The sequence below is a fragment of the Camelus ferus genome, chromosome 7 (assembly GCF_009834535.1).
Source record: "Camelus ferus isolate YT-003-E chromosome 7, BCGSAC_Cfer_1.0, whole genome shotgun sequence".
NCBI lineage: Eukaryota > Metazoa > Chordata > Mammalia > Artiodactyla > Camelidae > Camelus > Camelus ferus.
The window spans coordinates 8,009,595-8,150,487 of record NC_045702.1 but is presented as its reverse complement, the minus strand read 5'-3'; the positions used below and the strand labels follow the sequence as shown (position 1 = coordinate 8,150,487).

At 47.2% G+C, this 140,893-nt stretch overlaps 5 protein-coding genes and 1 long non-coding RNA gene across 13 annotated transcripts in view; 3 read left to right on the top strand and 3 right to left on the bottom strand.

Moving 5' to 3' along the window:
* The first annotated feature begins 28,567 nt into the window (after positions 1-28,567).
* IMPDH1 (inosine monophosphate dehydrogenase 1) lies at positions 28,568-56,772 on the top strand. 3 transcript variants are annotated; one of them, XM_032483281.1, is made up of 15 exons: positions 28,568-28,801; positions 32,942-33,040; positions 35,137-35,185; positions 37,119-37,220; positions 37,360-37,434; positions 37,739-37,945; positions 38,096-38,183; positions 39,023-39,222; positions 39,870-39,960; positions 40,216-40,311; positions 41,287-41,430; positions 41,542-41,686; positions 41,983-42,126; positions 42,238-42,321; positions 44,910-45,621. In XM_032483281.1, exons 1-15 carry the CDS (start codon positions 28,632-28,634, stop codon positions 45,136-45,138), a joined length of 1,923 nt encoding a protein of 640 aa, XP_032339172.1. In that variant the 5' UTR covers positions 28,568-28,631; the 3' UTR covers positions 45,139-45,621. The 3 variants fall into 3 exon arrangements, with proteins under 3 accessions (XP_032339172.1, XP_032339173.1, XP_032339174.1); XM_032483282.1 differs by lacking the exon at positions 44,910-45,621 and adding an exon at positions 56,633-56,772 and having other exon boundaries at positions 28,570-28,801; XM_032483283.1 differs by lacking the exon at positions 44,910-45,621 and adding an exon at positions 43,563-44,295 and having other exon boundaries at positions 28,572-28,801.
* LOC116664796 lies at positions 44,337-48,565 on the bottom strand. 4 transcript variants are annotated; one of them, XM_032483285.1, is made up of 3 exons: positions 48,007-48,565; positions 46,528-46,996; positions 44,337-44,738 (listed from the first exon to the last, which is right to left on the bottom strand). In XM_032483285.1, exons 2-3 carry the CDS (start codon positions 46,982-46,984, stop codon positions 44,374-44,376), a joined length of 822 nt encoding a protein of 273 aa, XP_032339176.1. In that variant the 5' UTR covers positions 46,985-46,996; positions 48,007-48,565; the 3' UTR covers positions 44,337-44,373. The 4 variants fall into 4 exon arrangements, with proteins under 4 accessions (XP_032339176.1, XP_032339175.1, XP_032339178.1 ...); XM_032483284.1 differs by having other exon boundaries at positions 48,024-48,565; XM_032483287.1 differs by lacking the exon at positions 48,007-48,565 and adding an exon at positions 47,857-48,000.
* A 7,594-nt stretch (positions 56,773-64,366) lies between the features above and the next one.
* PRRT4 (proline rich transmembrane protein 4) lies at positions 64,367-74,604 on the top strand. Its single transcript, XM_032483280.1, has 5 exons — positions 64,367-64,727; positions 65,976-66,700; positions 66,785-66,889; positions 67,241-67,360; positions 72,103-74,604. The coding sequence occupies exons 2-5, from the start codon at positions 66,049-66,051 to the stop codon at positions 73,926-73,928; spliced, it is 2,703 nt and encodes a 900-aa protein (XP_032339171.1). The 5' UTR covers positions 64,367-64,727; positions 65,976-66,048; the 3' UTR covers positions 73,929-74,604.
* A 4,138-nt stretch (positions 74,605-78,742) lies between these two features.
* On the top strand, positions 78,743-107,031 carry RBM28 (RNA binding motif protein 28). 2 transcript variants are annotated; one of them, XM_014559285.2, is made up of 20 exons: positions 78,743-78,965; positions 80,651-80,809; positions 81,221-81,315; positions 81,761-81,836; positions 82,289-82,381; positions 83,155-83,226; positions 84,075-84,249; positions 84,389-84,531; positions 87,461-87,530; positions 89,909-90,018; positions 92,626-92,699; positions 93,504-93,639; positions 94,644-94,708; positions 97,334-97,492; positions 99,321-99,470; positions 99,778-99,852; positions 102,223-102,479; positions 103,092-103,191; positions 105,131-105,309; positions 106,138-107,031. In XM_014559285.2, the coding sequence occupies exons 1-19, from the start codon at positions 78,848-78,850 to the stop codon at positions 105,263-105,265; spliced, it is 2,262 nt and encodes a 753-aa protein (XP_014414771.1). In that variant the 5' UTR covers positions 78,743-78,847; the 3' UTR covers positions 105,266-105,309; positions 106,138-107,031. The 2 variants fall into 2 exon arrangements, with proteins under 2 accessions (XP_014414771.1, XP_014414770.1); XM_014559284.2 differs by having other exon boundaries at positions 105,131-107,029.
* A 16,728-nt stretch (positions 107,032-123,759) lies between these two features.
* LOC116665092 lies at positions 123,760-125,895 on the bottom strand. Its single transcript, XR_004321669.1, has 3 exons — positions 125,650-125,895; positions 124,809-124,921; positions 123,760-124,414 (listed from the first exon to the last, which is right to left on the bottom strand). It is a non-coding gene; the product is annotated as an uncharacterized LOC116665092 (long non-coding RNA).
* Positions 125,896-138,288: 12,393 nt separating this feature from the next.
* The window catches only part of LEP (leptin), a 13,597-nt gene continuing 10,992 nt past the window's right edge, over positions 138,289-140,893 (bottom strand). For both annotated transcript variants that reach the window (XM_032483279.1, XM_032483278.1), the window contains exon 3: positions 138,289-140,893. This exon is cut by the window's right edge. In XM_032483279.1, coding sequence (XP_032339170.1) covers positions 140,696-140,893 — 198 coding nt within the window. In that variant the 3' untranslated portion in view covers positions 138,289-140,695.

Here is a 140,893-nt window from a genome sequence, read left to right as displayed (position 1 = left end):
GAGGTCTCAATTATGAGGTCCCTAATGGGAAAGGCATAAAGTCAAAGTCATTTGAGGAACTGAGAGACAAGACGAGGGCCTGGAAGTAAGCTCAGTAACCACCCCTGCAGTTGCTAAGCCCCTGAGTCACGTCACCTCACCTGGTCTCTCACAAGGAAAAGGCATTTTCACATGCCAGGTACGTTGCTGCTATTATCAAGGCCCAGGTTTCAAATTACCCTGCTCCCAAGGCTGGGTTCCCCTGACCTGTCAGGACAGGACAGAGCTGGCCCTGCTCCTCCCCGAGCACTCTCTCCAAGACTGTTGTCCACCTGCTAGAGTTGGATTTCCTGCCCAGAGGGTGAGCTCACCCTCCAACCCCTTTGCTGTAAATCCACATTCCTACTTCCAAATACCTCTGATTTCCTGGCTGTTTTCCTCAACTTGGAACATCTGATCACCCTGTCAGGACATGTGGCAACCCCTCTCCTATCTTCTTGCCTGTCTGAAAAGATCTAACCAGCCCCCCTGCTACACTCCTTGCATTCTCTGATTAATTCCCTCTTCTCACATTCCTGAGGTCCACTTATCCTCATATGGTCCCTAATGTTCTCTTGCAAAGTTAATGTGCTAATTAAGTTCCAAGAGAGGCATGTCTCCAGTAGATCTGAGTCAACCATTCATCCATTCATCCTGCATTTGCCTGGCATTGTCATTTTTCTAGTAAAGATTTCATAGTTTTCACATCAGTTTTCCAAGTTCTTGATATATTAAGGAGTTGAGCCCTTTCTCACTGTATTTATGAAAATACTTCCCCATCTATTTGCTTTTAATTTTGTTTATGATTACTTGCCTCTTTTTTATATTCACTTATTCATTAAATATCACTACAAATACACCCTGGGGGAAGCAGTTTGGAGGAGGAACTACTTGTCTTTAGGACTCTTCCTCCTTCCTATCCCCAATTATTCAACTTACAGGTCTAGAAGCTTCGTGGTATAGTCATACTTTTAGCTGACAAGGCTCTGGTTTTCTTTAAGGTTTGTCACTTAAATTTATATACAGCTACTTTTATCATTAATAGAGAAGGAAAAATTAACTTAGAATATAGAATATGTAGTTTTGATAACTCAATATTAGTAAAACACATGAAATTGACATATAAATGTTTATTCATTGACTTCCATTTATTAAATCACAGTGAGAAATAAACCTGCCAGGCCTTATACTGAATGGCCAGCAAGTGCTTTCTTTCCTCTGTACAAAAGTCCACTTGGGGACCCAAACATGACAGAAGGTGGCTCGTGGCAGGAGAATCAGAGGCGAGGCAGCTGGCTGGGCCACCTCAGAGGTGAGCATCACGAAGCTCCAGCAGCCTGCTGTCCTCACTGTCCCTCCACGAGGAGACACAGTGGGACCGGGTTTCTCATGTTGGTGTTTTAGGGTTAAGAGCAGTGGCTTCCAGGACAATTGAACTGAGTCAAAGCTCAGCTCCACTACTCAGTGACCTTAGACAAGCTCCTTAAGCTTTCTGAAGCTGAGTTTTCTCATCAGTTTTCTCTCAGTGAGAACGATCATGCCTACCCACATAAGACTGTTTTGAAGATTAACTGAAATTATGTTGGCAGGGCATTTGGTACAGTGTTTGGCACTGAAATGTTCAAACAATGTTAGTTACATTTTTTTATTATTATCCTTATGTTATGTGTCAGAGACTGTACTGGTACGTGTACAGGTGCTGGGGGTGCAGTAAAGAACAAGACAGGGTCTCTTCTCCACTCCATCCCCAGGGATCTAAAACCCTGATTCAATTTCCCACCACCACACTTGATCAAGTTAGACTGTGTTTTCCAGCACCAAACTCAAATAGCCTTAATTACACACGTGGCTTTGTATCCCTTTCTTCATTGCCTTGTTGAGAAAAATCACTTTAAATCAAGTAAAATCTTAGACTAGAAGTCTAAGGGAAGAAGACTTTGAGAGAAACCATTTAATTTATTTCTTGTTCCACTGAGAAGCATGACAATTCATGTTTGGAAAGTGAATAAATTGTAATCACCCTTTATATGTGCAGAGGGCTGTCAGTTGTCAAAGGACTTTCATACTTATTTCATACTGGACAATAACCAGGTGAGTTAGAGAAACAGATGATGTTTTAAAAAATCATGATAGAGAAATGTCAATAAAATAACCTTAGAAGTCGCAGTGCCTAGAAGAGTCCATAAAACCAGAATTCAATTAGAAATCACTTTTGCTTGTTTTTATTCTGGGGGATTTAGGATCGTACACAAAAGTAGACAGAAAAGCAGAATAAGCGCCATGTATCCAGCACTCAGCCGCCAATAACCCTTAACCCATGGCCAATCCTGACCTACTCCCACACCCACACTCTTTAAAATTAATTCTCCTTTTATAGATCATTTAGAATGCTTATACTTTTTACTGTTATAAACAAAGTTGCAATGAATATCTTTATACTTACATCTTTGCACACTTATCCACTTATTTCCTTAAGAGTAACTCCTTGTTACATACTGTCAAATAGCCCTTCTGTTCATGCTGTATGAAAGTGCCCTGTTCTGATAGTCCATGCACATGGAATCCAAATAGTATTATATCAATTTACAAGTGAGGAAATGGAGTCGGGGACCAGAATCCTTTCTGAGATGAGTAGGGCTGGTATCTAAATAGCGGGTTGAGGCCACCCAGCTTAAAGAGTCAGGTACACAGCAGGGCCAGGGCTGAGGCTGAGTCTGGCTGCACTGTGTTCTGCCATTTTTGCCCTATTCACAGCCTTTCCTGGTGGTATGTGTGTGTGGTAGGGGAACACCCAGGGCAGAAACTGAGACAGAGTCAGAACTTACAGCAAGTCACTGTCAGTACTCCAGAGATTCTAGGCAAATATAATTCTAGTAACTGCAGAAAGTAAATTAGGACGGTGTGGGCTGAATTGTGTTGCTGTAAAATATATGCTGAAGTTATAGCCTTGGGAACCTGTGAATGTAACCTCATTTGGAAATGGAGTCTTTGAAGATGTAATCAGGTTAAGATGAGGTCATACTGGAGTAGGGTAGGCCCTACCCTAAAAAGAAGAGGAAAATTTGGACACAGACAGACAGAGGGAAGATGGCCATATGAAGATGGAGGCAGAGATCAGAGTTATACTGCCATAAGTTAAGGAAAGCACGGGGCTACCAGAAGCCGAAAGAGGAACAGAAGGATTCTCCCCTAGAGCCTTCAGAGGGAGCGTGGCCTTGCTGACACTTTTGGCCTCCAGAACTGTGAGCAAATACATTTCTATTGTTTTAAGTCACCCAGTTTATGGTACTTAGTTATGGCAGCCCTAGGACACTAATGTAGACGGAGTCAGGTGGGGCCCAGAAAAGGGATGAAATGGATTCCAAGAATTGACATCATTTACACATTTGCAGGAGTGTGTCAGCTTAACTCATTTTAGGACACCAGAAATCTATGTTGAGTCCTGGGGAAAGGGGTGAGAACAAGGCATGGGGGTAGAGGGAGGTGGATAGCGCTGCTGGACACTCAGCTTCTAGGGGCTGAGGATATCAGGGTGAGACCCGAGGGGAGCTGGGAGCTGAGGTCCAGAGGAAGGAAGACACAGGCCTTGAAAGGGAAGTTTCCCATCAGTATTACCTGAGGAATAACTTTAGGGACAGGGCACAATTCTGGATCCCACCCAATGCAGAAGGTCCCACTCTTCTCACACCAAAGACTCCTTTAATGAGCCTTCATCCATGAATCCACATTTCGATTTTGTCTCAAAAAAAAATTGCCAATTAGATATTTTGATTAACAAGTGAGAACTAACAATTATTTATGCATTCTCTTCAACATTTCCTATATGCCAAGTTTGTGCTACTAGGTGAAATGCATTCTCGGTTCTTAAATAGCCTAAATTTAAATAATTCTAGTCAAAATTAAATCACTTGACATTTCTGTTAGCATAGGAACCCTAATGAGAGGAAGTGTATAGGTTATATCAGCATTTTTGAAATATTAAAAATAGTCCTGGGGGAAAGAAAAGAAATAGTCCTAGGGACATTTTTAGTATGGATAAGACTGATTTCCTAATTCTGAAGGGTAAACAGAATGCGTTTTTGTTGTTGTTCTGTTTTGTTTTCCAACCCTGTGAGCCCTATGCAAAGATCACAGACCCTATAATACAAATAAAGTAAAAGCAAGATTTAATGCCACTTCCCACAGACCTTCAGACCCAGAGGCAATAACAAAACAACAAAGAAGCAGATAACAAGTGTTGACAAGGATGTGGAGAAATTGGAACCTTCATAAACCGCTGGTGGGAATATAAATGATCTTGCTGCTTTGGAAAAAAGGTTTGCTAGTTCCTCAAAAAATTAAACACAGAGTTGCTATATGACCTAGCAATTGTACACCTTAAAAAGGGTGAATTTTATTGTATGTGAATTGTACCTCAATAATAAAGAAGAGTTTCAACCCATCTCTATGCTCCATCCATCCCATCTCCAAAGGCAACTACTTTTAACAGTCTTTGGTACGTTCTTCCAAAGAAAGCTATATACTATAGATGTATAAATATCTATACATATAGATGTATAGGTACGTAGATTTTGGGGGATGCAATTTAAAAATTCTATGGAAAGGAATATTATTCTGGATATTTCATATAAGTGAATCATGCAATAGGTGACCTTTTGTGCCTAGAATTTTTTGGATGATATCTTCAAGGTTCATCCTTGCTGTAGCATATATCAGAATTTCATTTCTTTCTATGTCCACATAAAATTTCATTGTTTGGATATACCACATTTGTTCATCCATTGATCAACTGATGGACATTTGGGTTGTTTCCATTCTTTGGCTATTATGAATAATGCTGATATGAATATTTGTGTACAGGTTTTTATATGGACATACGTTTTCAGTTCTCTTGAGTATATAAGTAAGAGTGGTAACTCTTTGTTTAATATTTTGTGGAACTGCCAAACCATTTTCCAAAGTGGGTACATCATTTTACAACCCCACTAGCAATGTATCAGTGTTCTAATTTGCCACATTCTTGTCAGCGCTTTTTATTGTCTTTTCTACTTTAGCTATCCTAGTGGTTGTGAAGTGGTATCTCATTATGGCTTTGATTTGCATTTCCCTAATGACTTATGATGTTGAGCATCTTTTTTTATATGTATATTGGCTATCTGTGCATCTTCTTTGGAGAAATGTCTATTCAACTCCTTTACCCATTTAAAAACTGAATTATTTGTCTTCTTATTGTGGATTTGTAAGACTTTTTTACATATTCTGGATAGATACATGGTGTGCAAATATTTTTCCCATTCCATGGTTGCTCATACTTTTAAATAATAGTTTGGCTAAATATAAGTTCTAGCTTGCTTATTATTTACTATTAGATATTTAAAGATAGTATTCCTTTGTCATGTAGGTTATGTTATTCATAGGAGGTGAAGATTCATGTCATTCATTGCTTCTGGACCATCCTCAGCCACTATCTTGTGCCTTTCTTTCTATTTTCTCTTTGCAGAATGCCAATGCGATGAATGTTAGTCCTGTCACCTGAAGATTGGGTTTGCTTCTAGGTGGGTATTGAGCCAGAGACACAACCAAGCCAAAGATATGGAGAAGGAAAGATTTATTACTTGCAGCAAGAAAGGAGAACATTGGGGATCTTCCCCAAAGCAGTGTCTCCCTAGACAGCAAAATTCGGGAAGTTTTAAGATAAGGGTACGTGTATATTCAGGAAGGGGCTTGAGCAGATGAGAATTCAGCACAGAATTGGGGCAAAAGTTGACAGAGTTCAAGCTTTAGTCGACTGACGTCAGAAAAAGTCAGTATCAACATTCCATCCCCCACCTGTGTCGGGGCCTTAGTTCCTGCAGAACTCAAAGATGTGTATCAGATTGTGATGTATATCCCTTGAGTAAGTATTAGGACTATTTTTATCACTGAACAATTATTTCTTGACTGCTTTCCCTTTTTTCCTGCATTCCCTCACATCCCTTAAGATCATTAATTACTGAGAGCTGTCCAATGGAAAGCATTGTAGCCAGGCTCAAATCGCAAAATGGCTTAGGCTAAAAATGGCCTCTTTTAAGTCAATAAAGTCATGCCTGGTTCTCTTTCTTTAAACTCTCCTCCCCCCTTTTGCTTACAATCCTACTCATTTTAGTCATCACATCCCTCTAATTTTTCCTTTGCATTTTTCGTCTTTCTGTCCGTCTCTCATGCATTCAGTGTAATTTTTTAGATTTTTTTTTAGTTCACTAATTTTGTCTTCCATGTTATCTAATCTTCTGTTTAACTTGCTCATTTAGTTTTGAATTTCTATTATTACGGCTTTCATTTTTTAGTTCAATTTGATTTGTTCTTCAAACCTCCCTCACCTTTTTGGACAGAATATGGCCCTTTTCCCATGTTTTTAGTTTCCTCTTATTTTTCTTTAAACATTCAAAAAATTCTTTTTTTTTTCACTCTGTACCTAATAATTCTATTATCGGAAGTCAAAAAGGGTCTTATGCAGCAATTTGTTGGGTTTGCTGATACTTGCTCATGGAGACTTTTTTCTGTTTTTTCAGAAAAAATATGTGTGTGTGTGTGTTCGAGCTTTACTTGTCCAGACCTTTTGTGTGGGAATCCTATGTAGCCTGGAGTGAAGGGAAGTGCCTCCAGAGAAGTTTTGTGCAAAGCTTCTTCAAAGAACCACCAGTCCATTTCTAATTTTTGTTAATCTTTCCTCTTGTGTTTTCCCAGACCACGCGTAGTATACATTCTACTCTCAAATTCACTAGAAGCACAGGATCCCAAATTCTCAACTGGAAACTGTTTTATTAAGCCAAGAATGCAGGTAAAGACATACACACATCCCTGGCCCCTCCCTTTGCTGGAGGCCAGATTTCTCCCACCCTTCCTGGAGAGCACAGCCTTGAGGGTCCAGCTCTACACCTGGTTTTGGTTATCAAGATTGGTTAACACCCTAATACAGCTGCAGTTTCAGGGTCTACTTACAAGAACACTAGTTTTTAGGCTTCTCTTTGTTCTTTGCTTTGTATGTTTGTTTGTCTTTTGCTCCTGTAGATTTCCCTTTCTTCTTTTTTTCTTCAAGTTCTGCTATGCATATGAAAGAATGTTCACTATGATTTAGGTTTTGTGTTGGATGTTCCTGTTTATATTTAGATTGTCCTATTATCTAGTTCTTATGTTGCCTGACATAGAATCCCCAGGGAAAACACGCACAAATTGATAAACACGTGATTTCCAGTGTGCGCAGCACCCCTGAAGCCCTGTACCGATCCAGTTGCTCCAGAAGATAATCAGATAATGGAATTCCTACTGCTGTTGGAGAGCAGATGTATGACCTCTCTGGGTAACCTAGAACTTTGACCCAATTCTTAAGGGTGTGAAGAAGTGAAATCAGTGCTAAATCTTTCAAGTAGTCAGGAGGAGAGAAATTGGAGACAAAGTTTGGTCCTTCTGAGAACCTTAAATCAATCATCCTACACCTAATTCTCCTATGTAGGGCTCTAGGGGAAGGTGTGTGAAACACGGTATCTGCACATAACAAGGGCTCGATAAACATCTGCTGACAGAATGAATGTATAACTGAATCATTGTGTCACAAGACATCCTTGATTTTCTGCAGTAAATTTCCCTCTCTATTGATGTGACTAATTCCCAGGCTAGTGTTGGAGAATGAGTTTGTTACAATGTTGTTATCTAGAAATGAAGTGCGTTGGGGTAGTATGCAATGAATAACCATTTCAGATTAATCAAAGAAAGCTTCTTGGACAGGGTATACTTACGTTGAATGGTGAAGAAAAATTATGTGCTACTCCAAAGCTTACATATGAATTGTGAACGGTAATATCTAACATTTATGAAATACCTACTTACACCATCACTGTTCAAAGTTCTCTCCATATATCAATTTATCTAAGCATCCCAACAACCTTAGCAGCTGGGTATTACTATGATTCCATTTTATAGATGAGGAATTGAAATATAAAGAAATTAAGTAACTTGCTAATAGGTAACAGAGCTGGAATTCAAACCCAGGTAGTGTAGCCCATGAGTCCATGTGCTAAGCTATTATGCCATAGCACCTCAGCTGGGACCTGGGTTCCTTTACAAAGTGCTGCATGTTATCCCACAGACCGTGTCCTGGGAAGCCTCTGAGCCTTGCCTGTGCTCTTCTCAGCACTTGAAATGATGTATTCTTTATTTATCTGGTGAACTCATTCATCTTTTCAGACTCAGCTGAGATTTTTGGTGACTCCAGAAACTGACTCTAGATTAGACAATGGCAACAAGGACAAACGGGTTGGGAAGAATCTATACTCTATGGTTAAAAAAACCCAAAAACTAATAGACTGATTATATGAAGCCATCAAGGAGACATCCATGTTGCTTATTGGCCTGTGGCTCTGGGAGACTGGGCTGAGACCTTGTGTGTGTGTACGTGGTGGTGGTGGTGTAGGGGAGGGGGGTTGGAGTGGGAATCCAAATGGGAGAAGCATTGTTTTAGGAGTTTAGGAAGCACTCTTTACATCCTTGTTCCTCGCTTGCCTTTATTTGGGACTCTCTTATCCAGGAAACTGAAGTGGCTGGTGGAAAACATCTGATTTGGGCGGTCACACAAAACCCACCTGCTCAATATATCTTCCTTCTGTGTGAAATCCTTACTCTTTGGGATAAAGTATTGCCCCACAAAAGGCACATTTTACAACCATGTATTGCGTTGGTACCACGTGCCAGGCCCCGTGCTAAGCGTGTTCCATGTCTGTCTCATTCAATCTTCACAGCCATCCTAAGAAACGGGTTCAGTAATTACTGTACATTGTACAGATGAGAAAACTGATCTCCTAGAAACAGCAGAAACAGTTTCCTAGCGGAAACTAAGGTAACACAGCTCAAAAAAATGGCAAAACTGGGACTCAAACCCAGGTCAGGATACTAGAATCCATGCCCTTCACTACTCCCCACACTCCCTCTCATACTTCACGTGTGTATGTAAATCCCGTGCTTAAAAGGGGAAGGGGCCATGGAGAAGCTAGGACGGGGTAAGTAACAATCTTTAACCAAGTGCCTGGAGGGTACTAACTTTGTCCCAGGAGGGAAGGGAAACCTAAGCAAGGTCCCCGACTTGCTGGGGTCAAGGCGTGCCTTCTCTGGCTGGACAGCGCTGGGGTCCCACAATCCGGGGGCCCCCGACCTCCGCGCGCTCTCGCAGCCCTCTGCTTGCCTGCCTGCTCCCGGCTCCCCGCCAGCAGGCTGGGGCTTGGAGCTCCCACGCGGCCGTCTATCCATCCGCCCATCCACCAGCCAGGGGCCCGCCAGGGACTGTCCAGAGCGGGAGGCAGTGACCGGACGAGTCCCCGCTGGCGAGCCAGAGCCCTGAGCTGGTCAAGTCGCGCTCTCTCCCGAGGCTGACTCAGCCGAAACTGCCCAGGACCGCCCTTAGCGGGTAGGGACCTGTCCTCACCCTTACCCTGGTTCAGAGACATCGAGGCAGGCAGCTGCCCAGCAGACCACAGGAATCAGAATTCCCGCTCGCTGGGCGGGGGCGGGGAGGGTGGGATTGGAGGTAAGGACAGGGACTCCAAGGCACCTTGGAGGACACCTTATTCTCAGGTCTTAGCAGAGGGGTCTGTCTGCGACTGCCTTTGGGTCCTGTCTTATAGACTGTCCTCTGCGTGGAGGGCCTCCAGAAGGCGTGGTCCCAGAACTCAGTGAGGCAGCTATACTTCGCCTTCCTGAGGATGTCCACACAGCTACGCGTGCCCCAGGGAACCCCCCAAACCTGGGCCAGAATTATAAACCCCTTAGAGCAGCAGAGTTCTGTCATACTCCTATCCCTTGTCCAGCACATTGTCCCACTACCCCAATACACACCAGAGGAGTCAGCCTTTGTGTGACAGGTGTTTGCCCACACTCTGTAGGGACCCGGCTGCAGGAGGGAAATGAGTGGTCAGGAAGGAGGTGAAAGGTCCCTGTGCAGCTCAGCCTCCACCTGAACGCATGAGGTCAGCCAACCTGGGCTAGGCAGGGAGGGCCCGAGTGACTGAGTCGTTCCAAAAACTGGGAAGGGCATAGGTCTTGCCCTTGTTACAAGCAGGTCAAAGGCTGGCAGTCATATTAAAGCCTTCATTGTCTTCTCAGAAGCACTGTCTTCTTAGGGATAATTTCTATCCTGATTGATTTTGCTTATAGTAATTTTTTTTTGAAAGACGGTGAGTTTGGTGTTTTACAAAAGGGCTGAGGTGTGTGCTTTAGGTAACTCAGAGGCCCAGGGTGTGGGTAGGGGGTGGATATTAGGACTGGCCAGGGACATCATGCCCAGAAGCCACCACGTGGACATTAGCAAGCATGTTGAGATTGACTATTCTAACAATACTCACCCAACCTGTCTTGCATAACCTGGAAACTCCAAAGGTTTAAATCAAATAAGCCAAATCATCTCCTCAGCCATGGTCAGAATGCTCGTGTCCAGCCCTCAACTACTTTTGTAAATATCACCTTTGCCACCTTTCCCAATGTGTAAGTTTCTGATGAGAGCAATGAGATGTCTCCAGGCCTCTCAAACTCAGAATGGGTGCAAGGCCACCTTGTTTTGTTGCCTCATTTCGGACCCACTTCCCCTGGGGGCTGAGGAAGGTATTAATACAAACCCTGTGTAAGGCTGGAACTTTCCCAGAAGGGCTGGGAGCAAAGCTTGACTATGGGAACATGACAACCAAGACTCAAACCAGGCCCGCTGTCCAGGTAGGATGCAAGCTTGGAATGATGAGAGTTTTAAGGAGGTTGTGTCCAGATATGGCAAGATAAGGAAGATTAATGTGGGGCTCCCAGTGCCATGGTATGCAGGCTTCCTCACACACACACACACACACACACACACCCCACACAAGCAAAGACTTTGCACGTGGTAGGGGCTCAGTAAATAGGTGTTAAATGAAAATTTGCAGCTAGGTTTTAGACTTAAAAAAGAGTTGAGCTCACAGCAAAAAAAAATGTGACAATGAATATATGTATGTTCATGTATAACTGAAAAATTGTGCTCTACACTGGAATTTGACACAACATTAAAATGACTGTAACTCAATAAAAAATGTAAAACAAAACTTGGTTGCATCAAAACAAATAATGTATCATTTAGGAACATCAACAACAAAAAAGAGTTGAAAGCACATCATAACCATGTCCCAACCTGTTGCACAATGGTAGGCCCCTAATTCCCACACACTATCCCTTCCCATCCCTGGACCTTTTTTTTGTGTGCTCCTGTTTTCTCTACCTGGAATGCTCCCCATCTCCTTCACTTGGATAACTCCTTTTCATACTTTAAGTTTCAGTCTAGACCTCAATTCTTCCAGGAAGTCTTTGCTAATCCTCTGAGTCTGGATTCTGTACCCCTCTTACGTGCCCTTCTATGCCTACACTTCCTTCCTGCATTAGCGCATATCACATGGGATTTGTAATTGCCTGTTTCCTAGCCTGTGTCCTCCATGAAGCCATAAGCCTTGAAGGCAGTGATTGTACCTGCACCGTGCTCATGCCCCTGACCCTGTGCTTAGCACGTAGTAGATGCTCACTAGATATTTATGAGATGAGTGTGTTAGGGACACTGGCTCTTCTTCCACTTCCTTCCCAGAAGCTGATCTGAAGTTCAACCGCCTGCCAAGTGAGACATAAGACTTCTCTCTTCTCTTTTTTACAAAAAAGCTTTAAGCCCAAGGAAATAATATCTAAAGATGAAAGCTCAGACACATTGGCTGGAGTAGGGGTCTCCTCCTGCAAATAACACCTGGGGGAGGTGGTCATTGCTTCAATTGATGCTGCTGAGAACCAATGGCAGGAGTGTGTGGATATGTTGAGATGAAGTGGAGGATGTTTTTAGGTCCTGAGCAGCCCTTTGGGCCAGTGGTGTTATGCACAGTGACATACTGGACAACTGGAAAGGGAGGGTGGGGTATGTCTACTGAGTCTGCGCAGTGCTGTGGGGCTGGTAGAATCTCTCTCGTAGCAGTAGCTATCCATGGAGGGTTTGTGGAGAAAGGGGAGTAAGTTCAAGAACTTACATTATTTGCTCCACTGTTTTGTCAGTTTATTTTGTGCTGCTTTAATTGCCAAGATGCTGTGATTATAGGTATATATGTGCATATATATAAGGTGCTTGAGGTGGAGGACTGGGCATAGACAGACGGTTAGATTGCGTGTGTGTGTGCGTTTCACACCTCCGTGGACACTGGTGTGTCCCTATGCCTTCAGGCCTGTCATGGAAGTGAGGAGGGAAGAAAGGGAAAGAACATTTACTGAGTACCTGTTCTGTACCAGATGCTTTACGATTTTTATCTTGTTTAATCCTCACAATAGCTCTGTAGTGTAGATTTTGCTACCCCCATTTTATAGATGAGGTAAGTGAGGCTCAGGGAATTCTGTAACTTGCCAAAGGACATTGTAATAATTGGTGTCCTTGACAGTAATGTCCAGTTTATGTCAGCTCTACCTCAGGCTGACTCCTAACTCAGTATTCAGGGTTTGGTATCTAGGACAGGACACAGAAGTAATTGTGTAATTACTGATTGAGCCAGTGAAGAGGAAGGTTAGGCATTCAGGCTCTGGGTCAGTTCAGATTCTACCTCTGCACGTTCACTGTGTGGCTTTGACATTAGGGTGGATGCCTTTGGTGCGTCAGTGCTTTGCTCTTTTTTTTTTCTCGAAAAATGCCACGAATTTCCCTTTATTAAGTAGTCAGTTCCAAACAACTTAATAATTATTTATGTCCTAACAACAAATTGAAAAGACAAACAAGTTTCTGCTGTATAGCACAGGGAACTATATTCATATCTTGTAGTAACCTGTAATGAAAAATGAATATCTGTATGTACGTATATGACTGAAACATTATGCTGTACACCAAAAATTGACACATTGTAAACTGACTATACTTCAATAAAATAAATAAGAATAAAAGAAAAGACAATAGACATAAATTGAAAGAAAAATATTTTAATTCATTTTAACTTACCATAGTTACTAATGGGATGTCTGTGACTGTTGGGCTTTGCATTGCTTCCCTAACTTTGGAGTCAGAGTAGCTACCACCACACTCATTTCCTGTTACACACTGATTTCATGTGGAAAAACCCAGTTTTGCAAAAATATGACGTCATTGGAAGGAATGTAGCGCCATCTACTGTAGAAACAGTGATCTGCCTTGAGCCAGTGGTTCACATGATCCCTGACAGATGTTGAGTTTTGCTCAACATCTAAATTTTTCTAATATCTTGTGGCACCTCACTGTGGCATCTTGGAGCACGCTGGCACACAGGTTGGGAGTTTTGGTCTTAGGGAGTAACCAAGGCCAGCTGGGCAATTGACTTATCCCTTCTGTGCCTTGGTTTCCTCACCTGTAACCTCTGGATAATAATATGTAGCTGATGGCGTTGTGATGAGGTTTGAAGGTGTTTATAAAGCACCTACACGATGGTGCTTGATACTCTACATTGGAATCACCTGGGGGAGTTAATAAAAATCATGGATGCCTGGAACCTTACCCATAGATTCTGATGTATTTGGTTGGGATGGGCCCCAGGCATGGGAGTTACTTTAAGTACCCCAGGAGATTTTTTTTAATAACATTTTTTATTGATTTATAATCATTTTACAATGTTGTGTACCCCAGGAGATTTTAATGTTCGGCCAAAGCTGAAAATCACTGACCTAACACATAGTAAATAGGCTATTTTAAAAATAAAAGTAATGTTTTTATAATGATTAGGCAGAAAGAACACAAACCTAAGTATCCAAAGGCCTGGACTCTAGAACTTTTTTTTCCATTTAAGGGCTGTGTGGTCTTGGGCAAATCATTTGCTGTCTCTTAACCTCTATTCATCCATATAAAATGATGTTAACTTTAGTCTACTCTTAACTCACAGGGTTATCATGACGTGAAGTAGTGTGTGTGTGAACCTGCTGGGGTTTGTTTTTTGTTTTTTTTTTTGAGTAAACATAGATTTATTTAGAGAGATGTAAAAGGGGAGTGGGTTAAAGTAAAGGTAGATTCAGACTCCATAGACAGTGTGGCCTTCTGGGAAGGCAAGAGAGCGACTGAGTGGTATTGCCAGTTTTTATACGCTTACAAGTGAGGATTATTCCAATTACTTTGGGGAAAGGGCAGGAATTCTCAGGAATTGGGCCACCACCTCTCTTTGACCTTTCATGCTTAGCTTTGGAACTGTCATGGCGCTTGTGGGCTAGTACATTACAATGTGTATAATGTAGCTCAAGGTCCACTGGAGGGCTGCCATCTTGGCCCTCAGGGTCCATTGGGAATTGACTTTTCTGCCATTTTGGTGCTGATTGTTGGTTTTTTTTTGGTGGGGGTAGGTAATTAGGTTTATATATTTATTTATTCTTAGAGGAGGTACTGGGGATTGAACCGAGGACCTCATGCATGCTAAGCATGCGCTCTGCCACTTGAGCTATACTGTCCCCCTGTGTCATTCTTTTAATGGCTATGTCCTGCCCAATTCCTTCCTGTCTCATTCCCCCCTCAGAATTTTACTCCCATAATCTTATGAGAGTGCAGAGGGGCGGAGGTCCATCTTCCGTAGCTACTTCAGGGCTGAGTAGGGGTGCTGACCCTGCCTATCAGGGAGTAAAAAATCTGAATTCCTGATCTAGGGGCTCCAGGGGCAGGACAGCTTTTTGTTTCTTGAGTCCAAGGGTGGTATGGGCTGGAATCCTCGCATGGCCATCATCTTAACCGCTTCTATAACGTTTCTATGACTCTTCCTAAAGATGAATCACCTTTGCAACAGCATCAGAGCACAATATAACTGTCTGTAAACAGCAAAAGACTTAAAAGGCATGGTTAAACAACTGATTGCAATGTAATCAATAAAAAGAGTTATTTACAATAACTAGAATTATGGCTGACTATATTTAGCTTAGTATACTAAATAATCCTCATACCTTCTTTTGCTGAAAGCACACGTCTTACTTTCCTTGCATACTAAAATGTTTCCCTTATTTCAGTAGCTTTAATTACATCCTTAATCTCTAGCAAAAACCAAAAAGCAAATAATTATGAACTATTTGCTAAACCAGCATTTTTGTTTGGAAACTTGTTTTAGTCTTCCTCTCCTAAGAAGGCAAAGGTAGATAAACTGAGACCTGCCCAGAAATTAATGTTCCGATATTTTATAAATGACCCAGATAGTCAGTGAGTTTTCTTTATTTAACTTAGTTTCAAGTTTTAGGTACCAAAATCTGGGGAGACTATTTTAGATAGACACTTCCAAAACATGATTATTCCTAAAGAGTTTACCTAAAAGCTCTTATCTCATTTACATTTACTTTCCTTGAAAGTTTTTTTCACATCGAGTTACTTTCCTGGCTGACAGATCTTATTTGACCTCTAATAAGCCAGAACAGAAGTATTATGCTTAACATTGATGACTCTAAAGACATGTCTATATTAATTAAACCAACAAGCTCAATACTAGATTTTGATTTAGTACTGAATATTTCCCAGATCACATGAAACTGAAATTCACTCAGGCCAGTTTTTTTAAAAGATATTTCTGAGTATTCATATAAGCACTAATTTCCTTTAAGTCAATTAAGTAGAGCTATTTTACAAATTACTTTTGGCAATACCATACATTTTCGACACTTAAACATATAAAACACAGAGACCACACAGTTCCCATTCCAAAATTTTAGCCGTGAATCAGGTATAACAATGTAAAAACCCATCAGTTATAAGAGGTTAGATTCAAATTGGGTTTCTGGCAGATGGAACAAATCAAAGTCACCTGTCTAGATGGCTAAACTTTTTTACTAATATTTATGGAAAAGAGACAAGATTTTTATTGTCCAAGTTCCAAATTGCTTGCTCCCTTTCCTGAAATTTGCATCTCAAAGGCATAGGACAGGCAAACTCCTCCCAGAAAGACTTTGTTTCCTTAAGGCCAGAAATAGATTTTTTTCCTAGATACTTACAAGCCTCTTAAGATGAGTAAGGGAGGTTTGGGGAGTGGTAAAAGGATTGGTGGGCTTTGTATTATTTCTGGAGCCACACCTTTGGTCTTGTAAAGACTAGATTTGTAAAACAAGGACAGTTTTATTTTTTTCCTCATTTAGCTTAGGAAAGAATTTCCCCCTCAAAATCCTATCAGGCGACAAATATCAGCTATGTTCAGTTTAGTCAGACAGGTAGCCTCCCATTTTGGAAATTTATTTACAAATACTTTTGAGGACCCTTTCTGGGTTTGAGAGGTTCTCTAATTATGACCTTCAGTTCAGCCTTTGATGTCACTTTGATGTCAAGAGGCTTGCCTATACCCCAGGTGGTCTCATTTCTAAAGGCAGCCTGACAGTAACATCTCTGCCAGGAACCTCAGTGTTCCAGACAGTGGGATTCCCTTGAGAAACAATATGGGGATGGAGAATGGAGACCTCCCCTGGCTTGGTACTGAGGCAGGCACCTATGGCCAAGAGCAATTGTTTTTCTGGGCGGGTGTCCTTTTTGTAAGAGTTCCCAAGTTGGACTACTGTTTAGAATTTAGTAAGCAAGTCCCTTCACAACAAAGGGATGGGGCACTCAGGCATGAGCAGAAACTTATATGTAAAGGTAAAATTTTCTAGCAGGCAGCTAAGGGTGAGGGTATGTAAATTGCTTGGTTTGGGGCTTTTCATCGGTCCCTGTTACTACATAGGATTGGGAGGCCAAGGGTTCAGGGAAATCGGTCAGCACAGAGTAGGCGGCTCCCATATTTAATAAGAAAATAACTTTCCTACCTGCTACCTCAGGGGTTACCCGAGGCTCCTCCAGAAAGATGACTAGATGTCCTTTGGGAGCCAGGGATGGTCAGCCAGCCAGGGGCCTTGTCTTTGGTCCTCTCAGCCATTGTTGGTTTGGGAGCCCCAAGCCCTCTTCAGGACTGGAGGCAGTCCTGCTTTCAGAGTCCTTCTCGTTTGCATATCAGGCAGGGTCCTGGTGGACTTTTTCCATACAGAGGGCATTTGTCCTTCCAGTGGCCCGCCTGGCTGCACTCAAAACAGGTCCCTTCTCGACGAGACAGGGGTTGTGATCCAGGCTTCCTGGATCCTGTCCTCTCCACGGATCTTCAAAAGGAAGGGTAACTCTGAGGTGTGAACATGCTGTTTAAATTGTATGGCATCAATGTAAGGCATCGTTGGGAAAATGATGTGATCTCTTTCCTCAGAAAGTAATAAAACCATAGGACACTTGAGGGCCACTGCCCTCTGCTGGTCTGTGCACCATAGGGAGACCTGCAGGCCCACAGTTGAGATGAAAACATACCTGCTCTTTCTCAGGAGCTGTGGAACGCCAACCACCTGCCTGTTTGTGGGATTGCTGCAGTACCACTAAGTCCCAGAAGGCGGCAGCATTATCTCAGCCCCAGACGGGTTTGACTCTCACCATCCTACCTATGTGCTTTGAAACAGTTGTGAACGTATACAGATTTTATTTATTTTTATTAGCCACTTTATATAATGCATGAAGTAATTACAAGCTCAATTAAAACCAGAATGACAGTGTAAAAACTGTAAAAGATATGAAAGCTAATTTTTACTTACCTAAACCTTTCTGGCAGTAGACAATAGCAAAAAGTTTCTCTAGATTTCTTCTTTTTTTTAAGAACTTGTTTCTTTTATTGTGCTTTTGATTTATGACATTTCTTTTTGGTTCTTTGTTAGGATTTCCACATGTCTGCTTATTTCTCATCTATTTTTCCATTATATATTATTACAAGAAATTGAATGTAGTTTCCTGTGCTATTCAGTAGGTCCTTGTTGTTTACTATTTTTTATATAGCAATGTGTGGTGTCTGTTAATCCCCAACTCCTAATTCTAAATTTATTTTTAATCACCATTTGGACTTTTGATAATTACATCTATATTCATAGTGGGCTTATATATATCAGCCACAAATTAGGTGTGTGCACATAATGAAGACAATAGCAATGAAATATTTATATCAGCAGTTAGGAGACAAAGCACTGGTATTAACCAATGAAGAGTAACACTTCATTCTTTCACTCTGAACATAGCTCAATGTCAAGGGAAATCAAGTCCCAGACCCCTAGAACCAGTTCTCTGCAGAGTCTTCATGAAAATGCACAGGGTTTCTATTTAGCTCCAAGTATCATGATAGTAATAGTTACCATTTATTAAGCAACTAATATGTGCTAGATGCTTCATTTACAAACTATTCCTCATAGCACATTAACAGAAGGCATGATCATCCTCATTTTCCAGATGAAGAAACAACACAGAGAATTTCTGCCCATGGTCCAACAGCTGATATGGGAGGAATGAGGGAGACCTCCTGACTGCCAAGCTCATGGTGATCCACGACACTACTCAGCAGTTCTTGTTCCAGTAGCTTTGGCTTGGAGAGTCTCTGAGGTCTAGTCTGAGGCCTCAGGCAGGACTGTGTGGAGGAGGTGTCTTTCCCCACAGCTTCCTGCTCCATCCCAATGAGCCCTATAGCTCTATAACCCTGGTGCTCAGAGGGTACCTGTCACCTACTCCCAGAATGAAGTCACAAATTTGTACCCATAGTCACAAATCAAAGGGAATTAGGGCATAGCTGGAATAACAATATGAATCTGAGGGATGGAGTAGGGAGCAGAAGGGCTGGATTTTCAATCTGTTGCTGGACCTTAATGGAAACCACATTTATAAGCCACGTAGGCTCTTCCTGAATCCAGGAAAAAGGGAAGCAGGAAGTCTTGCCCATGTGGTTGCAGGCCTCTGTACCCAGCCAAGGCTTTCTGGGGCAACTGTGAAACTCATGTCGAAAATCTTGGATAAGAGTAACCTTAGAATAATGTGATGCTTTATATGAACCCCTTTCCATTTAGTGTTGCCCTGCACCTTCTAAATGATCAACCATTTTCTGTAATACATACGGTAGGTATTAAAGCTGTTCAACAAATTTTTCCTCCTTTCTTCCTTCTGGCCGCATGCTAGGATTGCATTGCCTGGTCCCTGATCCCTAGTGATTGGGTGTGACCAGTCTGGTGGAAGTGGAAGTGATACCATCACTTTAACTGCCTTTGTGAGCCCTTCCGCGCTCTCTTCCTCTCTGCCATGATAGTGTCTGCTCCATCAGCCTGAGTTTGGAGTGAGGAGAACATGAAGTAGAGGTCCCATCTGACCCACAGTGGATATGCAGAATAGATGAGAAAGAAACCTTTGTTATTTGAAGTTTCTAAGAGTTGAGTTTTGTTGTTTTTCTTACTGCAACACAACCTAGGCTATTCTGACTGGCTGAATGTATTTACCAGTTACTTGCCCTGAGTCAAGATGGAGAAATTGATTGTTTAAGGAGCAGTATGGGTAGAAGAAAAGGAATGGATTTTAGAGACAGGTAGATTACAGTTAAATATCAGCTCTGCCACTCACTATATGTATGATTTTAAGCAAAACTTTTTCTTTTGTTGGGGAGGATTTATTTATTTCATTTATTTTTAGAGGTACCAGGGATTGAACCCAGGACCTTGTGTATGCTAAGCATACACTTTCCCTTTTGAGCTATATCCTCCCCTCTAGGCAAATTTCAAAACACTTTTCATACATACTTATTTGAATGGCAAAAAGACAAACAAGCAAAAACCCGTGAACATACTAAATGCTAGCAAGGATACAAATCAGCCAGAACTGGGGATGCAAAATGGTATGGCTACCTTGGAAAACAGTTTAGCAGTTTCTTAGAAAATTAAACAACACCTGCTGTATATCTCATCAATCCCACTCCTACTTACCCAAGAGAAATGAAACCTTCATGTTTATAGAAAAGCCTATAGCCCTGGTCCCTTGGTATCCCCTGGGGACTGGTTCCAGGACCCTCAGCAGATACCAAAACCCACGGAGTTTCAAGTCCCTTATATAAAATAGCGTCGTATTTGCATATAACCTATGCACATCCTCCCAGATACTTTAAATCATTTCTAGATTACTTATAATACCCAATACAATGTAAATACCAGGTAAACAGTAGTAAATACAATGTAAATGCTGTGTAAGTAGACTGCACCTGACAATTCAAGTTTTGCTTTGGGGAACTTTCTGGAATTATTTTTCCCAGATAGTTTCGATCCACAGTTGGCTGAATCCTGTGGCTACAGAAGTCCGACTGTCCGTGGATGTTTACAGAGGCGTTATTCATCACTGTCAAACGTCCTTCTGATGATGAGTGGACTTACAACCTGTGGTTGAAGGAACTACAGATATAGGTAACAAGCTGGATGAGTCTCAAATGCATTCTGCTAAGTAAAGAAGTCAGACTGGAAGGGCTACAAAGTGTATGATTCCACTTACAAGACATTCTGGAAAAAGCAAAGTTATAGAAACAGAAAAATAGATTAGAGGCTGCCAGGGACCAGGGCAGCAGGGGGGACAGCTGGCTACAGGGGGTTCAGTTGGCTACAGGGAAGCCATGGAATTCCGCCAAGGGGCAGCAGGAAGCCATGGGAACTGTTGGATACCTTGATTTTGTTAGTGGTGACATAACTTTAGACATTGTCAAAACTCAGAACTGCCTAGCAAAGACAGTGAATTTTACTGTATGTAAATGTTTAAAGTGAATTAAAAGCTAGGCATGAAAGGCCACATGTTGCTTGATTTCATTTCTATGAAAAGTCCAGAATAGGCAAATTTATAGAGACAGAAAGGAGATTAGTGCCAGGGGCTGGTGGGAGGGAAGAATGTGGAGTGACTGTTAATGGGTGTGGGGTTTCTTTCTGGGGTGGGTGATAAGAATGTTCTGCAGTTAGATAGTGGTGATGGTTGTATAGCCTTGTGAATGCACGAAAAACCACTGAATTGTACACTTTTAAGTGGTGAACTTTATATGTGAATTGTATTTCAATAAAAAAAATCAATTAAAAAATCCTTTGTCAGCCAGTTTCCTCAGCTAGAAAATTAATATTCCTACCTGGCAGGTGGTTGTTGTAGCATAGTGTTACATATCGGTTACTCAGTGAATGGTTGGCCCCTGCCAGGACCCTCGTTCTGGCTAAATCCCTCTGAGTGGTCTTGGAAAGACCATTTCACTTCACTGAGCTGCACATTTCTCATCTGCAAAATGAAAGTTGGATCAGACAAACTCTCAGATCCCTCGCAGTCTGGCGAGGATGTCTATGACACTCCTTGATTGATGGAACCACTGAGAATCAGAATGCGTTTGCTCAGTTCTTTTATTTATTTATTTTTAATCTTTTTGGGGCAGGGGAGGTAATTAGCTTTATTCATTTTTTTTCTTTATGGAGGTACTGGGGATTGAGCCCAGGACCCCGCGCATGCTAGGCATGCCCTGTACCACTGAGCAATACCCTCGCCGCAGCATTTGTGTAGTTCTTGACATTTTTCAAAGCACTTTCAAGTAACTTACCTCACTGATTCCCTCACCTAGCATTTAATATATTCCATCACAATGACAATCAAACTTCAGAATGACAAATAATGAATTAGCAGGAAGCAGAGGCCGAGGTGGGATGGGCCGGGCAGTGGACACACACTTATGCTGGGAGGCCCCGGTTCAGAGTGGTTGCAGACGCTCCCATGTGCTCGTGATGTTATGAGCACACTGCCCAAGGCTGGGGCCAGGGGCCAGGGCCTCGCCCCCATGCCCGCCCCCCAGGGAGGTGATGGCACAGCTGCCTGTGTGCTCCGTGGACTTCTCACAGACACGCCACTCCACAGCTCCTCCCCCAGCTGGCTATGGTGTCTAGGCGCCACAGAAACCCACTCTGTTGCAGGTTAGTGGTGATACAAGCTTTCCAAACCCCTTCCTAAACGTGCTCTCAGTCTTGGGAGAGCTCTTTTTGGTATTGTTGGCTGGAAATGAAGCAGGGCATTTTCTCCCAGCATTTTAGGACTGCAGATGTGATACCCTTTTTACGTTCTTTGGTGTGTATCGAGGGTTCCACAGCTCCCCTGCGGGATAGAATGAAGTCTGTGTAGGAGCTTCTATAATGGCACGGTGACAGGAAGGAGAGAGGAGCAATGAAGGGGGCAGGACATCCCAACTCGATCTCACCCTGGCCTGGGGCTATCAGGCCACCTTTGTAGCCCTAGTGGGGATACACATTGTCTCCTCATCTCACCCCCAAGCTGCCCTGTCTGGGACTCTGGTGCCTTAGCCCTCCCGAGTGGCTCTGGGCTGAGCTGCAGATGCACCTAAGGGAGGGGATGACAGTGCTGTGGATACAGGGCCCGCCTGCAGGTAACCAGGTGAGGCTGAAGCCTTTGAGGGGCCCTGGGGATTTGCCAAGAGGCTCAAGTCTCCAGTAGGGAGCCCTGGGCTGCTGTCACCCTGAGGACAGAGCTGGGGTCAGAGCTGGAGCACTTGGGAGGAAGAGCGGAAACAGGAGAGCAGATAATTCCTCTCCAAGAATCCCCTCAGAGTGTCCCAGGCCAGTGAGTGGGTGGGGCAGGAGGGAGCACAGACCATGGGAACCAGCAGGGTCTCAAGGCCTGGACACAGGGTGGGGAGGTGACGCTCCCAGATGTGCCCTTGGATGTATTAGGCAAGGGGGAGACCATGCCTGGGGGTGGAGAGAGGCTCAGGGAAGTGAAGTGGGTCTGGGGCTACCACTCCTGTGCCTGGGCCGTCCTCCTCGTCTCTCCCCCTCCAATATCCAGGCCTTCACCCCCAAGGAGGGGGTGGAGGCCCCATTCACCTCTCTCTCCCTGCCCTCTGTTCCACTGGCCCGCTGTGACCTGGAAAGAGGCAAGAGGCAGGGGCAAGGCAGGCAGGGAGGGCAGGTGAGGCCCTTTCCAAACTTGGGGCCCATCTGCCCTCCCTCCCTGGATGGGAACATTGTCACCTTCCTGTCTTTGGTTCCCTCAGGGCACCCTGGGAACTGACAAGCACCCACAGTAGCCACACCCGAGGCCAGGCAATGCAGTGACCAGGGTGGGAGCCTGCTCTGGTGCCCTGGGCCCACACTGGCACCACCAGGGCCTTGCGTCCCTCTGCTTTCAAGCTCCGGGCAAGAGGCAAGAGTGGGTTGGGGTGAAGGCCGGGGTTTGTTGTGGCTGTGATAATGTCAGGGCCTCCCAGGCAAAAGAAAAGTGCAGTTTGCACATTGCTTACATTTTTCTTATGCAGCCAGGCTGGGAAATGGTTGGAAATAAAAGCGTGGGAGGGTGGACAGATTGTCCTCAAAGACAGGATTTTGGTGCCACCCGTGACCTGAGGGGTGAGGGGAAGGGCATCTCAGTGGCGATCCAGTGCAGAGGGTGCTGTGGGCCTGGGCACACGGAATTGCTGTGGTCTTAGCATAGATGTTTCCTGGACCAGTGACCTCCACCCACAACCCCACTCCATGCTCACACCTGCACCAACCCTGCATGACCAGAATATTATCCTCACTGGAGATGTAAAAGCAATCAATCAAGAGCTGGGTGACACATGGCAAATCTCTCAAGCTATTTATGTCAAGAGGGAGAAGTGCTATGAGGCTGGCACCTGGGTCCCGCTTCTTCCCATCAGCCCCATCCTAGGATGTGGGTGGCTGGCAGGGGTGGGAGTGAGACCCAGGTTTGGGGCTCTGCTTCCCATAGGACCTCTAATTTCTAATCCCCAGGGCTGTTTCTTCTGCCCTGACCTCATCCGCCTCCTCCTCAATGTTTAGGGCACAGGTGGATGACTCCTCTGCCCCTGGCAATCTGGTTGGTGCTTTGCCCAAGTCCCAGGCCCTAGAGCATCTCAACTGGCCTAGAACACTTGCCCTTTGTTCTCCTTTCCACCCTTTTTTGACCCTACTCCCAGAAACTTTGCCTCCGGGCCCCTTCTTCCCTAAATGTAGACTGGAGACGAGAGATTCCAGGCAGTCAGAACAGACATAGGAACGGGGTTCGCGAAAGTTCCCCAGGACCCTGGACCCTCCCTCCTCAAACTGGCATCAGCCTTTGTCCTCTTGGCACTTTTGCCTGCGTTTCCTTAGAGGGTCTGAGTTGGAAACTCCTGGTTCTCCCTTTCCCTCCGCCAGGTGAGATTTTTCTCCCCATTTCACCTGCTCTGACAACACTGAAGACCTACTTGTCCCTGCTCCTCCTCCCCCGACTCTCTGGGTACATGGGCTCTTTTGTTCATGGTGACCTCACGACCACACCACAGCAAGCCAGAGGCTGCTTTGTTTCTATTGAGCATCTGTTCCCTTAGCTAGTTTGTTGACTGACAATTAATTTTGTTTCTGTGTTCTCTAGAATGTGATTCCATTTTCTACCAGCCTTTCTCCATTTCTGGTTTGAGAGGTGTGTGAGCATGTGTTAGTGTGTGTGTGTGTGTGTGTGTGTGTGTGTGTTTGTGTGTGTGTTTAAATTTCTATGGAGTGTCCTTTCAAATAAAGAGGCTGTGGTGTTCTAGAGTAGGACAGCTGGATTCAGGACAGAAGGAAGTTTTTGTTTGGGTGATGACCCTGGTGGCAGATACTTGTGCAGGGTGGGGCCATGGCTCAGGGGAGGTGGACTACAGTGGAGAAAGCCCAGGGCCTGAGCAACAGGAGGACTGGCTTCTTCCCCAGCTCAGGGGCCATCACAGGATCCATTTTCAAGCTTTCTGTGCTTTGGTTTCTTCATCTGTCACATGGAGATGTGACATCACTTGCCTGACCCAACCTGCAGACTGTGGAGTGGAGATAAGTCTCCATCCAGAACGTCCTGCTCACGGTCCTGGAAACCTCCTAGCTCACCTCACCTAAGCACTTTCGCCCATGCAACAGTCCTTCCTTGGAACATCCCCTCCAGGTCCCCTTCCTTCCTAAATCCTAACTACTTCAAAGACCCAGGCAGGTCCTTTTTTCTCTGTGAAATCTTCCCTGATTACTTTAGCTATAGCACTGGGTCTCTTCCTGCAAATTCTATAAACAGTTATAGTTGGCATTACCAACAAGCACATAATTGCTTTATAGAGCTAAGTTACATTTTGCTGGGATGAAGATATTCATACCTGCTACTAAAAGGTCAGTCTACTCTCTTCCCACAGTCAAGTCTTAAGGAACAATTGTTGGCAAAGGAGCTTTGCTATGTCAACTGCAGAAATTTTGTTACAATAAATGGAACCCACGACAAAAGCTCCAAGTTAAACTTCTCCAAGCTAAACTCCAGTTATTTCAAGTGATACTTAGATCAAAATCTGAATCACAAAATATCTTTTAAAGTCTACTGCAATGGACTATATACCTTGTATTAGATTCTCTGTTTATGGTGCCAAGTTCTGTACGAGGGAAGAGAAGATGAGAACTACTAGGAAGATATTTAAAGGCTCAGTGTTGGAGTAAACAGGCCCAGGGTCTTACCTGGGCCCCACTAATCATCACTTTCTGCTGGTAGATAAGCTGCTTAACCTTTCTTAGCCTCAGTTTCCTTGCCTGAGAAATAATAAACAATGGGAAGCAGGATTAATGAGAAAAGTATGCAAAGTATCTCTCCTTGTGTCTGGTGCATATATAATGTTGGTCATCTTCTCCCCACCTTTAGATTTGGTCTCATATTGTAGTTATCCTTGCTTTTTCTGCCCTCCTATGTTGTAAATAACTCAAGGGCAAGAGCTGTATCTAACTCCTCTTTGCACCCCTAAGCACAGTACCTTGCCCATTGGAAGGTGCTCCATATATTTTTGATGAATAGACTATGCATCTGACATCAGGAAGTCTGGAAGGTAAGGGACTGCCGATAGATTAGCACCTGGACCAACCACCATCCCTAAGTCTTATAGCCCCATGTTAATTGCATTCTAATCCTATAGATGTAGTTGATTCATATATTTTCTTTCAAGCTGGAAAAGACTTTCTACAAGATCTAAACTCTCATTTCTCAGATGAGGAGGCCCAGGGAGGATACATAGCTCTTCCACATGCAAAAAACTAAAACAGTCCATTGTCCTGCGGCTTTAGGAAAATTAAGTAGTTTTTCTTTAATTTCTTCAAATAGTTCCTCTGGACCAGGATCTCTCAATAGCAGCACTACTGACATTGAGACTGGATGATTCTTTGTTGTGAAGGTCTGTCCTGAGCACTGTAGGATGGACTTTACCCACTAGACACCAGTATACACCCCTTCTCTCCTTAGTCATGACATTTAAAAATGTCCCTAGACATCACAAATGTCCTGAGATCCACTGATCTAGACATTACTACAGGTAAAATCCCTTCATGTAACACACTGAGGCCCTCAGGTTATGAGACTGTTTTAATGAATAGTTTGCTGGCAAATCTCATTTGTAGCCAATAAGCCCTGGAGAAAAGACAGAGCCACTCTGTACTGAGCCTGCCCGGGTCTCAGTCACTGTTGGGATCCACTCATCATGTATGTATGCATCATTTATTTATCATATTCTGTCTACTCCCAGAGGCCTTTGAAGTGGACCTTGACTCATTTCTTTCTCAGAATGACTGGCTATGCTCTGTGTGTGGCCCAGGAGTCTGGGCTCTACGGAGGGGTGTCCTCCCGTATCCGGGCCCTTCTCACATTGTACTCTCACTACCTGTTTGTCTCTGCCCCCGTGGACATTAAGGCCCACGGCAGCAGAGACAATGACTATCTTGTTCCCAGCATCTAGCTGGCTCATGAGAGGGGCCCAATAAACATTTGTTGATTGAATATGTAATAGTGATTATAATATATTGCATTTAGTTGTCGGTCAAAAGTGTGTAAGTTAGCCACAGCTTATTTAGTTTATAATAATTATTACTTCTGTTTATTAAGAGCCTATTGTGAGCCAGGAACTTTCCCTGTGTTATCATACCAATGGCAAAGCAACCTTATGAGAGAGATATTATAACCCCATATGAAAGATGAGGAAACCGAGGCTCAGAGAGAGATTATGACTTGGGTGATTATATAGTAAGAAGCCCAGATTTGGACTGAGGCTCACCTAACTGCCAGTCTTAGTCCTCTTTAATGTACTACCTCTCCTATTTACAGTCATAAACCTGGGTGCTGGCTCTTTCTGTGTACAGAATAATTGGTTCACAAATAGGGACCAGAAAAATGACTTTATTATTGTGTACAGTTTAGATCAGTCCATCCTTGCTCTGTGAGAGACCTGCAAGGGCATGATCATAATCTTGTTATACAAAACTGTCTTGGTCCATTCAGGCTGCTATAACAAAAAGTACCATACACTGGCTTAAACAACAACTGTTTATTTCTCACAGTCTGGAAGCTGATAAGTCCACGATCAAGGCACTGGCAGTTTTGACGTTCAGTGAGAAGCTCGTTTCCTGGTTCATAGAGGCTGTGTCCTTTCATGCCAGAAGGAATGAGAGAGCTCTATGGGGTCTCTTTAATAAGGGCACTAATCCCATTCATGAGGGCTCCACCCTCATGACCTAATCACATCCCAAATGTTCCACTTTCAAACACCATCACACTGGGGATTAGGTTTCAATGCATGACTTTTGAGGAAACAGTCTATAGCAAAAATAATTGTGTATAATGGCATTCACAGTGACAAGATTTCACGTGTGGCTAATCATCAAAGAAACTGTGTTTTGACCTTGAATCTGTGGAGTCGGTGTGTACATGTATAGGAAAAGGTAGAAGGCAGGATAAAATTCAAGATTTTACCATTGCATAAATTCAATTTCCTTTGTGAAGTAGTTGCTGGAAAATCTGACCCTTAACTCTGCCTCCTTGAAATGCATCTTAGCCTGCAGTTCTTCATTGCTTACCATTTGCTCCCTCAGACTGTCAGATTTTTGTTTAAAAAATATAGCATAAAAATTGTCAATTGTTTATTTTCTATCTACTCTCTCCTTAAAGAAACTGCCTGAGAGCAAGGACTCTTACTTTTCCTTGCCACATTTGCTAGGTGCTAAATCATTGTTGCCAATGATAACAACAACAATGAAAGAGGAAAAAGTATACTTTCTAGTAGACGAATAAGTTTAAGCACCTGTGTGCTCAGCTCCACTCCCTGGTAATGGGGTACCCCAGGCGAGGGAAGACAAGGCCCTTATCCTTAAGGAGCCTGCAGCCTTATCTGCTCCTTCCTCAGGCAGTGGCCGGTAAGGGCTGAGGAAAAATCTGTTTTCCTGTCTAAGGGAGTCTGTTGAACAGGCAAAGGGTGGGGTAGGCTAACGAAGATGGATAATCTTCCTCGCCTACCTTGCTTTAGTGAGGTTGGTCTGCGGTTCGCCTGTAGGAGGCGCTTCAAAGGACCATGCTTTCGTTAAGAGAAAGAGGAACCGACACAAGAAGCGAAGAAAACTCCAGCCGCTGATAACACTCGGCCTCAGAAGGGGCCAGGAGAAACTGGAGAGTCCGGATGGCGGGGAAGGGGTGGGGGTCCTTTGCAGTTCCGCATCCACCTCTCGGTATCCTGTTGCTGATGCGGGGATGGGAGAGAGGGGCTGAAACTACGTAGCCTCGTAGAGGGTCGGTCGGGAGCGCAATGCCTGTCCGGAAAGCCCAGTGGACTCCCTCCCCAGAGCTGTCCCGCCCCCGACACTCGAGCCCCGCCCCAGGCGCGTAGGCCCCGCCTCGGAGGCCCCGCCCCCTCCCCGGACCCTCTGGCTGCGCTCACTCCCTAGCCCCCGCCGGGAGCCTCTAGGCGGAGAGGCTCCCGCCAGCCCTGAGCCGCGGCCTCCGGATGGAGGATCCGCGCGCTCCGCTGGCGGGGTCGGGACCACTCCCGCCACTGCTGCAGGGAGGCGGAGCCGCCGATGTTCCGGAGCCCGGAGCCCGGCAGCACTCGGGACACGAGACGGCGGCGCAGCGGTACACCGCCCGCCTGCTGCAGGCCGGCTACGAGCCGGAGAGGTGACGCCCAGGGCTAAGCGAGCGGGGCGCATCCGGGGCGGGCGCGGCGGCTCTGGGAACCTGGCAGCGCTGCGGGGAGGGGAAGGACAGGTCCCACCACCCATGTCCTCTTACCCCCTCAACCTCTAACTTCCTGAAACCGGGCTCAGATGCCACGTACCCGGCTTTGGTTGGGGGATGCAGGTGGGCACTGTGCAAAGGGTTCAGTGCTTCGTTGCATTTGGGAGCAGGTCGGAAAAAACGATCCCTAAAATCTTAGCCCTGGATCTGACCTCAGCTACACACTGGATAACACCTGGTCCAAGTGGCTCCAACTCCTGTGGTTTAAAATGTGCCTGTTGGAGTCCGTGTCCAACTTTGCTTACTCCTCCTAGCCGTTTCCTCCTAGAACTATCCATCTTCAGAGTCTCAGTGGCAGGTGCAGGCGTCCAGATGGACTGCCTCCTCAGAGCCGGGTGAGGACACCATCCCCTCCTCACCAGTCACTGAAGTCTGATGAGGCTGCCAGTGCAGTTCACCCTAGGGTCTCTCCTAAGATTCAGAACCCACTTCTGCCCTTACTCTGCTGGAGTCTGTAAGGGTCACAGGAGGAAGAGTCGGGGTGTTGAGCTGGGCCCCAGGGGACTGGCTGAAAAGAAGACAGTGGCTAATCTCTGGATTGTATCGCAGCTTGAAATGCAATCCCACTGTCCTTCCGGTCCAGAGGATTTGGGCTTCTTTTTCTGCCCCATCTGTTGGTGTTCAGCAGCCTGGAGAGGTGACCTGGAAGCTGGGTTTGGGGTTCGGTGGAGGGGGGGGTGTCTGCCGGAATTAGCTCTGCAGCTCTGCCCAGGGGCTGGCTGCTTATGTAAGAACTTTTAACGGCTTAAGGGGCTGCTAGGTGAAGCCTGGCCTCTCCTGCCCCAGCAGGCTGTCTCTCTAGAATTGACTTAAGTTCGGGCAACTCTATCTTTCTTCCCATCCAGAAATCCAACTGCTGGGGCTCAGGGTCCAGGACGATAGAGAGGCCACAGGAGGTGAGGGAGTGTGCTGGGGCACATGGGGGCTTGAAGAAGGCAGTGCCTTGGTTGGAGCAGGTATTGCACAAGTACCATTTCAGAGTTCAGATCAGGGCCGGCAGAGGCATCCCTTCTCCAGATTGTACCTCTGCACCGAGGGGCTATCTCCACCCTACCAGCCTGTGTAAAACCTAACACCCAGCCAGGTGGTGTAGTGAGATTCAAAACCTGCTGCCTAGACCTCCATCTGCCCTCACTAGCTTAGAGCTGTGGGAAGAGGACAAGGTATCATGAGAAGTCTGAGTTTGAGGCCAGAGTTATTGCTCTCTGGCCTGAACCTGGGCAAACTATGTCCCCTATCCCAGCTCAACAATGTCAGGGTTATTACCCACTCCCCTCCGACTCCCCCCTCAAAGGTGTTTTGAAATCTTGTCCCTTTAAATAGCCCAGGCTAGAAACAGACCTCTAGGCTCCCTGTCGGGACCTTGGTCTCCAGCTGGTCACTGTTTCCCCTCTATCCTGAGGAAGGGGCCTGAAGGGGCTTGGACCTACTCTCTCGCCCTGCTGCCCTCACAGCTGCTAGGTGGGGAGCCTCAGGGGACCCACAGCCCTTCCTTGAGCTGAGGAGTCCCACTGGTTGCCTGGTGTCTCCTCCCCATGGAGGAAGCAGCTGGGGAAGATCAGGAAAAGGGAGGAGGAAAGCGGGGGTGGGGGGTGGAGGATGGGGGGTGGATTAACAGTCTCTGGAAAAGGACAGCCTAACCCAGGGCTGAGCCCAGCAGCTTAAGAGTAATGAGGAGCCCTGACATAGGTCAGAGCAGGAGAGGGTGTGGGGCAGCAGGAGAAGGGGAGTGGTGCTGTGATGCCTGTCACCACTGGGAAGAGGACCCTCCACACAACTCAGCCTGGCAGCCTCCTCCCCTGGTTCTGAGTTCTAGGCTGGGGCAGATGTCATACTAAGGCCATCTGAGATTGCAGAACTCAGCTGCTGTCCTGGGCCCCAGTCCTGGTGGAACCCTGAAGAGTACTCTAGCCATTCCTGTGACCCAGAGCATGTCCATCTGAGCCCCAGAGAAATCCAGGGGCAGCCTGTGCACTGTGCCTGCAACTGCCATTCCATCACCATCCTTCTACGGCCAGAGAGGTGCCCAGGACAGCTCTGAATGGCCAGTGCTTTCTCCGGCTGTGCTCACTGCTCTGCATGCAGGTGGCCAGTAAGAGGTCCTAGTGCTGGTCCCCTTAGGGTAACCCCCTCCCTATATGGCCTAGGCCCTCTGGATGAGTCTGTGAGTGCCCAGGGGACAAGTGCTCCCAGGCATCCCTGGCAAAGCTGGCCCCAGCCCACCCTCAGCAGAGAAACTTGGCAGGCCCGCTCCCTCCTTCCCAACACCAGAGAGCATCCAGAGGCCCCTATCAGGAGCCTCCTTGGGCTCCCTGGGCGGAGAGGGAAGTTTGGGGTTCCATGATTTTCTGGTCCCCCACAGTAAGAGGACAGATGATGCTGTGGACTTCTGTGAGTCTCCTGCAGAACTCTCAGCCTCATGGGCCTCATTGCCCTGGCTCTGTGGAAAGCGTCCCCTCCCCTCTGCACACAGATGGAACAGTGTTTTCCTGGCAGGGTCCCGGGGCGTCACTGGGAGAGGCTGGGCATCCCAGGGAGCCTCCCTTGGGCCTGGCTGCCACCACACTGCTGAGAGGTAAACAAATCCAGCCTCGAGGGCTGGGGAGGGAGGGACAGCCACAGGCAGCCACCTTGCCAGGGAGAGGACCTTGTCCCTGGCCCACCTTTCCTTCACCTCACCAAGAAATGAGCTGTAGAGACTATAGGACAGAGGAAGGATACATGGCATCTGGGCGGGGAGGATCTGTTTTCTAGCTTTTGGTCAGGGAATAGCATTTATTGTTCTGGTCACATAAGGCGGAAGAGTCTGCCTGCCCGCTGCCACCCCATCTACCCCCATGTGAATCAATTTGCTACCTAAACTTACTACCTTCATGCAGAAATCTGGGTCTTGCTGGGCACTCAGGGCCACCAAATTTCTGCTTTGGGAAATTCTCAAAACTTCTCTAGTCTCTGTCCTAATTTGTATGTATCCTTACTTGCCTGAGCCAAGCCTGTGACCCTCCCTCACCTTCCCATCACAATACCCTCCCAAATAAAACCAAACTTTCCTCTCTGAGGTTAAAACCCCTGGTATCCACACCACTTTCTGAGCTGTGGATAGGGCAGGATGTCAGTCTGAAGCACTGGACCAGGACTCAGAGGCAGTACCTGTCCCCACTCCCTCCTGAACTGTAGGTTTTGCATCTGCAAAGTGATGATATCTAATAATTGGCAATTAATGAATTGTACAGTAAATGTGATCATTTATGAAAAATGCCTTGTAAATTGCAGAGGGCTCCAAGGCCACCCAAAGGTCAGGAAGTGTCATTGTTAAGAATGCCTGCCCCCTAGGAATGATGCCTGGTTGTGGGGAGCGGGGAGGTGGGTGCACTACCCTGAGGGTGCAACTTCAGACTCGTGTATGTTAGGAAGCTGTGAGCCCAAGCCAGTTCCTCAGGGCTCTGGGCCCTGATTAGAGTCTGGGCCTTAGTCTTGTGTAAGGCAAACGATGTTAGAGGTACCCCTGGGGCCAGGGAGCAGGGCCAGGGAGCAGGGCCAGGGGAGACTCAGGCCAGAGGGGGCGGGGTGGCCCAAGGTGGCCTAGGTTACCGCTGGCCTGGGGGAGACGCTGTAGGGGGCCTAAGAAGGCGGGGCGAGGAGAGGCTGGAGGGCGTGTCCCTCCTTGGCTCAGCCCCCTCCCCCCTTGGGCCCACACCCCCTGCCCCGCCCCGGCCCCGCGTGGCCGCTGGGCCACTGCAGGCGGCCCTGGGCGTGCGCGCGGCGGCTGCTGGGCCGGGCTCCGCGGGGCTCTTTGTGCGACGCGGGGAGGAGGCGGCGGGCTCCCGGGGGAGGGGCGGGAGGGGAGGGCGGTGCCCCGGGCCCGCCCCGCCGCTGCCGCAGCCCCCGCCCCCCGGCCCGCCCAGCCCGCGGCGGCAGCGTGGCCGTGGCGCGGCGTCAGCAGCAGCAGCGGCAGCGGCAGTAGCGGCAGCGGGGCGGCCCGCGCGGGTGTTTATGTCGGGTCGCGGTGTCTCCTGGCAGCATGGCGGACTACCTGATCAGCGGCGGCACCGGTTACGTGCCCGAGGATGGGCTCACGGCGCAGCAGCTGTTCGCCAACGCCGACGGCCTCACCTACAAGTAAGCGCGGGGGACCCGGGCCCCACCTGGGTGCGCGCACGAACGCACCGCGATCCCCTGGTCCCGGCCCAGCACGTGCACCGCTCCCCACTTGGAGACGGCAGCGTTCCCCGGCCTGATTCGAGCGACTTGGTCGGTGAGGGGGAGGGGGGTGGGGAAGGCTGGGCCAGGAAAGGAAGGCGGCCCGCGCGGAGAGCAGACGGACGTGGCACAGCGACATCGCGGCCCTTGGTGCCATGCCCCGTTTCTTGCCAGAGCGGGGTCCGGCCTGCCCTCTCCCCTCTCTCGTGGGCATCTTGGGGGCCTTGGGGCGTGCGAGAACGCGAGATGTGGGAGTTAAGGGGACTTTCCCCAGACCTTGGTCCAGGACACCCTCTCACTCCCAGCGTCACCACGAGGGCAGAGAGGGCCCTGGAGCCCAGTTAAGGCAGCTGCTTGGGTGTTGCCCCCAGGAAAGGCCCAACCGGGCAGCTGGTATGGCTCCTTTTTCCACTGTTCAGTCCAGCCCTCTTCCACTTGTGCCCCTGCCTGCCCACAAGTTAGTACGTGCACCTCCCTGGGTGTGAGTATTCTGTGACTACCCATCCCCCAGCCCACCCCACATGGGATTTTGAAGGAGAAGACCTATCCATTTGCCTCTGGCTTAGTCTGCTTTTCCATGGGCCCTGGGCCAGTTGTCCTGCTGGCTGCAGGCCTGGCACTAGCTCTCCTCCTGGCTGCAGGACTGTGTCCATGCCAGGAGAGAGCATCAGGACCAGGGACTGGGGTGGAGTGGGGATGCTGGTGAGCCAAGAGCATCCCTGCCCTGTCTCCTGCTAGTTCCTGCCCCTGCCTGCTTGGCAGGCTGTTTCCCTAGACGCCAGGATACCCAGTCACTTCTGAGGAGTGTCTGCTCTTGCCTGTTCGTAGCTGGGGTGCGGGCCAGGTGCGGGGTTTCTGTGATATCTAGAAAATGCCAAGGGGCCCAGACTCCAGCGTTTCTCTTCTCCAGCCTTTAAGTGCACCACAGAGGCCTCTTTACTGTACAGAAGGGCTGCCAAGGGGCAGGGGCAGTTAAGATTCCTTATTTCTTCAGGTAGTCTTTAATGAGAGGGGATAGAGTATCTCTGTGATATATTTTTCAGTGGAGTCTCCCAGGATAACCCTCTAGGGAAATTGCTCTAGGTCTTGGGGCAAATTAAAGACCTCACCCCTCCCATCCACCCTCTAGTTTTTCCTTCCTGTGCTGGGGTGACTGCTGCTTTGCTTAGTCTGGTCGGGAGTGTTCCTGAACACTGGGGCATTTGCTTTTGGGTGTGTCTGCCAAGGACCTGTGATTTCAGGCCAGTTGTACCCGTCGGGGCTCCTGGGCTGTGGCACTGTGCCTTGCCGTACCCATGCAGCCTGCACCCCCCTTCAGGGTTTGCTGTGACTGTGGCCCACCCTAGTGTTGGCCACTGCCATGCTTTGGCTGGGTTCCCAGTGTTCTGGTCCTAACCACAAAGCCCCTTCCTCCCCTTTCCCATCCCAGGCCATGTCTATTGCTCCAGGCCAACTGGGCAAACATTTGCCAATGCCTGCTCTGTTGGAACATGCCCCACATTCATCCCCCTGGGGTCTCTCTGTGCTGTTTTGAACCCTGTGTGACTCAGCAGCCCCAGCACTGGGCTGTGCAGCTTGTCCTGTGCTGTGTGGTGTTCATGCCATGCTGCGCTACTAAACCATTCTCAGGTCCATTCCGTGTCTAATTATTGTTTCCCCCTATCAAGATGGAGAACTTTTCAAGGGCAGGCACTGTATCTGCTGTGTGTGGCGTTTAGGGAACTTCTGTGTCTCTTAACAAACTCTGAGCCCTGAAGGCAATGGGAATTTGGGGCCAACTGCCTCAGTGGCGCGTCAGGTCCACAGAGTTTACACCACCTTTGGCTCTAGCTCTCTGGGCTAGTCTTCAAGATGCTAGTGGGGAGTACGAGGGTGTTTCAGTCCTGATGGAGCAACAGGGATCAGAGGGCTCTGCTCCTCTCCCTGCCCTCGTGCTGCTTCCCCTGGCGTGGCAGGCCCTGCCCCTTGCAGGTACCCCTCCTCACCCAGTAACACCCACCTTTTTCTCTTCACAGCGACTTTCTGATTCTCCCAGGATTCATAGACTTCACAGCTGATGAGGTGGTGAGTACCTCTTCCACTTACTGGGTAGAGAGGTTGTGTCTGTGGTGGAAGAGGCTGACCTCTCGCTCAAGGGCAGGGTGTGGGAGAGGCTTTCCTTGGGAATATGGTGGATTCCCAGAGAAACTGGCACAGTGCAATGGGTTATACCTAATGGGTTAGAGGCAGCTGTGGGGATTGAGGGGGGTATCCTGAGAGGTGGGCCTAGCACAGGGCCAGAGGGCTCTCTGTCACTGACAGAGCCAGGGAGGGCATGGGTGTGGCTTCTTACTTACTGGATCTTGTCTGAAATGCTAAGCAAAGACATCATAGAAGCCAGTAAAATTACGGAGACATTGAAAGAGGTGGACAGACTTGTTTGTGGATCCATGATATACAAGAACTTGCAGGAGGATTTGAAGAAGTTAGATTTTGGGCAAATACAAGGAAACACCATGCTTTGCTTTACCGTAGGGTTCAGCAATAAATCAAGTGAATGACCAGTGTCCTTTACCCAGTTAACATAGGACAAACTCATAGGAGCCAAGGGGCTAATGCTGATGAGTGTAAGTCATTTCATGGAGAGGTTAGATTATTATATGATGAATTCATATGCATTAAAAATTTTTTTTCTATTGCTGTTATCATTGATATTTATTCTGATCTGACTTTCATGAAAGGCCAGAGGGTCCGAGTATGACTGGAGCACTTAATAAGTCGGGGAAGCTCACGTCCAGCCTGTGTAGCCAGTGCTGACTCAGATAGATTTTTAGGGGGGAATTTGAACTGTTCTGACAGCAACCAGGAAGTTTTCGTGGTTCAGTTGCTCAATTTAACAAAGTTTACTGAGTACCCTGGCTTTGTGCCAGATCCTGGCAGGGGGCTAGAAAGAAAGGGATGGAAGAAGCCCCCTTGGCTGTCAAGGGTCTCCCCATCCTGTGGCCTCTGTTAGGAAGGCCATGGCTTTTCTGTGCTACGATGAGAGAGGAGAAGGGGGAGTTTTCTAGGCTGTGGGGCCAGAATTCTGAACTAGGGTCTGTGGATGGATTTCAGGGACCTGTGAGTCCTCCAAAAATTGTATATCAAAGTCTGTGTCTGAGTGTTCTGGGCGCTAGGATCCACTGCTATTGGCCCAATCTCAGAGGAGTCTGTGATCTGGCCTCACCACTGTTCAGAGGCAGATGCCTCCCAAATGTATGTTTGCAGTCCTGACCTCTCCCTTGAGCTGCAGACCTGTCGTCACCTGCTTCCCTGGATGTCTGTCCGATAGACTTCTCCCCACGCCTCCACCTTCCCAGTGACCAGCATCTCCCGCCTGGACCCGTCAATAGCCTCCTTGTGGGTCTCCCTGCCTCAGGCCTTATCACCTAGAATCCCTTCACATCAGAGCCTGAGCGACCTCTTTAAAACATAAATCAGATTGTGTCTCTCCTCTGCCTGAGACCCTCCAGTGGCTTCTCATCTCAGAATTGAATCCAAGCTCCTCTCTGTGGCTTTCAAGGCTACACATCCTTGCCCCCGCCTGCTTCTCACCCTTCCTTCTACTGTGCTCACCTTTGTCTTTCATACATGCACCTCAGAAAGAATTGGAATCATGGGGTTCCACAGCTCCCTAGGCCTGGAGCAACAGTCCCTCAGACTTTTACTTGATTGGCTTCCATTTGTCACTTCCCAAGAAAAAGGTTTCCCCAGCTACCGCATCCTTCCTCTGGTGGTCACTTTGCCTTACTGCTTTTCTTTGGAGCCTTCATCGCAGCTGGAATCATCTTGTACATGTTTTGTGTGTGTCATTTTTCTTTCCAAGCAGAATATAAGCTCTGGAGGAGAGAGCAGAGCCTTCATCTGCCCTATTCACTGCTATATCCCCATGGCCTGCCCTAGTGCCAGGTACCTGTGGGAGCTCAGTAAATGTTTGTTGAATGATAAAATTTTTCACATAGACTGCTTTCATCCTCAGGACCTGACTTCAGCTCTGACTCGGAAGATCACACTGAAGACGCCACTAATCTCCTCCCCCATGGACACTGTGACAGAGGCTGACATGGCCATCGCAATGGCTGTGAGTCAGGCCACTGAGTTGGGACCCCAGGAGGACTGAGCGGGGTGGGCTGGGCTTTAGGAGAAATTGGAATCAGGTGGGGTTTCAGAGCGAGGAGGGTTGGCCCTCTGGCTCTGACTGTACTTCCGTTCCACCCCAGCTGATGGGCGGTATCGGTTTCATTCACCACAACTGCACCCCAGAGTTCCAGGCCAACGAGGTGCGGAAGGTCAAGGCAAGTACCGGACTGTCCCCAGAAGGAAGATGCCCCTTGGCGACCCCCACCTCAGAGAGCCTCCCAACCTCCCATTGCCAGCCCCGTGGGCTGGTGTGCTCCCTGGCTGATTACTCTGGGGTCTTGTCTGCCCTTCTCCACAGTTGGGGCACAGGGCTCAGCCCTCATTTTTCCACTGACCTCTTACCCCATGGAGGACCCTGGCTCCCCTGTGCACAGCCAGGCCACTTGCTACCTTCTGTAGCCAGGCTGTACACCACCCCGAGCTTTCTTCCAGCCTTTTCCTTCCCCTGTCTGCCCACAGAAATTTGAACAGGGCTTCATCACAGACCCCGTGGTGCTGAGCCCCTCACACACTGTGGGTGATGTGCTGGAGGCCAAGATCCGGCATGGCTTCTCCGGCATCCCCATCACTGAGACGGGCACCATGGGCAGCAAGCTGGTGGGCATCGTCACCTCCCGAGATATCGACTTCCTTGCCGAGAAGGACCACACCACCCTCCTCAGTGAGGTACCTGCGGGGCAGGGAAGCATGGCTGGGGAAGAGAGGACCCCACATCCTGGGGCCTCAGGCTGGTGCCTGTTACCAAGGACCAGAGGGAGGCCTGGCTCCCTTCTCTCTCACCTGCCAACCTGCAGGCAAATGTTCCTGGCCCCACAGGTGATGACATCACGGAATGAGCTGGTGGTGGCTCCAGCGGGTGTGACTTTGAAAGAGGCAAATGAGATCCTGCAGCGCAGCAAGAAAGGTACCCGGGAGTAGGCAGAAAATGCAGGCGCCCTCAGCCTGGTCCCCCGCACCCCAGAACCCCCGCTTCCTTCACAGCCTTGCAGGTTGTCCCTGCAACCAGACTGGGCCTTGGGGAAGGTTTGAGTAACCCCCAGGCTGGAGCATGATTCCCGTGGTCCTCTTCCTGGCTTAGGAAAACCCATTCCCCTTACTAGGCATTTTCAAAGTATGTTTCCCAAAACAACTAGTCCTGTGAAATGCTCATCACGAGGAAAGGGCCCTGTGGTCTTATGAGTCTGAAAAATGCTGCCTTCTATCTTCTCCATCTTTATGAATAATTGTACGTTAGTTTATCAGAGGCTCTGAGAAGTCCCACGGTTAAATTTATTTGACATGGAAGTTGTTGACATAACATTCATTAGGTCCCTGTGGGGGCCACTGGGAAATGCTCCCCTGGCCCATACTGGATTGTTCTCAGGGGTGGTGTTGTTGGGCAGGTCACATGTTCCTCCCTGTAGGACAGCCTCATGTTTGTGCCCTGTCTGGGAGTTTTCGACCACTGTGGCCTGTGGCCCAGCAGGTGAAAAGCTGCCAGTACTCAGAAGCTGCCCACCCAGCCCTGCCAGGCCACAGGGCAGGAAGAGCTCCAGGAGCTCGCTTGGTTGCGAGGTTTCTTTGCTTCCTGTTCCTTGGGCAGAGGGCCAGGTCCCTACGAGCACTTTCTGGGTGGGTGCTGTCACCTCGTGGTTGGTTTGGGTACTTCAGTGGAATCTCCAGCCTGGTCCATTTTCATCCTCACTGCCCCCACCCCACTCCTAGAAGCCTGCTCCTTCATCTCACCCCTGCATTCCTCCTCAGGGAAGCTGCCCATTGTCAATGACCGAGACGAGCTAGTGGCCATCATTGCCCGCACCGACCTGAAGAAGAACCGGGACTACCCTCTGGCCTCCAAGGATTCCCACAAGCAGCTGCTGTGTGGGGCGGCTGTGGGCACCCGCGAGGATGACAAGTACCGCCTGGACCTGCTCACCCAGGCGGGCGCCGACGTCATAGTGCTGGTGCGGGCACAGCCTTGGAGCGGGGGTGGTTCAGTAGAGCTGAGGTTCATGAAGACCCAGGTTCACCTCTAATTAAGCCTGGAGTCAGAATTAGGAGAGTGACTGGTACTCTGAGAGGTCAGAACAAACCGTTGACCCCTCTGGGGGCCCTCCGCACTCGTAAGGTGACCGTAATAGTTAGAGCTCCCGTTCAGTGAGAACCTCCCATTTGCAGGCCCCGCACCAGGACGTTTATGTAAATGAACTCAGTCTGCACAATGCCGCTGAGGTACAGTCACCATGCCAAGGGGTTGTCAGGGAAACTGAGGCTCAAGAGGTTGAGTAATTCCATTTGGTTAGTGAGCTGGTGGGAACTGGATGGATACCACTCCAGGCACCATCTCTTTGCTGTGAGGACCAATCCATACCACGGGTATGAAAGGGCTTTGTCTGCTTCCAGACTATGCGTTAGTGGTGCTTAACCTTTAGGGGGAAGCTGGCCCTTTTGAGAATCCGCTGGGAACTGTCAAGTGTCCTCCCAGAAAAAGACAAAAAGTGCATTCTCATACGTCTTTCATACAATGTCAGGATCTGTCCACTCAAGACTCCCTCCCTCAGTGAGGATGCTCGGCCTCCAGGTCTAAGCTTTCCTGTCTGCCTTCTCACAGGACTCATCCCAAGGGAACTCCGTGTATCAGATTGCCATGGTGCACTACATCAAGCAGAAGTACCCCCACCTCCAGGTGATTGGGGGCAATGGTGAGTGCGGGGTCCCCTCTAACCCTCCCAGCCCTTGTCCCCTCACTGTGGAACCTTTCTCTCTCTGGCCTTTGGCATTCCTTGGTGATGGCATTGCTCCTGGTTTGGGGCTGAATGCATGGGTTTTGATCACTATAAGGGGGGTAGGTCTAGACTTGGGGGTAGGTCTAGACTGGGGTCCCAGGAAGCCCCTGGGCAGGGCAGAGCCATCCCACTCTCACACTGTTCCTCCCCTCCCCTCCCTCCTCCCTCCAGTGGTGACAGCAGCTCAGGCCAAGAACTTGATTGATGCTGGTGTGGACGGGCTGCGTGTGGGCATGGGCTGTGGTTCCATCTGCATCACCCAGGAAGGTGGGTGTTGGTAGGAGAGTGAGCGGCTGCCACTTGGAACAGCCCCATTGGCCCTCCACAGGCCCCAGGGCCTCACCTTGTTCCCCAGATGCATATTGAGTTCTCGCTCGGCCAGGCCTCTTCCTGGGATGGTGGGGTCAGGCGTGACCTGGATTCAGACTGTCTGGTCCACTGACTTCAGGGGAGGCAGCTGTAAGATGAGGTTACTGTGAGTTTTGGTTGTGAGCCAGTCTGTTTCTCAGATTCTGGCCAAGGAGGCCCACTCTTGGGCCCCAAGTCTGGTGTCTCTGGCCCCGCTAGTGAGGGTCACTTTTCTCAAATGCTGAATGACCCATTTGGTCTTCTCTGCCCAAAACATCTCCCCAGTTTGGTCTTCAAGCCTCTGCCTTTAACTGTCTCCCTCCTCGGCTGCCCCCTGCGGGGAACCGTGGATCTTCTCCTGCTCACTTAACAAATGAGCACCTACTACGTGCCAGGCATTGTTGTAAACCTTGGGGATGCAGTAAGAACAAAACAAACAAAAGGTACCCCCGGAGGGGGCTTCTTTTCTAATTTATCCAGCCTTGCATCCATCCCTAGATAAGTGCTGGTTCCTTAGAATTCTCACTTAAAAGCCTAACACTTAAGGACCTTGGACAGTTAGACGTAAAGAAATGCAAGCCAATATCCCGAAGGAAGCTGTGAGTACCTAACCCTAGTAACAGGTTTTGAAGGGGAGCTAGTGCCTGGAGAAGGCGAGGCTGAGCGTACTGTACCGTGAAGGCCATAGGAGTCTCCCATAGTGCTCTTTTAAGTGAGGTGGTCCAGATCCCTTGAGTGACATGCACCCAGTGTTATTTGCTGCCACCTATTTTTTTTCCCTGCATTACAATCCAGCCCTCCCCCTTTTCCCAAGTGGAGGAAGGGCACAAGGAAAAAGGGGCCTGTACCTGGCCCCCATTGCTGTTAACACCTCTGTCTCGGTGCCCTCCCCAGTGATGGCCTGTGGTCGGCCCCAGGGCACTGCTGTGTACAAGGTAGCCGAGTATGCCCGGCGCTTCGGGGTGCCAGTCATAGCCGATGGTGGCATCCAGACCGTGGGGCACGTGGTCAAGGCCCTGGCTCTCGGAGCCTCCACAGGTGAGGGGGGAGCGTCTGCTGGGGACTGGGCAGTCCAGTAGGGGGCGGGGAGCGGGCGAGGGCAGTGGGAGGACTACGGGGCTAGAGGCACTGACCCCCTGACTGCCGCAGTGATGATGGGCTCCCTGCTCGCCGCCACCACGGAGGCCCCCGGCGAGTACTTCTTCTCAGATGGTGTGAGGCTCAAGAAGTACCGGGGCATGGGCTCTCTGGACGCCATGGAAAAGAGCAGCAGCAGCCAGAAGCGCTACTTCAGGTGCCCCGCCCCCTGGCCCCAGGCAGACTAGCCCCAACCCCTCAGGTCCACACGTGCCTTTGGCTTCCCAAGGTGGCGCCCAGTCTCCATATTACAGTTCTGGAAACCAAGGCACAGGGCACAGTAGCAGACCTGGGACAGTGGCTGGAGTCCATATTTATTTATGCTATAGCCCAGGGATGGTTGCTCTGGGGGTCCTTCTGGGTGGTATCCCCTCTGCTGGTGCCCTTCAGAGGTGGGATGGGGGTCCCCTAAGCCATGGGCGGCCAGGCTCAGTCTTCCTGCCTTCCATGCAGCGAGGGAGATAAGGTGAAGATCGCACAGGGCGTGTCAGGCTCCATCCAGGACAAAGGCTCCATTCAGAAGTTCGTGCCCTACCTCATAGCGGGGATCCAGCATGGCTGCCAGGATATAGGTGCCCGTAGCCTGTCTGTCCTGCGGTGAGTGCCGTGACTTGGGGGCACCCAGCAGGCTCCTGGCTCCCCCTTGCTTCCTCTCTCTCTTATCTCTGCCTTTGGTGCCCCTGACCCTCACCACCTCCCTGCCTGCAGGTCTATGATGTACTCAGGAGAGCTCAAATTTGAGAAGCGGACCATGTCAGCTCAGATCGAGGGTGGTGTCCATGGCCTGCACTCGTAAGTGTGGCGGCCTCCCTGCCCAGCTGGCTGGCACTGGGTCGGGCAGGTGGGGCCATGGTTCAGAGGCTGAGCAGAGGTTTCAGGGACCCCATGGACCATCTGCATCAGGGATGGAGGCTGCTGCAGGATGACCCCATCACCCTCTTCAACAGGGCCCAGCCCACCCTTGAACTTTGTACTCTAGCCCCCATGCGGGCAGGCCCTCCCCTCCCCTCGGGCATCTCTCCCGAGCAGGGCACGGGAGATGTGGCCACTAGCCCCTCCTGGGCATCCCGGCCCTTGCTTGCTCAGAAGCTTGGTGGCTGGTGGCAGGGGATGGCGGTGCTGGGCTCTCGCTGGTGGTGGCACCAGGCAGGCAGATGGAGGCTGGGGGCGTGAGCCCTTGGCGGGGAGAAGGGCAGAGAGACAGATGCCAGGGCCGGCGCTGGGGCGACTGTGGGTGGGGGCAGTGCTAGTTGGCAGCAGTAGATGCAGGCATGCGGCCCTGCCCTGGTCAAGAGGGCCTGTCCCCCCAGGCATAGGCGGGCATCTAACCTGTGTCTCTTTCTGCCCCATCCTCCCGTAGCTATACCTTTCTGCCGTGTAAGTAACCGCGCTGCCCGGGCCAAGCTTAGAGTAGAGCAGGGGCAGTCTGGGTGGGACTTGGGCTGGGGGTGGGGGCATTGGGTTGGGGGCGGCACTGGGGTATCATCTCGGGACACAGACCCTAGGACTAGCATTGTGGTGGGGGCAGCTGGCAGTGGCCTCTCGTCTAGAGGAAACATCCCTTTCTAGGATGCAGAGAGATGTCCCTGACCACAGGCCTGAGGCTGTCCTGTCTTGAACTGGACCCAGTGGCAACAAGGAGCCTAGGCCCCAGTGCCTGCAGGGGTGGGGTGCAGACAAGGCAGCAGAGGCTCTACTTGGTCTGAGCTCCCTCTGTGAGGATGGGCCAGGCCTTCCCTCTGTGAGGATGAGCTGTCTCTCCACCCCGCCACTGAGGACAGCATACCAGCCACAGATGTGGCCAGAGGAGTGCGGTTGTCTCTGGGCCTGGCCTGAGGAAGACAGAGGCACAGGGCCTGCTGCTTGCCCCCTCCCACCCACCATGGCTGAGAGGCAGGGGCTTCTACAGCCCCCTGCCTCTCCTGAATCTGTGGGCTGCCCGGCAGCCCAGGGCCAGCCTGGGAGAGGGGACCTGGGAAAGGAGCAGGATCCACACACCCACTCTCGGTTCTTCTCTTGCCTTGACCCCACAGTTACGAGAAGCGGCTGTACTGAGGATGGTGGTGGAGGCCGAGGCGGTGGAGGGGGCGTGTCCCAGGGTCCCCCCTTGGGCACAGACTCCCTCCATAACTGAATGGTCCACAGATTTGCACTACTGGATCCCCAGCTCCTTTCCAGGGAGAGAGGAGGGGGCGCCCTAAGGGTCTGCGGCCCCTCCCTGGGCCTCCCCCGCAGTCAGGACTGCTCCCAGGCTGGGCTGCCCTGGGAGCCCGCCAGGTTCCCCTTTCTTCAGTCCCACTGAGCCCAGCCAGCCTGGGCTCTCAGGCCCTGCGCCTGCCTCAGGTCTTTCTCGCTGCAGCCTGCTCTGGCCCGGCTCCCACTCCTGGGGCAGGTGGCCCCTCCCGGCTTCTCCTGTAGGGCACCTCCTTCCCTACCCCCCACCCTGGAAATGGTGCTCTCCTGGCCCTGCCTCTGGCCCCTTCCTGGGCTGCTACCCTCTCAGCCATGTGGCACTTCTGGGCTCCTGACTTAGGCCAGAGGGAGGTTTCTGCCCCCTTCCCCTGGCCCTGCTCCTCAGGCCACTCCCCCATCCCCAGCCCTGGGGAAGAGGCGGCCCATCATTCCTGACTCACCCCCCACCCCATGTGTACCTTTCCTGCCCTCTCCTCTCAGCTGCGGTCGAAGGCTTTAACTTTGCACACTTTGGGGTCACAGTTGCGTCATTGTATGTTAAATAATCTGAGTAAATCAAGAGGTTTCAATGCCTCTGCCATCCTGTCTCTGTCCCTTGTCCACTGGGCAGCTGGCCCCTATCCTGGAGGTGAGCTGGAGCCCAGAGCCCCATCAGAGCTGGGCCAGAGGGACTGCGAGACCCAGCCTCCGCAGGAAGGTGGTGAGGGTGTGGCAGTACTCCAGGGGGTGCTGGTGCAGGTGGGCTGCGTGGCGTGAGGTCTCCCAGGCCTGTGCCCACACCGGCATGCCCAGCCGCTGCCAGCTGGCCAGCAGCTCGTGCAGGCGGGCACTATCGCAGAGGGGGTCATCGTGGCTGTAGAAGACTAGCGTCGGGGACTTCACAGGCGGCTGCCAGAAAGCGCCCACTGCAGCCTCGTAATGCCGAACAGTGCAGCCCGGGCACATGTGGAAGTAGAGCATGGCTGTGGCCTTGACCACCGGGCCCAGGGCCTGCGGTCTTATCAGTTGAGACACACCTGTGGGTACCAGGCAGAGGGGGTTAGTTCCCATTGTCAGGTGCAGCTCAGGACCCACCACCCAGTCTCAACACCCTCCTGGTGGGGATAGCAGTGACATGTGGGCCGCTGAGTATCCCTAGAGTTGGGGGTCCTGGGACATTCATATTGCCTTCTCTGTCTCTGTTGTAGTTGGGCAGTGGGCACCCAGCTGTCCTACCAGGTACAGACACCACTTGGGGCAGAAGCACGGGAGATGGCCTGGGAGTGCTCTGGTGGCAGGAAGGCACAGAGGATGCAGAAGGCCCTCGTTGCGGGTAGTGAAGAGCTGGAAACATCCCCACAACTGCCTGAGAGGGGCTGCCTCAGCCCACTCTTGGCATCCCCTTCCGGTCCCTGCCCTCTCCCACACCCTTCCTAAAAGCCACCTGGCCTGGAGTTAGCCTCCCACTGAGACATTTGCCAACTTTGTGGCATCTTCAAAGACGAGAAGGAAAGAGCTGGATGGCAGGACTTTGGGTTGGGGTCAGAGCTGATTCGACAACTGCTTCAGGAATTGTTGCAAAGTGCCTGGGTCGTTGAGAGTCCCTGGAGGCCTTGTGTCCTGGAATCTGCGGCCTTGGTGAGACCCTCGGAGCCCCAGGTGACCCAGCTGGGTGGGAGAAGGATGCCAAGGGATAGTAAAAGATGAGAGGAGATGGACCAAAATGAGGCCATGTTTCATGGTTTGTCTTACACCTTGGTTTGCAAAAACCATACAGGGTGCAGCTTGTCGAGCAGTTGAGATGGAAAAGATCTAAGGGTTTTTGGAGAAATGTCACGTCGGTCTGCATCAAGGGGAAATTTTCCTTCTGAACTAGACCTAATTGGTCAATTAGAATGGGTTACTTTATAACAATGACCTTCCTGTTACTTGAGGTATGTTAGCATTAGTTTGGTCCTTATAGAGGAAGTTACATCACAGTGGTCCTCAAATTCCAGTGTGTATCAGAATCACCTAGAGAGCTAAAAAACGAACACTGGGGCCCAGGTTCACTGGAGTAGGATGAGCTCTGGGCCTCTGAATCAGCACGCAGCACCAAGTGATTCTGACTGCACACCCAAGTTTGAGAATCAGTGCTTTAGAGGAAAATCGTGTAGCCAATCACAGTTGACCCTTGAACGATGTGGGGGTTAGGGGCACTGACCCTCTGTGCAATCAAAGATCACATACAACTTTACAGTCAGCCCTCCATATCTGCAGTTCTGCATCTGTGGGTTCAACCAACCATGGATTGTGCAATGCTGTAGTACATATTTATTGGGAAAAAAACCCTGCTTAAGTGGACCGACGCAGTTCAAACCTGTGTTGTTCAAAGGTGAACAGTACATTATTTCTGAGACTCTTTCCCAAGCATGTGTCCTAAGAATTTCAGAAGACGCAGCACCTACCCCATGGCCTCACTGTGGGGATTATGTGAGAGTCTGTGTGGAAGGTTCTAGGCGCTCAGTAAATTAGCCTTATTGTGCCTATTTGTCCTCCCCTTCCCCAGAGGAATAGAGGCTGGAGATGAACACATGCCAGGCTGGTCCCAGACAACACGCTCACTCTGGGTTATAAATTCAGCCGCAGTGGGGGAGGCCCAGGGGGGACAACACGGCAGGAAGGCAGGAAGGCCATGCCAGGTGGACATTCAGAGGCAGCCCAGAGCCACTTTTGGAACAGACGCAGATCACAGACCCCTTGGTCAGCAGCACTGCATGGCCACCTGGAGTCTAGCCTGGTTTGTGTGGCTCCGGTGCCCCCTCACCCTTGCCCCGGCACACTCACCCAGCGCCATGTGGTCCAGGCTGCCCACCACCAGGCTGTCGAAAATATGACCCCTCAGGCGCTGGGCCACACTGCTGTGGCGCCCCAGGTCCTGGCCCATGAGCAGGAGCATCTGTGCAAAGGTGTAGCCACCCAGAGAGAGCGCGTGCACCACCAGCGGGCGGCGGGCCAGGGTCCCGGGCCCCCGCAGCAACGCCAGCACGCGGGCAGCCCGCCCCAGGCCCCTGCGCGGGCACAGGAAGTGGCTCAGCGCGCTCTCCACGGCCAGCACGTCAAAGCCGCGGGCCAGGTAGAGCTGCAGGTACTTGGCCTGGGCGGCTGGCTGTGCCCCCAGCCACGGCAGGAGCAGGAGCAGCGGGCGGGGCCCGGGGGACCCTGGGGGGTCCGGCTTGCAGTACAGGTGAATGGAGCGGGAGAGCCGGGTCACCGTCACGTCGGCAGGTAGCAGCGAGGCCATGACTGGTGCACCCTGGAGGACAGACCGAGTAGAGGTGGTGGGTGGCCTCCGGCTCTGGCTCCACGTTCCCCCACACGTCCGCTTTCAGACGGCACAACTGGGTAGCTCAGGAGGGGCCGGATTAGCCCTTTAAGCTTCTGTGAATCTAAGGCCAATCAGGAGCTGGGCAGCCAGCCTGGAGAGGAGGGGTCAGACCCCAGCTGCGGGCTACTCAGCTGCCCTCCATCTCTCCCTCCACCCCTTCTTCTCACATCCGGAAATGGGGTCTGGAGAGGAAGAGGGACCAGCCATGGAGAGTGGGGAGAGGCATCTCCTCCCTCCACACTTATGAAGAGACGTTTTGCTCCTTCAGGATCCCTCCTGGCTTGTAGGACCATACCCCAACCCCAGCCTCTCTGGGACCCCCTCTTCTTGCTTTACCCACAGGCCCCCTTAATAGGGGTTGGGGACCAATTCTATCCACCTCAGTGCACCCCCAGCAGCCCTTCTGCCTCCGGCTGAGGAGAGTTTGGGGTCAGGGCATCTGGTCAGAGCACTAGCCAGGGTCAAAGCACGCAGCCCCCGGCAACCTCTTCCAGCCCCACCACCCGCTCCTGACACCTACTGTCCTCAGGACAGAGCCTGTAAACTGCCGGACTCACCTCCACCAGCCTTCTCTGTTACCTCTCTTGCAGCTGAGCTCAGGAAGGAAGATGGGCGGGTCAGGGACCCGGGAGACCTTGTCCCTAGCCTCCTGCTCCACCCTCTCTTAAACCCATTGGCCATATTAGCTTCCGGGCTGGGAGCCAGGGTGTCTGGTTCCCAAGTCAGCTACATCCCCAGCCCAGCTAAAGTCGGGAAGGAGGCATGTGGGTTGCGAGGTGCAGTATTACCCTGGGACGCGTAGAGACCAGCCTCCCCCATCTCCGTGTGCCTCAGTTTCTCTACTTGTGATCCACCAGGGAAAGAGGAGCATCCCCAGGCACCACAACAGCTTCCTGTCTTTTGACCCCACACATCAGCTGCTCCACCTCACCCTTCACCTTCAGGGCAGGCTGACCTCAGGATGGCCACACACAGGGGCTGCCTCAGGCAGGAATCCAACTCAGGAGACCAGGTCTCATAGCTGAGGGCTTTCTGCTTCTCCTTCTTCATCCCCTGAGAGGTTCCCTTTGAGGCAGGATGATCTGAGGGCTCCAAGGGGTTTGTCTGACATGCTGTCAAGGTAGGGAGAGGGGTTCTCCCCAGAGAAGAAAAGAGAAGTCGGGACTAGGGCACCAGGGGCTGAGCGGCTGAGAAGGAGGAGGGAGCCAGGAGGGGATGTTGCGTAAGGACCTGGCTGTGACCCCATACGTCACTCTTCCACCCCTAGTTTTAACCTCTCCCTCCCCACTGCTTCCTCTCGGTGGAAAGCGGACTACTGGGAAACAAAACGTGTGTCCGCAGGAAATCAATTAAGGGGAGGGACTTCCTTCAGACCACACGCTACTGGGAGTCTTGCTCCTTGGTCCTCTCTGTCCTTCTGTGTGGGAAGAATGTTGCTCCCACCCCTTCCTGGGGTTCACAGTGCTTCTAACTACTTTCTATGCCCCTGTCTCTGGGAAAAATCTAGGGACACAGATGAGGGAGGGACCTTTTATGGTGGAGATGTGGGGGCCTGGAGAGGGGGTGGAGGGTGGAGAAGAGGGGCCGGGTAGAGGCTGTTCTCTGACACAGGATGCTGGACTCCCCGGTCTGGATGCTTTAGGAGCAGTGTGACACTGCATCCAGAAGGTGGCGCCAGAACCCATCGACCTGTGGGACCCCAGGGAACAAGACTGGGGCAGTTTCCTAGGCAACAGGCAGCCTTTCTGAAAGCCCTGCCCTTGGCAACCATTCCGTGGTTGCCCACGCCTGTAGTAAAATTTGGTTTCTGAAGGACAGTAGGGGCATGGGGGTAAAATAATCTAATCTCTCAGAAAGGAGCGAGGCTGCTGAGGGTGGGGAAGGGAGTCTGAAAGACCCGCTCACTGTTGTCATTTATTACTAAGCACTAATTACACCACTGTGGTAGGTGTTTTACCCTCAGCAACGCTATGACTCAGTCACACATATTCCTTTGTTATGGATGGGAAGAATGAGGCTCAGAGAGACAAAGTGACTTGCCAGAGTCACCAGCTGATACCAGGTGGACCCAGTTAGGAAGCTGGGCCTGCCTGGATGTTCCTCTCCATTCCACTACACCTCCTGGTGGGTCTGAGGTGTCCAAGCCCCCAAAGGAAGCTGGTGTGAGGCGGGTTCTGGGGGCCAGGCCTGTTGGGAGACCAGGAGGGCAGTGGTGTTGATGAATTCTCCCCTTTCAGCCCAGCTGTCCTTGCCTGACCTGGGTGAGGCGCCCCTCTACTCAGGGCTCCCCTCACCTTGCAGGGGGCTCCCCTCTGTCAGAGGACCATAGGGTTGGAGGGAGGGGATTTAGGGATTCTAGAGGTTATGTGAACCCCCTAGAGAAACCAAGGACAGGAGAGCTCTCCAAGCAGGGCACAAAGCTGGAGCCCAGGACTATTCTGGGGAAAAGAGGCAGGAAAGGATTCTATTTCAGCAGTTGTGCAGAGGAGAAAACTGGCTTCAACTGGATCAAGACACAGAGATTTGGAGGATTCAGATTCAGTTCAGTGAGGTAATCTACTCACTCCCTTGTGATCTTATCTCTGCCTACTCCACATCTCCACCAGGGTATCAAATAGGATCTGATACTGAACGTAACCAATACCAAACTTTTTTTTAAATTTATCTTTTTAAAAATTTCTTTTCTTTCTTTTTCCTAAATGGAGGTAACAGGACCTCATGCATGCTAGGCATGCCCTCTACCACTGAGCTATACCTACCCCCTGCCCTGATTTTTTACAATTCTTTTTTGTTGTTTTTTTGGGGGGGGTAATTAGGTAGGTAGGTTTATTTGTTTGTTTGTTTGTTTACGATGGGGGTATTGGGGATTGAACCCAGGATCTCGTGCGTGCTAAACACACACTCTGCTACTGAGCTATACCCTCCCCACCAACAACCAACTTCTGACTCCTTGTATTAGTCTGGGTTCTCCAGAGAAACAAAACCAGTAGGATTTCTTTCTTTATTTCTTACTTACTTATGCCTGAGAACCAGGAGAGCCAACCAGTCTGAGTCCAAGTCCTAAAGCAGAAGACCTAAGTTCTAGCTCAATGATTTAGGCAGAGAGAGCAAATTCTCTTACACAGCTTTTTTTGTTCTATTCAGGCCTTCACCAATTGGATGAAGCCCACCCACATTGGGGAGGGCAAAACACTTTACCCAGTCTTGCAGATTCAAATGTTATTCTCATCCAGAAACACCCTTACAAACAACCAGAATGTTTGACCAAGTATCTGGGTGTCCCATGGCCCACTCAGGCTGACATGTAAAATGAACCTTCACACTCTCTCACCATCCTCCCAGACCCGGTCCTCGTTAAATCTACCCTATCTGGAAAACTAGCAATTCCATTCTTTAGTGACTCAGATAAACTAACAACCAACAACAACAACAAAATCCTTGGAGCCCCCCTTGACTCTTCATTCTCTCACGCTCCATGTGTAATCCATGGTGGTTCTCACTGCCTTCATAATGTATCATCAATCTGACCGCTTCCTCCAGTCTCTTCCTTAGCAACACTGGCCCAGGCCACCGTCGCTTCTTGCCTGGGTTCCTGCAGTGAGCTCCCGTTCTTCCAGTCCCCAACGTTGTCTCCCTACAGAGTCTCCTCTACACAGCAGCCAGGGTGATTCTACTAAAATGTCAGCCAGAGCATATCATGCTTTTGTTCAAAGCCCTCCAGTGGCTTCCCTGGGGTCAAAGTAAAATCCAGTCTTTACTGTGGCCTGCAAGGCTCTGTGTGATCCAGCCCCACTGTGTCAGACCTTGTTTTCTACCCTTTAACCCTCATCCACCTTGTTCCCACAGCACTGGTCATGCTGTCCTCGAATGTTCCCTCCAGGCCAGAATCCTCACTTCCCCAGAAATCCATGTGTCTCACTCCCTCGCTTCCTCTAGTTCTCGGCTACAGCAGCAGCTTGAGACAGAGCTTCCCAGACCCCCTGTACAAAGTAGCAAACCACTCCCCTCCCCCCATCCTGGCATGCCTGTTTTACTGCTTTGTTGTTTTTTGTAACGCATCACAAACATCCTGTTTATTTATTTACTTATTTATTTATTTAAATTTAAGTATAGTTGATTTACAATGTTGTGTTAGTTTTTGGTGCATAGCATAGTGATTCTATTATACATATATATATTCTTTTTCATGTTCTTTTTCATTATAGGTTCATTATTGCAAGCTGTTGAATATAGTTCCCTGTGCTATACAGTAGGATCTAGTGGTTTGTCTATTTTATATATAATAGTTTGTATCTGCTAATCCCAAACTCCTAATTTATCCCTCCCCTCTTCTTTCCCCTTTGGTAGCCATAAGTTTGTTTTCTATGTCTGTGAGTCTCTTTCTGTTTTGTAAACAAGTTCTTTGTATCATTTTTTTAGATTCCACATATAAATGATATCATATGATATTTATCTTTCTCTGTCTGACTTACTTCACTTAGTATCATAATCTCTAGGTCCATCCACGTTGCTGCAAATGGCATTATTTCATTCCTTTTTATGGCTGAGTCGTATTCCATTGTATATTTATATCACATCTTCTTTATCCAATCAACTGTTAATGGACATTTAGGTTGCTTCCATGTCTTTGCTATTGTAAATAGTGCTGCTGTGAACACTGGAATGCATGTATCTTTTTAAATTAGAGTTTCCTCTGGATATATGCCCAGGAGTGGGATTGTGGGATCATAGGGTAGCTCTATTTTGAGTTTTTAAAGGAATCTCCATACTGTTTTCCCTAGTGACTGCACCAAATTACATTCCCACTAAAAGTGTAGGAGGGTTCCCTTTTCTCTACACCCTCTCTAGCATTTATTATTTGTGGACTTTTTAATGATGGCCATTTCAACTGGTGTGAAATACCAGTCAGAATACTGGTATACCTCATTGTATACCATTGTATGCCAAATAATACCTCATTATAGTTTTTTTTTTTTGAAGAGGGTTAATTAGATTTACTTATTTATTTTTAGAGGAGGTACTGGGGATTGAACCCAGGACCTCATGCATGCTAAGCATGTGCTCTACCACTTGAGCTGTACCCTCCACCTCCCTCATTGTAGTTTTGATTTACATTTCTCTGATAATTAATGGTATTGAGCATCTTTGCGTGTGCCTTTTGGCCATCTCATCCTCTCTGTTTATATGTATACAGTCTGTTTTCCCTCATGTATCTTCATCATCCAAAAGTGTCACACACACAAAAAAAAACCAAAGGAAAAAAAGTGTCACACATAAGTACTTGTTGAATGAGTGAATAGGTAAAACATATATTCATCACTTAATACACACCAGTAAATGTAACAGTGCTGAGATGCAAAGGTGGACAGCACACCGTGTTCCCTAGAGGAACTCCGTATCCACCAGGGGAGATAAGCTTAATGTTATATCTGTGCGCAGTGGCGTGTATACACTTGATAACACAAAGGCCAGCTGCCCTTGGGAGGTTTATGCTGGGCCCTGTATATTCATACATTATGTCATTTAATACATTCCCCTGTGAAGGGGAAACTATTATCCTCAATTCCAGAGGAGAAAACAGGCTCAGAGAGGTAGAGTGATTTGCCCAAGGTTGCCCAGCTACTCAACCACTGAGCTGAGGTTGTGACCCCTTCTCTTGCTCTCTAGCCCCAAAGTCCCTCCTCCTCCCACTTTCCCAGGGGAGCCCAGGGCAGGAGAGGGAAAAAGAAGAGAGAACAGGAGTGCTTCATACCCGGCAGGAGAGAGGTAGAGCAGGACTGAGCTGGCAGGGGGCCCTGGGTGACAGGGCACCTCGCCAGCCCCTGCTGGCCTCCCCCCTCCCCTTGTGTGGCCTCTGCGGGCCCCGGGGCTGATTGGGCTCCCTCCCCTGGCACCAGCCTTCTCTGCCACACCCCCACCCTTGCCTGGGGCCTGGCTACGCAGGGATCCCTTTCTGGCCCAGTGAGGCATATAACCCCGGACTGACAGGCGTCCGGATGCCAGGGCAGCTTGGCTGGCCAAGGGTGAGGTCACGGGCTGAGCACTCTGTGGCCGGCCCCTCCTCCCTCCCGTCAGTCTCACTCCTTGCCCTGCTGGCTGCAAAAATCTCCCTCCAGCCTCCCTCCTGCATCATAGCCTCAACCCAGCAAGCTCCAAATTCTCCTGGCAAGTGTATTAGTTTACTGTAGCTGCTGTAACAAATTATCACAAATTTAGCGGCTTAAAACAACACCAATTTATTTTATTATCCTACAGCTCTGGAAGTCAGAAGTTGAAAATGGATCCTCCAGGCTGTGTTCCTTCTGGAAGCCCCAGAGGAGAATCCTTTCTTTTGCTTTTTCCAGCTTCTAGAGACCACCTGAATTCTTTGCCTCTTGTCCCCTTCCTACTTCTTCAAAGCCAGCAAGGCCTCATCTTCAAACCTCCCTGCCTTTCTGACCTCTGCTTCCATTGTCACATCTGCCGTGACTCTGACACTCCTGCCTCCCTCTGTTAAGGACTCCTGTAATCATTGGGTCCACCCAGATAATCCTTCAAAAACCCTTAATGTAGTCTCTTCTGCAAAGTCCCTTTTGCCACGTAAGGTAACAAGGTCACAGGCTCCAGAGATGAAGTTGTGGGCATTTTTGGAGGGCCATTATTCCACTTTCCATGCCCCCTACGGTGCTCCCCTCTTCCAACGCTAGAGGGAGTATTCACGGCACATTTACCATGAGTCTTGCTCTGCGCTACAAGTGTTGACGCTATCTCACACCATCCCTTGTGGTGGTCGTAGATCCCCCTGCATAGGTGAAGAGCTTGGCCGACTCTAGGGCCTGTGGGCTTGGTGTGACCCCAAGCCTGCCTCCCCAGATTGGAAGTGAGCCCCTCCCTCCTGAACTCCCTCTGCTTTGGCTTCGAGTCCTCGGTTCGCTCTGGGTCCAGCCTGCAACTCCCCGAGGTAGTGGTTGCTTCTTAGCCCCTAGGGCCCTGGCATGGGGCATGGAGGAGTAGGTACTTGGGCAACAGCAGGATGGAAGAAGAGAGAGGATTTTGTGGGCTGCGGTTCATGCGTGGGCTCTGGAGGTCACCCTGCCATGTGGGTACGGTTGTGTGTCTATTTTTCTGGGCAGAGGGATTAGAATTTCCAGCAGATTCTCAGAAAAGGCTCTACCTCCAAGGATCAAGAAACCTTGCTCTGGGGCCAGCCCTCACCCCTCTTTCCTGGGCTCCCTTCTCTGAACTAGTCTGTTGCGAGGATTCACTCAGCACCAAGGGCCAAAGCCAAGGGAGGCTGTGAGCTGGGGGGCAGGGGCTGGTCCGTGTGGACAGTGGGAATGGTGAGGGTCTCGAGGATCCACCTGCAGGCCCCTCTTCCCTGCATCTGGTCAATGACTCAGTCTTTCTTGAGCTCTCACCCTATGTCACTCTCTGCCCTCCTCCCATGTCACCACCCCCGACTCCCGCACTGGCAGAGAGGGCCTGGGCAGGGGCAGCCTTCCCCTCTGGGCGGAGCAGGGCCTTGCCCCAGGTGCCAGGATGAGGTGGGCTCTCCTCATCTCAGCTTCTCAGTGGCCACCTCTGGGTTCCCTCATCACCTCCCAAGCCCGCCTGCCCCAATCTCCTGGGGGTCTCCACCCTCCAAGCTTTTCCTGTCCTTGCCCTCGCAGACATGACTTCACCGTCCTATCAGCAGCAGCCCAGCCCTGAGAGGAGAACAGTGGACATTCTTCACAGCTCTTCCAGGACAGGGCTGGAACCCGGGTCTCCCGGGTCCCAAGTGAGGCTGATTCAGATGCATTATTAGTTATTATTATTATTCTAATAATAATTATTCTTCTCATGGAGGTACTTGGGATTGAACCCAGAGCCTTATGCATGCAAGGCATGTCACTGAGCTATATCCTCCGCCCCCATTATTATAATTATTGATGGAGTTGGGTGAATGGCTTATTTCACCTTGTAAAACAAGAAGTGTGTTATGAGCAATCTGCTCCCATAGCCTGAGGGCAATAGTATTTCTGGTTTGCCTTCTCACCTGTCCATCCATCCCCTTCTTTCCAGAAAAGTTTTACAAGGGGGTTCCGCCAGTTCCCCTCCTACAGGCAACCTGATCAGGGGCTGCAGCTGTGGTGGGAGTAGGGCACAGAGCGCAGAAACATGTCAAACACAAGCTGCTTGTGCCCTCAGCCTGCACTCCAAATATCAAACTTCCCACCCACTGTCCAGGAGAGCGGGCAGGAGAGGGGGATAAAGGACCTGAGGGCAGCCCCAAGGGCAGCCCCAGGCACACAGCTGGCCCCCTCCCTCTATCCCTGCCCAGCCCAGACTCTGTGGTAGGTGACGAAGACGGGTGTCCCAGTGTCCCAGCATCAACTTTGCCATTTACAAAACGAAGGCATCAGGTCTCAGGAAACAGGGAGGAGGGTGGAGATGAGGACCAGAGATTGCTGTGAGGTTCCTCCCTGGCCCTTGGCCACGGGGAGGAGGGAGGCCAGCGCAGGTAGTGGGGGAGCCGGCCCTGTGTTGGGACTGCTGGTTCCTCCTCTGGTGGGAGAGGGATGGGGGGCTGCCTTCCCCCACCAACACCCTGACCAGGTGTCCCGCGGGGGCTGTCACTGTGGCTCTTTTGTCACCCTCCCTCGGCCCTATAGGCCCCTCAGCTGCTCCTCTCTGTCCTTCCAGCACTGGAGGGATGGGGGACATTGCCGGGGATAGGGAGGGTCACAGGCAGAAGCACTCGGGGCTTCGGGTCTCCACTCCCTTGCTGCAGGAAACAGCTGAGTTCTCCCGCCATTTGTGGGAAGATTTCAGGCTGTCAAAAGCCAAAGCCCAGCTAAGATTCACTCCAACCCACATTTGTGTGGGAGGAGGGGCTTGGAGCAGAGCCCCCAGCATGGCCATCGACCTTTCTTGCCCCGTCCCCCTCTAATCTTGTGCCTAGGTGGTCCCTGGGCCTGTGGCAGGATGGGAGGGGCAGGATAGAGACCTCCACTTTAAGCGGGGCGTGTGCGTTTTCACAGGGATGTGAGAACCAGGACACTTTTCCCTGGGGCTGACTCTGCCCTATAAAACTTAAACAGATCAACCTTGCAGATGGTATCACAGTTCCTACCAGCCACAACCTCTTTACCTTAGTTCTACCTGCCGGCTAGAGTGCACCTCATAGCCCATCCCCTGGTGGGAAACCTCCTCTCCTAGCCACCTTCATCCCTTACCTGTCCCCACCCCTCCTGGTACCCCTGTCCACTGCCCTCCCCAACTTCACCTCCTCCACTCCCCTCAGAGACTTTATTTGTCACTCCTGGAACCACAGCACCGCAGTAATCCATTAGCGAACACTTGCACAGTATGTGGCCGTGCTGCTTCTGCGGGTTCAAAGCGCTCCGTATGCACGGGCTCATTTAGTGGTCCCAGCAACTCTTTGAAGGAAGGATTGTTATTATCCTCACTTTGCAAATGAGGAGTCAGATACACTGGACAACAGAAACAAGGAGGTAGAGAGACCCACAAAGCAGACACTTGGGAACAGCTGTCCTTGTCAAAAGGTTAAAGCACTGTTCTTTTTATTTTTTTTAATTACAGAGTAATGTGTGCAGCAGACCTCCCTGACCTTTGCCCTCTTCACCCCTAATCCCCAAGAGCTAAAGCCACAAAGACCCAGCCTACCCCAGCTCCCCCACCCCAGGAGTCAGCAGCAGGAGGGAAGACATGAAACAGACCAGGTGAGGCTCCTTGGTCCCCATCTCTGTATCTCCAGCCTCCTTTTCCTCACTGCTCTGCCTCTCATTCACCCCCATTTTTCTTCATCTTTCTTGGAGAGAGCATGCAGTCACTTGCAGGCACTGGCTTTCCGGGTGCTGGGGAGGTGTTCTGACCTTCTGAGAAGGGACAGCTTTGCACAACTGGGCTGAGGAACCCCTATCCCAGAACTGACACCTGAGTCTTCTCGCTGACCCCCTCCGTCCTGCTACCATCCCGCTCCCTCTGCCTCCTAGGACCAAACCAAACTCCACTCAGGTGGCTAGTGCATGAGTCCCATGCTGTTCTTGGTTCTTGGCTGCTAGGATTATCCCTGGAATGTGACCTCATCCTCTGTCCTGGGAGAAGGTACAGAAAGCCTCAGACATGGCTAGAGAGGGAATGAGAGAGAACAGCTGCGCTGAGGAAGGCTAGACAGGGAAGTGGTTGTAGGGAAGATGTTCGCCAGACCACTGGAAGGAGGTGAGGGGAGCCAAGTGTGGGATAAATAAGCATATGAAAAGGTGCTCAACATCATACGTTTTCAGGGACTTCCAAGTTAAAACAACAATGAGTTACTACTATGCATTTGCTAGAATGGCTAAAATCTGAAACACTGACAATACCAAATGCTGGTGAGGATGTGGAGCAACAGAAACAGCAATTCATGGTTGGTGGAAAAGTGAAATGGTATAGCCACTTTGGAAGACAGTTTGGTGGTTTCTTATAAAAGTAAACATACTCTTAATGCACAATCTAGCAACTGTGCTTCTTGGTACTTACCCAAATGAGTTGAAAACTTATGTCCATACAAAAAACCTGCACATGATTGTTTATAGCAGCTTTATTCATAATTGCCAAAACTTGGGAAGCAAGCAAGATGTTCTTTAGTCGGTGAATGGACTGAGGTTCATCCAGACAATGAAATATTATTCAGCACTAAAAAGAAATGAACTATTAAGCTGTGAAAAGACATGGAGCAAGCTTAGGTACATATAACTAAATGAAAAAACCAATCGGAAAAGATTACATACTGTATGATTTCAACCAAACAGCATTCTTTTTTGTTTCTCTTTACCCCTTCAAAACCTTTTTTAAAAACACCTTTATTGCAGTATGGTCTGGTTCCTGTACAGTAAACTGCACATATTTCAGTTGAACACTTTGATGAATTTTGATAGATGTGTACACCAATGAAACCATTACCACAATCAAGATAGCTAACATTTCCATCGCTCCCCAGGAGGTGCAATTTTTGAATTTCCAGTTTATCCTTTCCCATAGCCTTTAACCCCTGGTAACCATAAGTTTGTTCTCTATGTCTGTGAGTCTGTTTCTCTTTTGTAGATAAGTTTGTTTGTGTCCTTTTTTTAAGATTACACATATAAGCAATATCATATGACATTTTTCTTCCTCTTTCTGGCTTACTTCACTTAGAATGACGATCTCCAGGTCCATCCATATTGCTACAAAAGGCATTATTTCATTCTTTTTATGGCTGAATAGTATTCCATTGTATATATACAGCACATCTTTATCCAGTCATCTGTCAATGGACAGCAAACAACATTCTTGAAAAGGCAAAAGTATGGAGACAATAAAAGGATCAGTTGTTGCTGGAGGTTGGGGACAGAAAGCAGTAATCTAGGTGAGACAGTGATGGTGACAGAGAAGGGTGAGGGGCATTGATGTGACAAGTCTTTTGGAGATAAAGCTGTCTGGATTTGCTGATGAATTAGATGTAAGGGTAAGAGCAAGAGAGGAATTATGAACAACAGCTAGATTTTTGGCTCGTCAAGTAAATAGAGAAAAGTAGTAGTATTACATAAAATAGGAAAGAATGAGGGAGGCTGAAGGAAAAGTTCTTTTGGTGGAGAGGTTGACGTGTATGTGTGTGTGTGTGTGAAATGATTGTGAAAAGAGTTCTGTTTTGGATACGGTAAGTTTGAAGCATCTCTTCCGAAGCGGAGATGTCAGGTAGGTAGTTAGACAATATGAGTCTGGAGCTTAGAGGTCAGAGTTGATATTTAAAGCCACGTTACCAGATTGTAAACTATTGATGAGGATATTTAACTTTAACCTAGTCACATTTTTTTCTAATGGCTTTCCAAACGTTTCACAATATAGTGATATCTTGGCTTCTCCTTTACTGTTCTCCAATATTTTTTACATATTATTTTTCCTCTTCTTCCTTCTATTCTTCTCTATCTTCCTCCTCTTTTTTATTCTCATCTTTTTGCATTAGCTACAACTTGCAAAACAAAGTTAAATGTCAAACAAAGCATTGATAGCAGAATCTCCATTTCTAATTTTAATAGGAATTCTTCTTTGTATTTGGCTGTTAAGTATGGTGTTAGCTGTTCTTTTGAAATATAATTTTTATCAATTAAGGAGATACCCGTCCATTATTAATTTTTGAATCTACCTTTTGAATGTCTATTAAAATGGTCATATATTTTTCTTAGTGGGCCTATTGATCTATAATTTAATGAATTTAAATTTTTACTGAAAAAACATATTATACATTCAAAGAGTACATAAAAGTATAAGTGAAAAAAGAAAAAAGTGTATATATTATTTTAAAAAAATAATGAAATGAACGCTCATGTATCCACCACATAGGGTTAAGAAATAGAACATGACCAGCATCTTAGAAGCTCCCTGAGTTCCCCTCCTCTGGTCATAACCACTCCCTCCCGGCCTCCCCTCTCCCAGGGAACAAATCTCTTGACTTTTAGGTTAATCCTTACCTTGCTTTTGTTTATGGTTTCACTGCATCTGTGTATATTCCTAAACAGGGCTGAGAAGCAAGCATAATCCTAACTATGAAAGGAAAGGACAATCTTGTACTAGGTGAAGACTCATCTGGGAGAAGAGATGCTGTACAGAACTTCTGGGTCTTGGTGTGGCTATGGCTTCCAAGAGAGAGTTTACAAGAATCTTTTCTGGGACCAACAGTGAGCAAGGTCATGAGGGAGTCCTGGGAAGCACAGAGCTCATGCAGTGGGAGCTGTAGTGTCACCCAGACCTTGGACATGTGGATGGAATATGGTCAGTGGCAGTGGGCTGCTCTGTGAGCTCTGCTTCTGAGCTCACTCCCATCCCTTCTCAGGAGCAGGTCAAAGTGGGACACTTCCATGGCAGGGAGCGGGCATAGAAGGGTGAACAGTAGCCTCATTGCACTTGGCCAAGACAAGGCAAGTACAAATAAGGAGTGGGGCAGGGGTGGAGCCAAGATGGTGGTATAGAGAGACTCACAGCTCACCCTCTCCCACAAATACACCAAGAATTACATCTACAAACCCACTGAATCACACAGAACACCTACTGAACTCTAGCAGAGTGTCTCTCATTTCAAAATACTGGAGGATTCTCACAAAATCCAATAAACAACAAGTTTATACTGTATAGCACAGGGAACCATATTCAATATCTAGTAACCTATGGTGAAGAATATGAGAACGAATGTATGTATTTTCTTATGTGACTGAAGTATTGTGCTGTACACCAGAAACTGACACCACATTGTAAACTGACTGTACTTCAATAAAAATATATTTTAAAAAAACAAGAAGTGGGGCAGGCTCACTCAAACATTCTGACTTGAGGTTCCGAAGATGGTACACTGGCATCAAGGATCTTGGTGATGACAGCTGTCAACGTGTCATCGCCTGAGTCAGTCACACTTCTCCAATCAGAACCTGTGTCCCTCTACATGTGGTGCACAGCTGACACCCTGGGATCCCCCTTCGTCATCTTCCAAGGAGCCCCCTTTGTCTTTCACCCATGGTGGATCTCCTGTGTCCAGCATCCCACATTTTCTGCTTTCTTGCTTTTACTTTCTGGTTTGGGGGGAGCACTTTTTCTAGTAGCTTTTCCAGAAAATGGACATGAATGATAAACTTTTTGGAATCTTCTATGTCTGAAAGTCTATATATTCTCTTTTTACCTGATTGATAGCTTGAATGGATACAAATTCAAGATTGAAAGAAAAGTTTCTTCAGAATTTTGGAAGCCTTGCTTTTAACTTCTAGTGATCCTATTTAGAAAGCCAAAGCTTTTCTGATATCTAATCATTTGTACATTACCTTTTTTTTCTTTCTGGAAGCTTCTAGACCCTTCTCTTTTTATTTTATTTTATTTTTTAAACACATTTATTGTGGTATGGTTCCTGTACAATAAACTACACATATTTCAGATGTACAATTTGATGCATTTTGATAGATGTATATACACCAATGAAACCACTACCACAATCAAGATAGCTAACATTTCCTTCACTCCCCAAGAGATGTAATTTTTGAATTCCCAACTTATCCCTTCCTACTCCCTTTGACCCCTGGTAACCGTAAGTTTGTTTTCTATGCTAGACCCTTCTCTTTAATTTGCCTGAATGTGGGTTTCTTCTAATCAACCCCACCCTTATGAACTGGAAACTCATAACTCATACCCTTTTGTTCTAGAAAATTTCTTCAGATTAGTTCACTGATGATTTCCTCCTTTTCATTTTTCTGTTTTTTTTCTTTTTAGAACTCTTATTATTTCAACATTAACTCCTGAAATTGTTCTTAAATGTTCTAATTTTTTTCCTATATTTTCTCTCTCTTTATATGTTTGCTTTACTTTCTAGGGAGATTTAATCAACTTTATCTGCTTATGTTTCTATTGATGTTTTTGTTTCTGCCGTCATGATTTTATTTTTCAAGACATAATTGTTGCTGTTGGTATTCTCTGGATGTTCCTTTGTATAGCATCTTGTTCTTGTTTCATGGATGCAGTATCTTCTCTTATCTCTCTAAAGATATTAACCATGGTCTTTCTGACACTTTCTTCTAACCTGTTTCCTCCAAGTTACTTTCTCTGGTTGTTTGTTTTGTCGCTCTCTTCTTCACTGGAAAATTTCCTGGATTTCTGGTAATCGTTGGCCATGATTAAGGTTGTAGGAGTGGGAGAGGCTAGTCAGAAACCTAGAGCTCAGAGGCTGGGTTTGCCACAGAGTCTAGCTGGGCTGTTTCGTATGTCAATATCTTTAGGTCCTTCTTCTTGGGCTGGTGAAATACCCCAGAGCAGTATCTTCCAGTGTCCTGCATAAGTCCTGCTCCCAGCACCTGGGGAGTCTGCTGGTGGCAGAAAGCTCAGCATCTCTGCATTTAGTATTCCATATGACATGGTCATGTAATCCCCTTGTTTTCAGTATTTTCAGCATGGTATCTCCATTCACAACTGTGCCTGAAGCTTCTCCAATCCAGATACACTCTGCTTTACCTTCTTCAGAGGAAAGTCCCCCAGACTCTGGCTAGGATAGGGGAGGGACTGTTGCCTAGTGGCTTGGGGTGGGGGAGAAAGATGGAGGGGTATAACCCCTTGTCACTATGGTCCTTATCTTAGCAACCTCTTCCACCTTTCACCTCCGGGAATCCAGAGGTACCTTAGATTCCCAATTTCTATGCCTTTTGAGTTCCTTGCAATGTAGACCAGTTTGGCTCTCAACTTTCCCTACTGCCAGTTGAGATGTCTTTTTCCTTGGGGCTGATAAGTCAGTAACCACGTGACTGTCTGCCATTCTGCTTCAAAAATTTTCCCTTTTCTCTTCATTTGTAGGTTTACTTCCTAATCTAAAAATCTCGTCATTGAAATTTTAGTGGCGTTTTGGGAGGGAGTGAAATTAGATGCACACATTCAATTACCATCTTAATCCGGAACCCTAACTTCCCTTTTTAATATATTTTAAAAAATATAATTCCTGGGAATAACCCCACTTGGTCATGGAAGATTGTTATTTTAATGTTCTGGGGTATGTTTATTTCTGTCTTTCCATTTAGAAGTCTTTAAGTGAGCATGATTAGCAGGAAATGAGTCTTTCTATGAGGAGGATTCAAGGAAAATGTCTCTCATGGGATAATTTTTGTTAAGTATATGAGAGAATTCAGAGGCTGGATCCTTGTATGCAGCCTCTAGGCAGCCCCTAAAGGACCGGGTGTTTTCCCTATTAGAGAATGGACCCTACAGTGATCCCTGGGGGTGCATCCAGGGAACGCCCTTGGCAATGTTTTGTTTAGGGACCCAGAATAAATCCTAGACTTCATCATTGATGTTCCCTGGGGAAGGGCTCATTTGGTGGCCTAATTTTATCTTACATCAATTGGGGGAATTCTGTGATGAGGAAGTGAGTCCTTGATGCCTTTCTGAAATGCAACCTATTGCCCATATGGGTCCCAGAATCATTCATTTGTTTGTCACTCACTTGTCTTAAAATTCACTGAGCATGTGCCATGGGCCAAGTGCTATGCTAGATCTCCATACTTGAGACAGACCTGCCCTAGGTAACTTTTTAAGCACCCCCTTCCCAGTCTTGCACAGCAGTAAGAGAGAGAGGTCAGGGTAATATCCAAAGCTGTAACCCAGTGACAATCATTCTTCTCTCTCTGTGGCTTGCGATGAGGAATAAGTGAGGAGATGCCTAAAGTAACCAGCATGGTGCTTGGTGCACAGGATGATGTCTGGGTTTTGAGGGACAGCCTTATGTGATGTGGGTGAGCCTCTTGTGTTTTATGTTCCCCTGTTACTTCCAAATACTAACATTTGGGGAGGAACACTTGAAGGGATTTAGAGACACAAGAGCATAAATGAGCCAGTACTGCTGAAATCAGTCACTGAGATAGCATAACAGGGTCCACGAAGTATCCACAGTGACTGCTGTGTTCTCTGGTCATCTTCAACACGGGTCTGGGTGCTCTTTTATTCCTGGGCTGCACACTCTTTCTTTGCCTTCTCTGTTCTCCTCTTGCCCCGTATTGGAAACAAATTGTAAGCCACCTTTCACAAGTTGCTTAGCTCAGCATTCTTTCTGAAAGACATTTCTGAAATGCTAAATATTTTTGAGAGATCGATTTCAAGAAAAACAAACAAACAAACAAACAAACAAACGTTACACACGGATTGCCATTTGACAGTTCACCTGTGAAATATTGGAGGCACTTCCAATTGTTGAAAGCCATCAGGTGATGGAGAGGGCAGCAGAGAGATTGGGTCCAGTTTGCCAAGCTGAGTAATCTTGGGGAAATTCGGGGTTTTTTTCGTGGGCCTTAATTTACCTGTCTGTGAAATGGGAACACCCAGGAGGTTGTGGCGAGGAGTAATGAACTAAGGGGCGTAGAAGTGCCTATTACACTTTCCACTCACGACTTAATAAATGTAGCGGTTCTTCTGGCCCGGGGTGCCGTCCTGGGCAGGCTGCCGGGTGTGCGCGCGCGCGCGTGTGAACACGAGTGTGCGCGTGCGGTGCTCTGGCCCGCGGTGTGTTTCCCGGGGAGGGCGTGGAGTGAATATGTGTGTGATGGGCCGCCCTGGGAGCGTGCGGCTGTCGGCGCCAGGCTGAGCCCCCCGCGGCTGGTCGGCAGCGCCGAGTGAATAAGCGCGCGTGCGGACGCCGGCACAGAGGCCGCGGCGGCTCAGGGCTGCGGTGCGCTCCCGCCTGCCGGCTGGGTAGGGGGCGGACCGCGGGCCGCCGGCCGGGGGAGGAGGAGGGGAGAGGGCGGGCGGGGCGGGCGCGCGGGAGGCGGGGAGGACCGGCGGGCGGGAGGTCAGAGAGGGGCTGCCGCGGAGCCCGGCGCGGGTGGCTCTGCCGGGGATAGAGGCTCGCAGCCGGGAGGCGGCGCCGTGGGAGGGGGCGCGGAGCACGAGACGGGCCGGGCCGGGCCGGGCCGGGCAACCAGCCTGGGGCCAGCGCTGCGGGCCGGGGCCGGGACCGCGCCAGATCCGGGACCGCGCGACGGCGAAGCCACGGTGGCCGGGACGAGCCGAGGGGGCGTCGGGCGCGGAGAGCACCGGCCAGACGCGGCGGAGCGTTGCCCAGCGGGGCGCCTGGGCCGCCGCGATCGCCCCTTCTCTGGGGACTTGGCTGAGGAGACCCGCCTGCGGGAGGAAGCCAGAGGAACAGGTCGGCTGTCAGGGCACGGGTAGCGGGAGGGGTGTGTGTGTGTGTGTGCGTGCGCGCGCGTGTGAGCGCGCCTGCCTGCAGGGGTGGATGCGTGTGTAGGAATGTGCATGTGTGTTGGGGGTGTGTGTGTGACGGTGTGTGATATGTGTCTGTAAGGAGCGTGTGAATGTGGTGTAGGGGGGTGTGTGCCTGTGTGTGTCTATATGTTGTGTGTGTCTGTGAGGTAAGTGTGTGCATGTGTGTGTGTCTTGTGTACACACACATGTGTATGTGACAGGGGAGGCTGGGAGCTCACAGAGCTTGGGTCTGAACCCATGTAAGAGGCGAGACCAGCAGGATGAATTGAGTGTGTGTGTGCACTTACATGCAGGGGTGTGTGAAGGGTGAGTAGATGAGTGTGTGTCATGGGTGCTAAATGTGGCTGTGTGTGTGATGTAAGGGTGCTAGGTGCACGTGTGTCCCTGGCTTCCCCTACCAGATGTGTGTTTGCGGGTTTTGTGGGGGGGAGGTTAGGAGTCTACTGCAGCAGCCTCTTGTCCAGTTCGCCTGCCTGGCCATCTTCCCCGGAAGCTAGAGGTGGCCAGGCTGCCCCTCCCCCCAATACTTCTAGGGTTAGGGGATGGGGAGCAGGCCAAGCCCTAGGAAGGAGGGGAAAGGCTGAAGGAACAGAGCTTCCCCCAGACCAAGGCACCCTGCTTTCCAGGGCTGCCTTCTCCATCTCTGCCAGATCACTCAGCCCTTTGCTTTATCCCAGTGCTCTGGGGGTCTGAGTGAGAGGGCCGGCCTCTCAGAGTGGGGCTGGAGCTGGTGTGGGACTCATCCAACTTGTTCACAGTTGTATTACTGGAGGGTGGTTGGCACACAGTAGGCCTCAACAAATATTTGAGGGTGGAAGGGAGGATAGAGAAGAGAGAGGGAGGGAAGGAATCTGAGTCTGTGAGTCAAGTCCACCCCCTTGGTTATCAGTCAAGGATGGGGGCAGCTGGATGCAGTCAGACCCCTGTCTCCAGATTAAGCAGGTGGGGGTGGCAGGGGCTTAAGGAGGAGCCTTGGCTGGAAGAGAAGGGAAACTGCAGGGGAGAGATTTGTGCTAGAGCCTGAAAGTACAGGAAGGAGCTGGCAACTCTCCTTGGGCAGGACCGTTTGTGTCCTGCCCCCACCACTCACTTCTCTGGGATCAGAAGCCTCTCTCTGGGGCATCAGATCCCAGGCAGCCAGCACTCATAGCTGGCCCTCTCCTCTCTCCAGGACCTTCGTGATCAAAAAGTGCTGAAGAACTGAGCCCCTGGCCCACCCAGGCCACCGGGGGCCAGGAGGGGCCATGGCAGGGTATGGCTGTCTGCGGCTGGGGCTGTTCTGCTGGGTCCTGCTTGCAGTTCCCGTGGGCCCCCAGCCTGCCTCCTCTGTCCCAGGTGCCCATCTCACCACTCTGACCCCACCACCTCAGAGTGAGGCCTCTATGCTGTCTCTAAACCTGGGACTTAACTTCAAATTCCACCTTCGGGGACCTGCTGCTGCTTGGGGGAGCCCTGTCACAGAGACCCAGGCACTTTCTCCCGGACCGAGCCGGGAGCCAGAGGAAGAGGTGGACAGTGGGCTGAGGACTGACCCCTTTTGGGAACTGCTGGTGGGCTCTCTTAGCAACTCCCCCCCAGAGTGGGGCTCTGCTGAAGGCAGCTCTACCCCCTGGGCCTCCTCCCTGCCTCTGGAGTCCACATCCCTCCTCTCTGGGCCCACTGACCGGCCCACTGCTCCCTATCAGCCCAGGATGGGCACTGTGACCTGGGATACTGCTCTGACAGCTACAGCACCTCCATCCAGTGCTCCCAGGCTCCACCAGAGCGAGCTGGAGCTGAAGTTTGACATGGCGCTGAGAGCAGGTGCAGCCCCCACGCTCGGGCATCGAACGCTGCCCCTGCTGCCCAGCCTGCGGGCCAGCCTGGCAGAGATTGCTGGGCGCCTGGGACCCTTTGGTGAGTATCCACCCCTTCCCAAGGAGAACCCATGCTGGGCAGTCTGGCAGGTAGGACGGAGCTTCAGCCTGGCTCCTTTTGCAGGGTTCTTTGGCACTACTCTGTCCCCTCTCCGGAACTTATCAGGCCCAAGCACCCCAAGCCCAATTACATCCCCAAGCTCTGCCTCCAGAGTTTCGGATTCTCCAGGTGAGTGTTTATTTCACTGCAACAAACATTTATGGAACACCTCTATATGCCTGGTGCTGTGCTAGGGGCCTAACCAGCACCTCCCTTTTCCCCTTGACCCAAGGGTGGCTTGCACTGCTTCTCCCAGGCTCTGGGACACTAGTGACTACTCCCGTGGAGAAATGCCCTCTTTGCCATACTGAGTCTGGTTTGGTCCTTGTAGCTTTGCTTCTGGAGTGTATGTGGCTACAATTCCGGGGACAGTGGTTCCCTTAGGTCAAGCTCTGGGAAAGGACAGGATTTTCTCCGAAGCCCCAGAGGCCAAGGCTGGCTGATAGCTTGGCACTCGAGTCCTATGTGCTCCATTTGCAGGGTTCTTTGGCACCACTCTGTCCCCACCCCCATCCTCCCTGGAGAGAAAGCCTCCAAGTCCAAGGCCACTGGACGCAGCTGCTTCCCTAAGCCCTGCCTCAATTGCAACAGCCTCTCTAGGTAAGTGTCCAATTTATTTGAACTTAACAGTTATTTATTGAGCACTTTCTACATGCTAGCCACTCATGGGCATTCTGGGATCCTTCTATTTCATTGCCGTCATAATCATGATCACCATTCTCTTCATCATTACCATGGAGATATGTACTAATGGTCTGAGAACAAGTGTTGCTGGGCACGGTCCCACACAGAGTTAAGTAATGGTCCTCTGGAGTTTTGCAATCATAGGCAGAGCAGGATGTAGACAGATGTATCAGGGGCAAACAGACACAGGAACTCCTTCATGATTTCCACAGCCTCAGCACTAACCCCACCCTGTGCTCCAGTCTGCCTGGCCTGCCTCCCCACCCTCCCACTCCAACCTTGGGGCTCTCTGCTTTGCCATCTGATCTGATGTGACATGCTGTCAGATGTGGGCAGAGCTGGGCTCCTCATTGGGAAGACATTGAAGAGGAGACCTTGAGCAGACAGACGCCATCTTTGTTCAAGGGAGCCTTTCAGAACATGCACAGAGACAAGCTGGTGGTGCGGAGGAAAGATCAAGGGCTCCAGAATCTTGAGACTTGACTTTGAATCCCAATCCACTGGTGACCTTGGACAGGTTATTTAACTTCTCTGAGCCTAAATTTTCTCATGTATCTAGGGTTTAAGAATAGTGCCTGTTTTGTTATTGTAAAGCTTCCAGATAATGTAAGCTCCTGGCATGAGGCTGGGCACAAAGCATTGTCTCATTAAATAGTAGCTGTTAACCTTGCTTCTTCCCCCACTGAGTCCCAAATACATGTCCAGACCCCACCTCTCAGACTGCAACCCTAGCTCCACGAATGTGATGGGACAACATGTAATCCGCAAGGCAGAGGGCACACTGCTCTGGCAGAGGTTCTGGCAGGTGAGGCCAAGGGAGCCATGCAAAGGGTTAACTGGGCCTGGAAATCCTCTCAGCCTCCTCACATTAGGAACTGGCTTAGCAGTGGAAACCACTGGTCCCTGAGTTTCTCCCAGCTCCAGCCTTAACACCTGACTGTCCCTCACTCCTGAGCGGTCACAGCACTCCCAGGCATGTGGAAGACCAGCCCGCCATCCCCTCCCCATCCAGGCAGTGGCAGGTACTGCGGTGGAGTTGGGGGTAGGCTCTGTGGCCGCAGGGGAAAGATGCTGCCTGGCGGTCTGTCAGCCTTGGTGACAGCGCTGGCCAGGCAGGTTTAATGAGTCTGGACAGTATCAGAGGCAGCCAAGCCAGTTGGTGGCCCCACCCTCCTTCCCCTCCTCACCATGGCTACAGGAACCCAGCCTCTTCCTGGCTGTTCCTCTTGGATAAACCCAGGAGAGCCTCAGAACTCCTGGAGAGAAGGCCAAAAGCCTTGTTTGCACCAGCACCCCGTGTGGGGAGTAGTGTGGCAAACAGTTAGAGGATAAAGGGGGTCTCTGTGTATTCTCTAGGAATTTCCTAAGCTGGGTGCGGTTAACCTTTTACCATAGGGCTTCTCTTTTTTACATTAGGTTCCCTTCACCTTGGACAGAGCTTGCATTCACCCAGTGCACACTGGGACAGTTGTGCAGGTCGTTAACATATTGAAAGACTTCCATATCAGTTGATGAGTATCCACTGCCCTTATCCCCCTGAGCACCCCTCCACTCCCTGACCACCTGACTGGCAGCTGTTCTGATTGGCTAAAAATGGTGGTTAAATATTTTGAATGTCACCCTTACAAAGAGTATCAATCCTCTGTGATCCTGTAGGTGGGGGTGGGGAGACAGTTGGGGCCGGGCCACTGAGCAGGCTGCAGCTTCCAGCATCCAGAGGAGAGAGTGATTCTCCAGCCCTTTGATCTGGGCAGCTAGTGGATAATCAGGCCTGACTTTTCCATATATCCACCCAGGGCCTCTTCCCGACTCCTCCCCAATCAGCTCCAGCCTCACCAGTTACTCACATGGACATCTCATCTCCTCCCTTGCACCTGAGGTCAACAGGGACCACAGGGCCAGAGTGGGACCACTTTGTAAGGGAGGCCTGCTCAGGAGAGGGATCCTAGGAACTCACTATCTTCTAGGGGAAACTGAGGGCCCCCACTGAGGAAGCCTCGAATAGAGAGACGGAGGATGAGCTCAAGGGGACTCTTCAAAGGCAGAAGCTGGGACTTCTTTTTGCCTGACCTGACTCACACCAACCTAGTGCAGGGCACACCGGGCCGGCCCTGCCCCCAGGGAACAGTGCTCCTAGGCCAGAACTCTTTCTGCTGACACTTGAGCTAGGGTTGTACTTTGCCTATTTTCTGGTTTTTATTCTTCTGTCTTCTTAGGAATGTTGACATTTACTCTTGTTGCCATAATGCTTTGGGGCAGAGGTGAAAGATGGGGTTTCCTATGGCCATTGAGTGAGGAGTGGAGCTGGAAGAGGGTTGGGTGGAGCAGACCTCTGAGAGCTGCACTTGTCTGTACAGTGAGTAGGGGGGAGGTATGAGGGGCCACAGGCTGATGCAGGCTGTGGGCTTCTGGCCAGGGTCTCCCTGCCTCTCTGCAGAGCCCACCAAAACCAAAGAAAGACCAAGGAGAATCATTCATCTTGCAGAAGTGGGTTGAGGAAGGGCATCTGAGGGGACCAAAATATGAGGGGTGAGGGAGGGTGTGTGTGTATCTGATTCCATTCATGTCAGACTGACCCCAGCCCCCACCCACAACAGCAAGCCATTCCCACCTGAATGATTCCTCATTTAATTCACCACTTTGTCTTCAGTAAGTGTTCAGGGATGGTCAGTCCATCCAAATGGTGTTCTTTAAACAAGGTTCACAGAGGGAGACAATGCATTGATGTTCACTCATTTGACTAATTGTTGACTTTCTAAGCAAGTTTAGGTTGCGCTAAGGGACAACAGCCTTGTCTTAGTTAAGTCAAGACTTAGTTTGAGGCCAGAAATGGTCACACACACAAATACACACTGATGAATGATGAGTGATAAACATTAGCCCATAAGTCATATATTGGAAGTTTATTACGCACCAGGATCTCCAAAGAGCTTTCCACACATCGGCTATTTATCCTCATAACAGCCCTATGCAGTCAGTGCTCTTCCCTATTTCAGACTGGAGGAATGTGATGGGACAGGAACCAGGGAACATGCTGCCATTTGCAGTAGTCAGCGAGCTGTATATATGTAATTTTTTGGCAGCACCCTCTCTGCCCTCCCCAGTTGCCCAATTCTACCTTCCCCACCCCTCTCTCCAGAGCTGCTTTCTGGCCCTCTCACTCCTTTCCCTTGTTCTCAGGACTGCTCTGTTTTGCATGTGCCCAACACTAGCTGGCACTGCCTGGGGTAGGGTGGTGCTCCTGGGGTCTTCCTCTTTTGTCCATGGCTGGACTTGGCCAGGCAGTTGGGGCAAGAATCTGGTTGTCAGGAGACTCTCCCTGTCTCATTCTACATCTGGGCTCCCCTTATCTTTCACTGCCGTCTTTTCCCCCACCATCCTTGCCTGCAGCTGCAGTTCTGTTGAGCCTGCTAGATGGGGTAGGGAGGTTCAGTCTGGCCATGAGGAAAATCCTTCAGTCTAATTCTTTCTCACTCCTCTCTTGCTCTAGGAGAGTAGAATTAGAGATCTTGGTCCCACACTCTTTTACTTGACTTTCCTTCCCAAGGGATGTGGGGAATATGTTAGAGCACAGGATGGGGCTGGGAGCCTAAGTTAGCAAACCCCAGAGGACCTGAGGGGCTCACTTGCTAAGATGGCATTTTATCCCACTATGATAGACCCAACTATTCCTTCCTGGGAATTCAAGGGACTCCCAGGGGAGTCCATTTTAATGTCACCTTCTGTAAATGGGGGGTGAGAACCAAAAGGGTATATATATTAAGAGCCTCAGACCAATGGTTTTGTAGTTGCATCAGAATGGGGACCACGGCCATGGGTAGGGCGAGGGCTGAGGGTGTAGCAAGCAGGAAGACCAGTGAATAGGAAAGGCTGTGTTTTTTCAGGGTGCTAGGGGGATTGTGTGTGTGTGTGTGTGTGTGTGTGTGTGCGCACGTGTGCATACTGGCTTTTCCTGAAGAGACAGGGAGAAGGGGGAAGCAGTTAAAAAAAAGGCAGGAGAAGCTTCTTCTAGCACCAAGGTAGGAGTTGGGATTCGGGGTGCAAAACAAGAGATAAGAAAACTAGTATTATGAAGAGGCTGATGGAAAGGAGCTCAGACTGGTGCTCAGATCTGAATTCGAGCTGCAGCTCTGCGAATTTGTAACCTTGGACAAATCACTTTGCCTCTCAGCAGTACCACAATATCTTCATCTGGCAAATAGGAGGATTCATTTATTCAATGAATATCTGCTCAATGCTAACTCTGTGTCAGGCACCACTTTAGGCATGGATATTCAGATGTAAGCAAAGCAAACAAAAATCCTCATTCTTCCAAAGCCTCCTTCCTGGTGGGAGGATTGAACTAGAGGGGGCTTCTACACTTCCTTCCAGGTGTAAAATTCTGTGACCTCCTGAGAAAAACTCTTTTCAGTGGAATCACAGGGTAATGAACAAAGCAGGGAGCTGGGGGTGGGGTGGGGTGAGGGAATGGAGAGGGGTGCAGCTGGAAGAGTTTGATGGGGAAGGGAAAGATGAGGGGCTGGGAGGTCGTGAGTCTCCTGTTTAAGACAAGTCCTTCCTGGATGCTATGAGGACTCTCTGGCATACAGGCTGTGGGCTGTGGGGTGGGCATAGGGAAGGCTGCACGACCGCCTCAGACAAACGTTCTTTGCCCACAGACTCCACCACCTCCACCTCTGGCCTGGATGACCCCTCTCCCGCCAGCCTTGGGAACCTTTCGGTGCAGCCAGAGTGTGGGCCAGGGTCCTGCAGCATCAGAGAACTGCCTGAACGCGAGGGGCAGCCTCCTGCGGCCCCGCTGCCTCTCTTCTTCCTGACCCTGGAGGCCGACTGGGCAGAGGCCAAGTCTCGCTGGGGGCTGGCCTGGGAGGCCCACGTGTACGGGGTAGGCGCGCTCTTCGGCCTGGTGGCCCTGCTGGCGCTGCTGGCACTGGCCCTCTTGCCTTGGCGCTGCCCGCCCGGCGCCCCCTGCCTGGCGCTGCTGGACCTGCTGCTGCTCTCGGCCGGGACCACGCGGGCCTTCCCGCTCTTCTACGACGCCTACGGGCACCGCGATCGGCTGCCGGTTCTTGCCTGGCTGCTGCTGCAGGACCTCCCGCTGCCCTGCCTGGCCGCCGGCCTGGGCCTGGCCTGCCTACTGCTGGCTCGGCCGCGCCCGCCGCGGTGTCCTGCTGGCCTGGCCGCGTTGCTAATCCTGGGGTTGGGGCTGGCGGCGGCCGCCGCCCTCGGAAGCGCGGCCCACCGCCCGCTGAGGGCCCTGCGGCTCGCCTCCCGCGGGCTGCACGCCTTCCTCGCCGCCCTCCTTTCCGGGCTCCTGCTGGCGCTTTCCTGCTGGGGGAGCCGGCGGCGGCGGGCCGGAGCGCCCCTAGGAGGGTCGGGCTTCAAGGGCGTCACTCCTCTCCCGCAGGCGCGCAGCCCCTTCGGCCCGCGCGAGTCCTGGCGGCGCGCGGCGCGCACGGCCCCTGTGGCGGGCACCTTCGGGCTGCTCAGCGGAGCCCTGCAGGGCTACGAGGTGCTGCACGCCCTGGGCTACGGCGGCCAACCCGGCCTGGAGGGGCCCTGGCCCTGGTGGGCTTTCCAGCTCGGCCTACGCCTGGGCGAGGTGGGCGTCGCGCTCCCGTTAGCGCTGCTGGGCCTCTACCCGGCGCTCTGCAGCCCCCGCGTGCCGCCGCGCTGCTGGGCCAAGCTCTTCCGCTTGTCCCCCGGCCACGCCGCCCCGCTGCTGCCCGGAGGCTGGGTCGCCGGGCCCCCGGACAAGAAGCCTCTGGGGAGCGCCATCGAGCGTGCCGACGCGGAGCTGCTGCAGCTGTGCGCCCTGGCAGGGCCAGGCCCCGACCTCTTACTCCAGGGAGGCGGCTGCCGGGGCTTCGAAGGCGCAGCCGCTAACCCGGCCCCTTCCCCGGCCTCCTCCCCCTGCAGCGATTACACCGTGGACTTCCGCCCGCCCTCCCCCATCAACCTGCGGCGCAGCATCGAGGAGGCCCTCTGCAGCGAGGCCCTGCTGGCGCCCGGCCTCTTCCAGGGCCCTGCCTTCGGGGAAGCCCTGCCTGGGCTCGGCCTCTTTCGCACCATCTCGCTGGGAGCGCAGACCCGGGCCGGGCCCAATGGGAGGTCTGAGGAGGCCCCTGGCTCCCCCGTGCCCCCCGAGCTCCCCTCTCCCGGAGCCTGGCCCGCGGGCAGCAGCGCCTCATCAGGCTCGCTGTGCGGACTGTCGCGGGACAGCTCGTCCATGCTGCTTTGCTCCAGCCCGGACAGGCCGCCACGCTGTCCGCTGGTCTGCGTCCTCAGTCCCCCTCGGCCCTCAGGAAGCAGCCCTAGCTTCCCGGCCTCAGGATCCTACCAGGCTTTGTCCCCACCCTCCCGCGACTCCCCGGAGCCTGCTCCTGAGCTGCAGGCCGAAGAGGCCTTGCTACAGGAGCAATTCCTGGACGCCTGCCGACAGATTGACGAGCTGAGCGTGGGCAGCGACACCATAGACCTGTGAAGACGTGGCCCCCTGGCCGCCCCGACCATACGCCCCCTTCTGGCGCCTGTTCTGTCCGAGACCTGCACACTGTAACCCTTCCCCAATCCTGCCTGGCTCAGATACCTCTCCCGGCTTCCTTTCCCATCCAGGGGCCCCTGGATGGGTGGGTCAGCAGCCAGGCTCTGGTGATTGGGAACTAGTGCCACCTTCTCTGGAGCCCTGGGCGCTGATGCCCTCAGCTGCAATTCTAGGCTGGTAGGGGGTCCCACTTTCCTTGGCATTCACCAGCAATAAAACTCCAAGGTGCTCCACTCCTGACCACCTCTGCCCACTCTGGTGCTGAGTGAGAGGGGCTGTCCTCAGAAGACCTCGGGACCAGCCTCAGTCCCCATCCCCACCTCTGCTATGCCCAGGAATCCCATCCCTGCGTGAGTGAGACTCTGTGCCCTCCACGTGATCCTTCCCCATAGAAGGGTCCATGGCCCATCTAGGAGACTCTACAGCAGTTGGGTGGGAGGTGAGCGCTTTCAGAGTTAATTTATCAATAAAATATTTTCAGAGGAGAAAGGTCTGCCCTTCTTGGAAAAACTTAGATGAGGCCACAGCAGCAGACGTTCTGTCAAAACGAAAAGAAGCAGCGTTTGGGTGGGGTGGATTCAACTCAGACCCCTGTGACCTTCACTCCTGACTACAAGAGGTCTTGTCCTCTACATGACCCTTCCCTGTAGAAGGATCCATGGCCCATCTGGGCTGAATGAGGGTCCTGGGAGTAGCCCCTTGAAGACCCTGCTGACTCCCCAGGAAGTGGCTTTTCAGAGATGGACCATGGCTCTGAGAGGTGAAACTCTATAGTTATTGGTGGAAATGTCTGCATTCCTAGGAACTGGTCTTCAGGTCCTGATGGACAACTGGCTAGGGACTAAGTTAGTGATAAAGTCCTTCATGGAAATGTTGCTCTACATCTCAAAGGCTTGATCACCTTGAGCTGGAATCCCCAGCATCTTCCTGCCATGTACCCAGAGGAACTCACAGAGGACTTTGGATTCACAGAGAAGACTACTCACTCCTTCTACCAACAGGACCTCTTCAAGATTGGACTCACAGCCCTCTTCTCCTGCAGAACGTTCATCTCCCATAGGCGCAAACCCTCCCTAGAGGAAGCCTGTATTCCCCAAACCCCATCCCCATCCTACCCACTAAAGCAGAACTCACAGTGCAGATACCCATGAATACATCCGGCCCCTAGACACTCTGTAATCCCTCCCTTGTCCAGAGAATTTGGCTCTGAGCTCTATAGTGTGTGTTTGTCATTTGCCTAAAGTGCAGTAAGTTCAGAGTGGTACTAAACAGCATCGTAGATTAGGTTTAAAAATGCAATTCTGGCAGTGTTTTGGCAGATGTCCTGCACATAACAGGGAGGCCTACAGGGGCACACATACTAGGCTTGAAGTGGAAAAACAGCAATAGGAATGGGTTTTCTTCCAACTCCACCCATTAGCTTGTGGGGATTTGAGAAGGGAGGCAAGGGAGCCCAGAGGGAAGCAGGCAGGAAAGCCAGGAGTGGGTGGGGCCTTCACTAGACTAGGTCTAATCACTAGTGGAAGAATTAAGGCACTGCTCTCCTGGTCCATGAAATCTGTCTTGGCCAAGAGGAGTTTCCAGGGCCTGGAACCTGAGAAGGAGGTGGGAGCCAGTGATGTTTGGGGTGAGTGAGGGTCATAGTAGGGAAGAACGTGAGAGGAGGGTGGGGCAGGCATAGCAGAAGGATGGAACTGGACTGGTTCTAACTGTGTCTCCTCCATCACCTGGCTCAGCTTGGCTCAGAAATTCTTGCTGCATTGTCGCTCTGGGCTGAGGCCCAGAGAACTGCCAGCCTCCTCATTATAGGCATTGCTCACTGGTGTCATAGTGGCTGTAGTGGCCCCAGCATTGGAGCTGCTTTGTGTCATGGAAGGAAGGCTCGCTGCTCTGAGAAATTGCTTCCTTTCTTCCCCACTTACCCTTCTCTCTGCCTCTGCTCACACTCAAGTCCTCTCTGCCTTCTGTTCCTCATCCTAATCCTTGCCAGCTGCTCTCATTCATTCACTCTCCCCAGGGGTTCAGGCACACAGCTCCCAGCAAAGCAGTCCAAGCCCCACATACCCCCAGTCAGTCTCTCTGAATGTCTGTCTGCCTCTGTCTCTCTCTTTCTCTCTCTCTCTCTCTCTCTCTCACACACACACACACACACACACACACACACCCCTTTTCTGTTTGGAAGCTCTGAATGGGGCTTGGTGAGATGGGGAGGAAGGTGCAGGAATACAGCTTGCTGTTCAATAGCTCCAATACTTCTTTGATTTTCCTCAGCAAGAACTACCTCAGCCCTTTGACTTTATCAAGAGGTCAGGACTTTGGTTAGACAACCCTTTCCTTTTGTCTCATGCCCCAGCCCTTCCTTAACCAAAGCAGTTTCCCAGAGGAGCCCAGGTAGATCCTAATACACACACCCTCAGTGTAGGAGTCTGAAAGACAAACTCACCTTCATTCATTCAGGCTCTTTGAAACATTTTATTGGATGCTTACATTGTGCTAGGTGCTGGGGTAGAGAGGTGAACAAGGTGGACAACAGCCCTGAACTTATGATGTGGAAGGTTTTTGAGGGAAGGCAGACATTAAAGAGCTAATCATATAGATGATTATAATAGCACAAATCATTAACTGCAGTTGTGAGAAGTGCTAAGAACAAGGAGCTTGTGGTGTTATAAGAAGGTTGGCTTGTAAGCGGGAGTGGAACCAGGGGGATGGGGCTTGGAAGACGTTGGCTGAGTACAGCCCAGGCCTCTCTCTGCTTCCTTTCCAGGCTCCTGCACAGTGATGGATGAGGGAGAAGCCAGCAGTTTATTTCCCCTGGAAGCCACTTTGCTGGTGTGGTGCAGGGTACCACAACTCCCGCTATTTAATAAAGAACACTGCATGTGTCCTGAGTAGATGGATGAGCAAATATTCGCGATCGAAGAACCATGTGGCCTCCCTAATATGAAGGGATAGGAGGGGATGGGGCTGAGGCTGAGGCTGGGAGACTGAGATGGGGAGCCAGGTCTGAAAGTTGGGGAGAGTAGAAAGGGCCAGCTGCATTTTTATCCTCCCCTGGGGCACAGAACTCATCAGCACCGTGGGTGGCTGCTGCCCTCTGATGGGCACAGGGACAGTTTCTTTTATTCTTTAAGGAAGGTTTGGGTTCAGAGTATTTCCAACTTAGCATTTAGGGGGTGTCCCAAAGGGATGTTGGAACAGCCTTCTCAGGATTCTCTCCCCAACCCGTGCACACCACAGCCAGGACTGGGAAGCCCTTCCCATAGCTAGGGCCCTGAAGCTAGCAATTTAGACTTTGGGTATGGAATTTTGATTTCTAAGGTAGTGAGGGGGCAGGAAAGGAGGAGAAAAAAGAGAGAGGATTGTGGAATCACAAACCAACTTTATTCAAATGACCTATCCCATTTCTTTTGTCTCTTTGTCTCTTTGTGTCCTGGATAGAATTAACCCATAGCCTTAAAAATCTGTTTTGTATTTCAGTACTTCCTCTGCTGAGTTATGTGTTCAAAAGTAACTTTAGTGTTTTCTTTTAAGCATATATTACTTGGAGCTAGGGCTTCATAAATCTGATGTTAAGTATTCTCCATTTTCTGCCATCACTATCAACCAATCATCCAACCATCCAAAGTTACTGAAGGTAGATGGGGTTTGAGGAGAAAGGGAAACACTTTTCACTGTACCTTTTGTACTTTTTGATTTTTCTATCTACCATGTGTTCAGGTTATACCCTTTAAAAGTAATTATAAAAAATGGTGCACTGAGTACTTTGGTTCTGTACAAATGTTCTGTAGGGTGCTGCAGTCTTGCACACATGTCAGTTCCTGGGCCCAATGAGATGGCAGACTCTTCTGTGTTCCAGAGTTCAGGATCCAGGAGCACCCCAGATCTCCTGGCCAGTGAGATTCCTCAGCATTAAGTCTGCCTGATAAAGCTGACCTGAGGAAAGATCTTCTGTCTCTGGAAGGACCTAGGTTCTAGGTCTGTATGTGAAAGCTGGATGTCATCTTTGTTCTGAGTGAGTTCTCATGTGATTTTGCAGAGTGCAGGCTATGATTTATTTGTAAGTTTTTTGGATTACTGTCTGTCTACCCACCCTCTCCACCAATAGACTGTATTCTCCATGAGGGCAGGGAACCTGTCTTTTATTAGCTTACTAATTTTATCCCTAGTATCTGGCACATAGTAGGAGCTCAGTAAATATTATTTTGAAAGAATGATTGTGTATGATCTGTATTTATATACTTTAGTAGCTACAATTTGTCTGCGAAGTGTTAAAGGCACATTTATAGTTATTTGTTATCATGTGACAGATTTCTCATATTCTCTAAGAATATGAGAATTGTCCGAATGATGTATGTGATGTACTTGTCTTTACGTGCGTTCTGGGTATGTTTTATGCATATAATCTGGGAGTCTGTGGTGGCACTGCAGAAAATATTTATTAAACATCTATTGTATGTTAGATCCTGGGTTAGGTCCAGAACAAGAACAACTTCTCCTGCCTTCCCTAGTGAATTTGGGATCTACCTCCGGGAGGTGAGATTTTAAGCAGGATAGGAACTCGCTACGTCAAATTTCCCTGCAGAGGCAAGGGGGTGGTACTTGGATGAGGGGTGGAGGCCCGCTAGAGAAGCTCCGCCTCTGGTCGTTGCGACTTTTTCATTCCGGAATACTTTTTCATTCCGGAATACTTTTTCATTCCGGAATACTTTTTCCGCTTCCACCACGTTTCCCTCCGGACTCTTTTGAGTGACGAGCACTTCCGGAATCTCCCGGCAGATTGGCGTGGTCCGCTAGGTAGAGTCAGTACTTGGACTCACGTGCGGTAGCCTTGGCCCCGCGCGCCCCCATTTCTCGGCCTCATGGCTGGGCTGACCCTGTTTGTGGGCCGCCTGCCGACCTCGGCCCGCAGTGAGCAACTGGAGGAGCTGTTCAGTCAGGTGGGGCCGGTGAAGCAGTGCTTCGTGGTGACTGAGAAAGGTAGGGGGCGGGGCGGTTGAGGCTAGGGTTGGGGTTCCTGGGAGCCGGGTGGGGGGGCGAGAACACTCTACGAAACTTCAGCGAGCCATATAATTCTTTACCTGCCCGTAAGTGAAAGGACTTTGGAGCTGAGTTTATTTTCCAGATTGACTGAGATGAATCCATAAGAGTCCTTTTCTGAAAGTCGAATCAGCCCCTTAAGTTTGTATAGCGCTTTCCGTTTATTCTGTACGCTCACATGTAAGATCTTATTTGGCAGTAAATAATTAACTTTTAATAAGACGTCAGTAAGGCTTATTGAAAGTCAACTGATTGCCAGGTGCGGTGCTGAGTTCCACATCTTATCTCATTTAATTTTCGCATCAGTTTTGTTGGGTGGAGAGTTAACCCCATTTTACAGATGAGGAATCTAGGTCTTTGGGAAACTTAGTAACTTTAGCTCAAGTTCGTGCAGCTAATAAGTAGCGGATTCAGAATTTGATCACCAGACCTGGAGCTCTTAACCAGTATGTTATTCACACACCCAGTTACTTATTCCATAAATATTTATTGAATGCCGACTACTTGTCAGGCACTAATGTAGGTCTGGTGGGTATAGCAGTGCACAGAATCAAACCCCAAAACCTTGCTTTTGTCTTTAAGATGGGGAAGACAGCCAATAAATAAATAACCAAAATGTATAGTGATAATGGTGATAAATGCTGAGAGAAATAAATCAGGGAAGAAGGGTAGGGAGTTTCTGTGTGTGGCAGTGGTGGGGAAGCTGTAGAGGGATGAGGAGTGTTTTTACTTTCTGAGAGGTGAGTGGGCAGACTTTTACTGAGAAGGAGTTCCACAAGAAAAGAAACAGATCTCCATATCACAGTATGCTTTCATAGTGCCGAGTGTCAGCTTTAACCAGTTTATGTGAATCAGCGTCCTGTGTTAGAGGGCTTGTACCCTAAAGCAGGTTAGAGTGTAGTTATACAAGGAGAGCATGTGAGTTCTGTTTCTTCTTTGGGTCGTAGGCAGGCTATTTGGTCTATCCTTTTCTTTTTTGATGCAGTAAATTACTTAAAACTTTACTACACAAAAATATTTTTTTAAAAGCCTACCAAAAAGAGCAAAGGTGGGTTACAGTTGATATTTGCAACTGTTCATTTCAAATGATACATTTGGAAAGAAGGGATGATGATATTCCCTTCTCCCTCCTTGGTGTGTTCTAATAAAATGAGAGAAGAGATTTACAGCCCCTTTGGAAAGGTTAATTTGATATTGATTTCTAAGGCTTGTTAATAGTGATAATAGTATCTGCAGGCTCCTGATGTGGCTTAATTATTTCATTGTAATTTTTGAAGCTACCATACTTACCTTTCCTGCCTTCTCTGATGATGTTCTGTTCTCTTTGATGTTGAGTTCTTCTTTGGGGGTGTAATGCATATCATGGGTCCTCCATATTCTTGAGATTATCAAGGAAGGAGGAAGAAAGGGAGTTAACAGCAAAGACACCACATAAAGAGGAAGCCTCACAATTTCTGAGCAAAGCGGGGAAGGGGCCACTCATGCCAACCATGTTTCTTTCTGTCTTGAGAATTTTGGCAAATGGTAATTGACTGTATATCTGCTAGTTTAGGGCTGTGAGAATTTACTTGTTTAGGGATCTTGGCTTACTGTTATCCCCCCACCCTATCCTCATACTGTTCCAGGGAGTAAGGCATGTCGAGGCTTTGGCTATGTCACTTTTTCTATGCTGGAAGACGTTCAGAGGGCCCTAAAGGAGATTACCACCTTTGAAGGCTGCAAGATCAATGTGACTGTTGCCAAAAAAAAACTAAGGAACAAGTCCAAAGAAAAGGGGAAAAATGGTGAGTTTCTAGTAACTGAAGGGGTTTTCCCCCACAATTGAGGGGGAGGGTGAGTGGCACTGGGGGTAACTTCTAGACTTAAAGCTTCCCGAATTTCCTTTTTTTAAAAAAATTGATTTAGTATTTTTTTCAATTGAAGTATAGTCAATTTACAATGTGTCAGTTTCTGGTGTACAGCATAGTGTTTTAGCCAAATTTCCTTTTGATGTCCAAAATCATCCAGTGTATTTTGTTACTCGATTTAGACTTGTGTTTACTTCTAAGTCTGAAAAATCTGGTGTTCCTTGGCATTGTCATACTTAACCTATGACAAATGCCATCTGTTGCTAGTAGCTTCTTTCCTGTGATGTTCTGGGCCTAGAGGGGCATAGACTTATTTCATTGCCTCTTTTTTTTTTTTTTTTTTTTTAGAAAAATCAGAGTCCCCAAAGAAAGAGCTGAAACCAAAGAAAGCCAAAGTTGCAGATAAGAAAGCCAGATTAATTATTCGGAATCTAAGCTTTAAGGTAAGTTACAGAGAAAACCAACAGGTCATACATGTTCTGAAGGCTATTGGAGTGAAGGCATGCTCATTTGTGGAATTCCTCACCAGGATGGTATAATTGGGCTTAATTCCTCCTGGGAATGAATCTTAGCCTTGTTGAATTCAGAAAATGGGCCTGTATAAACAAGAACTTATTAAGGAGAGAAAGTGTGAAGACGCTTTCCTATTGGAGAAACTACTGCTGAGGAAGGGAGGGGAGGAAAAGCTCTCTGATGTCTGTCCTATTTGCCTTTTAGATACAAAGCAAGATGTCTTCTATTCTAAAATGTTTGATGTCCTAGTCTCAAAATTTAAAAAGGAATAAAAATATTTAAGCTCTTCCTAGTGAACTAATTTAGTAGTTGATGTTTCATGTTTGTTTGCTGTGATAATATCTCTTTTTGTTTTTTCTTCACTTTTGAATTCAGTGTTCAGAAGATGACTTGAGGACAATATTTGCTCAATTTGGAGCTGTCCTGGAAGTAAACATTCCTAGGAAACCAGGTACTGCAAACCTTTATTTTATGTGGATTAGATTGTTTTGCATAAGGATCTTTTTTTCCCCTAACATGTTTGAACTAAGCACCATTTGAAATAGAAATACAAGGTTCACGTCATACTCTGTGAGTCCCAGATGATGTGATATATGTAAAGCATCAGGCACAGTGCTTGACAAGTAATAAAAACTCAAATAATAGTGTTTAGTCCCTTGATGGTATTTTTAGTTAGATCAGAACTACTTTTAGAAAACGAGTTACAGTTTGAGAAAACGCATTGCCCTGCCCAAACTTGAGTCAGGGTAACCTCAGCAGGATATAGGCTATTGCTTTGGGCAAGGGGCTGGCTGGTTGGCAGGATTTGGGCTACCTTGCCAGCTCAGGTTGCTGTAATGTCCTTCTTAGTGTCTGTTGGCTCCCAACCTGCTACCTCTAATTTCTTTGTACTTTTGCACACAGATGGAAAAATGCGTGGTTTTGCTTTTGTTCAGTTCAAAAACCTCCTAGAAGCAGGAAAAGCTCTCAAAAGCATGAACATGAAAGAGATAAAAGGTAACTTTTCTATACCCATACCATGTCTGGTGTTTAGGCAGAGTAGCACAATAACCCACTTCCTGCATTTTCAAGAAGCGTTTGCCTTGTTGAGAGTCTCACTACTATAAATAGAAGATGTTTTGGTGAACCTAGCATTTAATCTTAGGGTTAAACTTGAAAGGACCCATGCCATCCTCTTCTTTTCTTTTCTTTTCTTTTCTTTTTTTTTGGTGGTGAGTGTCCTTTTAAATCCCTAATGAAAAACCGTTCCTGATATAAAAAAGATGCAGGTTGCTGTCGAGGGAATGTGGGATTTGGAGGTTCCTCCTTCTTGGTTATGGTCACTATTCAGCTCCTGTGGGCTACTAAACTGACTGTGAGGTTACTTTGGGTCCTGATTTACCAGGTACTGTGCCTAAACAAGGAATTGGCTTCGAGATTTCCTAACTTCTGAGTAGTGTACAGATTATTCCAGAATGTCTGTTTTGCTTCTTGCTAGTATAACTGGAAACTTGATCTAACTGAAAGCACTGTTCTAAGTCTTTATTCTTTTTACTAATCTTATCCCAAGTGTGGTGACTGTGTAGAAAGGCAAAACTTCTGTTCATTGATAAAAAATAGTTAAGGGTTAAAGGAATAGGCACCTACTAGTTTTATTTTAGGACCAGCATTCTCTTTATCTTCAGTTTCTTTGTCTCCATTACTGTTTTTGATGAGTAGGAAGTCATTTACAAGAGTTAAGAATGTTAAAGAGAAGAAGGCCCTTCTCATGCTACTTTTCTGTATGACAGGGCGGACAGTGGCTGTGGATTGGGCTGTGGCAAAGGATAAATATAAAAATACACAGTCTGCCTCTGCCCCAGGTAAGATGTGGTGATGTTGGGTAGGAGGGGTTGTATGTCCTGGGGTGAGTGAGTGTGGAAACAATCCTGCCTACAATAAAAGTATAGGAGAACTTGCTTGTCTGTGAGGATATTGGGCTGGAGATACTAAAAGCACAAGATTAACCAAAAGATTGAGACTGAGGAGTAAGAAAACTCTGAATTCCTGTTGGCTCAGATATAAGTGCAGAACTGCTTGGCAGTTTGTATTGTACCATCTGGTGATCTGGTCCCAAAACATAGGATCTTTTGAATCTAAGCCCGCTCCTGGGTGTGGATATGGGTGAGGAGTAGGGCCTGAGTTCATTATCCCCTCTACTTGCTGTCCTTTCCAGCTTTCATAATAAGGAGTGATGAAACATTAAAAATAGGGAAACTTAAATTTTGAGTTTTATTTAGAGAATGATTAGCTTTAAGCCACCAGGAGCTCAGAGAACAGAATTCACAAAGGTTAAAGTTCATGGCTGGGCTCTAGAGCGAGCATTGTGCTGGCTGTGGTGCATGATGATACACTGTTTGTGGAGGATCACTTGCTACTTAATCTCGTTCTGAGCCTGGTTAACCTTCAGGCTTCTGACAAATGGGACAGCCTACAAGGGAATCTCAGTGATGAGGGGTTTCTGTTTGTTTTTTGCCTTTTCCCCCCATGCTTTCTCCTATTATGTACAGTAAGAAAAATATATGAGATTTTTACTCAATAAAATAAAATTTTTAAAAAACATGAGATTTCGTCAAACCAAAGGAACTAGAAACTTGAGGTTTTACTCTTATTTAAATAACCTAGCTTTGGATACTAAATGAATTCCTAACTTTCTTTATCTCCTGTCTAGGTGAGGAGAAGAGGCCTGAACCTAAATGTCAGGAATTAGGTCAAGAGAATAGGAGGGAAGAGGAGGAGGAGGAGGAGGAGGAGGATGAAGATGAAGATGAAGATGGAGATGAAGAAGAGGAGGAGGAGGAGAATAAAGAATCGAAGGTGACCAAGCCTGTGCAAATTCAGAAGAGGTAAGTGGCTCAGTGTGTCCCTGAGAGGAAAAATAATGTCTTTCCCTGCCTCCATCATTACGGAATTGACACGTGCAGTGAAGTTGGATAGGCCCCCTTCTCAGCTCAGGAGCCTTAGTTCTGATCTGTGCCATTGCAGGGCAGTCAAGGGGGCGGCACCTGCGGAAAGCAGTGAAGAGGAGCATTCCGATGATGACAGCGATCTGGAGGAAGGAGATAGTGTTGACAGTGGAGAAGAGCTGGCTCAGAGTGATACCAGCACTGAAGAGCAAGAGGATGAAGGTTTGCCCAGGATCTTCGGAGACACCTTTACATTTAAAATAAGTTACTGAGAAATGTGCATCAGCTCAGCTCAAGCTTCTTTTTTAAATAGGACCCTAAAGTGTTTTGTCATATGTACGCTTTTAAATGCTGAAAATGAAACCTTTATATTCCTTTCTTCTAAAGGTTTATTTTTGTTTTTTAAATGAGTTTGGAGGAATGTTTGAGGTTTAAGATTCTTAGGGAGCTTTAAACCTAGTTTGATTCTGAGGCACTGCTGCTCTCTCTGAAATTATCCAGATTGAATGACTGGATAAACAGGATATTGCATCCTGACACCAAAGTGGGTTCTGTTTAATTTAATTAATTTAATTTATTCATTTCTGTACTAAAATTACATTTTATTAAATGTAGCAAACTCAAGAGGGACAGTTAAGAAAACAACTGTATTTTTCCATCCATGCTATTGTCTATAAATGACAGATTACATGGAGTAGATTTGAAAGCCCAAAGATGGTGTTTTTTTCCCCTCAATGATTAGAAGTATTATTTTAAGTGTGTCTGTAAGTGTTAACAAACCCCAGAACATCAGCTTAGTGTAATCTACTCAAAATCAGAGGTATATAAATTACTGGCACCTTCCAGGATGGAGACTGGCAACAGCAATAAAATAATCCATTATTATAACAACAAACACTGAACTTAGAATTTCTCATCTTGAAAAGCTCAGTTCTCTTGAGCAGTCTTCTCTGCCTTTTATTGCATGGGCTTAGGAGTCAAATACTCTGGGTTCAAGTCCCAGCTTTTCCATTTCTAGCTCTGTGGTACTGATCAAGTCCTTACCTCTGGTATCCACGTTACTTCATCTGTGATCAGATGTTAGAGGTCCTCATCTCCTGACATTTAGGAGAGTATCTTGCAAACAGTAAGCCCTCAACATTATTAGTTGCCTTTGTTGCTACTATTCTTATTTTTGTGCCACCCTCCTCCGATAGTCTTCTAAAAAATGTGTGAGTCTCATCAAGTTAGATGCAAGATGGTTGCTGATAAAAATCTTTTAGTGATCACTGGGATGGAGGTGGAGGCACTCTTGAGTTCTGCTGACTAGAATGTAATCTTGGTATTCCATTGCTCCATTCAGTTCAGCAAAACAAGTCCCCTCTTCTCATTCATTTAAAAGCAACATTTATTGAATACCTACTAATGTTAAGCTCTGGGCTGAAGTGAAAAAAAATCCTTATCCTCCAGGAGCTTTTGATCTGGCCCCATGACTTTCACTCACAAATAATTGGCGAGAAAGCAAAGAACAGGAAAAACACATTTCAGAGTTTTGTTTTTTTTTTTAATGTAGATGAACTAATTTGGACCAGATTAGTGGACACTTTTCTGTGCACACTCTTCTCATGTTGTGTGTAAACACCTGTTGTGTGTTTGCCCTTTGGAAAGATTGGAGTAGATGCTTCGTGTGACAGTGATTTGTGAACTTGTCATGAGAGAAAATGTACTTTTACTATTACTACACCTTTATTTATTCAGACAACAAATATTCCAAGTGCCTGCAGTGCTAGATACTGGGTGAACAGGAGTGAATAAGAGAAAATAAAACCCCACATTTCTTAGAGATCACATGCTTAGCTTGTTTGGCATAAGTGTTCAAATCCTGTCTCTGTTCCTTTCTTGAAGTATGACTTTGGGCAAATTACTTTAGCCTCTTTATTATTATCAGTTTCTTCATTTGTAAAATGGGGCTAATAACCACATAGGATTGTTGTGAAGATTAAGTGACTTGTACAACTAATGATTTATATTACTAATATCATTGTTACTATTCCATGCCCGTGGTGGAATATAAACAGTTTTGGATAAAGGACCTCCTGGGGTATTTTGTAAAACTGTAACCAAACCATATTGCAACCTTTATCAAGAATGTTGGGTGTAAAGTCAACTCGTTTATTGAGGGAAGCAGGTCATTACAGAATGAGTAGTGGTCAGTAAGTGATCCTTTACTTTGTCTGGGTGGAGGTTTTTATTCACTGATCAGATCTCCCTTCTTCCTTTTCTGTAAGTCTGGCACATTGATTTGACCATATTAGAAATCTGAAGAAATAAGTTTTTTCTGTGAAGAGAGAATGGTAGACATTTTAGAAGCAAAGAAGCTTTTGTATTGAAGGAACTGTAAGACCTTGCATTGTACAGCCAGATTCAGCTGTCTCTTACCGTTCTTTCACTTGAAAAAATTATAGGACTGATACATAATAATGAGAGAAAATTAATGGAAGATATAGTGCAGAAGAGTGTAATATAGAAAGTAAAAGTTTCTCACCAATCCTCCTAATAGTTCCCCAAAGTAACCTCTGTTATTTTTGTATCCTTCCAGAAATTTTGTGTGTATATATAAGCATATGTGTCTATTCTTAAAAACAGTGAGTCTCCTTTAAACCCAGATCCTCAACCACTTGGGTCCCATCCCCAGAGACAATGAATGTTTTTAAGGGTATTTAATGCCTTCATGAGCAAACACACACACACACACACACACACACACACTCGTAGACAATATAATGTCTATTTGTGTATGGAATGTATATGTATTTTTTTTTCTCCTCAAATGTTCTACATGTTTTATATTTCCAGGAAGCTTATACTGTCCCAGCACCGTATGGGAATCTCTTTATTCCCCACACCCTTCCCACAATGAATTTCACTTATCCTTTTTGGTTTTTGCCAATCTGTTGGTGAAAAATGGTATCCCATTTCTTATATGTTTTCCTTTAATTATGAGTGTGAGTTTGAGCATCTTTTCATGTATTTAGCTGCATATCCTTTGTTCATTTTTAATTGGATTTTTTTTCTTATTAATTTATGTAAGATCTTTATATATTTAAAAAGTTAGCCCTTTGTTGTAAGGCTTGCACTGGTGTTTTTCAGCTTGTTTTTCTTTTTACTTCAGACAGGCAAGTCTCAAAGAAGAAAAGGAAACTACCCTCTGATGTGAATGAAGGGAAAACTGTCTTTATAAGGTATGACTTTCTACCTTGAGAACTGTTGTTATATTGTCTTCATAGGTTTCTCTTTTCTTCTCTTCTTCCTTCCTCTTTTCCTTCCTTTTTTCTTCTTTCTTTCTTTTTCTTCTTTTTCCCCCGACTAGTTCTGTTAGCAAGGCCAAAAAGTTAGATGCATCTAAGATTGTTAGCACATCTGCCCTAGGAACATATCACACAATGAGAAATGTAGGAGAGTCAGAACTATATACAGAAGATAAATAGCAGGAGTCTTAATGTCTTGTCCTTATCTCGATTTCATTCTTTGTAATTGGGATCTCATCATTTGGAACAAGTTAGTTCTTCAACTATTAGAAACATCTTGCTTCTGGCCTTTCTTTCAGGTTAAGTGTTGGGGAGGGGTGATAACCACTTGTCCCAAATGATTGTCTTCATGCCTAACTTATCTTCCAAGCTAGTGTCCAGAATAAAGTGAGGCATCCCATCTGTCACCTGGAAAACAGAGGGAGGGAGGGAGGTTTTGTTCCATGTTGCCATTGCTGTTCTAGCCCTACTGACTGCAGTACAGGTTGGCATTTTCAGGAGGTGGGGACATCTTTGGTATGCCTCAAGCGTGCCTTCTGTCCTTTCTTATGTACCTTTGTGCCTGGCCATTTGGATCTTATTTTAGAGATGTGTATTTTATCTTCTTGTACAGTCTTTTAAGATTGTTTTCATTATACAAGTAAATTTATGTTTATTGTGGGAAATTTAGGAAAGAAGTGGGCATAAAGACACACAGACACACAAATCTTAATCACTACTCAGGGGACACTCACACATGCCCATATCAGATATTTACAAAGATGAGTTTAGCCTCTACATGCTGTGCTGTAGCTCATTTTCTTTCTTTATAGCATGTCTCTCCATACTTTCTTTTACTGTGTTGTTTGGAATTTCCATGTAAGTAATTTTGTATTTGTAGAGGATTCTGTCTAACAGGAAAGAAGGAATGTCACACTTAGAAGCCTGTGACCTCAATGCCAAGGATACCACTCTTTATAAATCTTTTAATTAAAAAGGAACTTAGAGGGGGAGGGGATAGCTCAGTAGTAGAGCATGTGCTCAACATGGACGAGGTCCTGGGTTCAATCCCCAGTACCTCCATTAAAAAATAAATAAATAAACCTAATTACTTCTCCATTCCAAAAAGAAACTTAGAAAAGTAAAGGGATGGAAGAGAGAAAACTATGTACATGATAAGGTAAATTAGAAGAAACAGTGTAGGCAGGTTATGTCTTACTGTAGAACATCTTTTTTATTTTGGTTGCTCCATAGGATAGACTTGTTTATGGGTTTGTTAACTAAGCATAAGAGAAGTAACATTGTAGATATTTTCTTGGGACTGTTTTTCTTACCCCTGGAAGGCTGTGCATAGCTGGGAAATGAGGAATCTTTACACAGTGTTGAAATTTAGTAGAACAAAATCTTCCAACATTTTTTAATCCCATGGAGAGAAATAGTAGTTTTCTCTCTCTCTATCTTTTTTTTTTTTTTTTTTTTTTTTTTTTGCATTTAGTAAACTTTACCATGTTTGGTTATTATTTTGAAGGATTTTCTGACTTTTGTAAAATTTTAACTGGAACCTGGATTTCATAGCAGTGCAGAGGAGAAAATGGCTGATCAAGAGAGAGACGTTTTTCTCAGCCATCTGTGAGTCTTTTGGTTGTAGTAAGGGAAACTAATTTTGGCCAATTTAAGTGAAAAAGCAGGTTTGTTGGATGAACAATAGGGTGGCTCACAGAATCAGAGCTGTCAAAGAGCAAACGTCAAGAAGGGGATGAAAATTTGGATGGTTCTGAGACCCTTGTTTCAGAGGGCTGTGGGTCTTTGAAGACATCCCTTTTTTTTTTTTTTCTTTCTTAAGGTGTAACATATAGTCTGTAAAGTGCATTAACTGAAGTGTACAACTCAGTGAAACTTTTCATATATATAACCATCTCTGTACATATACTTTATATATGGATGTGTGTGTGTGTGTGTGTGCGTGTGTATAATCATCACCCAGATCAAGATACCGAACATTCTCAGCTCCTCGTAAGTTTCCCTCAGGTGGGACACTGCTGTTTTGAAGTGAATCTGCATCTACAACTTTGGTAACTGTGTATGTCTGTTCAAGTTTTAAATTCCTGGGAGAGATAATCTGATTAAAAGAGGAAATTCTATCAATTATGGCCAAGGGGCAGATGTCATACGTTGGAGACCTGGCCACTGGGGCCACCCCAGTTGCCATCTCTGAACAAGGAAGGGTGGTCATGAGCAGGGGAACCACTCTGACTGACTCCCTCCCCTTGTGCCGTAACACAGGATCTCACTTTTGTAATTGACCTTTCTTGTGACTTGATTGTCTTCCATAGAAACCTGTCCTTTGACTCAGAGGAAGAAGACCTTGGAGAGCTCCTCCAGCAGTTTGGAGATCTTAAATATGTCCGCATTGTCTTGCATCCAGACACAGAGCATTCTAAAGGTATTTACTGTCAGCTGCTCAGTCCCTAAAAGGGTTGAGATCACTGCCATGTGCACTGACTAGGTTCCATGAGAGCATAATGTGTGCCACTCTGAGGGGTCCACAGTCCATCCAGCGCAGGTTTCTGTGGTCCATAAAAGCACCAAGGACATTCTGAGGTTGTCTTCTATGATGTCAAACTCAGCATCTGTAATGGTGCTGCCAGCTGTAATTTTGTCTAAGCTTTTTAAGCTCTTGCTTATTTATTTTACGGTAATGAATTCCATTTATTGTTCTTTGAATTTCAAATGTGATAGCGTCTCATGGGTATTAATCATTCCACATTGCTTGAAATTACTGGGATATTTTTCAGTTGCTTTTGTTAGAAGTGGAAGCTGACTAAGTTTGTTGCAGTGGCAACAGCGAGAAGGAAAAGGAAGCTATGTAACAGGAGTGCTGCCTTAGGTTTTTGTTTTCTTCCCTTCCCTAAATGTATTTCTTTTGAACTTAAAGGTTGACCACTCCTCATTATAGTATACTGTTGTTAGATAAGCATCTTTGCAACCCATTTGTAATCTCTGATTTTATCAACGGCAGTCATTCTCCTAAAGCAGTGGATTCTTAATTCATTCTGGCTCTTGATTCTTTTGGGATCTAGTGGAAGCTGTGAATCCTCTCAGAAAAATGCCATTTATAAGGGTTGTGGACTCCCTGGAGCCCATCCATGGATTAATTACCTCCATTCTAAACCTTCTTATTTTCCAGATTGATGAAATCTGATCATCTTTGGTTTTTACTTGGCTGAAAAAGATGTAAATGAGGCAGTATAACGGAAAGAAAACTGAATTGCTTTCTGGAGATTAGGGATCTAATCCCAGCTAAATCACCATAGACCAGCAGGGTGATTTTTGGCAAAATTTATTTAACCACAGTGGGCTTCAGCTTCTCATCTGTAAAATGAGTAGGTTCAACTAGAGCAATCACTTAAGGTGCCTTCAGCTATGATATTCAATTATACTTCTTGGACCTTCTCCATTTCCAGTATGCTTTTCTAAAAATGGGCAACTAAAATTGCATAGAATGTTCCAGCTACTGTAGGATATTGCTTTATTTTGAAATCTTTTGTCCCTTTCTGGGTGCAGTAGTGTATTGGGTTGACATTTTCAGAATGGAGTCTGCAGTTGACTTGCTCAATCTCTTTCTTGGTCTATTAATGTTAGCTGAGAGCTAATGATCTTAATAAGCTTAGTTTTCATTATTTTTTTCATAATGCATTGTCTTTTCTTAGCTCCTATTGAGTTTTTCTGGCACTTTTTCTGCCTCCTCACACAGTCTTGGCCTCCTCCTCCACTTTATCCCTGTCAGCGTGCTATTTCACTGCCTGCAAGGGCTAAGTATTATCTGAAGACTTTTAGGGGTGTGTTAAGATTGAAGCCAGTATTAACCCTGGAAATTCCAATAATGAAATTCTTACACATTCAGAGAGAAGTACTCATTTTCTTCATGTTGAATGAATAGGCTAATTTGCCTGTTAGAAACATTTCCCCCCCATATTTCTTTCTTTATTGTTTCTTCCTATTGAGTGTCTGTTAATGCTGGATGTTATAGTAGGTGCTACAGACATAGAAACAGGCAAGAAACATAGCCTTTATTCCTGAGGCATTCAAGTCTTTTGGGGAAGATGCCACCTGACCAGTGCTGTAATAGAGATATGAGTGGAGGACTGGCAGGGTGGGGCACTTCACTCTGCCTGAAGAAGGCAGGGGAGACCTCACTAGATGGTGACCCTTGGGTTGGCCTGCCACATGTGTCCTTTCAGTTAGTCTGCTGCCATATTCTTAGCGGGGACAAAAGATCAATGCCACAGTAGCTCTAGGAAATATGGCATTGTTTTCAGATATGAGGGAATATTTAAAATTTAAAGGAATACTAACAAAATATTATGACACTTAATTTATTTTTGGAGTTTACTGTAAGGTGAACTTTTTTTCTTTGCTTATAAAATCTGCTTTTATCAATAGCAGAAAATTAGGATGGGTTAATTGGCCCTGCCTCTAACCAGTGAAAGGTGTGCCTGTGGAAATTCTAGAGCGTGAGTCAACGGTTGAGCTCATGGCTTTCTGATTCACTGCTGTATTCGTGGGATAGAGGCCAGAGACTTTTGCTCCAAGAGGTAGATCTGCCCTTATCTGATGCCTCCCAAGTGACTATGACAACAGTGAGATCTGTATTAACTTCAGGGTTAAGTGGTTGCTGCCTTATTTTTTAGTCCTCTAATAGGCATACAATAAGTGATGCTGAATTAAACATTAGCCTGGAATTTATGTAGTATTTCTTGTGGGCATTTCCTATTAACAAGTGAGGTGGTAAGACTAAAGTTCTGAGATGCATTGGAAAAGCTGAAGAAAGTAATAATAAAATTACACGGTGAGCATGTATGGTAACTTATCTGTCTTTCAACTCCAGTGCCTGACGCAGTGCCTGTTAGTTAAGTCTCATGGTATTTAACAAAAGATGCTCCTACCCCTTCCACTTTGTATCAGGCTGCCACCATTTGTAGTGCTGTCTTTGGCTTCCTGGTGGACCACAGGAGTTTGGGACCTCACTTACTTTTGTCTCTCTGTACAGGTTGTGCATTTGCCCAGTTCATGACCCAAGAAGCAGCTCAGAAGTGCCTTGAAGCTGCTTCTCCAGAGACTGAGGTAAGGAAGACATTTCCTTTACCCTGTAACTTAGGCAGTAGTGGCTCCCAGGAGCAACATCTGATGTTTACACAAAGCTTTATTATTATTATTGTCAGTGATACAATAATAATAAAGCTGATACTTATTGAGCACATAGTGTGTGTTAGGCACTGAGCTTTACATGCGTTACTTTAGTTAATCCTTACATCAGCCATTTAGGTGTATATAAAGTAAGTACAATCATCATCTCTATCTTATAGGTGAGGAAAGGGGTATAATAATCTATTTATGGATCACTCTCTGTATGTCAGTCTCCATCCTAGGCTGATGACGTGAAAGACTGGGACAGGAAGGGATTAAGGCCATCTATGAGGTGGAGTAAATGTTTGAGAGACAAAGAGTGTGGGTGATGGAGGATTTTTCTGTGTATTCTATAACCAAGTGTTAATTTGTTTTGAGATAAGTTATCCTGTATTGCCATTGTCTCTTAAATTCTCCTCTGTAGAGTTAACACTACCATTTCATTAGCTTTCTTTAGAATACTAAAAATTTGCCTGTTTACAGATCATTTTCCTCAATTGGGGCCTACTTTGGGACTGATCAACTCCCTTAAAATAAATGAATAAGTGGCCTTTTGCACAGCTATACCCAGTACTGCTGAGCTGAGTGACCCACTCGCAGCCAGCTGGGCTAAAACATCCTGGGGGTTGGGTTCCACAGCATAATTGGGGTTTGCTGTTTTCCCTTTCCTTGGCGTTCCTTGTCAGGTGCTTCGTTTCTACTCATCATGAATTTTAAGAGAGAGGTTGCAATCTGTTACAGGGTGGTGGGCTTAAACTGGATGGCCGGCAGCTCAAGGTTGACTTGGCGGTGACCCGTGATGAAGCTGCAAAGCTCCGGACAAAGAAGGTGAAGAAGCCTACTGGAACCCGGAACCTCTATCTGGCCCGAGAAGGCTGTGAGTAGTGGTAGGGAGACGGGAATCAGGCTTCTGAGTAGCTGGCCCTTTGCTGCAACAGTGACCCAACAATAGTACGTTCGGGGCATGTTTCAAATTTAAAACCCTCTTTAATGAGTTATGTTACTATTTCACTTGAGCAGGTGTGGCTTCCTGTTTGGAAGCCTTCACCCAGTTTGTGGATTAACCAGTCCCGTTCTCCTTTCTGCCTGCTAGCCTGCTAACCTTTACATCTTTTCGTCCTTCTGATGTTTTCATCAGAGGATTAGCAGGGCAAAGAATGAGGAAAAATTCAAATTACCTTTGCCTCTTGTCATCATTTCTGATAGGTTTTCTGAAGGAGATGAAAATTATGACTAAAATTACTCTTTTGGATTATTCATGGGTTTTAAATGTGCACTGAGTACTTTTCCCTTAATGTCAGAAAGATAATCCAAGAATTAGCTTTAATTAAGACAAAAAAAGAACCCCTTCCTCTCGGTCACACAGCAGTGCCACCTGTTGCACAGCTGCACAGCCTAGACTGGTACTGGGAGGCCATTAGCCCTTGATACCAGGCCTCTATATTGTGATGTGCCTGTTTCCTAGGTTGGCTTATCATTGCTTAGTAATGGCTCCCAAATAAATACATGAGCAGTGAGCTTCCAAGGACAGGTTATATAGGGAGAGCATTACTGCATTCCAAATGCCTAAAATGTACTTATTTCCAGGACTTCTTGGAGGCCTTTCCATCTGGCTTTGGGCAGGTACCTGAAACTTTTTGAGGGGAAGAAAGAAGAAGAACAAAATCACAGAATGTTTAGAGTTTTAGTCCTTGAGAGCAGCCCATAGACAAGAACTTAGCCCTGTAGCCTATTTCTGGACCTACCAGATGCCACTATGTCCTGGCCAGCATAGTCCTCTGGGCCCTGTACAAAGAGCTTGCATCATTCAAATCACATTCCTCTTATTGCTCAGTGAAAATTCCCTTGCTGATGTCTTGGCCTTTTTCCCTCTTTCTGCAGTGATTCGTGCTGGGACGAAGGCTGCAGAGGGTGTGAGTGCTGCTGATATGGCCAAAAGGGAACGAGTGAGTAAATTAGGCACCAGCTTTGAGCTTCTGCATGACTTAATATGAATCAATAAGTAATAATAGTTGAATGCTAGAGATGCTCATCAAAGAGCCAGGTGTTGGTCACAGGTGCTACTTACACTATTGTTAGAAAGACAACACATGGGTGGGACAGCAACTAACCCAGTATGATATGAAGAACTGGGTCTTTTTCTTTATTTTCCTAAACCTTAGCAGTAACCAAATAGTATGCTTCTCGATCATGGAGTAGACACCTAGTGACTTGAGCTGTATACAGTTAGGTCAGTATAAATGCAGAACAACATAAGAAAGGAAGATCAGAGTGGCTGGAGTTAGTAGGAAAGAGGGTGTAGGTGTAGGTCTTTGAAGGGAGAGTTAAGATGTCTGTTTTGGGAGAGCGGGTGGTATCTCCAGATTATAAAACTATTGTAGGAAAATTCCATATTATGAGCGTTTCCACTGATAACTGATACTGTTGAGTTCCTTTGCTGCTCGGTAATGTTTGTTCCAGTAATTTTTACTTTTGCCCATATAGCTTACTTTCAAAAAGCTAAGGCTGCCTAGAATGGAAGATGTATAATCATGAACAGAATTAGCTACGGAGCATGAAAGTGCAGAAGATGATGGAGAGAAACTGGAGTATAGTGGCAGCAAGAGGCATTGTGTCTTCTGCATGTTAATTTCTAAACGAGCGTTCTCAACTGTTTTCGGTAGTGAGCAGCTAGAAAAATCATGGTATTTGAGGGCATTGTATGCCCTTTTCTGATCACAATGCAGTAGTGGCACATTGAGTTTTCCCTTAGAATGAATTTCTCTAGCAAAAAGCTCACTAGATTATATGCATTATAACTCACAGCAGGCACAGCTTTTATTAGGGAGAAAAATTAGACTGTTGAATTTAGGCATGATAGCCTCTTCAAATAGCCCTTTAGTATTAATTTCCAGAGTATTTGTTTATTTCATGATTTGTTAGTACCTTTACCAAACAAGAAGCAGCAGGAATGAGACTTGATAAAAGAAAAAAGATTAATTTAAAGCTCTTCTACTGAGGCAATTTTAACAAACAAATCAGAAGAAGAATGTCATCTTTTTACTTTAGAGACAGTTACCCTGGGACAGGTGCTTTGTGCAGCATAGTTGAGACTCCAGAAGCAGAATTCCTTTCTATGGCCATTGACATTTCTTTGCCTCAAGGTGGCAGAGTTGAGACGAGACAACAGTCTATCAAGTATTCTTTAAATAAATTCTACTTAATTTAGGAAGGACTGAGTAATTAGTTTGAGTTGGTGGGTAGGTAAGGGCTTGGCATGGATGTTGACCACAGTGTTATTTACTATTTGCTGGAGGCCAGGTTTGAGCTTGGGATTTTATGCATATGACCTCATTTCAGCCTCACATCAGTGCTGAGAGATTGGTATATTTTGATCTACAGTCCTACTCTGTTGGTGAAATTATTGAGGCTTAAAACATTTCATGTAACTTCTTCAGTTAGGGATGGATTTCTGATTCAGTCTGACTCCAGAGCCCATGATCTTGGCACCTATCCACCGTCTTGCCTCTTTGAACCTTTCTCTCCCTGTGCTGGGCATCATAAGGCTGCAGGATGGGTGATTCTCCTCCTTTTTTCTGTATGTGTGGGTATTGGCTAGGAGTCATGGTTCTTTCCTGTTGGGGAATTATGAGCCTGTATTTTTTTTTTTATTATTATTGAAGGTAGTCAGTGTTATATCAATTTCTGGTGTACAGCATAATAGTTCAGTCATACATATACATACATATATTTGTTTTTGTATTCTTTTTCATTATAGGTTATTACAAGATATTGAATATAGTTTCCCATGCTATACAGTGTAAACTTGTTGTTTATCTATTTTATATATATAGTTAGTATCTAAAAATTTCAAACTCCCAATTTATCCCTTCCCCCACTCTTTCCCCAGGTCACTATAAGTTTGTTTTCTATGTCTGTGAGTCTGTTTCTGTTTTGTAAATAAGTTCATTTGTCTTTTTTTTAGATTGCACATATAAGTGATATCATACAGTATTTGTCTTTCTCTTTCTGGCTAACTTCACTTAGAATGACAATCTCCAGGTCCATCCGTGTTGTTGCAAATGGCATTGTTTTATTTTGGCTGAATAGTATTTCATTGTATAAATATACCACAACTTCTTTATCCTGTCACCTGTCGGTGGACATTTAGGTTGTTTCCATATCTTGGCTGTTATAAATAGTGCTGCTGTGAACACTGGGGTGCATGTATCTTTTTGAATTAAAGTTCCCTCTGGATATATGCTCTGGAGTGGGATTGCTGGATTGTATGGTAAGTCTGTTTTTAGTTTTTTTGAGGAATCTCCATACTGTTTTCCATGATGGCTGCACCAAACTACATTCCTACCAACAGTGTAGGAAGGTTTCCTTTTCTCTACACCCTCTCCAGCATTTATCGTTCATGAACTTTTTAATGATGTCCATTCTGACTGGTGTGAGGTAATATACTTCATTGTAGTTTTGATTTGCGTTTCTCTGATAATTGGCACTATTGAGCATTTTTTCATGTACCTATTGTGAGCCTGTGTTTTTAAAGAATGGATTGTATTATTAACAATTTTTTGTTGTTTCAGTTTGAGCTGCTGAAGCACCAGAAACTCAAGGACCAAAATATCTTTGTCTCCCGGACCAGGCTCTGCCTGCACAATCTCCCAAAGGCTGTGGATGACAAACAGCTCAGAAAGCTGCTACTGAATGCTACTAGAGGGGAGAAGGGGGTGCACATCAAGGAGGTGAGAGTTGGCTCTGCCCACTCAGAGCTTTGGTACTCGTTCTGGGTCAGATCGAGTATTTAGTTCAGGCTGTGGTACTAGCAGATGGACAGATTTTCTTTTGGACACATTGTGGGCAGATAAGGCTGAGTTTGGCAGTTTTCATGTTTTGTTTTGATTTTAACTTTTTTTTCTTCTAAGCACTGCCTTTTACATCTGACCAAATTGCAGCAGAATGTGATGAATCCTCTGCCCTCATAAATTAATTTAGCAGGCATTTATTAAATACCTGCTGTGTTCTCAGCATTATACCAGGTGCTGTAATGTTAATTTTCTTGCAGAGAAAATAATCTGTGTGCTTTGCTTTTTGGAATAGCATTTCACTATCATTTAGGCTCTTACCCCATAGTAAGAGTCCTCAGTGCCCCTTGGTGAGCACAGGGAGCTACCCAGGTCTTCAGCAGTTGTGTTAGACAAACTCTGGATTCACACCAAGACCTGGTTAGGCACTATGAGTACAAAAACCTCTCCTCTGCCCCCACAGCACCCTGTGCATCCCTCTGTCATAGCACAATTACCCTGGCCTGTCACTGTCAGTCACTTCTCCTGACCAGACTGAGCTCTTTGAGAACAGGTGTCTTCTCATTGTTCCCAGTTCTTAGCATAGCATGTAGTCATCTCTCAATCAGTGTTTATTGAATAGGTAATAGCCAGTATTGTGAGTCTGCTTTACTGTGACTCATCGCTGTAACTATTTTCCTACTCCTGGAAAGCCTCTTCAAACATTATGGTACTGGTGTTCGGGGAACCATAGAAGAGATTGTGAACATACCAGCACATAGCTGACACTACACTTAGTAAAACTGTTCAAAGTGTTACTGGAATAGGAGTCAATTATATAATTTCTCATCAATATCCACAATACTTAGTAAGTGACTCCACATTTAAAACCTGTCATCATTTAGCAATATGTATGTGTGTTTTACAATGTTTGCATTATATGAATTTTCTCTTTAATTCTTTCATATGTGTGAGTATTGTGTCTCAGTAAGATAGTAAGCCTCTTGAGGATAGGAGCCTCTTTTTATGCTTTTCTGATTTCCTTACAATACATGGCACAGAGTAGATACTGGACACATACCAAATGCAGCATCTAAGTGTCCCTAATACCTAGACTTCTCCATTGCATGACAACTCCAGCCTCCAAGAGTAAAAGCATGTAAACAATCAGTTTTCCCAAAATGTCCTACTGTTCCTCGGTGCCCCAGGGTACCCTTAAGGATTTGGAATCATACCAGAGAGGATCTGAGCTCTAAACAAAGACAGCTGAAGCTTCTTCCTGTAGCTCTGAGGCTGTGTGTTGGGCAGGATCTTCCCCATGTCTGAATTGTCTTTCTTATCTAAAGCCATCAGGACTTCATCCATCCCTTCTTCAGTAATTTTCTTTCTGAGTGGTTTCTCCAATGATGAGATCTGTAGACGGCATTAAAGCCTCAGTGCTAACTTACACAACCTGGAGTACCACGTACTTCTCAACTTGTATGTATTGTCATGTCCACAGTTGACTATTGTAATTTTTCCTCGGGAATTTTATTTTATTTACATGCTTATTTGTAAACCTATGTTGATGTCTGTAAATTCTTAGAAAGCAAGAAAATATCTATTTAACTTCTTCTGTGCTCTCAGTAGACATATCCTAATAAAACAGGCATTCATAAGTGTTATTCCAGTACAACTCTTGGGATGGTGATATAGATGAAGACTCTGTTCCAATAACCTGATTTCTTATTTAAGCTGTTAAGGATCTTCATCCTGTAATTACTGATTCTTTTTCTTATTCTACTCATAGTGTCGGGTGATGCGAGACCTTAAAGGAATTTATGGGAAAGTTAAGGGTCAGTCCTTGGGCTACGCCTTTGCAGAGTTCCAGGAGCACGAGCATGCCCTGGCGGCCCTACGACACATCAACAACAATCCAGAAATCTTTGGGCCTCAGAAGGTGAGCCTCCTCCTGTGGGGAGACATGTTCCTCTGAGGGCCATTTGAAGAGAATCCTCTGACATTTGTGTGGTGGGTAAGCGTAGCAGGGTGATGGAAGGAGTGAGTAGTGAGTCAGGTGATAAGGTGATTAGAAGGAACTCTAAATTGATAGACTGCTCGCAGAACTGGCCCCTTGCCTTTAAGAAGAGTGAAGTGAGCAGCATCCTCTGACTTGCAGGAAAGAGAGTAGTGACGGGGGGACATCTCAGCTCACTGCACACAGAGATTAAGAAATCTAATGAATGACATTTTGTCTCCTGCTGCAGAGACCAATAGTGGAGTTCTCTTTGGAAGATCGAAGGAAACTTAAAATAAAGGAACTGAGGATCCAGCGCAGCCTGGTACAGAACTGAATGCTTTTTCTGTCTTTGTTGGTGTTGTTTTTTTTTTTAACTGTAGTGAAATACACATCACATAAACTTTACTATTTTTAATTGTATGGTTCAGTTAAGACAATTTTTTTAGGCCATATCTAAACTCCTGTTCTGTTCAGATTGTGGTTCTGCTCCCTTGAAGTAGATCTCTGCCTCATGAGGTTCTTTTGTTACCCTTTACTCTTAGTTCCCTAGAACTCTGCAGGCCATCTCTCTTCTGCTGGCCTGTCTTGTGATAGCTCCACAGAAGGGAGAGGAAGGAGAGAGGACGATCAGACTGATGTAATTACCAATCAGCGGTTCTTGTACTGCAGTGTTTGGTGATGGTACATGTCAAATTCATAGCCAAGATGAAGATTTCAGCTGTCTCTTCTATAATTCTTTTTTCTTCTTGGATGACTCCAGAAGGGTGATGCCTGATAGTTTTAGTACTATTTTTAATCTAGTTAGTACAGAGGAGTGAACAGGGACTTTAGGAACAAGAATGCTTATGTTCAAATTCAGGCTCTTCCTTGTTCTGAGCTCCTTGGCAAGTTATTACTCTCTCAGCTTCAGTTTCTAGTTGGTTAAATAGAATTAACATCATCTGTGTTACATGGTTGATGAAGATTAAATGAGGTAATAGGTGTAAGTTGTCTTCATACTGCATGTCAGCACACAGTACTCATTCTCTTATCCCTCTTGCCCCAGGACATAAAGGGCCAGATTATTCTTGATACCATAACTTTGACAGATCTCATTGATATTATACCTTAACTTGCATATATACCAAACATTTACAGTGTTTTGGTGTCTTTGTTGTGTATACCATGAGCATGACCTCTAGAGAAGCATTTCAGTCGTTAATACAATGGCCCTGGGTCAGAAAAACCTGAGCTCTGCTTATTATTCAAGGCAGCTTTGTTATTGTAGGTAAAGGATTATTTACTGCCTAAGCCATGGCTTCAGAGGTGAATCTATAGCTACTGGCTTAAAAAAAAATTCAGGTGGCTTTATTTGTTGCCTACGCTTATGTACATACTGATCTTTCTGTGTGAAAGTGACCCTCTCCCCTGACTCAGGGATACTTCTATTCACTTTGCATGTTTAGATCAAATATACTTCCTCAAATAGCGTTTCCCACCTCTCTTAAAAGAGGTAAGACCTTATTACTTGTACTTTCCTGAACTTCCTTAAATTCTTCTTTAATTTTTTACTTTATTTGTGTATATCTCTTATCTCCACTAGGCTCTGAGTCCTAAAAGGTAGACACTTCATTCTTTCCATCTACCTTTTACTAGTTAGAAACAGACTGGCACATAATAGGCATGTAATAGATCTTTGTTGTATCAATGTGCCTATCTAGATTTTTAAGGTGAAAGGACAACATAACACTTATTATATTAATTTCACCTGAATTTTCATTTTCTTCTCCTATGTCAGTGCAACATAAATCTGTAACATACTTTATGCCTTCTTTCTCACATCATCTTTTCCTTGACTTCATTTGATGATTTTCTTCTCTAATACTCTTTCTTTTTTTATGTGGATTTGAATTTCTGACCTATGTCATTTTCCCTCTCTCAATAAATTCATTTAGTATTTCTTGCAAGGTAGGTCTGCCAGTGATGAATTTCTTTAATTTTTCTTTGCCTGAGAAAGTCTTTATTTCTCCTTCACTTTTGAAGAATGATCGCATGGATACAGAATTCTAGGTTGGTGATTTTTTCCCCCCTAAACTTTAAATGTTTCATTCTATTCTCTTCTTGCTTACATGGTTTCTGAAGAGAAATCCAATGTAATCTTAACTTTGTTCCTCTGTAGATAAGGTATTTTCCCGCCTCTGGCTTCTTTCAAGATTTTCTCTTTGATTTTCTGCAGTTTGATGTGCTGTGACTATGTATTTTTTTTTTTTAATTTATTTATCCTGTTTGGTATTTGGCCGAACTTCCTAGATCTGTGGTTTAGTGTCTCTCATCAAGTTTGGAAATCCTCAGCTCTCGTTACTTCAAATGTTTCTTCTTTTCTTTCTTCTGATTCACACTACACATTTGTTACATCTTTAGTAATTATCCCATGCTACTGGCCTTTGTTTGTTTGTTTTCTGCTGGCTTTTGGGCATCCATGTACTTTCCCCCTATTTCTACATGTGGAAAGGGAAATGGTTGTTTTGCGTCCCCCACTGAGTAACCACCTATTAACTCTGTCAGGGCCTGTGAACTACTTGCATTCATTTTCCTTTAGTCTCTTTGTGGAAAGAATTCTCCTTGGCTCACCAAGCTCACTTCTCTTCTGTTGAATATTTCTAGCAAATAAACCTCATCCAGAAACCAAATGGCAGTCTCTTATTTTATGCAGCAAAAAGCAAAATCCAAGCCTGCAACTGGTGAGCTCCAGCAGGAACAACAAGAACTTGGAAAACACCAGCCACGGAAAGCAGCTCAGAACCACACACAAGAGCAGAGCAAGGGCCCCGCGGAGCAGAAGGGGAAGGCGGGCTCTGTCTCGTGGGCAGGATTCCAGACCAAGGCCGAAGTGGAGCATGTGGAGCTGTCCGACGGAAAGAAGAGAAGGAAGGTCCTGGTGCTCCCATCGCACCAAGGCCCCAAAGTTAGGTGAGAAGCAGGACGGCTTCTGAGAGGGTTGGGTTTTGCTTTGCCTTTTTTCCTCTTTGTGGCTTTTGTTTGGATGAAAGGGATGCTGTGCTGTGCCAGTCCCCCATGAGGGGCGATGCACACGTGTCTCTGCCCCAGCAGAGGTGTCACTCTTGGACCAAACGGAGGCCAGAACAGGACTGGCAGAGGGTCTTGGAGGATGTGCCAGGGTGAGCTTTCTTGCCATTTTTCTCCTCTTCTGAGGGGCTTCCTCCTGTCCAGATGGCCATCTCTGTCAGCCGAGGCTCACTCCTTGAGGTTCCCTTCCAGTTTCTGTTTGGGATAACAGATTAGTGCTGTCAACAAAAGTGGATCTTCACAAAATACTTGTTAAGTAAGTGATGGTATATGAGATTCCCCTGAGGTTTCAAGCCAAAACAACAACAACAAAAAGCAAGTGTACAAATGTTGAACTTTAGGCCATTTTGTTGCAGTATCTTTTTTTAGCATGACTTCTCATGGGCTTAGAAAGAGTCAGTGTAAGAAAAGCATTTTATCTTCTGGGCTGAGAAAACCTCAGGGGTGCCAATTAGAGGAAGAACTCAGGGTGACACTTAGCCATATTTGTTTCAGGTTGCGGGACAAAGGCAAAATGACGTCTCTCCCTCCTAAGAAGCCAAAGCCCCAGATGAACCACTGGAAGCAAGAGAAGCAAAAATTATCTTCTAAGCAGGTGAGTTCTGTAGGCGCCAAGGCTTGGTATGGCACAGCTGGGCTGGGGTCGGCCCCCACTTTTGTGCCTTGATTAGGTGAACAAAAAGGAAAGGGCTTCTAGACTGCATTTATGTATAGGACTGCAGCTTTTTAGAGAATGTGGAGGGCACACAGTTCTAAAAGTGGGGAGAATAGTAAAATGAACCCCATGTATTGGTTACTCTGCTTCAACGGTTATCTTGTTTTACCTCTTCCCTCTGCCCTCTAAGTATAATAAAGCAGACTCTCCATCACATGTAAATGTACCTCATGTGGAAATGAGGTACATTGCTCAGAAAAATATCTCAGAATGTGCCTCTGATTGGGCCTTAAACGCATGTACACACAAACATATATTATGCCATGGTCACATCTCATGAAATTCAGAAGCCCTTAATATCTCATATGCAGCTCATATTAAAATGTCCCCAGTTGCATCAAAAATATTTTTCTTAAATTGGTTAGTATGACTTAGGTTCCAAACAAAGTCTACATGTTATATTTGGTTTTTATATCTCTTAACTCCCTTTTTCCTCTATAATATCCAATCTTCCTAACCACCCTCCCTTTTTCCATGCTGTTAATTTGTTGGAGAAACCAAGTCCTTTGCCTTTGAGAGTGCGTTACGTTTTGAATTTAGCTGCTTTCTTCCTTGTGTCATTTAACTTGTTCCTATAACACCCCGTGTTGTCTACAAACTAGTCTTTAGACATAGAGGCTTCATTAGATTCAAGTTCAGTTTTCTTGGCAAGAGTATCTCATACGTGGTGCTGTGTGCTCTCTGTTGCATCATAACGTGCCTAGTGTCTGGTCGCCCCATTTTTAGTGATGTTGATTCATCAGTAGGTTTAGAGATTGTCTACCTTACCCTCCATTTATAAAGTCCCCCATCAGTCTCCCACCTACTGGTCTTAGCACCCTTTGATGATTACTGTCTAGATCCGTATTTCAACACGAGTTGCAGAATGGTAATTTTCTAATTTTACCAATCCTTTTGCATTTTTTAAAGTAGAATTCTAGAAAAAAAGAATCTTCCTTTGTCAACTATTTGGTTACTATGAAATACCATTTGCATAGGAAAGGCAGGATAAATGCTTGATTTTTTTTTTAATCAGTTTTCAGAGTAATGAGTTGGTGTCCTACCAACCTTCTCTGGTGACCAGTAAGATTTTTTCAGTATTGTAAATTCCTGAGTTTTTGTATACTTGATGTGTGTCAGTCAGATGCAGTCATTACTCTTGTCCCATCTAAGGCCAGCAGAAGCCCCTTCAGGTTGACTCCTGAGTCCTGACATGACCCTGTCTTTGGTAGTGTCCTTGCTTTCTGGTCCCAGCTCGTCTTATCTATTTCTTTCCCAGAACTGGCATTAGTTTCCAAGGAGCCCTAGTTCCTTTTAGTAGAAAATGGTGGTCCTGCATTCTTGGACATTTGAGGTCAAGCTTTCTTTTTCCCTTCCTTAGTCCCTGTCCCTTTCTTGTAAGGGAACAAGAAGCACTGGCTTCTCATCCTACTCAAGAAATCTGTGTCTCTGGGAAGTCTCTGACCCATCATACTACCTTACAGAGAACTCTCTCTCAAACCCCGTGAGCAGTGTTCTCGGTGAGGGAAAGGGCAAGCAAGAGCATACAGACTCGAGGCTGACTCATCTGTGAGCAGATTCTTGTGAGCATTTGGGAGCTGGAGTGGGAGAGGCCTCTGAGACACCCGGACAGTGTTTTAGTGGGGCCCTACTCTTAGGCACTCCTGTTCTCATTCCATACCAGTGGATGGCTCTGTTTGGGTCACTATCTGGAAGTCCCTCTTGTGGTGGGCAAGATCTCTGAACCTACTTATTTTTTCGCCTTTGGGTGGCCTCTGGGTAAGGTGATATTGGATGCTTAAAACTAATTACCTTATGTTTCCTTACCTTTCATTTGTAGGTACCTAAGAAAAAAGCTAAGGGAAATAAGACAGAAATTCGCTTCAACCAGCTGGTCGAACAATATAAGCAGAAATTATTGGGACCTTCCAAAGGAGCTCCTCTTGCAAAGAGGAGCAAATGGTTTGACAGTTGATGATGCCATCAGACTGGATAAGAAGCTGGATCGTGTGCTTCTTGGTAAAGCACCGCCCCCCTCCTCCGGCAGCCTTCCCTCCATGTCATTTACTGAGAGAAAGAAACCCCTGAGTGCACTGCCACTTTGTTGAGGGTCCCTCTGGGCTGTGCACATCCAAACTTTGGTCTCTCCTTGGTGTGTGGTTAATCACAAAGAGGAATATCAGAAAAACATCTTGATGCTTCTTGCATATTTTGTGTGAAGTTGTGTCTATAATTCTTACTCATTTTAATTCTTTGTTTCCCAAATGGAAACAATTATAAAAAAGCATTCTTGAGTGCTAGATTTTTAAGATGTATATTTTGTTAAATGTCTTTTCTAAATGAGATATTTTGTGGCTTTTTGAATAACAGACTCATTTCTAATATACGTGAATCCTTTATTATTTATGTTTTTGACATTCCTAACTCTAATCCAGTTATGTAGTCATGCATACTGCAGAAATTGATTTAGAAAAAGCGGGAAAAAATGATTTCCAACCTAATCTCTGAGGGTGGGAGAGACTTGGAAAGTAATTGGGAACATGGGGCCTGGCCAAGAGCAACCCTTGATAATTGTTTGCTAAATAAGTGGGTAATTTTTGAAGGTAACTGGAAATCAGTTTGCTTGGTCCACAGACACTAGCCTGGCTGGTGCTAACCTGCATTTCCTCTCTTCCAGCACTGCCTCCTGAGGTACTGAGTGGTAGAGGGAGCAGTGAGCATGAGGCCAGAAAAAGAGTTGGAAATATAGCACAAAGTTCTTAATTCTCTAATTCAATCTGGTGCTATAATAAACGATGCTTTCTTCAGAACCACTGCTGATCTAGAGATATGGCTGTTTTATTGCAGCGTCTTTGGAAACCAGTGAATGCTCAGGAATGCCCTTAATTGGTTTGAAGATTGGTAAAAGGAAAAAGAAAAGAAAAGATGGGTAGGAGAGACCATGAAAATATTGAAGCCTTTTTGAGACAACGAAGGACAGAGGCTGTATCTCCAGAGTTACCTTGAGACAGTGTGACCTGGGGAGTTTGAAACGTTCTGGTGGCAGCTTGGCAACACGTCAATCCTAGGATGGCCTGTACTCTGTGGAGGAGTCACATACTTTGTTAAGGGTGTATGTAGACCGTCCACAGTCTGCCTGGCAACTGATCTGTTTTCCCTTGGCCAACTGTCTGCTCACTAGACACTTTTTCCCCTAGTGTACAAATATCTATAAATGAACATTTAAAAATAATCTTAACATTTGGATAGATAAAAATTGGTGTTCATTCAGGTAGCTTTGCCAGATTTTCTTAGATCCCAGGTATTTTTTCTGACAGCTTTAGCAACCCAGTGTGTTTAAAACATCATTCATCTCGAAAAGTTATTGCACAGTTCTTTTAAAAAGTAATAGGACGAATCATCCACTTTCTCAACAGCCAGATTCCTTGTATGGTGTCCTCTTTGGGACACCTCACCTTGGGTTATCTGGGCACCTTTTTACTCTTGCCTCGTGAGTATTAATGCAACGAGATTTGTGCTCACTTCCTCACTTCAGAGCCTAAGGTTTCATGAAATGGAGCTTTCTGAAGTAAACATGAAGGTGGAGTTATAGACTGCTCAGTTTAAAAACAATAGTAGCAAACATTTTGTTAACATCCAAGGTTGAAGGCCATCAGTCAATTTTCAGTTGATTTTCCTGCTCCGTTACACAACAGCCTGGCTCAGAGATACTTCCTTTAAATAAAGAGTCTTAAGATTGTGTGCTAGCTGTTTCTTTGAGGTTTTTTTGGCAGGGGTATGGGGAGGCTGCTGCTTGGTAGTCTGAAGACTCTGCTTTGACCCAGGAGGAGCTCCTTCCTCTAGGCATAACCTGCGGTGGGGAGTGCACTTCAGTTGTCTTGAAGCAAGAGCTGAAGCTTCTGTTACAGAGTTAGGGCAAGTGAATTTAGTCTTCAGAATACTTCCAAATGTCGTTTGGTATGTTTTTGCCTTTGAAAGACATTTTTCAAATAAAAATTCAGAGCGCAGAACCTCAAGGCTCCAGAGATCCTCTTCTCACCATGTATTTGACCTTCAGCCATCTGAGGAAGTAGGAGGTCAAATATGCCACCGTGAGTGCTGACCACCAAGAATCGTCAGTCACAGGCCCTCTGACTGACCCAGGTTGCTAGTTCTTTGCTTAGTATTCCTGCCACTCACTTTTTGAGAAGTAACTGACAGGCCTCTGCCAATTCTGTCATGTAAGTGGCAACTCTGCCCACACAACTTGGCAAGTTCTGAAACTTCTCCATGGACTGCTCCATCATGGCAGTCCCCACATCATCAGACGGAGGATGCCCAAGATAATTTTGTAGTTCAGTTTGTCTCAGATGGTGCTCAACTATGCTTTCTCCCACGGTCCTAACCCGCACTGAAAGAGACAGGATGAGGTTGCTTTGTTTCAGGCAGAGCAAAAATTTCCAGACCTCCCTTTGGCCAAGGTTGACCAATTTAGAAGTTACCCGCGTGCATTGTCTTATTTTGGTTCTTTCATTCTTGTCCTGATGCTGCTGCTTTTCCAGGATTAATTGCAGAGTCTGAAACCGCTCATTGATTGGGGTGTTCTTCAGTGGCCCAGCCATGGATGAGTTATAGGGACATCTGCAGTTCCTTTGGCTTTTGATTTTGAGCTGATGTTTGGCTGCAGACAAGCTTCTGTGCTTATGAAGTAATACAGTGGGAAGACTGTGAAGACACGGACTGACTGAGCCTGGCAGCCAGTTCTGAGAAGGAAACTGCAGAGTCACCAGAATACCTTTTGGACCCCCACTCCCAACCCCACCCCTGCCCCAAATGGAGCATCTTGATAGATGGCAAATCCAGTTTCCCTGAGGCTTGTCCACGCTGCCCGGAGCTTGCTCCCCTTTATCAAAAGTAAGGCTTCACTGCTGCAGAGTCATCCCAGAATCACCTTCGTTGGCTGTCTGACAGAAGGAAAATCCTTTCTGTCCTTGAGGGCAGGGACTATATTTTACACTCTCCTACATACCCTGCTATACTTAACAATGATTTACACATAGTTGGAGTTCATTTAATTCTAGTGAGTTGAACTCACTAAAGGCTGTGTGTTCCAGGGCTTAGCTGGACTTGTGAAGGACAGCAGAGTTGTTTCCTGAGCTGATGTATGTGGAAGGGCCCCCAGATACAAAGTGATAGAAAGAGAATAGTAAGTTGCTGGTCACGGCCCCTTCAGCGCACCGCACTGCCTGTGTTCTTTGTGCTGTGCCTTGTCCACCCTGATTTGTCCCTCTCCACTCACAGGCCTGCCAGCGTTTCTCCGTGGGAACCTCATCCAACCCCCAGCATTGTGGTCCCCCTCTTGGTCCTCCCTCGGACACTTTCTGGTTGGCACCCACTCACTCAATGGGGCATATGCAGCTGTGGCTTGTTCATCATTCCTTTAGGTCTTAACTCCCCAAGTGGACAGTGTCACCACTGGAACTTCTGATCGATAGCCAATTGGTCAGAAGCATAGGTAACAACCTGAACTTGTGATCTGAATTTGGGGGATGGGGTTAGTCTTGGGGGACTGAGCCCTTAACCTGTGGAAGCTGACACTATCTCCAAGTAGACAGTGTCAGAACTGAGTTGAATGGTAGGACACAGCTGGTGTTGGAGAATTGCTTCGTGTGGTGAAAAAATACACACATCGGAATTGGGTGCAAAATTGTAGTCGGTGTCAGAATTAGAGATGATATACTTTTATCTATCACCCACAACAAATACCCCTCCTCCAGTAGCACAGTGGCCATCAGCTGCCAGGGTATGTGAATTTGTCCAGCCCTCATAACACCGCCATCAGCTCGGCAGCAGGGTCCTGGGGAGTGAAGTAGGCCTGATTCACTTCTGAAGTGGGTAACGCTGCAAATGAAAGGAAGAACAGCCTAGAGGCAGAGAGCTTTGGCTCCTGCCAAGCCAGCAGTGTCCACTGGTAGTCTGAAAGCAGCCTCCCCTGCCAGGTCAGACTCCAGACCCACCTCATGTGTTAAGCAGATGAGATCACGATCTCCATTTTCAGGGACACAGAAAATTGAGGCCCAGACCAGGAAAACAGAACGGGATGGGGCTGGGATCCCATCCCAGTTTTCTGACACTAGGGTCAGTGCTCTGTCGAGAGGGGCAGGGCCACAGCCACAGCCACTGGATCAAAATACTGGAGTATGGACAAAGGCAGAGCTGGACAGCTGCCAATCAACTTCAGCCCAGGACCCCAGGCCTTCCTGGGACCCTCCATCCCATATGAGAGGGCCACCAGGACCCAGCAGTGAGTGGAAGGCAGGGAAGTCAGGGTCCCTCCATCCCCTCCTGGCTTGAAGCTTTTCTCAGCATGGGAGAGATAGCATGAAGAAAAACATCTTCCTTCTCATTTCCCTTCCTGACCTTTCCCAGGCAGGATGGGGACAGGCTGGTCGTTCAAGAAGTGGCTGAAGCTTGCCTGACAGAAGGTGGTCTGGCTGTGACAGGTGCTTGGTCCAGTTTTGCAGAGTTATGATCATGACGCCCGCTGGATGGCTGCTGGACCTCTTTCTCTCTCTCTTTCCTCCTCTTTCTCTCTCTTCTGCCCCCCACAGAAGCCAGATGTTCTCACGCACATAAAAGAGGTGAAAAGAAACTTTGAGCAGTGGCTCCATTTATTTTGTGGTTTCCTTGATAAGCAGGGCTCCATACCTTGGCTTTGCATTGGGGTTGCCGATACTGAAAGGGTGGCTTGGCTCTGCGTGGTTTTATAACTACCTTTCCCAGAATTCTGCAGACATCTCCGTTCCCCTGGAGGTCAGATAATGGCTATTTATTTTCCATAGTCATGAAAACCTCTGGGGAGAGCGATGGCATTTTGACGAGGACTATTAAAGGGACATTAGGACTAAAATGGCTGCTCAGGAAATCACATACCCTTGCTCCTGTCTGCAGGGACAGCTGCCAGCCAGAGTCTCCTGCCCATGGCCAGCTGTGCAGAGGGTACAGATGGCAAAGGGGAAGAACCCTTTGTCTCTGCTCTCTTTCTCTCTGCAAGAGGATGGGTGCATTAAACTCAAATATAATAGTTCCAGGAGGGGGCAGGGGATATCTCAGTGGCAGAGTTCATGCTTAGCGTGCACAAGGTCCTGGTTTCAATCCCCAGTACCTCCATTAAAATAAAAAAATAAACCTAATCACCTCCCCACCAAAATTTAAAATTTTTTTAAATACTTAAGTGGTAAATTGTATGCTATATGTTATTTTTTTAATCACAATAAAAAAGTCAAAACCATCCATAAATCCTGAAAAGATAAATATTCTGGCTTATTTTAACTCTTTTTTTCCCCTGCAGGTGTGTGTTTTGTAAAATTTGATTTATAATATACATACAATAGTGAGCTTTTTTGTCTTACATTTTTATTGTGAATATTTCCCATGTCATGAAAGTGAAATCACCACCTTTAATGACTGCATAATTTAGCATTACATAATTGTGCAAGATTCCTGTATTGTTGGACACTGAGGCTATTTCTAATTTGTCTGGGGAGAGCCATGGCATTTTGACAAGGACTATTAAAGGGACAAATTATTATTACAAATTATTCAATGATGAAGATCTCTGTAGGTAAATATTTACCTTTTAATTGTTTCCTTAAGATACATTTTTAGAAGATTTACTTCATCAAAGGGTGTGAATTTTTAAAAATCTCTTTATATCTAGCACCAGAATGCCTTCTAAAAAATGTAGAAATTTAGACTTTGAACAATATAATTGGGAGGTACAATTTTTACTGTATCCTTATCTGTATTAAGTACTATCACATAAAACATTGTCAATATGAAAGGCAAAAATTGTCATCTTTTAATTTATATGGATTTGATTACTAGTAAGTTTAAACATGGTTTATGTGCACAGTCATGTGCCTTCTGTGAATTTGTCTTTGTGTTCTTCATCTAATTTTCTACTGGGCTTTCAGAGTTCTTATGTATTAAGGAATAATGGCTACTTGTCATTTTGTAGCAATTATATCTCCTAGTTTGCTGTTTAACTTTTAGTTTTGGTAAAGCTTTTTTTTATGTTTGTTTACGTTTTTTTTAATATCTAAAAAGTATTGATTTTCTCCTTGGATTTTTTCTATCATTTTTATGCTTATAAAGTCCTTATTGCTTTTGAAAGCATATACATTTTTCACCAATATTTTCTTTAAATTTTAAAAATGATTCTAATTTATACATTGTGTTAGTTTCCTTGGGCTGCTGTAACCCAAAGCACCACAACCTGGGTGGTTTAGAACAACAGAAATGTATTGTCGTACAGTCCTGGAGACTAGCAGTCTCGTGATGGCAGGCCGTGGTCCCTCTGAAATCTCCAGGGGAGGATTCCTTTTGCGTCTTCCAGCTTCTGGTAGGCCCAGATGTTCCTTGGCTTGTGGCGGCAGCATGAACTCCCATCTCTGCTCTGCCTTCTCATGGTGTCTTCTTACAAGGATACCAGTCATACTGGAGTAGGGACACACCCTACTCCAGTACGACCATATCTTAACTAATTACATACACAATGACCCTGTTTCCAAATAAGGTCACATTCCGAGGGGCTAGTGGTTAGGACTTCAACTTTTTTTTTTTTTTTTTTTGGCAAGGGCTACAATTCAACCCATACTAATATTGAACTCTTTCATCACCTACAATGTATTTATTTGGATATGTGGTGTGAGAGAAGGTGTAACTTTTTTCCTGAATAGTTAATCAATTGTCTCTATACCGTTTATCAAATAACGCTGCCTCTTCTGACAGGATTGTGATGCCACCATCTCTGGCCACGAGATTCCTGCACCCTAACTTCTGCTGGTAAGCACGACCCACAAAGTGTCTGCCAAATTTTGCACTGGGGCTACACTACTTTCTTTTTTGTTGGGGGGGCATTAATTAGGTTTATTTATTATTATTTTTAATGGAGGTACTGGGGATTGAACCTAAGACCTCATGCATGCCAAGCACTATATTCTACTACTGAGATATAGCCTCCCTCCACCTTTAAAAAAAAAAACTTTTCTTTTGTTTTTTGGGAGGAAGATAATCAGGTTTATTTATTTATTTAATGGAGGTACTGGGGACCAAACCCATGACCTTGTGCATGCTAAGCATGCGCTCTACCACTGAGCTATACCTTCTCTCTACACTGCTTTCATTATTTTAGCTTTACTGTATATTTAATACCTGGTAGGGCAAAATTTCTCTTCACTCATCTGCAAATTTTTTTTCTTAGCTCCTCTTGCCTATGCGTTTTTCCTGAGTGAACTTTCGAATAACTGCGGCATGTTTAACAGCAAAATGACGAAACTCTTTGGACTTTTCATTGGACTGTGTTTAATGTACAGGTTAACCCCACAGGACATTCACTTCTCCCACTTAGGAACGCGGCAGACCTTAGCGTCTAATTAATTATTTCATGTGTGTTAGAAAAGTTTACAAATTTTTAAGATCTAGTTTTTCCTATTTCTCACACTTGTTGGTAAAGTCAATCCTGGGTATTTTCGTTACTGTTATTGTCATCATGGCTGTGCTCTCTGTTCCCCCATCCACCCACCCTCATTGTCGTTTCTAATTGGTTATTGCTGGTTGGTGAGGAAGCTATTGAATTTTGCATGCAGCCACTTTATTAAATTCGCCTGTTAGTTCTAATAGCTTTTCAATTTATTCTTGTAGGCTCTGGGGAGCCTTTTGCACCAACCAATTGAAATGAATAATTAACTCTCCAGCTGAATCAATGACCTTCCCTAAATCAGGTCTCTTGTAAATTTAGGAGTTGGGCTGAAGGAGAATGCTGTGTAAATGCCGTGTGAAACGGGGCCTTGGAAAGTTCTGGTAGCCTCCAGAAAATGTATATTCCTTAATTCATGATTTCATTGCTTGAAATCTGTCCTAAAAAAGTGATCAGAACTGTGGGCAAAAGAATTTAGGAATCAAGACATGTGTTGCAATGTTTTTTATTTATAACAGTGAACACTGGAGACAACCGAAATTATTGACATTAGCGAATTGGTTGGGTCAATGTTTACTTTGTTTTCACCTGTCTCCCGATCTGTTATTCTACTCACTCCATCACAGGCCTCCACCTCTCCCTCAGACTGCAGCCTCACAAATCCCCCTGCCTGCAGAAGCCTCTGATTCCATTTCAGAAGCTGTCTACACCTCTCCACACCCCAGTCAGAGCTCAGCCTTCCCTGCGTCTGAATAGTTCAGGCTGGTGGCAAACACTCTGAGAGAGATTTGGGTCTGGTTCTCAGGGAGGACATTGAGAGCAGCATCTGTCAGGGAAGAGGACTGGGCAGGAGGAGAGCTTAACTGTGATATAGTTACAACAGAGTCATCAGCTGATCTCCCAGGGAGATCTAAGTCTGGGATGGCCCTTCAGAGTTGTCCCAAATAGAGGGAAGGGGGCTGGGCTCTGGAATCCCCTACATCCACCAGCCATTGGGAGGGGACTGCACTTTGAGGAGGGTGTAACTCTGGCTGAGGACAATTCCTGGAGAGATACCCAGCTGTGAGCAGCCAAAGCTGCTGGCAGGAGCTGGACGGCTGCGATGCCTCATTTTATGTGTCAACTTGACTTAGTCCCAGGTTGCCCAGATATTTGGTTGAATATTATTCTGGGTGTGTCTGTAAGGTGGTTTCTGGATGAGATTAACATTTGAATCCACGTAGACCAAGTCAAGCAGATTTCCCTCCCTGTGGGGTGGGCCTCATCCAAAATGTTGAAAGCAAGAATTCAATAACAGTCTGAGGAATAGAGAATTCTTTCTCTCTGCCTGATTGTCTTTGGCCTGGGGCACCGATCTTCTCCTGCCTTTGGACTCAGCCCAGGCCTGGAACTTACACCACTGGCTCTACTGGTTCTCAGGCCTTTGGACTTAGACTGGCACTATATCATTGGCCCACCTGGGTCTCCAGCTTGCTGACTTCAGATTTTGGACTTCTCAGTCTTCATAACTGCATGAGTCATTTCCTTATAGTAAATACAAATGACTGTATTTGCATCTATATCTCTAACTGTATCTATGTCTCCAATTGGTTCTATTTCTCTGGTGAACCCAGACTAATACGGTGGCACACCACAGTGTTCACTCTACCTGCTGTGGTGGAATTAGAGATGGCTGCAAATTCTTTGCCACTCCCTCACTGAGAGGTGGAATGTATTTCTCCTTCCTTACATATGAGATGGCTCGGTGACAGCTTTCCTATCAGTCAGGATTCCCCAGAGGAGAAACGGATGTATCTATCTATCCATCTGTCTATCATCAAGGTTTATCATGGAGAATTGGCTCATGCCAAATACAGATTTCGGAGGCTGAGAAGTCCCACAGTCTGTAGTTTGTGAGCTGGAGGCCCAGGAAAGCGGATAGTTTCATTCAGTCTGAGTCCAGAGGCCTGAGAACCAGGGGAGCCAATGACATAAATCTCAGCCTCAAGCAGGAGAAAATGAAATGAGATATTGCAGCTCAAGTAGTGATGCAGAAAAAAGGGTCAAATTCCTCTTCCATTTTTTGTTCTATTGAGGCTTTTTACTGAGACCATGGATTCAGATGCTAATTTCATGCAGAAACACCCTCACAGACCACCCAGACATAATGTTTAATCTGGACACACATGGTCAGTCAAGCTGACACATAAAAGTAAATTAACCATCACATACAGTCTTTAAAACAACATTATGAAATGTTTAATATCATAGGGAATGATTTGTCATCTGTTGTTAACAGAAACAAGCATGACACAAAATTAAGAGTACGATATGACAGATGGCCAACAGGCACATGAAAAGATGCTCAGTATCGCTAATTATCAGAGAAATGCAAATCAAAACTACAGTGAGAAATCACCTCACACCAATCAGAATGGCCATCATTAAAAAGTCTACAAATAATAAATGCTGGAGAGGACGTGGAGAAAAAGGAACCCTTCTACACTGTTGGTGGGAATGTAAATTGGTGCAGCTACTGTGGAGAACAGTATGGAGGTTCCTTAAAAAAACTAAAAATAGAGTTGCCATATGATCCAGCAATCCCAATCCTGGGCATATATCCAGAGAAAACTCTAATTTGAAAAGACACATGCACCCCAATGTTCATAGCAGCACTATTTACAATAGCCATGACATGGAAGCAAACTAAATGTCCATCAACAGATGACTGGATAAAGATGTGTTATACATATACAATGGAATACTACTCAGCCATAAAAAAGATTAAAATAATGCCATTTGCAGCAACAAGGATGAACACAGAGATGATCATACTAAGTGAAGTAAGTCAGAGAAAGACAAGTATCATATGATATCACTTATATGTGGAATCTAAAAAAAGTTATACAAACAAACTTTATTTACAAACCAGAAATAGACTCACAGACATAGAAAAAAAACTGCAGTTACCACAGGGGAAAGGAAGGAGAGGGATAAATTAGGAGTTTGGAATTAACATACACACACTGCAATATATAAAATAGATAAAGAACAAGGACCTACTGTACAGCACAGGGAACTATATCTAATTTCTTGTAATAACATATAATGAAACAAATCTGGAAAAGAATATATATATGTACAACTAAGTCACTTTGCTATACACATGAAATTAACACAACATTGTAAATCAACTGTAAGTCAATTGAAAAAAAAAAAAGAGTGCAGTAAGAGCTCAACCACGTAAAGGGAGAAAGACCAGCAGAGGAGATTGGAAGACAATATGCTGAAGTTTCACTAGGGTTGCCTCCAGGTAATGGACCCTCAGTAATTGTTTTTTGACTTCTTTATATTTTTCTGCAGTTTCTACCAGTGTGTATCATTGTGATAAGGGAAAGCCTTGAGAAAGCAAAATCTGAGGGCTAGAACAGTACTGAAATCTCTTGGCTCCCCAGGAAAGTCAGTGTAGTGGGTGCCTGGAAGCCTCCAGCCATGACCACCTGGATGACCCTCAGCTGAGCCAGTGTCCACACCCCCTCCTCCGTGGGGAACAGCCCCTCAAATGGAAGGATCGAGCTGTTGCCAATCACCTCTTGGCCATAAACATGCAACCTGACAGAAATACTCTGTGGGCAACTTTAGAGTTCTCTGGTCCCCGGTCTCACCCCAGTGAGTAAGAGCAGAGGTGGTTGTGTGTGCCCAAGGACAGCCAAATGGGAAAGAAATTTCACTTCCCCCAAGAAAGGAGAGGCAGCTTCTGGCCTTGTATACAAAAGAATTAATGCCCTTCCCCTCTTTCCCCTCCCTCTGGTCCCACCTACCATCAAGGCTGTGGTCATTCTACCCTGGCTGCCCAGACAATGGGGTCCACGGGTGAATTCAGGGGCCCCGAGACTATAACTCTTTTACCAAACATTCCTGGTCTTCCTTAGGCCCAGTCTATTGTAGTCATAATACTAGAATTTTTCAGTCTGAGGTGTGGGGCTCAGTTATGACAGCATAACTGCCTGTAGCATTTAGTGCCCACGGTACTTAGTGGCTGTCGTATTTGGTGTCTGTTATATTCAGGGGCCACAGTATTGAGTGGCTGAAGGATTTGGTGACCTCCTGGAATTCCGTGGTTAAGAATGTGCTCTGAGTTTCCTTTGCTGCCTCTGAACAAACTGCCCTTCCAGCAGTTCTTCTGTCTGCCCTGTGAGTTCAGCTGCTCCCTGGGCCGAGGTCCTCTGCTCATAAGCAATTTTTCAGTCCCTTGGCACAACTTCATTAAAAAATGTACTTCTCTGCAGTACCCGAGAGATTTTTCTGCTGTTTTTCAAAGTTCAGCTGTTTTTGAATCGTTTCTGATACTTCTCTCCTCTTTCCACCCCTCCCTTACCCACAAACTGAAGTTCTTTTCACAGTGGCATCTGGATTTTTCCATCCCTCAGCTCTACCTACAGATCAAGAACCTGATCTGGCACAAGATTTGGGACAAGACAGGGCTGGTGTCTTGGGGGATCCCAGGGGGCAAGCTCTGAGGCGGATGAGAAGAGGGTCACTTGCTGTGATTTCATTCCCGGGGTCTGTGAGGGGCAGGTGTCGGGTCGCGGGCTCAGGCTCTGAGGGCAGGAGGAGGGTTCAGTGGTCCAGGCCCACACCCAGGCCAGTGGTGTCACCCAGGGGTCCTCTCTGAACCTGAAGGTCCTGATTGATGCAGTGGTTATAACAGCTCCCTTCCTTCCAGGGGCTGTGGTGAGGCTGAAATGGGGTCCCCTCCAGGAAGTGCTTGTTCAGGGCCCTTCCCTTCCTGCAAGGGCTCTGAACTGACTGGTGGAGCAGCCATGCCCCTTGGGGTGATTCAGTCAGCAAAAGGAAGGCTCTCCCACTTTTTCTCCACCAACAAGAAAACCTTCCACTGAGACCTGGAGGTCCACTAGTGAGGTGTTAATGTGCTAACATCTTCCCTTTTCCATCTTAATTTAAAATCTGTCTGGAAGGAAAACACATCACGCCCCCAACCCAGCTCTCGCTCTACATTTTCTACATTAAGTCTATTTTTATTTTAGTTCTTTTTTTTTTTCCCCTTAATGGAGGCACTGGGGATTGAACCTGGGACCTCATGCATGCCAGGCACATGATCTACCACTGAACTATACCCTCCACCTCTTTTAAATACATTTTGTTTAATTCTACAAACACCTGCTGAGCACCCGCTATCCTACTATATGCAAGACACTGGACCAGGCACCAATGTTTGAGTCAGAAAGAGAAGGTTTCCGAATCTTGAGAGAACTTCCCACCATCCTCTCACTCCCTGGGCTTGAGCAGGGGTTTTCCTGGGTCCCCGTTTGTGTCCTTGGAGGACAATCAGGCTTGTCTAATTGAGATGTGGTACTGAGCTCTTGCCTTCTGGTTGATGCCCCCTTTGAAGCCTCCTCCCTCAGAGTAGCCCTGTAAGCAGCCACTCATGCCTAGGAGCTGTGCTCCGCTGCTGGCAGGGCTGGTCCCAGTGCACTGAGAGGACCGTCCCGGCCACCCTTCCTTTTCTTGGTTACCCTTTGTCGTGCAATTTAGAATGCACTGTGAAGTGTCTGATAATTTCAGACTCATGACAATTTAAGAATTGCAAAGGCAGGAATTTAGCCTAATCCCTGGGGTAATTTAGATTCTCAATCAAGCCTTTTAGCCTTTTTGATTAAAATAGAGACATTTAATTCATTAAACGATGCCCCTAAACAGCCTCCAGCTTTACACTTTAGTCTCCCTTTCTTGCCTCTGTGAAGAATACTTTTTTTTTTTCTCTTGGGTCATCTTTTCCCTTCCTCCGTCCCTCCTTCCTCCATTTCCCCTTCTTCCTCTCCCAGTGTTTCCTCTGCTCCAAGTCCTGCCACAATCCCAGGAGACACCAGCCTCCATGGAAATGATCTGTCTAACCCCTAGCCTCGCACCCCCTTGGACTCCTCATCCTCAGGGTCCCTGCCTCCATTCCAGCCAATGCTGTGGACTTCACATACAGATGTAGGAAATAACACACAGAGATCCCTTATACCCTTTACCCAATAGCATCTAAGGTGCCATATCACAGGGAAATTGTCATTCATACAATCCATTGGTCTTGCTCAGATTTCACCAGTTTTACATATGCTCGTGTGTGTGTGTGTGTGTGTGTGTGTATTTGATTCTTCTAAATAGTTTTATTACATGTGTAGATTTGTGTGATCACCATACGCAAGATATGGAACAGCTCCATCATAAAGATCCTTTCTGCTAAATTTTTAAAGCCACAGCCCTCCCTCCATTCACCCTCCAACACTTGGCACCTAGCAATCTGTTCATCTTTATAGTTTTGTCATTTCAGGTATGCTATATAAATGGAATCATATATATGTCACCTTTCTAAAATGTATTTTTAATTAAACTTCCCATTTTGAGATAATTGTAGATTCATAAGTAGTTGTAAGAGATGATACAGAGAGATTCCTGTACCCTCTACCCAGTTTCTCCCACTGGTAACAACTTACATGGCTATAGTTGGTCTCACAACCAGGATATTGACATTGATACAGTCAAGATACAAAACATTTCCATCACACAAGCCACTATATAAAAAACAGTAAACAATAAGGTCCTACTGTATAGCACAGGGAACTATATTCAGTATCTTGTAATAACCTATAATGAGAAAGAATATCTATTTGTATAACTGAATCATCATGCTGTACACCAGAAACTAACACAACATTGTAAATCAACTATACTTTAATAAAAAAACTAAATTAAAAATGCCTATGTAAGAACTATGCAGATGTAAATGATTAACAAACATTTTTTAGCTTGGACTATCTGTCTACTGCACCCCTTACAGCCCTCCTATTTCAGGATGTTGCTGCCAAGAAGCCGGATTTGGGGCTTATTATATGAACATTCTAGATGATTTTCTGTAGAAATACTTGGAAATTAGTTGGAATTATAATGACATTATTTATATTATATTAAGCCACCCAATGGATTAAATAAGGTTTTCAATTGTCTTGACCTTGAATCTTACTGTTTGCATGGGGTTATATGTTCCAAGTTTCCCGAAGTGTAGATTTACTAAATGAATGTAACAGAAAAAAAAATTTCCATCACGAGGATCACTTCTGCTGCCCTTTCAAAACCACATCTACTTCCTTCCCTCTTTCCATCCACAGCACCTGGCAACGATTAATCTGTTCTCCATTTCTGTGATTTTGTCATTTTGACAATGTTACATGAATGGAACCATCCAGTACGTGATCTTTTGGGATTGAATTTTTGTCATGCAGCATAACGCCCTGGAGATTCATGCAAGTCTCTGCATGTATCGATAGTTTGTCCCTGCTGAGTAGCATTCCATGCTGTGGATGCACCAGAGTTTATCCATTCACCCACTGGAGGACATCTGGGTTGTTTCCAGTTTTTGACTGTTAAGAATAAAGCTGCTATGAATATTCCTGTATAGGTTTTTGTGTGACGATAAGTCTAATTTATCTGAGATAAATGCCCAAGAGTGCGTACTTCATGGGTTGTATAGTGAGCCCACATTTAGTTTTGTAGGAAAGTGCCCATATTCTTTTCCAAAGTGACTGTACCATTTTGAATCCCCAGTAGCAATATGTGCATGATCCAGTTTCTCCACATCCTCACCAGCATTTGGTTTTATCATTACTTTTTATTTTAGCCATTCTGGTAGATGCAGTGATATCTTATTGTGGTTTTAATTTGCATTTCTGTAATATCTAATAATGTTGAACATCTTTTCATGTGCTATTTGCCATCTGTAAATTCTCTCCAGTGAAATGTCTGTTCACACTTTGCATAGTTTCTAATTGAATTGTTTGTTTTCATTGCTGAGTTTGGAGAGCTCTTTACATAGTCTAGATACTAGTCTTCTGTCAGATATGTAGGTTGCAAGTATTTTCTCCCAGTCTGTAGCTCGCCTTCTCATTGTCTCAAAGAGGTCTTTCACAAAGCAAAAGTTTTTCATTTTGATGAGGTTCAATTGCTCTGGCACCATTTGTCAAAAAGGCTATCCTTCCTCTATTGCTTTGTTTTTGCACCTTTGTAAAAGATTAGTTGAGCATTTTTATGTGGATCTATTATAATTTAATTTTTAATCATTGCTCTGATTACGAACCAGCTCACAGAATGCTTGGAAATGTGACACTCTGAGCCACTTTCGGCATGGGCTGGGCCAGGCCCTCAGGCTTTGCCTGCAGCCTCAGTTCTTGACCTTGTCCTTCACTTCCATGACAAACTAGAAACTTTGCGGGAATTCCCTCATCTCCAGGAGGACAAACCCTCGCAAGACCCACCTCAGCCCTGCCCCTTCTTCTTCTCTTCTGCTAAAAGGGGGAGGTCTGTCCCTCCTCCCACCTGAGGCCAGGCACCAGGTACTCTGAAGCCTGGCTCCACCTACTCGGCATAACTTATATCTCTTGCCTCTCCAGGCTCTCAGAATTCAAACAAAATTGCTTCCTTCCTACCCTCAACACCCCCTTGCCCTCTCCCCCTTTATCCCCTGTATCACTTCTCCCCTTCCCACACTTATTCCAAGGATCACTTTCTGCTTCCTCCTCCTCCGCTCCTCCTCCATCTACTCCAGTCTCCAGGCTGTGGTGCCAACCCTGACCTTCTCAGGGTCACTGAGGACTTTCCTCTCTGTGAACCCAGTGGACACACGTGCATCCCCTCTGGCTGGGCTCCCCAGTGGTGTGCACACGGCTGACCACACCATTCTCTGAAGGCATCTCCCTCCCTTAGACCCCCACATGCCCCTCACTTCTAGTTGGTTCCTTGTTTCTCCTTCTCGGACTCCTTGAGGGGCCTCTTCCTCATCTGATGCTCAGGGATCAAAGTTCCCAAGGGTTCTGCCTGGCCTCTCCTGCTCTCTGCTGGGGCAGCTCTCTCACTCCCAAGGCCTCAATGACCTCATATGCTGCTGCCTTCTGGGTCTTTCTGCCTGTCCCAGCTGTCTCCTGAGCGCCGTCCCCTAGAGCTGACCACCTCCGCCACAAATGCCCCTGAACATCTTGCAGGTGTCTTGACCTCAACCTGCCCCAAGTGGATGGAATGTGGCTCCTCTGCCCCCCTCTAGGCTTCCCCCTCCCAATAAAGGACCCCCGTTCCATATGCCCTGGCACCCTCACCCTCAGTGCCATTTGCCTCAACACCCCCAACTCCTTACTCTTCTCACCCCTCCCTTTACATCCTGCAGTCTGCAAGCTCTGTCATTTCTGCTTCCCATCTCTCCCTCCAATCCGTTTCTCCTTCCCTGCTGCCCCTGGTTCAGGTCCCCACGATCCCTCATCTGGACCATGGCAGCAGCCTCTTGACTGGTCTTCCCGTCCCCTATTCAATCATCCTCCACACTGCAGCCAGAGCAATCTTCCTAAAGTGTCAATCTGACCATGTCGCTCTCCAGCTTCAAACCTTCCACTGGTCTCCATAGCCTCTCAGATCAAGTCCATCTGAATTGAAGGTGGTCCTGCAGGATCTGGTCTGACCCAACTCTCCCTTTCTTCCCATGTGAGCTGAGCTTCATTCAGTTGTTCAGTGAGCCTGAAGCTGCACACCCCCACCCTTTAAAAAATTGAGATATAATTTACCTACCATGCAATTCACCAGTTTGAAGTGATTGGTAAATCCATAGAGAAAGAAGTGACTTTTAATATACAAGTATCTCCTGCTTTTCTGAAGTTTGCTTTAGGTCACTTTACTTTTATGAAAGATCTACATTTGTACCTGTTTTCACTAATGGAAAGAAATCCAAAGCAGATGAAAAGAGGTGAAAAACAAAAATAGGGTTCAGCGTTGGTTTTGCAGTGCACAAGCTGAGCAGTGAGACTGGCCCCCGCCAAGTCTCCCCTCACCCCCCCAACTCAGCATCTCAGTATCAGGCCGCCATAGCTTCACATTATGTCTGTAAGCATCTGTGCTTTATCTTGATTTATTCTGTGCATCTGTTAGCAGGATATGTCCTCAGGTAATTGCTTCTTCAACTTACGCCATCTTGGCTAGCAAAATTTTCACTCTACTTTCGGGTAGCAGGGGATACCTGAATTCACAAGGCTGTGCAATCATCATCACTATTTAATTCTGCAACATTTTTATTGCCCTAAAAGTAAACCTGAACCTGCTGGCAATCACTCTCTACTACCCCACCACCACCACCGCCAACTATTAATATACCTTCTTTCTCTATGGATTTACCAATTCTAAACATTTTATATAATGGAATCACAGAAGCATAATGTTTCCAAGGCTCCAGAGAGCCTTTCTCCTGCCCTGGGAACTTCAAAAGCACTGTTACTCTGCCCCCAGTGACCCATCAAGACCCTGACTCGGAGGGGAGCTTTTGGGTTGCGCTACATCCTGCAAGCCTCCCCAAGGTGGCAGCTGCCTTTTTGGCAGAGGACCTGAGAGTCCTCAGCCCAGCCTCTAGGATTCCATCCTCTCCTCCTTGGGCCCCAGCACAGCTCCCAGGGCACAGCTCTCTCCTGAGGAACAGCCATGAGACACGGCGGTGCTGTGGTGCCAAAGCAGAAACTGGGCAGTGTGCCAGGCTCTGGGTGGAAACTTGTCTTGGTACTGCAGACACACAGAGGGAATTAGGGTGCTCTGAGCCATAAATCCCAAAGCCAAGGCCTGTCTCTATTCATTCATTCACTGGACACATGTTGGGCACCTCCTTCTCCCCCAGCACTGGGGATAGGGAGGCAAAGACAAACGCAGGAGCTGACAGCCTGGTCTCTCATACTTTTTCTCTCCTGAACGTCTCTCCACAAAACCCCTGCCAAGGCTCTGGGCTGGCAGCTTCCCCTCCCACTGTCCCAGATTCTCTGGGATACAGGGTCTTGTCCAAAGCCAATCCCTATACACCCCTAATTCCATCCAGATGTCAGAGAGGAGAAAGACAGGAAAAGAATAAATGGCTGCACAGTGAGGCGGACTCTGCCAAAGATCCAAAGACCTGGACTGATTTTTCACACATAGCGTGTATTTATTGAGGGCCTTTATGTGCCAGGTCCTCGGGATACAGGAGTGAACAGAACAATGGGTTCCTGTCCTATGGTGCTTATAGAAGGAAAACAAATTAGATAAATAATAGCACTCCAATAACAAATTTGATAACAATAGAAAGTCATTAATTTAAATAAGTAATAACAATGTGATGAGCATTATGCTAAGAGAAGTGAAACTTTGTAGCATAAAGCCAAGGGTCCCAGCCAAACCTAGGGGTCAGGGGTCTGAGTCAGAAAAGGGCTCCCCAAAGAAGAGGTGAGCCGAGACCTGAGAGCTGAGCAGGGGCTCTCCAGGTAGAGGCCCTTGATGGGTCGCTGAGCCTTAAAGGACAATGATCAAGGTGTAAATGGGCCAGAAAATTGAATCTTCTGAAAACATGGCCCCCAGCTTTGCTTTCTGATGAGGTGCCCACAAGACCACAGGTGACCGGCACCTGCCCTTCCCGGCCCATGCCCTTCCACCAGCCCTGGGCCGAGGCTGGGTGGGGTAGGGCAGACATTCAGTTGCCTGGTTGGAAAAGGAGCCAGAAGTGCGGGTCTCCGCAGCGCGGGGCTGGCAGTGGAGAGTTGGTGGAGGGAATGAGGCAAAGGGACCTGGGGGCGCCCCCGGCCGGTCTCTTCTTTGCTCCATCTGCATCTCTGAGTTTGGCTTTGCTGACTCAAGGGATGAAGGAAAAAAAGAAAGTGGGAAAAAGCCAACAGACAAAACCAAGAATAAAAGTAAATTTACTGAGCGGTTGAAATTCTCTCCCGAGTGCAAGTTGCACCAGCGGGGCCCGGCAACCGCGCATTTTCCGCCCTGGTCGCGGGGCGTGGTAAACCCCGCCCTTCCTGCCCCGCCCCGAGGCCGGGGTCAGGAATCCGGGAGGTAGACCCCTACCGGAGAGCGGCCTGACACCCCCCTGGGACTGGGTCAGGGGAGGGGCGACGGCGACTGGCTCCTGCCCTTCCGCCCGAGAAAGGAGTGCAGGGTGGGCTCCCTGAAGAAGGAGTCACAAGGGTATTTCTGGAAATAAATCCCGTCCGGGACAAAAGGAAAAGGAAAGGAGCACCTCAGAGTTTTCACGAGGATTTGGGGGTGGGCTGTCTCCTCCGACTCCACTCCGTTACTGTGAGATTCCTAATCTCCCTCTGAGAGAAACAGGGTGAACAGCCAGAAGGATCCCTGGGAGGAGAGGAACAAGATAATGTGGCCAGTAAAGCCCCCTTGTGCTGCGATGCTACCCACCCCTCCCACGCCCACTCCAGGCAGCCGGGGCTCTTCCTAGCGGAGCATTGATTACGCACCTAAGCTGGTACGAGCAGTTTTACCTACAATGTCTCATTCATCATCACACCCAACCTCGGGAGGCAGGTACGTTACCATCCCCTGAGCTGGGAGAGATTATCGAGTAACTTGCCCAAATCACACAGCTGGTAAAGGCGTCTGCCTTTGAGTTTAGCTTTTAACCCTAAACCGTCCAGTCTCCTGCTGGACCTAGTTAAGGCTTCAGATTCCTTCTCAACACAGCACTCTTCATAGTTACTCCCCACAGATCTGAGTTGGCACAAGAAATAAAACTGTTTTCCAAAGCGTTGTTATATTGGCATGTTCGCTCAGACGCAAATTATTGTGGCCGCTGGATGATTTAGCTGGGCGTCCTCCCACATGATACATTTATTTTTGGAATCCTAGAATAGTAAATCTAGAATAGACCTAAAAATGTAATCCATCGTGTGGATTTTTCAGATAAGGAGGCCCAGGGAAGTGAAGATGCTTGCCCAGGGCCACCCAGCATCTGGATTGGAATCTGGGATCTGGCATCCCAGTGGGGGCGGAGAGAGGCATTGTTAACCTTCCCCCATGGCTGCGCTGCTCTCTGGGAGCCCATACAGTGACCCTGAGCTCCAAACCTGGCCTCCAGCCTGCCCCTTTCAGCCGGGCTTGGGAGTCCAGGGGCACCGAAGGAACTCACAGCCCCGGCTTCTCGTTGGCGCGGTTTCTAGGAAGGGCAGAGGCGGGCAGCAGAAGAGGTGTAGAGCACGGGGCGTGGAAGACGAGGCTGGGGCTTCTTGAACGAGCGCCGCCTGGAGGTGGGAGCCTGGGGAGGGAGAGAAGCCTCTCCCTGGTACAGCATCATGGCCACGTTTGGGAGCGGAGGGTGGGCCAGCGTTTGTTTGCTGGGCAGCCACCAGGCGCTGGGTGTAAATCAGAGTTAAATCAGCTTAAAGGATTGGCAACCAGGCATCAGGGACACAGGGCCTCCCCTGCCCAGGTCCTGATTCCCTTCTAGTCAGTGTTAGATGGCTGTGAAGCTGCCTTTTCTGATGCTTGACACAGGATTACAAAATGTGGCAGTCACAAAGACATCACCCTCCACACGCACTTCAGCTCCCCCTCCCCAGATCTGCTGCGATTTTTAAAACTTTGCCATTATAGGCCCTCAGCACCGTTTACTGCTGAAGGGGGAGTGTCCTACAACCCTATTACTTGTAAAAGAATTCTGGCACCTGCAGAAGTGAGGGAGTGGAGGAAGTATGGCAGGGAAACACAAGGACCCCAAGGTCACCTTTGTGGGTTTCCCACAGCTCCGGGAGCCACCCCCCCCTCCACCCACCATGTGCATCTCTCTGTCCAACAAAAGTATGAACTCCTCTATTTGATATTATTTGCTCTTGTTTCTCCGGAGCCTGGCCCCATGCCAGGCACATAGTAAGCACTCAAGAAATGTTTGCAAAACAACTATCTTTACCCCAGCTCTTCACATGCCATCATTTAATTGGCCTGACCCGGAACCTGCGAGGCTTGACCAAAGAGCATCACACTTCTCCCCCACCCTCCCACCCCTGGCAGCCCAAGGATGAGCACAGTGCAAGAGTGACCACAGGATTCCTCTAGAAATGTTTTTCATAAGCTAGACTCCAGCAAGGGATTTGGGAATTCCTTTAACAGCCAGTGTGCACTTGGGCATAAACGCTTGGCCCGCCAGCTCCCTAAAACATCTATTAAAGTCATCCATCAAGCAGCCCTCCTGTCCAGGCAGGGCTGGGCAGGGCAGCTCTAGACCTCCAGGATGCTGCCTGGCACCCCTTGGGGCTGCCTGTTCTGGGCCAGCGCCTCCTTCTTCTCCCGGGCCCGCCTGCAGGCCACAGCTGGCCCCTGAGACAGCAGCTGCTCGTCCCTCCTCCTGGGCTGGGGACACATCTGCATTTGGCAGTGCCCAGATTGATCCCCATTCCTGTCCCTGCTGATTGTGCAGGAGCAGAGCATTTTCTCCGGCCCCCACCCCCATCCCCTGGGAAAACGATGCCGGATGTTCCCACAGCCAATGTCCTCAGTAACCAAGGAGCTTATGGCTGTGTCGAGTTCTAGGAAGAGCAAGGCCAGAGTGTGTTCTTGGGAGGGCAGAAAGTCACCGAGGGATCTTGAAGGTCCCCAAGTGGGGCAAGCAGAGAAGATCTGTGAGACTAAGTGATGCAACGAGAACGAGAGGAGACTGGGACGAAAATTAGAGAGAGAAAAGGGGAGGAGGGGAGGAGGAAAGTCTCTTTTGCAGATTTTATTTATTTCTATTGTCTTTGAAGTTAGACTTCAAGTGGAATCAGGAGTGGAAAAGCAATAAAGAAGCAGGGAAGGGAAAAGTGGAGATGTCAGGCAGCTGGTGTGCACTTCAGGGATCAGAAGGGGGGCTTGCTCCATGCCCAACCCCACTGCCAAAGGCAGAATGCCTGGAGTCACCCCACCCTTAGGGACACAAGGAACACACTGGTGACCATGAGAGAGGGGCTTCCTGGGCAGCATTTTGCTAGGAGACAATAACATCCTGGAGGGCAGGGACCATGGCTCTCTGGCTCATCTCTGTATCTACAGTGCCTAGTACAGAGCCTGGCATTCAGTCGTTGTTCAATAAAAGATAGCTACATGCTAGGAGCTAAGCGGAGCCCTTTGCACATGTAATCTTTTTATCCTTTCACAAGATTATGAGATAGATACTGTTGTCTTCATTTTACAGAAGAGAAAATGGAAGCACAGAGAAGTCTATTTACGTGCTCAAGCTCACTCAGAAAGCAGCGGAGCGAGGATTCAGAGCCACGCAGACTGATTTGAAAGACTGGTCTTACTCACCATGTTGGACACTCTTGAAAGAAAAAGAGCAGAAAGAAAGAAAAATCTCTTAGTCACAGAATTGAAAGAGATCCTGGATGTCATTTACATCAAACTCTTTGTTTTATCAGTGAAGGATGAGAAAGGCAAAGAGACTTGCACTAACCAGCCATTGGCAGAGCCAGGATTAGAATCCAGATCTCCTGACTTCTGGTCCTGGAATTTTCTACTCCACCAGCTTGTCTCAGAAGAGAACCACCAGGGGCCTCCAGGGTTTGTAAACTGGCTTTTTGATAGCATCAGTGTCCACCAGGCTTGGGAAAACAGTGGGACCCGGACCTCTTCTCTCCCTCCCCAGCCCTCCCCCAACTTTGCTCTGGCCAGGCTGGCTCCCTAGGGCAGATCTGAGTAAACCCAGCCCAGCTGGAAGCCATGGAGGCTGCAGGTCTCTGGGAGGCAGGCAGGAGGTGTCCCTGAGGGAAGCTGCCCAGCCTGGCCCTCAGGAACCAGGAACCAGGGCTCTGTCTGGGGCACCCAGTCCTCTGGGGCCCAGCCTGGGGCATGGTGGTGTCCAGTATTTTGGACTTCCTGTGCTTTGATTGCAGCATAAATTTCCAGTTCTTTGGCAACCTGACTACTTACAATTTTCAGGGTAATTTTTCTCCCCAGGCGTTTGTTCTGGATCACTGATGTCTGGTACATAAGATATCACTTTTGATTCAATGTATTTGAAACTCATTTTTCCCCTAGACAAGACAAATTGAATTTGTCTTCCCATATGGGGCTTTTCAAAAAGATTGGTGCTGGGATGCACTGGGTTCCCAGAGCGATGTCATCTGATTAGTCCTGACATTCTTTTTCCACTTATGGAGGGGAGGTAATTGCAGATACTCCAACTGGGAGAAGGTGTGATTAGTTTTTCTCCTATGGGGGAAAAATGAATCCTTTCAGATGGATGAGTTTCTGGCATCTGCTATTTTTCTCTGCCGCGTGGCGGAACCTTCTAGAATAGAAGGCTCCCAGCAGCACACAGCCTGATGGTCCAGGGAAGCCTTCACCTGAAGCTGGGGAGGGCAGGGTGATCTGACTGGGGCCTTTCTCTTCTGGCCCACGCGGGCTTTGAAAAGCCCCATCCCGTTCACCGCAGACATCGCTGGGAAAGTTATCTGACCTACTCAACCCCAGTGTGGGGGTCTGGGGCCAGCACAGAGCAGGTGTTGGGGCTGGGTCACTCCACTAAGCCTTAGGACGTCTCCAGCACTCCAGGCCCTGCTAGACTTGCCCCCTCCCTCTCTGTGACCAAAGCCCCAGTCCCATCCTTGGCCCGGCTACCAGCCCCTTGGAGGAAGGAAGGAGCTGGGTAGGGAGCGAGGAGTTCCACAGCAGGGCTGACCACAGGCGTGGGCTCCAGGGTGCTCATCCTGAGCCAAGAACTGCTCTGCAGGGGGCCAAGCTGGGACTGCCTCTCTCTGACCCGCTTTTGAGTGACCCCCAAGTGCTGATGTGCTGGGCTGGACTCTCATCATGGCTGTTGGGGGCACCGTGGCCTTGTGTTTGTGCTTTGGTCCTTCTGAGCTGCTATAGTTTGCAGACTGCAAACTAGCTCCACTGGGGAGTTAGCACTGAATTCTGCAGCAATAAACTCAAATCTTGTTAAATAAAGGAAGCCTTGAATAAATGCCTGCTTATTCCTTGCCAACATGTTACCTAAGTCAACATGGCTCTGTGACCTTCAGCCAGTCACTTAACCTCTCTGAATCTATTTCCGTATCTAAAGAAAGTGAGTATAATACTGTACTCCTTCCCCCTGGTTATTGTGGGGATCAAATATAATAATGTGTGTGAAAGTCTTCTCTCAATGTCAAGGTGTTATTCCACCGTAAGGGATCATTGAGGTCATCGTGCTTATTGAGATGTGCCCAGAACAGCTATGCCTTACACTATAAAGTGTCAGCAGCAGGAGTTCCATTATAAGGGAGGAAAAAAGGAACCAATTTTCCCAGTGGAGAAGAGTGACCCCAGACAAAGCAGAGAGACCAAAAAAATAGCCCCAACAAGAGCAATGACAACTTGGATGGCTTCATATCAAGGCCCAGTCCAGAGTATCCTATAACAAAAATGTTCCCCATTCTCATTCGGTGAAGTTCTCAGAGCCAAGGACAATCGTTCCACCCTCTCCTAAGCCTGGGGTCAAAGGCTATTTTTTATTTGATGCCGTGTGGTTGAAGTTAAGAGCCATTCAGAGCTGGTTTTAGATCTTTGTACAAAAAAGTAAGAGTTCAAAGGAAGTCTCCTCTCTTACTTTTCTCAGAAAGAAATTCTACTTGGAGTAAGGCTCTGGAAGGCTGTCAGGAATCAGAGAAGCCAGGGAAGAGATGTGCAGAGCATTCCTGGGGGGGATCACCTGTTGTTTCTGCCTTCCCAGAGTCCTTTCTCTCTCTTTTTGGTAATAGAATCCTCTTTTCATTTGGGAAATTATCCCTTCCCCATTCTCATTCCAAGTGGGATTGATCCCTTCCCTAATTTCTGGGCTGACTCAAACCTGACCTATCAGAATACTACATCCTCATGGCCACAATAATTAATTCAGCAAGAGGCATGTGATCCAAGCCAGGCCAATGAGTGTCAGCCCTGAGATGTTTGTAGGACAATTAAGAAGGAGAAGTTCTCTTTCCTGGGGAGTTGCCAAGCTGGAAGATAGAAACCTAATTTTTGGTGGTCACCTTTGCTGTCACCTAAGAATGACACCAATGTTGAAGGAAGCTGAGCCGAGAGACAGAGAATGATTCCAGTTGACATGGTTTAAGCACTGGTTAACTGCACGGGAAAGGCAAGGCAAGACAGGGTAAGCAGGCTTCGGTTTGTCTAGTTAGAATAATTTCAGCTCTGGACCACAGGAGCTGTCAAGCTGTCTGCTACCTGGCCCTGGGGTGATTAGGGAAGGCGGATAGTGGCCCTGAATGTGAGAGCCCAGTAGAGGAGGTGGTTGGTGGTGTGGGCTCTGGGTTGATTGTTTTGCATTTGAAAGGCATGTTCTCTAAGAGCATTGCTTGCTAACCCTGGGAGGAAGGTCCCTCCAGTGTCAATCAGGTTCTAAGATGCCAGAGCATCAGAAAATACAGAAAATTAAAAACATGCTTAATGCATGGGATGACTGGGACCTCTTTCTACATGGTCACTCATCCTCTTGGAGGCTAGTCTGAATTTGCTCTATGGTGGTTAAAGGTTTCACAGCAGCGAGAAAGGATAAGCCTTAGTGCAAACAACTTTCCAGCCTCTGCTTGTGTATTGTTTGCCACTATTGGGAAAAGCAGACCACATGGCTAAGCCCAGAGTCAGTAGGGGGAAGAGATTATGAAGGGGGCGGAGGCCAGCAGGCAAGACTGATGGCAGCCATCCCTGCAAGGGTCCACCCACAGCCCTCCTACCATAGGGCAGCTCCAGCTGAGATTAAGTCGAAGTTTGCCTTCTGCTAAATTCTACCTGTTGTTCTCCAATCTTCCTCCAGTGCTGCCCACACCATAACAAGGCTTTAGCAATCATCTCAGGCTCGGAGTCATCTAAGTGGACAGACTGCCCAGAATCCCACTTCCCTTCATGGGTCTTCTTTTGCTCCTAAACAACGTCACACATGCAAAGTGTATATGGGGGCTCAGCTTTTGAAGTCAGACACCCATTTAGCCAACAAATATTCTTTTTGTCCCTTCTCTGTGCCAGGATCTGGTCAAGAGGCTAGAGATATAGTATTAATCTAAACTGACCCAAAAGACCACCCCTGTATGCTGAGAGTTCAAATTTGTGTGTGTGTGTGTGTGTGTGTTGGGGAGGGTAAGGGAGAATATTAATAAACAAATGTATAAATAAAATATATGGGAGTGAGGGAGGGTGAATAGGTGAGGAGAGGGAAGTCATAGTTAATTACAGATGACTATGATTTAAAGAGCTTTTCACCCAAGAAAAGTAGCAGGACGGGTGGCTGATGGAATACACTTCAGGCAGTGCTGATGGGGAGGGTAAGCAGACCCACGGGTGAACCTGGGGACATCTGTGCAGGCATCTACTTACACCGTGTGTGTGTGTGCATGTGCACACGCTATCCTGACTACAAGCTCCTCACCATGAGGACAGTGACATGGCCAGCCAGTGTCTTTCCTGACAGCTGTCCTTCCAATGGGGAAAGGTCGGGCTGAGATAGCAAACAGAAGATAGTTGGAAATCTGTATGTGTGTGTTTGGGGCAGGGATGGAGTGAGTAGAGACAAATAGAACAGTCCCCTTCCATCTGCGGGGGATATATTCCAAGGCCAACAGTGGATGCCTGAAACCACAAAAGGTCCTGAACCCTGTATGTCCTGTGTTTTTTCCTATATGTACATACCTATGGCAAAGTTTAGTTTATAAATTAGACATAGTATGAGGTTAAGAACAATAACTAATAATAAAATAGAACAGTTTTAACAATATCCTGCAATAAAAGTTATGTGAATGTGGTCTCTCCTCCCCCTCTCAAAACATCTTACTGTACAAATCTAATGCCTTTTCCATCTTATCTAAGCACTTACTACTCTCTGTGGCCATAACTCTTACAGTTTGAGGTATGACAGCAAAACTAGCACACGTTTCTTTTTCCTTCTTCACAATCTCACAGGGAGAAGATTTGTTCTTACTGTAGATCTTGGCAACCTCAGTGTACAATTTTTTTCCCCTTTTCTTATTAAGTCAATAACTTTCACCTTTTCACCTAAAGGAAGCCCCTCACTGCCCCTCTTTGGCATATCCCAGTTGCCAGCATCTCAACTCTTGCGAATTGGAGCCATTAGTAAGTAAAATAAGGGTTACTTGAGCACAAGCACTGAGATCCTGAGATAGTTGGTCTGGTAACTTAGGCAGCTACTAACTGTCTAACAGGTGGGATATACTGGACAAAGAGATGATTCATGTCCTAGGCAGGATGGAGTGGGATGGCAAGATATTTCATCCCACTACTCAGAATGGCGCGAAGTTTAAAACTCATGAATTGTTTATTTCTGGAATTTTCCATGTCGTTTTGTTGGACTGCAGTTGACTGAAAGTAACTGAAAACTTGGAAAATGGAGGATAAAAGGGATCTACTCTCTACACCCCCAGCCCGGGTATTGTACATCTGAGGGTTCAGGTTGCCATCCTCAGAGGGAAGCCTGTAGGCAAGTCTTGTGAGACCACTAAGCCTCAGTTGCATCACTCAGTACTCGGGGTAAATAGTGAGCATCCTGCCATGTTCCCCTGAGGGCAGGAAGGTCTCTAGTCCCACCTTCTTGAAGTATGGAGGGGGGTTTTTGGACTGTTTCCATGATCTCCAAATAATTACTGGGTTGTGAAGACCAGTTCCAGATTCTGAGTTGGACATAAGGTCCGAGCCCATGTGAGGAAGGGACGGGGGCTTCCCAGTCTGTGACTGTCGCACCACTGGGATGGGGGAGGCTCTGCTTCCTACAACTCATGCTGCACCTGCTAGTTCTCCCTCAGATAAACACACGCATCTTGTAAACAGAAAAGTGAAGATGTGAGGGTGGGTGTTTTCTCCAGAATTATAGCCAAAAAGGGGTCATCATTCAAGGAAACTTGAGGGTCGGTTTTCTGATCTGTGGTCTTTCTAGGAGACATCTGCCTGAGATGAGACGCTCATTTTCCAGAGAAAGGCCTCGTCCGAGCTTCAGCAGCAACAGGCCACTCAGCCTGTCCCGTTCTGCCCTCTCTGACCCTCCAAGCTCACGTAGAGGATGGGGTGTGTGGGGTGAATAGTGCGCCTGTGCTGGGAAGGGCCTGAAGGCAAAGGGATGAGGCTGCCCCTGGCTGTGGCCAGATCCAGAGCCCTGGGGACAAAATTTTGAAGGTAGGGATGAAGTAGCCCTCTTTGTAAATGATAACTTAAAGTGGGAAAAAGTGCAGTCTTTGGGAGGTGGGTATAGCTCAGTGGTAGAGTGCGCACTTAGCACACACAAAGTCCTGGGTTCCATCCCCACTACCTCCATTAAATTAATTAATTAATTAAATAAAAATACCCTCCAAAATAAAAAATACCCTCCCCAAATAAAAACCACACATACAACAAAGACTAAAAAAAATCGTATTTTCCTTCACAAAGGGGCTGAGGGCTTCTCTCCTGTATAGTATTTCATAAGGAGGGATAAATACACGAAGAGCAGCACAATTTCCCTTGGGGAGGGGAAAGGACGGTCCATGGCTTCTGTGGGGCACCCCGGGGCCCTGCAGGGATGAGGCAGAGCTCAGGGCCCTGATTTCTCTCCTCTTTTGGCTTTTTCTTATGAGCATCAAGACTTGCCTTCACAGCATCTTCAGCTGACTCTTACTGCTTTCTCCTTGTTTGATTTGCTAAATGTCTGTTTCAGTTCAATGTTTCACACCCACACTGACAGTCTGCCGTCCTCCCCAGGCCCTGGGACATCTGCCAGGCAGTGACATCAAATGTGAGGTTAAATGCAACTTGGCTCCATATCGCATCCTCGCTCTCCCTCCCGCCTCCACCACCTCCTTCCTTCCAAGAACGCAGAATGCCCAGGCAGTGGAGGCACTGGGCTGAGTGAACCTTACCCTCAAATTATCTATTCTGGAAATTTTACCCAAAAGTAGAAAACCTTGTATGATGAGCAGCTTGTGTACCTACCACCCAGCTTTAACAATTACCAACATTTTGCTGATCCTGTTTATCTAACTTCATCTATATATACACACATAATATATATTATATAAAAACATATTTCTTCCTGAAGTGTTTTAAAATAAATCCCAGACATCATTGTATTTCACTGTAAACTACTTCAGTTTGAATCTCTAATGGATACAGAAGAATTTAAAAATAATTACCATGCCGTCATCACAGCTAAGAAAATGAACAGTAATTTCTTGTCATGATCTGAAACAGATTCCATAGTCAAATTTCTGTCATTGTCTCAAAGCTGTCTTTTACGGTTGGTTTGGATCTGTATCTTTGAATGCAAAAAGAAGTTTTTTAAGAGTAAATTGAGCAAATTAAGAGTAAGCAGAATTCTAATAAAAAGTTTAACCTTTAACGGTCATGATTGTTTTCAGGCTTTTTGCAGAATCTGCTTACATGGAAATAAAGGGCTTGTTACACAGGAGTCTCAGTTCCTTTGGTCACCAAGTAAGAACAGAGGGCCTGCTTTGTGCCAGACACTACAGTCAGGCACCGGGCGAGGTGACCCTGCCAGCAGAGGCTCCCAGCCCAGGGTGGAAGGGATGTGGTGGTGAAAATTGTCCAGGAATGGCTCCCTGTGAGGTAGTGCACAGGCACATACTGGGGCTGTGGGCGCTCAGTGGAAGGAAGAAATACCAACATCAGGTCCCATTTTTGTAAAAAGACATTTTATGCAGAAAATATTTAATCATTGAGACTCCTTTGATTTGGCTTGATTGTCCCTCTAATCAGTTATCATAAAGTAATGCAGTAAATCAAATGTTTGTGTTCCGCCCAAAGTCATATGTTAAATCCTAATGTCCAATGTGATGGTGTTAACAGCAGGGGGTCTTTGCAGGTGATTAGGTCATGAGGGGGGGGGGGGTCTCATCAATGAGCTTCGTGCCTTATAAGAGACCCCAGAAAAAATTTTAATTAAATGTATTTAATTAATTCAATTAATTTAAATAAATTAATTAATTCAATTAATTCAATTTAATTTAATTAAAAATTTTTTTAATTTATAAAGTAAAATAAAAGAGACTTCAGAGAACCTCCAGGTCCGTCCATCTCGTGAGGATCCAGTGAAAGGTATGGTCCATGAATCAGGAAGTGGGTTCTCACTAGACACGAAATCTGCTGGCACCTTGATCTTGGACCTCCAGCCTCCAGAACTGTGAGAAACACATTTCTGTTATTTAAAAGCCACCCAGTTACAGCATCCTGAATGCACTGACAAGTGATGCTTAACTCTGTAATTAATCCTGTAATTCTTCCATTTTAATAGATTCCCCTTCCTGTCCTTGCTGTCTTTCTTGAGTCAAGCTCTCCTGAAGTGGATTCCCTTCTTCCTAAGAGGACCCCTCCCTTAGCCTCGTTCCTGGGGACAGCCTGGGGTTCTCTGAGTTCGGATGTGTGGTTCCTGCAGGTTCTAGAACCTTGCTTCACAGTCCTCCCAGCATCCAAATTCATCTCCACTTGCTCTGCAGTTGTCTTACTTTCAGTTCCTCTAAGGGCAGCACCTGAGACAAGGGTGCTGATGCAGGAGGTATATTTGGGAGGACCTGAGGAGGCAAGAGTGAGGAGCGGGGAGAGGGAGGCAGGGAAGGAGGAACAGCCATCCAGAATGCCTTATTGATGTAGTGACTGATGTGGGCACCCGGCGCTCAATCCTGGTAGAATGCACTTCAGAATCGCCCCTGTGGAGGGTGGGAGGCTGGCCCCCAATCCCCACTGGTTGGGACTTGCTTCTCTGGGGCCTTCACTCTCCCTCACTTTCAAGCTGACCTGTGTGGGCTGAAGGGGCTCCCCAAGGTGTCAAAGTGGAATGATGCGGGGAGTACAAGGCACAGCTACACAGCACAGCACTGTCCGCACTGAGCTCAGAGGTGGGCCACAGGCATCAAACACGTCTGCTACAGCAATTCTCTTCCCTTTTGCTTCCCTGACTTATTAATACTAATAATGACAACATGACTTATTGAGTGCTTTTTGTATATCAGTCATTGGGCTAATAGCTTCCCAAGCATTTTATCATTTAATCTTCTAAAGACCTATGAGGACGGTGCTATTATACTCCCATTGTACGGACAATTAACTGAGGCCAAGAAAGGTTAAGTAAATTGCATATGGGTTAAGCACCCCACGGATGAACTTAACCCAGGTGTGTGGTCAGGCATCACTAGAGTCAGATCCTGCTGCTAAAAGCCTGGACTAAATTGCTCTAAATTCCTTTTGGAAAAAACAAGGGGGTAATATTTTTGGCTGTGTGCTGTTATGCAGAAAGCTTCTGGGGTAGGGTCTTCTGAAAGGTCTTCCTGGATTGACCTGAGGTTTTTCTCATTAGACTCAACCAACATCTTGCCTTTGTAGGTTGAACACGGCCAGATGCAGCCCCCAGACTCTGCCAGCTGCTCAGCAGCTGTGAGCGGCTGCCTCAGGGGAGTGAGGCAGAATGCCCGCAGATGAAAGAGATCTGGAAAGACAGCTTGAAGAACAGACCCTTCCTTGCACTCTGACCCTGGGGGTCACATCACAGAGGAGGGAATGTCACCTTCAGGTCTCTGCCCCGAGACCCCTGCTCCTGCGGGCTGGCTTCCCGAGCCACTGGGTGGAGGTGGACGGGGTCTTCTCAGGCTGCATCTGCTCAGAAACAAGAAAGCTCAGCCAGTCCCAGCCCCTATTCCCCACCTCAGGGGGGTAGGGGGGTAGGCGGGTAGGCGGGTAGGCGGGCAGGGACTGGGGCGAGTCATGGCACCAGCACCTTCCAGATCCCTGGGGAAGACTGAGAGAAAAGTGTTGTAAGAGATGGACCGTGGCCTGGACTTCTCAGCAACATGGGCCAAAAATTTTTCTTTTTCATTTAAGTTCATTTGCCTGGGGTTTCTGTCACTTGCTAAAGGAGTCTTGACTGGTACAGAGGCCAGACGCTTCCCCGAGGTGCCAAGTGACCCACTTAGGCTGCTCCAGCCGCATCTGAAGGGCCCCCTTCTGTGGCCCGCCTCCTTCAGGAGCTCGCTGGCCCCCTCCCCTCTCCCACCTAAGCTAGCTTGCAGGAAAGGATGGACAACTGTCATCTCTACTGGAGGAGAGTTTGCACTTATGTGCTCCCTGGTCCTGGATCACTCACATTTCAAGCCTGCTGCTAATTGTGATGTGAGGAGAAGGAGACTCACTTAAATCTACCGTAAATCAGACACTGTGCCAGGTCATTATCTCACTAAATGCTCCAGAGCAATCAGCAACTTTTTGAGGGGAGGGGGCCCTTGAAATCACCCATGGAAGTCACTGCCTATGATGCTCCAGCCTCCGCCTCTCACCAAGTCCTCCCTGGGGCTTGGCTTGCATTGAAACTCTCAGGTCCTAACTGCACTGCCGAGGTAAGGGTCTGTGCTCTGTGCCTGCGACAAGAAAAGTCTTGTCATTTCGAGTCTGTGCACCTGATCTGTTACCAGGCTCATGTTTTTGTTTATTTGTGGTTCTGTTGTGATTGTTCTTTTTCAGGTTGGGGGTTTTTAAAAAAATAATTTGGTACTTGGTGTTTCTCAAGGCTGATTTGCAGACCCACCCTGACGCTGGTGCAGAATGTGCTCTGAGCTTTGGGGGAATCCTTTAGCCTGAATAACTGGCGGCCGGCTGTGGCCAAGCCTGGGCAGGGCTGACCCCAGTGATGGAAGAAGGCCAGCCGGGCCATGCCCTGTCACACACAAGCAGCCCTTCCTCAGCCCCACCACAAAAGGCGACAGGAAACAAAGACCAGGGGGCAAAGGTAATTTATTTGGATTTTTTGGGACCAAAAAAAATTATTTCAAGTTACAAGAAAAGACAATCATTTCCATTTTGGAAGTTTCACACTCCAGGAATGAGCCATAGTGCCAGGTTTTGTGAGCAAAAGACTCACAAAAATCCCAGCCTGAGTGGCTGTGATTATCAGGACATATTTTTTTCCAGAGCAGGTCCAACTCTGCCATCCCATGAGTCTCTGCTCTAGAACTTTAGACTCTTAACTCTTTCGATAGCAAACTTCTTTGCCCCAGAAGGGCTCTTCAACATGTCCTTTTCCCTCCCATCTTTCCTTTCTCTGCCTTTCTTTGTAACTGGCTGCTCGCCGCATCACCTTGGTGTCTCAGCACCAAAGCTTCAAAGAATCAGCCTCCTCCCCCCGGGCAATTCACTTCCCTCATTTCCTGCTAAATCGGCCTCAAAATTCCTCTCTTCCAGCAAGCACCCCGGTCTCCCTGCCCACCCCTATTAGCACCCCCAGAGAGCATTACTTGGCTCCAGGGACACTCTAGGGGTCAGAGGACCTGTTTCTAGTGCTGATCCTGTCACCTTTCTGCTGTTACGGTCTTAGGTTTTTTAAATTCTCAGCTATCCTTCTTCAAAGGGATGTGGCTTCACAGTAATAGATGCTGACGTGCCCTGAAAAAGAAAAATGCTACTAAGTCCAAGCAGTGTTAGCCTGGGGCCCTCTGGGCACTGCCTTCCTCAGCTCAGCATTTCCCACCTGCTGAGGACCACACTGCATTTCAGCTGCTCGGTTGCCATGGTGAAATGCCAGCCTTTGCATGCCCCAGAGTAGGGTTTTATCATCTGGAATGCAAGGTCCCTGAGGGCAGGACTGCATTTTAATATTTATTCGGTGAGCTTCTCTAGCCCATAGCACCAGTCAGGACTGAGCACAAGTAGGCGCTCAGTCTTCAAATTGATTGCTTAGATTCAAATTTCCTTGGACAGATTCACCTCCTGTGGTGTGATGGCTGCGTCACAGCAGCAGGATGGTGGGAAACTTAAGCCTCCTTGTTTGTACTACTGAACGTGACCTCTAGCAAGAGCGGGTACTCCTGGAAACCAGTTGTGGAGACCTGGGACTCACTGATCCAGTGCTGACCCAGGTCTTGGAACCATCTTCTAAAGCCCACAGACCTCCTACAGATTTCAGCCTCCCACTGGAATACAAATCCTTCCCACACAGATGGGAAAAGTGACCCTGCTTTTGGCAAGTATGCAAATGCCAAACAGGGACACTGCTATGTTATAAACTCAGTGTGGGATCAACCTGGACCATTCAGAGCACCACACCAAGGATCTCAACTCTGGGGATCACTATCTCCAATGCGGGATCCTCACTTCCTGATAAGAAAGACCACTCTCCAGCAGTCGGAGAAGGCCAGAGCTCACCGCTGCCCCCGAAGTCTTCAGCTTTAGCCCCGTCCCCACTCCCTCCACGGGCACTGGGCACCAGCAAAACCCCAGAATCCCCCTGAAGAGATCATCTCTTATTCATGAAAACCACGAAGATGGGGAAATGACATCACCCCATCCAAAGAACCCATCACACAAATGTTCTTCAAAAAATTCATTCTGGATCCTTCCCCTTCCCCCAACGCATTCCCCACCTCCGGGTGCACACAGCTATATATTACACTTGACAAAATTCATCTTCTTCTTTTGAAAATATCCTGGCCCTTCGAGATCTGTTTAGGGCAATGCCATAGCAAACACTGTAATTGAAAGTCAGTCACAGTAGAAACAAAGCCAGTCACTAGAGAACTAACTTGAGGGCCCTCAAGTCACTCAAAATGGGTTTGCCTAGATCAGGCTCATCGATGAGATTGGAAACAGCACCTAGGAGCATCTCTAGCCCTGGCTGACCCCAAAGAACCTGGAAAAGCGGGTGTTTTGCTTCAAATCCATAAATAAAATGCATGGTAAATAAATAGGTGCTTTCAACTCATGTTGCCTAGGAGTATCCAGCTGTGTATGCAGCGTAGCCTTCATGGTGCTCCCTGGAATTCTCAGATGGAAACTTGCTTGATCGTCCAAAAAAGCTCCGTGGCCTGCCTCCTGAAATCACCCAGGGTCACGCTGAAGCATGCAGTGAGAGAGAGATGGAACAGGGAGGAAGACTTCTGTGAAAATCCCAGATCTAGTCCGCTGCTGCTGGATGGGGACCTCTTCCCAGGGGGCATGGAACCATGTATTTATATCTTTGGTTTTGTGCCTTGGAGTCTTCTGCCTTTGGAAGAGTGGCTTAGAGTAGTGAGAGAAAAATGGCCCGCAGGCTTGCATAAAGGATGTCCACACAGGCTCTCTTCTCCTGGAGACACCTGGAAGCTCAGGATTCTTCCCTTGACTTTGGGAAGGGAGGCCTTCAAGGCTTCAGCACCCAAGGCTGAGGTCCAGCTGCTGCAGCATGTCCTGCAGTGATCCCTGCAGCCTGCTCAGGGCCACCACCTCCGTGGAGTAGAGGGAGGCTTCCAGGACGCTGCCCAGGCTCTCCAAGGTCTCGAGGGCCCTGGCCTGGGGCAAGGGGCAGCTCTTGGAGGAAGCCAACAGGTGGAGAAGGTCCCGCAGGTT

Coding starts and splice junctions, on each gene's coding strand:
- PRRT4 (XM_032483280.1), top strand. CDS start 66,049: ATGGCAGGGTATGGCTGTCTGCGGCTGGGGCTGTTCTGCTGGGTCCTG. Junction 66,890..67,240: donor CAGAGTTTCGGATTCTCCAG/GTGAGTGTTTAT, acceptor CTCCATTTGCAG/GGTTCTTTGGCACCACTCTG. Junction 67,361..72,102: donor AATTGCAACAGCCTCTCTAG/GTAAGTGTCCAA, acceptor CTTTGCCCACAG/ACTCCACCACCTCCACCTCT.
- RBM28 (XM_014559285.2), top strand. CDS start 78,848: ATGGCTGGGCTGACCCTGTTTGTGGGCCGCCTGCCGACCTCGGCCCGC. Junction 84,250..84,388: donor CCTGTGCAAATTCAGAAGAG/GTAAGTGGCTCA, acceptor GTGCCATTGCAG/GGCAGTCAAGGGGGCGGCAC. Junction 99,471..99,777: donor AAATCTTTGGGCCTCAGAAG/GTGAGCCTCCTC, acceptor CTCCTGCTGCAG/AGACCAATAGTGGAGTTCTC.
- LOC116664796 (XM_032483285.1), bottom strand. CDS start 46,984: ATGGCCTCGCTGCTACCTGCCGACGTGACGGTGACCCGGCTCTCCCGC. Junction 44,739..46,527: donor CCTGGACCACATGGCGCTGG/GTGAGTGTGCCG, acceptor TGGTACCCACAG/GTGTGTCTCAACTGATAAGA.
- IMPDH1 (XM_032483281.1), top strand. CDS start 28,632: ATGGAGGATCCGCGCGCTCCGCTGGCGGGGTCGGGACCACTCCCGCCA. Junction 28,802..32,941: donor GCCGGCTACGAGCCGGAGAG/GTGACGCCCAGG, acceptor GTCTCCTGGCAG/CATGGCGGACTACCTGATCA. Junction 38,184..39,022: donor CCTGCAGCGCAGCAAGAAAG/GTACCCGGGAGT, acceptor ATTCCTCCTCAG/GGAAGCTGCCCATTGTCAAT.